General features: G+C 46.4%; 1 protein-coding gene across 2 annotated transcripts; it reads left to right on the forward strand.

Moving 5' to 3' along the window:
• The first annotated feature begins 40185 nt into the window (after positions 1-40185).
• On the forward strand, positions 40186-106955 carry LOC141271949 (uncharacterized). Of its 2 annotated transcripts, none has more exons than XM_073682199.1 (7): positions 40186-40252; positions 92869-93013; positions 93143-93322; positions 93405-93528; positions 93612-93709; positions 93904-93994; positions 104427-106955. In XM_073682199.1, exons 2-7 carry the CDS (start codon positions 92942-92944, stop codon positions 105764-105766), a joined length of 1905 nt encoding a protein of 634 aa, XP_073538300.1. In that variant the 5' UTR covers positions 40186-40252; positions 92869-92941; the 3' UTR covers positions 105767-106955. The 2 variants fall into 2 exon arrangements, with proteins under 2 accessions (XP_073538300.1, XP_073538299.1); XM_073682198.1 differs by having other exon boundaries at positions 104424-106954.
• Positions 106956-107386: the final 431 nt, after the last annotated feature.

The raw sequence follows: 107386 nt of genomic DNA on the forward strand, positions 1-107386 counted from the left end.
AACCATTCTTTCGGATGGCTTCATTATGGGCGACAGTGCAGCAATTTGGGTACGTATTCTGGGACTAGCAGTGCCGTTCACACAGGGATCTTATTCCTGAATTGGTCTTCTAATTAACTGCCTTTTATGAGCCTTGGATGAGGCTCACACTATGTAAACACCTAGCTACTGGCCAGTTATGTTTCGTTACTCAGATTCACATGTGTTTTTTTGCTACTGCCCGGCTTATTGATTTCTATTTCTGACCTTGGCCTGTGTTTAGACCCTTGGGCCCCTGCTTATGTCCAGATCCTTGTTACAGTGTTTAAATGATGAAGGCCCACTGGGGTCTTCTAGATGGAGTGGCTAGCACAAACCCTTTCTGTGGAAGCCCTATTAAGAGCTGCCAGGCTACCAAATACAGACACCCCCCCCCCCTCCCCCCTTCACAGCGGACAATTCAGGGCACTGTACATCATCATTTTTTACTAAATGGGTATGACTGTGGTACTTGCAAAATAATTTGTGCTCCAGTATTGCCCAATTTTTTTCTTCTCCCATAGCCCAATATGCAACACAAGCACCAAAAATGTTATCATCTCTGCTAATTCGATGGTGGCTCCTCTGAGGGGTTTTAGGTAACTGACAGAGTCACTAGCAGGTTACTGGGGAGAGAGATGTTTAGCAATGATATTGATAGCTGCAGTGATTGTGCATAGTGAAAAGTTTCCAGCACATGAGTAGGTTAAACCACCATCTTGCTCCTAGGGTGATTAAAGCACCTGTAGAAAGGGAGGAACTGGGTGGAAAGAAAAACACAGTCTTGCAGAGCATTTAGTGTGTGGTGGGCTGGAGGTGAGATCTCTGAGCTGTCTGTGGCATACAAGCTGGAGATAGGGAGATTGCAGGTGTCCTGGTGTGGATTCCTTTTGCTAAAGGGCATGGACGCTGAACTTTAAGCCAGGTGGGCTAAACAGCACTATTGTATGGAGTTATTTTATGTTTTACCTTCTGCCAGACAAAGACTGTATTTACATTTTATGGTGATGGGATTTATGACTACTACAATAAATCAGCTGCACTTTAAACAGAAATAGTGCCTGTGACTGCCTCTTTAAGAAGCTGAGTGAGTCGACCTACTACATAGCATAAATGTATGAGTTAGTCTGGATCAGTACATCACTGCAGTCCCAAAACCGTAATGTTAATGAACAAAGTTGCATGAGGGCTCATTTTTGGGGATGACAAGTTTAGGCTTAGATATGTGGATTCTTTTAGGATTAGGGAAAAAAAATAGCAACATTGGGCCCTATTCATTAGGACTGGCGTTTTGTACAGACTTAATGAAAGAAGTGCATCTTGCAACTGTCATGACATGAGCCGCCATACATTTCAGTCATAATTTGATGAATTTGTCGGGCACACTTGGTCATACTCATTTTTCAAAAAGTTGAAGGAGCTGAATTAAACAGGTGTAAAAATTCTTAAAGTTCTTGATGAATCAGACAGTTTTTGTTTTTTTTTTGGTCTCTATTTTTACACAAAAAATCTATAAAACAATCATGGCACGGTGTCGGGCTTAGTAATCATCGGGAGCACCAAGAATGATTGATTCAGAAAACCTGTTACAATGGAGGACCACACTGGACATTCATCCAGGGCAGATCTAATCAAATTGCTCATCTCAAATGTATTAGAGCTGTCAGTTTTAGGGCTCGCTCACACTGGCATAAAATACAGAGGCGTGCAATGCAAGAAAACATCGTATTGCACTCTGACCAATGTTCCTCAATGAGTCAGTGCTAATTTGCCTATTTTTTCTTGGGTCTAATCGGCATCAGGAAAAAATTGCAGCATGCTGTGATTGATTGAGTACATTGCACCAGACTCACCAATGCAAGTATATGGGTGCGAGATATAACGGACGGACCATTCGTAGGACGTCTGATTTTTACGCACACATGAACCAGGAAATTGAAGCAGGTAAGTACCCCAAAAAAAGAGAATAAATAAAATAGATATTCGGCAGATATATAATTTCACAACCTCCCCCACACACACACACTTTCAAAATGGCACCCTTTAGTGCCTTGCACGTGTACTTTATAGTCCAGCTTTTGAAGCTTCTTTCACCTAATGAATAATTGAAAAAAATGACTTGGGGTTCCCCCTATTTTTGATAAGAAAATGTAAAGCAGACAGCTGAGAGCTAATATTCTCAGGCTGGGAAGGTGCATGGTTATTGGGCTCTTCCCAGAATAAGAATACTGTAGTATCGGCGTCTCTGCCCCCTGACAAGCAGAGACGCCGTCCCTCTTACCGCCGCGTTCCCGGCGTCTTCTGGCTCCCCTGCTGCTGCCGGCGTGTGCAGCTTCCTGAGCACTGTGCTTAGGGCACGCGCTCCCTCCCTCTTAAAGGGGTCGCGCGTGCCGTCCTAAGGAGTCCTGGACCTCTCATATAAAAGGCATCTCCAAAATGGAGGTGCCCGTGCAAGGTTGTAGCTTTGTATCCTAAACTCTGCTTCAGCTGTCAGGTCCCGCCGCCAGCCTGACTACCAGTCCAGTCCGCCAGCCTGACTACCAGTCCGCCAGCCTGACTACCAGTCCGCCAGCCTGACTACCAGTCCAGTCCGCCAGCCTGACTACCAGTCCAGTCCGCCAGCCTGACTACCAGTCCAGTCCGCCAGCCTTTACTACCAGTCCAGTCCGCCAGCCTGACTACCAGTCCAGTCTGCCAGCCTGACGTCCAGTCCGCCAGCCTGACTACCAGTCCAGTCTGCCAGCCAAGTGTACTCTCCAGCCTGACGGTCTGCCTACGATCTAAACCCGCCAGTCTGTCTATGGGCCGGGCTTGCCTGCCTACCCGGAGAACATACCAGTTACCTGCCGTGCCTATCAGTCAGCCTACCTGGAGGCTCCTACCAGTTACCTGCCGTGCCTACCCGGAGGCTCCTGCCAGTTACCCGTGGGAGTCACCTGCTCTCATACAAGGATAGGCCCAGAGTAGCACCTGGTCATTCTGATCGGTCCTTCCCTGGTTCACGGAGTCGATTGAGCCACCGTGCGACCTTGATCAGTCTGAGTTGATACCTAGTCACGCCCCTCTGGTCCCTCCTTGCACCGCAGCACAGAGGTTCCACCACCCGGATCCGTAACAAATACCAGCACGCATCCGTAACAGTTTACACGGGCCATGGAACCCAGTGGCCCCAGGCTCCTTCGCTTGCTGACCTGTACCAGGAGGTTTCTCATCAGAGATCCCAACAGGAAACCATCCTAACCTACCTGTGGTCTGTCAACTCTCGCTTGGACATGCTGTCTGTCCCACCTGTGCCCACCTTGAGTCGAGCGACACCCGCTCCGGCAGCGCCACTGCCTACCAATACCACGGCATCCAGCCTAGGACCCCGGCTTTCTGTGCCTCCTCGTTTTGGAGGTGACCCCGTCTTATGTCGGGGTTTTCTGAACCAGTGCACGATGCACTTTGAACTTCTGGCACATCAGTTTCCCTCCGACTGGGCCCGTTCATCATGTCTCACCTCACCGGGGAAGCATTGGCATGGCTAAACCCTCCATGGGAGAGAGGGGATTCCCTGGTGTCCGATCTTCTGGCTTTCCTCACCGACTTCCGGAGGGTCTTCGATGAGCCCGGACGAAGGATTTCTACTGCCTCCTCATTGCTCCGTCTCTGCCAAGGGAGTCTCACCGTGGGCCAGTATGCCATACAGTTCCGTACCCTTGCATCTGAGCTAGCCTGGAACAACGAGGTCCTGGTGTCCACCTTCTGGGAGGGTCTTTCCGGTCGGATTAAGGACGAGTTAGCCGGCCGGGACATTCCTACCACCCTAGATAACCTGGTGTCACTAGCTACCCGGATTGACATCCATTTCCTAGAACGTGCTAAGGAGACTACCCGGGAGAGAAGATTTCCTCGTCTTGCTCCTGTCTTCCAGAGACCTGCTTCCCAACCAGCAACTCCCCGGGCACGCTCGCCTGAACCTGTGCCGATCGACCAGACCAAGATGGTCAAGTCTCGCCAAGAAACACGCCGAGCCGAGGGGACCTGCTTCTACGGTGGTAGTAAGGAGCTCCTGATCCGTTCCTGCCCGGTGAAGCCGGGAAACTCCAGTGTCTAGGACCGCTCGGAGAGGTCGTCCTAGGCAAGAGTAAATCCTCTCCGTTCTTGACTTTATCCGTTTCTATTTCCTGTGGAGAGAACCGCTTCTTTGAAACCGCACATCTGGATTTCGGAGCCGCTGGGAATCTCATTTCCCAGTCCCTTGTAGAGAAGTATCAGATTCCTACCAAACCTCTGGCTGAACCATTGGCAGTCGCTTCCATGGATGGAAGACTCCTTCCGGTGGCCATCTTGCTCGTCACAGAGCCCGTAACCCTGCAGGTGGGAATGCTGCACTCAGAGAGGATCTCCATGTGCTTTCCGGACTCTCTCACTCCCTTTTGCTAGGTCTACCCTGGCTACAGAGACTTGAACCCGTTCTGAATTGGCAATCCGGTGAGGTGCTCCGTTGGGGGCAGGATTGTCATGAGACCTTCCTGGTCCCAATTCGCCCGGTTCGACCTCTGTCTACTCCGGCTAATTTACCTGGTCTGCCGACACCTTACTTGTCCTATGCAGATGTCTTCGACAAGAAGGAAGCAGAGACACTGCCACCTCATAGGCCATATGATTTCCCTATCGACCTGGTACCCGGTGCCACTCCACCCAGTGGGCGTATTTACCCATTGTCATTGGCCAAAACCCGGACCATGTCGGAGTACATAGAAGAAAATCTGGCTAGGGGATTCATCCAGAAATCTACCTTCCCAGCTGGAGCCGGATTCTTCTTCGTAAAAAAGAAAGACGGTTCACTACGCCCCTGTATCGATTATAGAGGACTCAACCAGATTACTATCAAAAACAAATACCCCCTGCCGCTCATCTCTGAGCTGTTCGACCGCCTTTAAAGGCACGAAGATCTTCACCAAGCGCAATCTTCGTGGGGCGCATAACTTGGTCCGGATCCGCCAAGGAGACGAGTTGAAGACGGCATTCAATACCCGGGGCGGTCACTATGAATACCATGTGATGCCCTTCGGTCTCTGTAATGCTCCTGTCGTCTTCCAATAATTAGTTAACGACATCTTCCATGACCTCTTATATTCTTGCGTGGTGGTGTTACTGGACGACATCTTGGTCTTCTCTCTGGATCTTCCCACACACCGGAGGGATGTTCGTCAGGTCCTGCTTAGGCTCAGGCAGAATCACCTATATGCAAAATTTGAGAAATTCCTCTTTGAGCAGACCTCTCTTCCATTCCTGGGCTATATTATCTCTAAGACAGGTCTACGGATGGACCCCGAGAAGGTCTCTGCCATCTTAAAGTGGCCCCGTCCGGAGGGGTTGAAGGCGATTCAGTGATTCCTGGGCTTCGCCAACTATTACCATCTCTTCATCCCACATTTCTTTTCCCGGACTGCTCCCATCTCTGCGCTCACCCGAAAGGGAGCAAATCCTAAGGAATGGCCGTCCGAAGCGGAGGAGGCCTTCCTCTCCTTAAAACAAGCCTTCTCTTCTGCCCCAGTGCTGCACCGTCCGGATAGCAACAAACAGTTCTTTCTGGAGGTTGATGCTTCCTCTTCCGGAGCCGGAGCGGTGCTCACCCAGAAATCTCCGTCCGGGAGAATGGTAACCTGCGGCTTCTTCTCCAAACTCTTCTCCTCGTCCAAGCGCAACTGCTCCATAGGAGACCTAGAACTGCTAGCCATCAAATTGGTGCTGGAGGAGTGGCGTTACCTGCTTGAGGGGGCTCTGCACCCGGTGGTCATCTATACTGACCACAAAAACCTGGCATATCTACAGAATGCCCAAAGACTCAATTCCCTTCAGGCCCGGTGGTCTTTGTTCTTCGCCCGCTTCAACTCTACCCTACATTACCACCCAGCGGACAAGAACGTTAAAGCCGACGCCTTGTCCCGATCCTTCCTGTCTTCCGATCAAGAGGAGGAGCCTATGCATATCATCGATCCCTCCAAAGTGATGAATGTGGCCCCCTTTGACCTGTCTCGTCTCCCACCCGGTAAGACATTTGTAGCGGTTCCGGATCGTAAGAAGGTCCTCCACTGGGGTCATTCATCTAAACACCCGGCATTACTCAGGCGGCCTACCCTGCGCAAGGATGTGGTAGACTTCGTCACGGCCTGTTCGTCCTGTGCCTGCAACAAGGTTCCCAGACATCTTCCAGCCGGCCGCCTCCTGCCTCTTCCCGTACCTGCTGCCCCGTGGCAACATATTGCTATGGACTTTATTACTGATCTCCCTGTTTCTGCCGGTTGTACGGTCATTTGGGTGGTCGCTGACCGCTTTTCTAAAATGGCCCACTTCATCCCTCTGCCTAATCTCCCGTCTGCATCTGTGCTGGCTAAGGACTTCATCCATCACATCTTTCGTCTCCAAGGCCTACCCCTCCACATTGTGTCTGATCGCGGGATCCAGTTTACTTTGCTTTTCTGGAGAGCTACGTGTAAGCTGCTGGATGTCACCCTGGATTTCTCCTCTACTTACCATCCGCAGTCCAATGCTCAAGTGGAACGTATCAACCAGATCCTTACCAGCTTCCTCCAGCACTTTGTCAACGCTCACCATACCGATTGGGTGGAGCTCCTACCATGGGCCGAGTTCTCCTACAACAACCATGAGAGCGAATCTTCTTCCAAGTCCCTGTTCTTTGTGGTCTACGGTCAACATCCCCAGATTCCATTTCCCGTCTCCGCTTCAGTGGACAACCCTGCCACGGAGTCTCTGGTCAGCGAATTTTCCACCATTTGGGAAGACACTAGGTCCGCATTTCTTCAATCCTCATAGCGGATGAAGAAGCATGCTGATAAGAGACGTCTGGATCCACCTCAATTCCGTCCGGGAGACAAGGTTTGGCTCTCCTCCAAACATGTTCGTCTCAAAATACCCTGCTATAAGTTGGGTCCACGGTTCATCGGTCCATTTGAAGTCCTCAAGCAAATCAACCCAGTAGCCTACAAGTTAAAACTCCCGGCCACCTTACGGATTCCCAACTCCTTCCACGTATCTCTCCTCAAACCAGTTGTGCTTAATTATTTTTCCGACAATCTAGGTACCTCCCCAGCTCCGGTCTCCGCTGAGAACATCTATGAGGTAGAGAACATTCTGGCCACCAAGAGGATAAGAGAGAAAAACTTTTTTCTGGTGGATTGGAAGGGGTTTGGCCCAGAGGAGAGAACTTGGGAACCCAGGGAGAACATCCACGCCCCGCTTCTCCTTAGAAAATTTCTTTCTGGCCTAAAAAAGAGAGGGCGTAAAGGGGGGGGTACTGTAGTATCGGCGTCTCTGCCCCCTGACAGGCAGAGACACCATCCCTCTTACCGCTGCGCTCTCTGCGTCTTACGGCTCTCCTGCTGCTGCTGGTGCACGCAGCTTCCCTGGCACTGTGCTTAGGGTGTGCGTGCGCGCTCCCCCCTCTTAAAGGGGCCGCGCGTGCCGTCCTAAGGAGTCCCCGGCCAATGGCCGGAGGACCTCTCATATAAAAGGCACCTCCTCCAAAATGGAGGTGCCCGTGCAAGGTTGTAGCTTTGTATCCTAAACTCTGCTTCAGGCCTCAGGTCCCGCTGCCAGCCTGACTACCAGTCCGCCAGCCTGACTACCAGTCCAGTCCGCCAGCCTGACTACCAGTCCGCCAGCCTGACTACCAGTCCGCCAGCCTGACTACCAGTCCAGTCCGCCAACCTGTCTACCAGTCCGCCTGCCTGACTACCTGTCTCCGCCAGCCAAGTGTACTCTCCAGCCTGACGGTCTGCCTATGATCCAAACCCACCAGTCTGTCTCTGGGCCGGGCTTGCCTGCCTACCCAGAGAACGTACCAGTTACCTGCCGTGCCTATCAGCAAGCCTACCTGGAGGCTCCTACCAGTTACCTGCCATGCCTACCCGGAGGTTCCTGCCCGTTACCCGTGGGAGTCACCTGCTCTCATACAAGGACAGGCCCAGAGTAGCACCTGGTCCCTCTTATCGGTCCTTCCCTGGTTCACGGAGTCAATTGAGCCGCCGTGCGACCTTGGTCAGTCTGAGTTGATACCTAGTCACACCCCTCTGGTCCCTCCTTGCACCGCAGCACCGAGGTTCCACCACCCGGATCCGTAACAAATACCAGCACGCATCCGCCCCAAAAGTAGTGCATCGTATTAAATCACACTACTGCCTGCACCGAAGTGCCGGGAGATGAGATGACCAAAGGTAAGCGCTCCATGAAGGAGCAGAAGACTGAATGCCTAATCATTAGGGATGAGGTGGGCATGGCTTAATGTTACTGTGAGGGCATGTAATGGGGTGACAATTTTGAAAGGAGGCATAGTTTTGTGAGAGGTGGTAGTAAAGGAGTAATTATGTTGGAGAGAGGCAAATAGTTTTTATCAATTACCCAGAGTTTAGTTTATCAGTATTTACCCATGAATAATAAAGGAGTACGATTGGCAAAATGCATTCATAGCCACACAGTTATGAAAGAACGGGGGTGGTGCATCCAGCCCAGTGATGCCAACCAGCAAAATCTATAGTCCCCCTCAATATAGACCAAAACTGTAAGGCTTAGCAGGAAGATGTTGTGGCACCCCTGCGGGTCCAGTCGCCACAGAAGTACTGCATCTCAGCCACTCTCGGGTAAGGAGGGAGCAGTACCTGGGACCCACACACCCACATCCAACACCACATGACTCCAGTAGGGAAGGGCGAGATTGCTCCTGATGGAGAGCACAGTCCCTGTCTGGATGAGGGAACTAGGTAGAGGAGGTGGGTGGAGGAAGTAGTTTAGGGGAGCACACTAGGAAGGACTGAAGGTAGAAGGGACCACGTAGAGTGACAGTGACGTGGGTCACATGATAGACAGAAACATCTAGAACGGCCCAGTGAGTGAGGACCGTTGAGGAGTAGGGTCCCGACAGAGTGAGGGCCCCAGTAGGAGAGAGAATGAGAGGAGTGAGGGAGTCAGAGAAGGGCTCCAGAGACAGAGAAGGGATCCTAGGGGCACGGGAAGTGCGGAGTCCACCCGTGCCCGAATTCACGCCGACCGTAGTCGGGAGAAGGGATCAGGTCGCAGTAGGGGACCGGCCCCAGACTAGTGGAGGACTGCAAGACTCTGCTAGCAAACCGGAGGCTGCTGTATCTCTTAAGTGCCGTAGCCAAAACTACACACATTCGCTGAAAGGTGGCCATATCGGACCAAGGGGACAGAGAGAACGTCGGCTGACGAGGCCCGCGGCCACTGGCTCCGGACACTGCGAGTGAGGCGCAGGGCAGGAGGGTGAGAGCCAGCGCAGGGCAGGAGGGCGAGAGCCAGCGCAGAGAGAGACGACCCGGGAAAGGTACACAAGAAGGGGGTCCCGATCAAGTGCACCCAAGTTATCTGAGAGTTGGCTGGATCACTTCCCCGGAGGACACACGACTCAGTGGACTGTTATAACCTGCTGACAGTTTTAATGTGGAACATCGTAAGAGCTGTGAGTAAAAACTTGAAGACTGCACCCCGCTGTGTCCTTGACTTAATTGCTGCGTCACCTGCCTTGCACTACACCAACAACAAAGCTACCTCTTTAACTGCCCTGGGGCCTAGCTCTACCCGTGGAGAGCTGAACCATCTCTGCTGCGTCACCAATGGCCCCAGTGGATCTGAATAGCAGCGGCGGCCACCTATAGCCGCATACCACAGGTGGTGTCACAAAACTTTATCCCCAAAACTTTATTCCCCTCTGTTATTGACTACCCGGGGCTACGGACCAGGTCACGCCACCGTGACTATCCTAAAAGAATCGACTGGCCCAGTGCCGAGTACCCCACGGTCCTAGGGGTCGCGTCAATGTCAAATCACACTTTAGATACCTTTTATGATTGATGGAAAGATGAATAATAAACAATGAGACATGGAGACATCCATGCTGCAGCTCTTGGTGTTATGGGGCCCTTCTTTATCTCCCCTGTCTTGGTATACAATGTCTACAACAGACCAAACCAAATTATACAGGCGGATGAGAGTGTCACCCACACCATTCCCAAATTATACAGGCGGATGAGGGTGTCACCCACACCATTCCCTGTTCCCTTAGAATAAATTACCCCTGTCTTTTAAACACACAAAGGATTTGTATATAGAGAACAAACGATGAATCTCACCCAAAAATAGTGTAGAGCTGGTATTCAGCCTTCATCAGGGCGAGTATCCTATTAAAAAAACATCCATTCCTGATGTGTGTCCTCATACAGATTTATCAGGGGAATTGGGTTCCTTTATAATATCAAAAGGAGGGCCAAAAACATGCAAGGATTCCCATTCAAAGGTGCTGCTGTGGCAGATGCACAGGTCCATCTTATTATAATGAGCGCTGCACTTCATGTGACCATGGCGTCTGACGCACTTCCGGTCTCAGGTCGACCACTTCACTGTTCGTGGAATGCATCCAAGACCAGAGCAGAGACGCAATTGTCACATCCAGCGGATGCGGCGGGGACGTCATATCTGCCTCATATACCCGGAAGGTAAGTACGTTGTGCTATCCCAGCCGTTACTCAGTGTCTAACTCTGTCTCCAAACGGAGGAGGCAAGAGGGCGCAATACAAACATGGTCAATATCATTCAGGCATATGCAGGGGTCAAAAACAAATACACATCAAGGTTCCTGCTGTATTTTAAACAAAGAAGTGGGAAGTACAAAGAGCAGTTATCCTCACTGGACAAAACAATCAAATATCAATCGCATGTCATCAGATATAAAATGCCAGAAAAAGAAAGGCACAAAAGCTACAATGGATCAGAATACTAAATGGATACTATAGTAGGAAAATCAAGCACCTTTAGGATCATTATATTTATAAAGATTTTATTCAGGCTGTGCGGACACAATGGACCAACTCATAAGTAAACATAGACTGTCGTTTCACGGGGTGCCCTAAAAGGAAGACCGGGCAAAATATTTGCATATGAATCCCTCATAAAGGTTTTAGGGTCAATGTGAAGGGGGTATAATTTGCAGCATGGAATATATTTTTATTTATAGTATTAGCATTTGGAATCACGGCTGTAGATGGAGAAGAAGGACGAGCTCTAGGCATGGTTTCTGTGCTACATGGAGACAAGAAGTCATGGGAACAACTTCAATCACAACTTGTGCAGGAACCAACTAGAGGGACGGCCCTTTTAGACTTAATATTAACTAACAGGCCAGACAGAATAACTGAGGTGCAGGTCGGGGGGCACCTGGGAAATAGTGACCACAACATTATACAATTCCACATGTACTTCAGTAGGGTGCCCAGCAATGGAGTCACAAAAACACTGAACTTCAGGAGGGCAAAGTTTGATCAGCTAAGAGATGCCCTTCACCTTATAGACTGGGATAGTATCTTCAGTAATAGGAGCACGGATAGAAAATGGGAAATTTTCAAAACAGTTCTACATAGTCACTGTAGAAGGTACATACCTTATGGGAATAAAAGGGCTAGGAATAGGAGGAAGCCAATGTGGCTAAATAAGGAAGTCAAGAGGGCAATGAAAAACAAAAAAAGGGCTTTCGGTAAACTTAAACAAGAAGGCAGCGAGGAAGCGCTAATATCTTATAGGGAAAAAAAACAAAATCTGTAAGAAACAAATAAGAATAGCAAAAGAGGAGACAGAGAGACTAATTTCCAAGGAAAGTAAAACGAATCCCAAACTGTTCTTTAACTATATAAACAGTAAAAGGATTAAAACTGATGGCGTTGGCCCATTGAAAAATAACCTGGCTAAAATCATAGAGGGTGATAAGGTAAAGCAAACCTACTCAATAGCTTCTTCTCCACTGATTTCACAAAAGAAAACAATTTATCGGAGGAAATGCAGAGTGATAAAGTAAACCCTCCGCTAAATATCACCCACCTAACCCAGGAGGAAGTTCAGAAACGCCTAAATAATATCAAAATAGACAAGTCACCAGGCCCAGATGGCATACACCCCCGGGTACTAAAAGAATTATGTAATGTGATAGACAGACCGCTGTATCTTATATTCAAGCACTCTTTATGGACAGGGACTGTCCCACTAGACTGGCGCCAAGCAAATGTGGTACCAATATTCAAAAAGGGGTCTAAAAGTGACCCTGGGAACTATAGACCAGTCAGCTTAATGTCTGTTGTGGGTAAATTGTTTGAAGGATTTCTTAGAGATGCTATAGTAGAATATCTTAATGATAATAACTGTCTAACTCCATATCAACATGGATTCATGAGGGATCGCTCCTGCCAAACAAATCTGATCGCCTTTTACGTGGAGGTGAGCTCACAGCTGGACCGGGGAGAGTCAGTGGATGTTGTATACCTTGACTTCTCCAAAGCGTTTGATACCGTGCCACACAAAAGGTTGGTATATAAAATGAGAATGCTTGGTCTGGGGGATAATGTGTGCAAGTGGGTAAATAGCTGGCTGAGTGATAGAAAGCAGAGGGTGGTTATCAATGGAGTAAGCTCAGGGTGTGCCAGGGTTACTAGCTGGGTGCCTCAAGGGTCTGTCTTGGGCCCTATATTATTTAATATATTTATTAATGATCTAGTGGAAGGGTTGCATAGTAAAATAGCAATATTTGCAGATGATACTAAACTTTGTAAAGTAGTTAATACAGATGAGGATAGGGCACAGCTACAGGAGGATTTAGATAAATTGGGGAGTTGGGCCAAAAAATGGCAAATGGGGTTCAATGCCGATTAAATGTAAGGTCATGCACATGGGAAAGAAAAACAGCAGTCACCCATACATACATATTAAATGGGAAACCGTTGGGGAAATCTGACATGGAGAAGGACCTGGGCGTCTTGGTTAATAGCAAATTAAATTGGAGTGCCCAGTGTCAGGCAGCATCAGAGTCATGGCATGCATCAGAAGAGGAATAGGGGCATATGATGAGAACATTGTTCTTCCTCTGTATAAAGCGCTGGTAAGGCCGCACTTACAATATTGTGCACAGTTCTGGGCTCCGGTGCTCAGGAAAGACATATTGGAGCTAGAGAGGGTACAAAGGAGGGCGACTAAGGTAATAAAGGGAATGGAGGGACTAGAATACCCAGAGAGGTTGTCAAAATTAGGCCTATTTACGTTTGGAAAAGAGAAGGCTTAGGGGAGACCTCATAAACATGTAAAAATACATCAGGGGGCAGTACAGAGATCTCTCCCATGACCTGTTTATACCAAGGATGGTGACAAAGACGAGGGGGCACACTATGCGTCTGGAGGAAAGGAGGTTCCTGCACCAGCATAGAAGGGGATTCTTTACGGTCAGAGCCGTGAGACTCTGGAACTCTCTGAGAGTGTGATGTCCAACTCACTTAATGAGTTCAAGAGAGGCCTGGATGCCTTTCTTGAGAACAATAAAATTACATCTTATGCTTAGTGATAGTTAATTAATCCAGGGATTTAATCTGACTGCCAGATTGGTGTCGGGAAGTGAATTTTTCCTCAATGATGTAAATTGGCCTATACCGCATGTTTTTTTTTTGCCTTCCCCTGGATCAACGCTGCGGAATAGCTGCAGTGCACAAGAAATAGGCTGAACTGGATGGACGCTTTTTTCGGCCTTATAAACTATGTAACTATGTAAATCAGAAAAGGTGTCAAATATAAGGTACCTGGATGTAGTTGTTTATTTGTGATACTGACTATGTCTCATCAGTACTATGGTTCCTATATAGTCCACAGTCTGATGATGACAGTTAACAACAACTCCCAGTATCTTTTAACCAGGGCTGTGGAGTAGGAGTCGTGGAGTCCATTTTGGTGGAGTCGGAATCGGAGTCAGTATAAAATGGACGGAATCCTACTCCTAAAACATATAATAAATTGGGTACAGTAGTTCAATGCAGTTTGTGGGGAATATTTTTTCATAAGAATTTGGGAAAGTTATAAATGTCTGTCCTATTACTGATCTGAGGGTCTAGACTTTTAGCTGAGATAAATCTGTACTGCAGTTTATGTACATAAGTAGTGAAGCTCCTCCTCTACATATAAGGGGAAAAAAACACACAGGGAAGGAATGCCTGTACTCATCTCAGAACTGCTGGAGTGAACAGGTAAGCAGGATTAAGGTAAGTACTTCTTAAAGCATATCTAATCTTTCAATAAATTGTGCATATATCAATAATCCAGTATATGTTGCCTCTGTATGTTTGATGTTTTAGTTTTGTTTTTCCTCTTAGCTCATGTTTGGAGAAATTAGCTGCTCTGATGACTTATATATACTATACATAGAATATAAGGGAAAAAACTGTTTCTAACATCTCAAATTTGGAAAAACAGCAACAGGATCGATGAGGACATATAAATTTTTGTGTGTGTGTGTGTTTTTCTGGAATATGATTCAGCACAAACTTGCTCCCTCCCTCCTCCCCTCTTCATAGACTGTGAAGAAATATGATGTGAAGCATTTAGTGAGCTGTACTCTGAAACATGCCTGACATTGAAAGTTCAGAGTAAAGCTATCTAACAACATATTTTACAAACTTTATACACTGCTCAAAAAATAAAGGGAACACTTAAACAACAGAATATAACTCCATGTAAATCAAACTTCTGTGAAATCAAACTGTCCACTTGAAGCAACACTGATTGACAATCAATTTCACATGCTGTTGTGCAAATGGAATAGACAATAGATGGAAATTATTGGCAATTATCAAGACACTCTCAATAAAGGAGTGTTTCTGCAGGTGGGGACCACAGACCACATCTCAGTACCAATGCATTCTGGCTGATGTTTTGGTCACTTTTGAATGTTGGTTGTGCTTTCACACTCGTGGTAGCATGAGACGGACTCTACATCCCACAGAAGTTGCTCAGGTAGTGCAGCTCATCCAGGATGGCACATCAATGCGAGCTGTGGCAAGAAGGTTTGCTGCGTCTGTCAGCGTAGTGTCCAGAGGCTGGAGGCGCTACCAGGAGACAGGCCAGTACACCAGGAGACGTGGAGGGGGCTGTAGGAGGGCAACAACCCAGCAGCAGGACTGTTACCTCCGCATTTTGTGCAAGGAGGAACAGGAAGATCACAGCCAAAATGACCTCCAGCAGGCCACAAATGTGCATGTATCTGCACAAACGGTTAGAAACCGACTCTATGAGGGTGGTATGAGGGCCCAATGTCCACAGATGTGGGTTGGGCTTACAGCCCAACACCGTGCAGGATGCTTGGCATTTGCCACGGAACACCAGGATTGGGAAAGTCGCTGCTGGCGCCCTGTGCTCTTCACCGATGAAAGCAGGTTCACATTGAGCACATGTGACAGACGTGACGAGTCTGGAGACACCGTGGAGCGCGATCTGCTGCCTGCAACATCCTTCAGCATGACCGGTTTGGCAGTTGGTCAGTAATGGTGTGGGGTGGCATTTCTTTGGAGGGCTGCACAGCCCTCCATGTGCTCGCCAGAGGTAGCCTGACTGCCATTAGGTACCGAGATGAGATCCTCAGACCCCTTGTGAGACCATATGCTGGTGAGGTTGGCCCTGGGTTCCTCCTAATGCAGGACAATGCCAGACCTCAAGTGGCTGGAGTGTGTCGGCAGTTCCTGCAAGATGAAGGCATTGAAGCTATGGACTGGCCCGCCCGTTCCCCAGACCTGAATCCGATTGAGCTCATCTGGGACATCATGTCTCGCTCCATCCACTAACGTCACATTGCACCACACACTGTCCAGGAGTTGGCGGATGCTTTAGTCCAGGTCTGGGAGGAGATCCCACAGGAGACCATCTGCAACCTCATCAGGAGCATGTCCAGGCATTGTAGGAAGGTCATACAGGCACGTAGAGACCACACACAATACTGAGCCTCATTTTGACTTGTTTTAAGGGCATTACATCAAAGTTGGATCAGCCTGTAGTGTGTTTTTCCACTTTAATTTTGGGGTGAGTCCAAATCCAGGCCTCCATTGGTTAATAAATTTGATTTCCATTGATGATTTTTGTGTGATTTTGTTGTCAGCACATTCAACTTTGTACAGAACAAAGTATTCAATGAGAATATTTCATTCATTCAGATCTAGGATGTGTTATATCAGTGTTCCCTTTATTTTTTTTGAGCAGTGTACTTATCATCTGTCCTATTGATTTATGCAAAGATTGTTTTATTTCTATCCCAAATTATACAGTACATGATTCCCTATTCTTATAAGAATTACAAGATACCTTAGGTTTTTACAGGACAAAATTTATTTTGAGAGCGAATTTACATGATTACAAAATGTCTAAGAAGCATCTATTGAAGTCATCTGTATTTGAGCATTGACAGTGACTCAAGATAAAAAAACATTTTGTGTCAGTGACCCAGATGAAAACAAATGCTGTGATGTCAAAATCAGTGCATACTCAGGCAGTGATAAAAATGCTCCTTCAAGAGCTTCCAATCTAAGGCTGTGTGCCCATGATGCGTTTTTTAAGCGTATTTGCAGCGGCAATTCCGCTGCAGAAATGCTTAAAAACGCTTGGTAGAAGGTCTGCCATGTTCCCCAATGATGATCTGCATGTGCTGTGCACATGCTGTGGAAATTTCCGCTGCAGATTATCATTGCGGAAAAAAACGCAGCACTACCAATTATTTTGCGGAAGCGCTGCGTTTTCGCTGCCATTCACTTGCATTGGAACGCATGGAATCCGCATCACTGGATCTTTACATGTTTCGATGTGTGGATGGTACCCGGGTCTGGAGGAGAGGAGACTCTCCTCCGGACCCGGGTACCATAGAACCTGTAATAAAAAAAAAAAGAATAAAATAAAAAATAAATATTTATATTTACCTTCTGATGGCCCCCGGTCTCCTTGTCTTCGCTTGCCGATCACGGTGGACTCAAGTGTACCGCGAGCTGCCGGCAAGCCAGGACGGAGTGAATAAAGACTCCGGGGGCCATCAGAAGGTAAGTATAGATTTAATTTTTTATTTTTTACCATTCTTTTGGTCACACTATATAAATCCATGCCGGTTGTCAAGCACTTTCCAAGAGATGCTAAAATCGCTTGGAAAGCGCTTGTCAACCCGCATGCGGAAATGCACGTGAAGAACGCTTCACATCCACATGTCCCTGGCAGGAAAAACACATGTACAATCCGCATGCGTTTTTTTCTGCCAGGGAGATGCAGAAACGCTCAGGAAAAAATCCGGAGCATTTCTGCATCGTGGGCACATAGCCTAAAAAGACATTTACAACGCTTCCACCCAGAAGTTTTCAAAGCTGTGACTGAAATAGATCACAGCAGCAGCAAGAAACCAGAGCCCAGCACTTCCCACCAGGCACAGGAGGAGGAAAGAGCGTCTCAAACATCAGTTACAAGATATTTTGTAAGTGACAAAGTTACTGTAACAATGACAGCAGATATGTTTAACAGACAGCTTATCGAGCTTGTTATGAAGCACAGTGTACCATTATCATTATTTGCACGACCAGCTTTTACAGCTCTTAATGGAGAAATGGCCCGCAAACTTGGTGTTTCTCTGGAAAGAGAAAGTATTAGAAAATTAGTGATTGAAGAAGCCCTTAACCAAAAAAGATCTTAAAAAGACTCTCGAGACGCTTTGTGTTTCTTAAAATGGATGCCTGGGGGTGTGGCCGGATCCTGATCTTGTTGGACGTGTGGCAGAGGAGCTCCCGCTGAACGCAGCCTAAAAAGTGGCAAAACCCATGCAATACTGGCCACCCACCTTCATAACATGGGCCCCCGTAGAGCCCGGCCCACAGGTGCCGCAGTAGCTGCTTTGGCAATGGTCCTGAAGGCCCTCTTACTAAAATACTCGGTGGGCGTGGGAGTCCCGGCGCCATCTTGCTCCACGCTTTCCTGCAGTGCACAGGAGGATCCGGCCCAGCATGAGAGCGAAGGAGAGGTAGGAGTGGGAGTAGCCTCTCCAGCGGTGATGGAGGGAGAGGATCGGGGGTCTCCTACTGCACAGCCCCTTGTGAGGAATGAAGCAGAGGCATTGGACCTTAATGTCAATGTGGGGTGTACTGTGCTGGGACACAGGAAGGCTCCTTATACTGCTCAAGTGGACTCACCTCTTAAGAGCCCATGGACCCAGTTGCACTCAGCAGTTGAGATTAGGGCTGGGGGTGAGGATCCTGCTGGATCAGAAGGGGGGTCCCTATCTGGGGCAAGCACTGCTGCAGCACTGGGGTCACTTTCAGTGTCATCTGATGAGGAGCAGGACTCTGGACCACCTTTATCTCCCTCCGCATGGAGAAAATTCCTGTCTCTTGCCTTCTAAAAATGATTTTAAAATATTGATTTCTGAGGTGAAAGAAGCCTGCAGATCTGAAATTACATGTGTGAGGCAGGACTTTCAGCACCTGGCAGGCCGCATAGAGGTGTTTCAGGAGGACCAGGATGCTACACGCACCCATGTAGTAGAGCTGCAACAACTCATACCTGCACAACAAAAGAATGTGAAGGATTTTACTACACAAATGGAGGATTTGGATAACAAAAGCAGCCAGCCTCTTGAAGGTCATACAATACAAGGTCTCTGACATACAACTATTTCCGGATCTCTCTCGCCTAACTCTCCAAAAGAGAAGACATCTAAAACCATTGTTACAGATTTTGATGGACCACGGAATCCCCTATAGATGGGGTTTTCCATTTGCCTTGAGCAAAGGAGTCTCGTCTATCCGGAGATCTGTGGGGGATCTAACTGCCTTTTGTGAAACTTTGAGCATTCCCCTGCCCAAGATCGTGGACTGGGATGTCCCGCAGCCGTCTGAGGCACCCTTAGCACTCTGGAAGAAGAAGACGGGGGGTTGACGGGGCGGGACGGCAACGGACTTACAGCGGTCCCTGTCACCCTGACCACGTTGACTTTTTCCTAGGGACGCTGAGGTCTCTTCAGCCCACTAGATCGGGCTAGTGTATTTTTCTACTTGTACTGTCCGGTACTTTTATTTGCTTAAATGATGCGAGTTTTGACGTAAATTAGTACTGTGGGATACCTACAGGTTCATTAGCTTTTGGTGTTCAGTAGGGGGCTCTGAGGAAAGGCACTGACACTTCTTCCTCGGTAGCTCCGGGGACTATCCTCCCCAATTTTCTCTCATTAGGGACCATTTTTTGTGTCTTATTTCTTTCTCAGTAGGTCTATCATTAGTGAAGCCACTTGGGTCACCTGCAGCCTTACTGATTGATATCTTGTGGGCTCATTTGTTGCCACAGGAGCAGTCCCTTACCAGGAAATTTTTTGGGAAGCTTGAGCTTATTGTATAGTTTTTTATGTTGCCCGTATGTTAATTGTTGCCTTTGTCTTAATACTCCCCCTTTGTGTTCTCCCCTCCCCCACCACAAGCTCATCTATTCATGCCCTTGAGTGATGTTAGCAAATGGTCCTTCCAGGGGAGTTCTGGTGTCCTTTTACTATCTTTAAATGTTACGGGGCTTAACTCCCCCAAAAAGAGAAGAATAACCCACCTTGCGGGAGTTGAGAGCCCAGGGACCGGGAATTGTTTTCCTCCAGGAGACTCACTATGATGAGTATATCTTGACTTGAGCAAAGCATTTGACAAAGTATCTCACACCATCCTTATTGAAAAAATGACCAAGTATCCAATGGACCAGGCAACTGTTAGGTGGATTCATAACTGGCTTAGTGATCGGACTCAAAGGGTGGTTGTAAATGGCTTCACATCCAGCTGGATGAATGTCTCAATGTCACGGGTGTGTTGCCACGAAGATCGTCACGAGTACACAGCCTGACTTCTCGCAGCTGACTTGTTGGTGCTTTGTGTTTTCTCGGCAGTGAAGGAGTTAATTCTCTCTCTCTCTGGGCTAGCTGAGGTCCAGCCTCGCCCAGCTGCAATCAATGCTTCGTTAGTGAGACTCCTTTATATTCCTGCAGGTCTGTTTGTGAGGTGTCGGTGAAAGCTTTTCATTCAGACTTACAGAGCGGATCGTGGTGTTTGGAGTTGCTGAGATAAGTGTATTTGGAAGTGTTATTTCCCTTTCCTCGCTTTATCATTTATCTCCTTTCCCATTGGTGTTCCCTCTGTTGTAGTTGTGTAGAAGTTGTATGCAAGGTGGTTTTGGTTTTTCCCTTGTACTGTCTCGTTCGTCTAAATACTGTGTGTGGGCATATTATTGCTGGTTCCCAATTGTTGTGATCGGGGTCCTTCTCAGGACTAGATTACTGTGGTGCAGGGATCCTCAGGAGGTAGGGGTTACGCTGGCGGCCTGGACCTCTGTACCTTTAACAGTACCTCCAGGATGAGGGATTAGTCAGGGCCCCAGCTTAGGGTCAGCTTAGGCCCCCTACCTCCAGTATTCTGTGACAGTGTGACATTTTCACCGACCAACTTAGTTTTTCTCCAGCTACCATGGATCCAGTAGCCGGTCTAGCTCGGCAGTTGCAGAGTTTGTCCATGGGGCTGGCGGACGTTAGGTCCAAGGTTTTGCATCCTCTGGAGCAAGCCGGACCAGAACCTAAAGTAGCTCTCCCTGACAGGTTCACTGGGGGGCGGGACAAGTTTTTTGTTTTCCGGGAGGCATGCAAATTGTACTTTCGGCTGCGGCCTCGGTCATCGGGCAGTGAAGAACAAAGGGTGGGAATTGTCATCTCGCTCCTACAAGGGGACCCACAATCTTGGGCGTTCTCTCTTCCCCCAAGCTCCCCGGTTCTCCAGTCAGTGGATAGGTTTTTCGCTGCTTTGGGACTCGTATATGATGACCCAGATCGGATCTCCCTTGCTGAGTCTAAGTTACGTAGGATTCAGCAGGGAGATCGTCCGGCGGAGGAATTCTGTTCGGAGTTCCGTAGGTGGGCCACGGACACCCAGTGGAATGACCCGGCTCTTAGGAGCCAGTTTTGTCATGGTTTATCCGACAAATTACAGGATGTGTTGGCACAGTATGACTCTCCCGCGTCACTGGAAGCCGCTATGGCCCTTGCTATTCGCGTTGACAGACGGCTTCGGGAGAGGTGCGGGATAACTCTACCCCCTGTAATGTCTCCACCTCTTACAAGGTCCCCTCATATGGTGGTTCCCCTGGTCAGTCCGGAGGAGCCTATGCAATTAGGAGGGACATCATTTCGGGGAAGGGGACCGGTGGTGCTCCATAAGACAGGAAGGTGTTTCCTCTGCGGGAAAAAGGGACATTTTATTGGGGGGTGTCCATCCCGCCCCTTGCAGAGTAAAGAGTCGTCGAAAAAACTGTTGATCCCAGGTTGTGTGGTGGACGGCAATCTGGGAGTAGGTATTTCGTCCCTAGGTTCGTCTCAGTTTCTCGTACCGGCGGAGGTGGTGGTGGGTACGAGAACTGAGAGGATATCTGTTCTTCTGGATAGTGGGGCCGGGGCTAATCTGGTTGATGCTCGGTTTGCCCGGGTTCAAGGTATGCGATTGAGTGAGTTGGCTAAACCCATCCCCATATTCTCGATCGATGCCAGGCCTCTCGGTCAGGGAAGTTTTTTGCAAGCTGTGCATGGCGTAAAACTTCAAGTGGGGGCAATACATAAAGAACTGTTGTCTTGCTACGTGTTGGAGGGTCTTCCCACTCCTATAGTGTTGGGCCTTCCTTGGTTAGCTAAGCATAACCCTGTTATTAATTGGCAAACCAGAGAGATAAGCCAATGGAGTAAATTCTGTAATAAAAACTGCATGAACACGGTCATCGGTGCGGTTACTCCTTGGGTCTTACCTCCATTTCTGGCAGACTTTGAGGATGTATTCTCGGAGAATGGGTGTCAGGAACTACCTCCTCATCGCGAGTATGACTGTTCTGTAAAACTGCTCCCTGAGGCCAAGTTACCTAAAGCTAGGTTGTATAACCTTTCTGGTCCTGAGAGGCAGGCCATGAAGGATTATATTTCTGAAAGTCTGGCTAAGGGGCATATTAGACCTTCATCTTCACCGGTGGCCGCGGGGTTCTTCTTTGTTAAGAAGAAAGATGGAGGCCTACGCCCTTGCCTGGATTTCCGTGAACTTAATCGGATTACGGTCCGAGATCCGTATCCGCTCCCACTTATTCCCGATCTCTTTAATCAGATCGTGGGCGCCAAATGGTTCTCTAAGTTGGATCTCAGGGGGGCGTACAATCTGATTAGGATGAAGGAGGGGGATGAGTGGAAGACGGCTTTTAACACTCCGGAGGGGCATTATGAGAACCTTGTCATGCCATTCGGTCTGACTAATGCCCCGGCGGTGTTTCAACACTTTGTTAATGATATTTTTCGCCACCTGGTGGGACAGTTTGTTGTCATATATCTGGATGATATCTTAATTTACTCGCCGGATCTGGTGTCTCATCAGGAGCACGTTAGACAGGTGTTACAGATCTTGCGGGATAATAAACTGTATGCCAAATGGGAAAAGTGTGTGTTCGCCGTACAGGAACTCCAGTTTTTAGGCTTCCTGGTTTCAGCGTCCGGTTTTCGTATGGACCCTGGGAAAGTGCGGGCAGTTCTTGAGTGGGATCGGCCGGAGAATCTTAAGGCACTACAACGTTTCCTGGGGTTTGCTAACTATTACCGGAAGTTCATTCGTAATTTCTCGTCCATGGTTAAGCCTCTCACAGACATGACTAAAAAGGGGACGGATTTTTCTAGGTGGTCTGACAAGGCTTGTCAAGCATTCTCCTCCTTGAAAAAATGTTTTGCCTCGGCACCCATACTCATTCAACCTGATGCGTCTCAGCCATTCTTTGTAGAGGTAGACGCTTCCGAGGTAGGGGTGGGAGCAGTATTGTCACAGGGTTCGTCCCCTGGTAAGTGGCATCCGTGCGCCTTTTTCTCTAAAAAATTGTCGTCCGCTGAGAGGAATTACGATGTCGGCAATAGGGAACTCCTGGCCATTAAGTTAGCTTTTGAGGAGTGGCGCCATTTTTTGGAGGGGGCAGTTCATCCGGTCACCGTCATCACCGATCACAAGAACCTGCTATATCTGGAGTCCGCTAAACGTCTGAATCCCAGACAAGCTAGGTGGTCATTGTTTTTTACCAGGTTTAATTTCGTCGTTACATATCGTCCTGGGTCTAAAAATGTAAAGGCGGATGCCTTATCTCGTAGTTTCCCTGGGGCCGGGAATACGGACGACCCGATTCCTATTCTTCAGGAGGGGGTGGTGGTTTCGGCAGTATGCTCTGAGCTGGAGGAGGAGATATTGGAGGCTCAGGGGGACGCCCCTCTTGGACCTCCGGGGAGACTGTTCGTTCCAGATCAGTTGCGACAAAAGGTGATCGAGGCACACCATAACTCAGTTTTTGCAGGACACCCGGGGAGTAAAGCAACTGTGGATCTCCTCTCGCGTCGGTTTTGGTGGCCTAACTTACATAAAGAGGTGGTAACTTTTGTCGCGTCCTGTGGGGTTTGTGCGCGCTCTAAGACCTCACATACCCGTCCGTCTGGGGCCCTCTTACCTTTGAAGATCCCGGAGCGTCCTTGGACTCATCTGTCTATGGACTTTATTACGGACCTCCCTCCGTCTTCGGGTAAAACGGTCATACTCGTTGTAGTGGACAGGTTCAGCAAGATGGCACATTTTATCGCTCTTCCGGCTCTCCCTAATGCTAAAACTCTTGCGCAGGTGTTCATTGGGGAGATTGTGAGGCTTCACGGGGTACCCTCCGAGGTGGTGTCTGATCGGGGGTCTCAGTTTGTGTCCAAGTTCTGGAAGGCGTTTTGTGCACGGCGGGGGATGCATTTGTCATTCTCGTCGGCTTTTCATCCTCAGACCAATGGTCAGACGGAACGTATGAACCAGAGCTTGGAGACATATCTTCGGTGTTTTGTGTCAGAGAACCAGGAGGACTGGGCTTCTTTCCTACCTCTGGCAGAGTTTGCTCTCAATAATAGGCGGAGCGAGTCCACTGGTAAGTCCCCGTTTTTTGGGGCATATGGTTTTCACCCCCAGTTTTGTACTTTCAGTAGGGGGGGCTCTTCGGGGGTTCCGGAGGAGGAACGATTTTCCTCATCTCTCGCTTCAGTATGGAGAGGGGTGCTGAAGAATCTGAATACTATGGGGAACCGATACAAACGTATGGCTGATAGGAGGAGAGTGTCTGGTCCGGACCTAAGTGTGAACGATCAGGTATGGTTGTCTACCAGGAATATTAAACTTAAGGTTCCCTCCTGGAAACTGGGTCCCAGGTTCATCGGGCCGTACAGAATCAGTTCTGTTATTAATCCGGTGGCATTCCGTCTTGACCTCCCCCCTACGTTTAAAATTCACAACGTGTTTCACAGATCATTGCTTAAGAGGTATGTGGCGCCGGTGGTACCGTCACCTTTACCTCCCCCTCCTGTGGTTGTCAATGGTAACTTGGAGTTCCAGGTATCGAGGGTCATTGATTCACGCTTTAATCGCCGGTCCCTTCAGTACTTGGTTCATTGGAAGGGGTATGGTCCTGAGGAGAGGATGTGGGTTCCTGCGTCGGATATTAACGCAGACCGATTAGTTCGGGCCTTCCACACGACTCACCCGGATAAACCTGGCCCTGAGGGTCCGGAGGCCCCTCGTAGAAGGGGGGGTACTGTCACGGGTGTGTTGCCACGAAGATCGTCACGAGTACACAGCCTGACTTCTCGCAGCTGACTTGTTGGTGCTTTGTGTTTTCTCGGCAGTGAAGGAGTTAATTCTCTCTCTCTCTGGGCTAGCTGAGGTCCAGCCTCGCCCAGCTGCAATCAATGCTTCGTTAGTGAGACTCCTTTATATTCCTGCAGGTCTGTTTGTGAGGTGTCGGTGAAAGCTTTTCATTCAGACTTACAGAGCGGATCGTGGTGTTTGGAGTTGCTGAGATAAGTGTATTTGGAAGTGTTATTTCCCTTTCCTCGCTTTATCATTTATCTCCTTTCCCGTTGGTGTTCCCTCTGTTGTAGTTGTGTAGAAGTTGTATGCAAGGTGGTTTTGGTTTTTCCCTTGTACTGTCTCGTTCGTCTAAATACTGTGTGTGGGCATATTATTGCTGGTTCCCAATTGTTGTGATCGGGGTCCTTCTCAGGACTAGATTACTGTGGTGCAGGGATCCTCAGGAGGTAGGGGTTACGCTGGCGGCCTGGACCTCTGTACCTTTAACAGTACCTCCAGGATGAGGGATTAGTCAGGGCCCCAGCTTAGGGTCAGCTTAGGCCCCCTACCTCCAGTATTCTGTGACAGTGTGACACTCAAGTGGGGTACCACAGGGCTCCGTCCTGGGACCTGTATTGTTCAACATCTTTATCAATGATTTAGATGAAGGAATTGAGGGTAAACTGATTAAATTTGCTGATGACACAAAGCTAGGAGGGATAGCTAATACTAGAGAAGAGAGAGAGAGGATTCAAAAAGACCTAAATAAACTGGAGCAGTGGGCAGCAACCAACAGAATGGTTTTTAACAGGGAAAAATGCAAAGTACTACATCTGGGCAATAAAAATGAAAAAAGCATATACAGAATGGGAGGAATAGAGCTAAGCAACAGTACATGTGAAAAAGACTTAGGTATACTAATAGATCATAGACTGAACATGAGTCAACAGTGTGATGCAGCAGCAAGAAAGGCAAATACAATTCTGGGATGTATTAACAGAAGCATACAGTCTAGATCACGTGAAGTCATTATCGGTCTTTACTCCTCTTTAGTCAGACCTCATCTGGAATACTGTGTACAGTTTTGGGCACCACATTTTAAAAAAGACATAGACAAACTGGAGCAAGTTCAGAGAAGAGCGACCAGAATGGTGACTGGTCTGCAAACCATGTCCTATGAGGAACGGTTGCAGGATTTGGGAATGTTTAGCTTGCAAAAAAGAAGACTGAGAGGAGACTTAATAGCTGTCTACAAATATGTCAAGGGCTGTCACATTGTAGAAGGATCATCTTTATTCTCATTTGCACAAGGAAAGACTAGAAGCAATGGGATGAAACTAAATGGGAGGAGACACAGATTAGATATTAGAAAAAACTTTTTGACAGTTAGGGTGATTAATGAGTGGAACAGGCTGCCACGAGAGGTGGTGAGTTCCCCTTCAATGGACGTCTTCAAACAGAGGCTGGACAGACATCTGTCTGAGATGATTTAGTGAATCCTGCTTTGAGCAGGGGGTTGGACCAGATGACCCAGGAGGTCCCTTCCAACTCTACCATTCTATGATTCTATGAATCTGGAACCTTCCACTTTGCAGCTAGACACTATCCTATTGCATATTCAGCCTTTAATGGGAATAAGAAGGGGGTAGTGACTATATTGATTTCCTCAACCTGCCCATTTCAGGTGACTAGTTCCCACCCGAACCCGGACGGCAGATACATCATATTGGAGGCCTTCCTTAGGGGGTAAACCCATTATTTTATGCAATATTTATGCTCCAAATGCGGGTCAGATACGATTCCTAGAAAGAGTATTTTCCCTTCTTTGGACCTGAGTGCAGCACCTTTGATAGTGGGAGGGGATTTTAATGTCCCATTCTCTGAATCCTTTGATAGGCACTCAATAAGAGAATCCCCTCCATCGGTAAATTTAGTTAACCTGGCAAAAAACTTTAGGAGGTTGATTAGATCTCATTCGCTGTTTGATCTGTGGAGAGATCCTACTCCTACTCACCTCCTCATAGCACTCACATTAGAATAGATTTCTTCTTTGGCAACATCACTATACTTAGGATGATGCCTAATGTGGAGATGGACCCCATTATGTGTTCAGACCATGCCCCAACTCTTAGACTTGAAATCAACATTCCCGTTGGTATGGACATGTCACTGGAGATTGAATGAATTCTTGATAAAAGATCCTAACATTAAGCAAATACTACTGGATCATCAAAAAGAATTCTTTCTAATTAATATGGGCTCGGTGTCCGCTCCCTCACAGTGGCGTACCGCCAATGGCGGCAGGCCACGCGACTGCTATGGGGCCCGTGAGCCGTGGGGGCCCCATAGCAGTCCAGGGGCGGACATACCGCTGCCGGTGCAGCTGCGCCGGGGGGCCCGCCAGTGCAGCAGATCCCTGTCAGCGGCGGGCAGGTAGCGATCCCTGCAGCTCCGCTGCTGACAGGAGGAGAATGGCAGCGGAGCTGAAGGGATTCCTCCTGTGCTTCCTCCCTGACCCAGGCGCGCGCAGCTTGATGACGTCATCATGCTGCGTGCGCCTGGGTCAGGTAGGAAGCTGCCGGCAACCAGGAGGATGCTGCAGGGGAGCGAGCTGAGGTAAGTTGTTGTTATTTTTTTTTTTTTACAAAGCGGAGGGAGGAGCGGAGGTGGGGAGAGCAATGATGTGATGGTGGGGCTGAGGAGAGCAATAATGGGTCTGGGGAGAGAAATTATGGGATGGTGGGGCTGGGGAGAGCAATGATGGGGCTGGGGAGAGGAATGATGGGGCTGGGGAGAGGAATGATGGGGCTGGGAAGAGCAATAATGGGGCTCATGGGGCTGGGGAGAGCAATGATGGGGCTGGGGAGAGCAATGATGGGGCTGGGGAGAGCAATGATGGGGCTTGGGAGAGCAGTGATGGGGATAGTGGGGCTGCGGAGAGAAATGATGGGGCTGGAGAGAGCAATGATAGGGATGGTGGGGCTGGGGAGAGCAATGATGGGGATGGTGGGGCTGGGGAGAGCAATGATGGGGATGGTGGGGCTGGGGAGAGCAATGATGGGGATGGTGGGGCTGGGGAGAGAAATGATGGGGCTGGAGAGAGCAATGATAGGGATGGTGGGGCTGGGGAGAGCAATTATGGTGATGGGGGGCTGGGGAGAGAATTGATAGGGATATGGGGAAGGAGAGAGCAATGACGGGTTGCTGGGAGAGAGCAATGATGGGGGTGCTGTGAGAGCAATGATGGTGCTGTGAGAGAGCAATGACGGGGTGCTCAGAAAGAGCAATGACAGGGTGCTGGGACAGAGCAATGATGGGGGTGCTGGGAGAGAGCAATGACGGGGGTGCTGGGTCAGAGCAATGATGAAGTGCTGTGAGAGAGCAATGATTGGGGTGCTGGGAGAGATCAATGACGGGGGTGCTGGGAGAGAGCAATGACTGGGGTGCTGAGAGAGAGCAATGACGGGGGTGCTGGGTCAGAGCAATGATGGAAGTGCTGTGAGAGAGCAATGATGGAGGTGCTGGGAGAGATCAATGACGGGGGTGCTGGGAGAGAGCAATGACGGGGGTGCTGGGAGAGAGCAATGACGGGGGTGCTGGGAGAGAGCAATGACGGGGGTGCTGGGAGAGAGCAATGACGGGGGTGCTGGGAGAGAGCAATGATCGGGGGTGCTGGGAGAGAGCAATGATCGGGGGTGCTGGGAGAGAGCAATGATCGGGGGTGCTGGGAGAGAGCAATGATCGGGGGTGCTGGGAGAGAGCAATGATCGGGTGCTGGGACAGAGCAATGATGGAGGTGCTGGGACAGAGCAATGATGAGGGTGCTGGGAGAGAGCAATGACGGGAGTGCTGGGAGAGAGCAATAATGGAGGTGCTGGGAGAGAGCAATGATCGGGGTGCTGGGACAGAGCAATGATGGAGGTGCTGGGACAGAGCAATGATGGAGGTGCTGGGAGAGAGCAATAATGAGGGTGCTAGGAGAGAGCAATGATGGAGGTGCTGGGACAGAGCAATGATCGGGGTGCTGGGACAGAGCAATGATGAGGGCGCTGGGAGAGAGCAATAATGAGGGTGCTAGGAGAGAGCAATGATGGGGTGCTGGGAGAGAGCAATGACAGGGGTGCTGGGAGAGAGCAATGATAGGGGGGCTGGGATAGACCAATGATGGAGGTGGTGGGAGAGAGCAATGATGGGGGTTTCACTTTGCTTGTACTGTAAAGCCTTGTATGTTTTCCGTGTGCACATAGCATTACAGTTAATTGCAGAGAGTCACAGAGACTGATTATATTATTGGCTGGTGGACATTATAGTTAATGGGGGGCACAGTGCTGCTTATCACTTTATATTTTGATTACTAAGTGGCTAATAGTATATTAATGGGGGGGGGTACATATCTGTAGTCAGTAGCGCAGTGTGGGGGAGATGCATGTACAATATATGTGACCTTGTTATTTTCTAGGCTGGAGATCATCGTGACAAGACAAGTCGTGGCTGGGAGATGTCGACATGAAGGTCTGACCAGATGGAGAAGAAGCAGCAGAAACCGTCTCTGATCAGATGAGACATCAGCGGTAAGTGCCTGAATGTAAATATTATTCTGGATCTGGACTGTGTGACTTGAAGTGATAATGTCTGTAAAATCTCTTAGGCTGCATTCTCACATTTGTGTGAAATGTCCGTGTGCTGCAAGATTTTTTTTATTGCATGGTCCACGGACTCGTAGAGTTTTATAGATCCATTCACACATCCATGAAAATCACGGATCTGAGAATGAGATCTGTGAGGGTCAGAGAATGTCCTGTTCTGATCTGATTTTGAGGATTAGAATAGGACATGCTCAATGCGTCGGTAAAACAGGGCAGCACACCGACACTGCACACAGATGCAGGAATGTAGCCGTATTATGTATAGCACAGTCCTTTAGTATACAGTGTACTCACTTATTATGTAAAGCATACTCCCTTAGTATATAGTGAACTCACTTATTATGTATAGCGCCAACCTTAGCTATATAGTTTCCTCTTTTATTATGAATAACACTCTCCCTTATTATGTACCATCCTCTCTAGCTCTAGGAGGTCACAGTTGGGAGATCATACTATGTTGGGGTCAGCATACTTCACCCTGGGAGTTGAGGTGGGGTACAGTAGGGTCATTACACTGCGCATGTGGAGGAATTCACCATGGGGGTATCACACTGGGTTTGGGGGCACTTTTGTTGGCATCACACTTTATGGGGCAATGAAAGAGGAATCTAGGACTTCAGCAGGAGGAAAATTCTATCTATCATCTATGTAAAGGATGAAAAGTTGTGAGATCTGCTCTTCTGTGACCCCGACAATTATTTACATTTTTTTATTGGGGGGAGGGGGCCCATTTAGAACTTCTGCTATGGGGCCCCATGATTCCTATGTACGCCCCTGCTCCCTCAGTACTTTGGGAGGCACATAAGGCGGTGATGAGGGGCCATTGCATTAGGGAGGGGACTAGGTTAAAAAAAAAAATACAAATCATATTCATGCTAGACTCGCCTCCCAAATTAAATGCTTGGAGAGAAAGTTGGTGGTTGAGCCATCTAGGAGGGTTCTGAGGAAGCTGATAGCCACAAGAGAGGAATTGAAAGATCTTGCTATGCGTAAAGTGGAGAAGATGCTTTTATATTCCAGACAGAAATATTATGAGAAGGGCAATAAGGCCCATACCCTTCTGGCCAATCAAATGACGGAATGCTCTGTGGCCCTGGCTCCTCAGGCTCTTAGAGACGAGAAGGGAATAATTCATCATGACCCTGCTAAGGTCTCAAATATTTTATAAATTCCACAAAAACCTTTATAATCTGCAAGACCCTTTTCCAGTGAATCAGGATAGGAGGTCTGAGCTTTTGAAGTGCTATTTGTCTATACTTAACCTGCCGGTTCTTCCCCCAGAGGCAGTTAACTCTTTTAATAAGATTATGCCATTGGAAGAAGTGGAGGAAATTCTTAAGGACCTCTCCTCGGTTAAATCTTCAGGTCCAGACAGCCTGACTTACTTGTACTAGAAGTCTTTTGGAGAGAAGCTGATTCCTCACATGGTTAAAATGTTTAACTCTTTTCTGGAGTGCTCACCCATTCCAGAAACTCTGTCCCTATCTTTTCTTACTTATCCATAAGTCTGGTAGAGACCCATTAGATTGCTCAAACTATAGACCCATTGCAATTCTCAACTCGGACTTGAAAATATTTACCCTGTTTCTTACTGATAGATTGAATCGATGGCTACCGCAGCTTAAACACAAGGACCAGGTGGGGTTTGTCCCCTTCCGTCATAGAATATCGAAACAAATTCTGATTACCCATAAACTTCATGGTGGCTTGTCTGTTCCTGATATCACTAAATATTATTTGGCCGCCCACCTACATAGAATTCCTTCTTGGGCTTCACTTTGGGCATATAACATATGGACGGAGATAGAGAAATTATGGTTCGCACCTATCCACCCAAACTCATTATTATGGTCGCCAAATCCCATTAAATTAACGGCCCCAATTTTAGGTCCCATTCAGTTTACAAGGGATATTTGCCTTCAGAAGAACCCTAATTTAGGGAGAGAGGAAAAAAGACAAATACAGCGCTTCGTCTGAGCGTAATACTTTTTTACCAACAAATAAAAAAATATTTTCGTTGTGGTTATGCTCACCGTTAATCAATAAGAAATGCACGTTGAGATTCTCAAGGAAACAATTCTTTGGGCACCTCTCCTCCATGTCTTTTGTGTAGTCCAAAAATGTGTGCAGTTCACTTTGGAGAACTTTGCACTGATCCTGGGTCGGATCTACATAGGTAGTAAATTCTAAAAGAAAAAGAAACTCCAAACGCTAATCACCTTAGGATTTCTTAAATATATCCAATTCCAGTGAAAAATCTATTCCAAAAAATTAATTTAATTTTTGAAAGAGAGAATGTTAAAATACAGTACAACCCGTTTTGGCTGCTGTTTTTACAGTGCAGCCTTCATCAGTTAACAAAAAACAAACATACAAAAAGCACTATAAATCTTCCTAATAAAGAGTACAGCTTATGGACTGAACAATAATAAATACAATTATGGACTGTACAATATCTAGATGTTATAATTTATTTCAAAGGAGTTTTCATCTAAAGACTGTGTTTTAAAAGAACCAAGAAGAAGACGAGATGAAGACCCAATGACATCAGATGATGACGATTGGACCCGTTATTGTTTCGATTTAGATTTAGGGAAGTGTAATTATACATGTTAAATGAATATTAGTCACGGCTTACCATAACATGAATTCACATCATTATGCTATTGAATACGTACAGTAGTGGCCAAAAGTATTGGCACCCCTGCAATTCTGTCAGATAATACTCAGTTTCTTCCTGAAAATGATTGCAATCACAAATTCTTTGGTATTATTATCTTCATTTAATTTGTCTTCAATGAAAAAAACACAAAAGAGAATGGAGCAAAAATCAAATCATTGATCATTTCACACAAAACTCCAAAAATGGGCCAGACAAAAGTATTGGCACCCTCAGCCTAATACTTGGTTGCACAACCTTTAGCCAAAATAACTGCGAACAACCGCTTCCGGTAACCATCAATGAGTTTCTTACAATGCTCTGCTGGAATTGTAGACCATTCTTCTTTGGTAAACTGCTCCAGGTCCCTGATATTTGAAGGGAGCCTTCTCCAAACTGCCATTTTGAGATCTCTCCACAGGTGTTCTATGGGATTCAGGTCTGGACTCATTGCTGGCCACCTTAGAAGTCTCCAGTGCTTTCTCTCAAACCATTTTATAGTGTTTTGGGTCATTGTCCTGCTGGAAGACCCATGACCTCTGAGGGAGACCCAGCTTTCTCACACTGGGCCCTACATTATGCTGTAAAATTTGTTGGTAGTCTTCAGACTTCATAATGCCATGCACACAGTCAAGCAGTCCAGTGCCAGAGGCAGCAAAGCAACCCCTAAACATCAGGGAACCTCTGCCATGTTTGACTGTAGGGACCGTGTTCTTTTCTTTGAATGCCTTTTTTTTTTTCCTGTACACTTTATGTTGATGCTTTTTCCCAAAAAGCTCTACTTTTGGCTCATCTGACCAGAGAACATTCTTCCAAAAGTTTTAGGCTTTCTCAGGTAAGTTTTGGCAAACTCCAGCCTGGCTTTTTTATGTCTCGGGGTAAGAAGTGGGGTCTTCCTGGGTATCCTACCATACAGTCCCTTTTCATTCAGATGCCGACGGATAGTACGGGTTGACACTGTTGTACCCTCGGACTGCAGGGCAGCTTGAACTTGTTTGGATGTTAGTCGAGGTTCTTTATCCACCATCCGCACAATCTTGCGTTGAAATCTCTCGTCAATTTTTCTTTTCCGTCCACATCTAGGGAGGTTAGCCACAGTGCCATGGGCTTTAAACTTCTTGATGACACTGCGCACGGAAGACACAGGAACGTTCAGGTCTTTGGAGATGGACTTGCAGCCTTGAGATTGCTCATGCTTCCTCACAATTTGGTTTCTCAAGTCCTCAGACAGTTCTTTGGTCTTCTTTCTTTTCTCCATGCTCAATGTGGTACACACAAGGACACAGGACAGAGGTTGAGTCAACTTTAATCCATGTCAACTGGCTGCAAGTGTGATTTAGTTATTGCCAACACCTGTTAGGTGCCACAGGTAAGTTACAGGTGCTGTTAATTACACGAATTAGAGAAGCATCACATGATTTTTCAAACAGTGCCAATACTTTTGTCCACCCCCTTATTTAGGTTTGGTGTGGAATTATATCCAATTTGGCTTTAGGACAATTCTTTTTGTGTTTTTTTCCTTGCAAGCAAATTAAATGAAGATAATAAGACCAAAGAATTTGTGATAATACTCAGTTTCTTCCTGAAAATGATTGCAATCTGACAGAATTGCAGGGGTGCCAATACTTTTGGCCACCACTGTATAACAATAATCTGATATTGATATTATTTTTATTAATACTATTATTATTATGGACATTAAATGTATATTGCCAAAGAAAAAGCAAAGAAGAAAGATGATCCTGTTATGAACCTATCTACTTTGAGGATTCCAATTGATGTCTGTCACCCTCAAAAGGGGGAATTGTTAAATTATTGCATTGGGAATTGTAACATTGATATTCTGATAGTGGTTGTGGCGCTGCATTCATGTACTGATGGTGGTTCTTATCTTGTACACATGTAGCAATGCAAAACTTGCAACATGGCTATGTTAAGGATTTGGCCACATTGTGCTCAGTTTCTGCTCTAAAAACTCAGTGTAAGTTAGGATATGTTCACATGGATTTTTTGAAGCCAAAACTGAGCAGTATCTCTCTAAATCCTCAACCATACGAATTCCACTCATCCAATTTTTCTGGAGCAGAATGCGTCCAAATTTTTTTATGCGAATGTGAGCGAGCACGTACACTGACAAATAGACTTTTAGACCACATTAGCAACTATTGGTATTCTGAGACAGGGCTGTGGTGACTGAGGTTAAAGAGCTAAAAGAGGGAGTCCCCTCATACACGCACTGCTCAGCTCCGTACAATAGTAAACACACGGCCCCGCTCCATACACATCGTACTCACATGGCTCTGCTAAATACACGTCGTACACACACGGCTCTGCTCCGCTCACCTCGTACACACGGTTCTGCTCCGTACACCTCATACACACACTGCTCCTCTCCGTACAGATTGTACACATACTCCTCTGTAAATCCCTCCTGACCCCAAACACATAGGTCCCAAGCATCCCGTATTCTGCAGGACTGTCCCGATTTCAGGGCTCCGTCCAACATCCAGTCACGGCTCAGCTGTTTTCCCGGGTTCTATTTATACTCACTTCTTTGAGTCGCTCTGTAGCTCCTCCTCGGGAGGGAAAGGTCAGTGAATAAATTTAATTATCGTTCTCCAAAGTTAAATTTAATTATCTTACTTACCAAGTTCTCCAAAAAATATGACGTAGTGGTCATGGGAGATTTCAACTATCCAGACATTTGTTGGGAATCTCTCTCAAGTAAAACTAACAGGTCAAGCAAATTCTTATCCTCTCTTGCTGACAACTTTATCTTCCAAAAGGTAGGGGAGAAAACAAGGGGATCTGCTACTTTGGATCTAATCCTTATAAACAGGGAGGAAATGGTTGAGGAGGTAAAGGTGGCCCCTAGGAGGCAGCGATCATGCTATTATAGAATTTTGGATAACTAGAGGAGGAAGACATGTGAAGACTCAAACTTCAAGGTTAGATTTTAGAAAGGCAGATTTTAAGAGACTCAGAAAGAGAATAGGAGGGATCCAATGGCTGGATGTCCTTAAGGACAAAAATGTCCAGGAAGGATGGGAAATTTTTAAAAATGAGATTCTCAAAGCACAATCGTTAACAATCCCGAAAAGTAGGAAGAATGCGAAGCATTTAAGGAAACCAGGATGGATGAACACAGAACTTAAACACATGCTAAAAAGAAAGAAAGAAATGTTTATTAAATGGAAAGAGGGAGGCATATCTAAAGAAGATTATAATGCAGCCTGCAGATCCTGTAGGGCACGTATCAGGTTAGCTAAAGCTGACAATGAATTAAGGCTTGCAAGATATGTCAAAAGCAATAAAAAAGAATTTTGGGGGTATGTCAAAAGTAAAAGAAAAGTCAAAGATGCTATAGGATTTTTACAGGATGAAAATGGAGAAATGGTAAGAGAGGATGTTGAGAAGGCCGAACTTTTTAATTCCTATTTTGCATCTGTTTTCTCTCAGAAAGAAAATGTAACATCAACTGATCTTCACTGTCCTTTCAAAGGAATAGAAGAATCCAAGTTATCTGTAAACAGAAAGATTGTGAGGGAATATTTAGCTAACATAAATGAGTTCAAGTCTCCAGGTCCAGATGAATTACACCCCAGAGTACTGAAGGAGATCGTAGAAGAAATTTTAGAACCACTCTCCATAATCTTTGAAAATTCTTGGAGAACAGGAGAAGTCCCAGAAGACTGGAGAAGAGCAAATGTTGTTCCTATCTTCAAAAAGGGGAAGAAGGTGGACCCAGGGAACTATAGGCCGGTGAGTCTGACTTCTATACCAGGAAAGATCTTTGAACAAATTATTAAACAACATGTATGTAAGTACATGGATAAGAATGAAGTGATTAACCAGAGTCAGCATGGGTTTGTAACTAACAAGTCATGTCAGACTAACTTAATTTCCTTCTATGACCGAATCACTGACTGGGTGGATCAGGGAAATGCTGTAGATATAGTATATCTTGACTTCAGCAAAGCATTTGACAAAGTATCTCACACCATCCTTATTGAAAAAATGACCAAGTATGCAATGGACAAGGCAACTGTTAGATGGATTCATAACTGGCTTAATGATCGGACTCAAAGGGTGGTTGTAAATGGCTTCACATCCAGCTGGATGAATGTCTCAAGTGGGGTACCACAGGGCTCCGTCCTGGGACCTGTATTGTTCAACATCTTTATCAATGATTTAGATGAAGGAATTGAGGGTAAACTGATTAAATTTGCTGATGACACAAAGCTAGGAGGGATAGCTAATACTAGAGAAGAGAGAGAGAGGATTCAAAAAGACCTAAATAAACTGGAGCAGTGGGCAGCAAACAACAGAATGGTTTTTAACAGGAAAAATGCAAAGTACTACATCTGGGCAATAAAAATGAAAAAAGCATATACAGAATGGGAGGAATAGAGCTAAGCAACAGTACATGTGAAAAAGACTTAGGTATACTAATAGATCATAGACTGAACATGAGTCAACAGTGTGATGCAGCAGCAAAAAAGGCAAATACAATTCTGGGATGTATTAACAGAAGCATACAGTCTAGATCACGTGAAGTCATTATCGGTCTTTACTCCTCTTTGGTCAGACCTCATCTGGAATACTGTGTACAGTTTTGGGCACCACATTTTAAAAAAGACATAGACAAACTGGAGCAAGTTCAGAGAAGAGCGACCAGAATGGTGACTGGTCTGCAAACTATGTCCTATGAGGAACGGTTGCAGGATTTGGGAATGTTTAGCTTGCAAAAAAGAAGACTGAGAGGAGACTTAATAGCTGTCTACAAATATGTCAAGGGCTGTCACATTGTAGAAGGATCATCTTTATTCTCATTTGCACAAGGAAAGACTAGAAGCAATGGGATGAAACTAAATGGGAGGAGACACAGATTACATATTAGAAAAAACTTTTTGACAGTTAGGGTGATTAATAAGTGGAACAGGCTGCCACGAGAGGTGGTGAGTTCCCCTTCAATGGACGTCTTCAAACAGAGGCTGGACAGACATCTGTCTGAGATGATTTAGTGAATTCTGCTTTGAGCAGGGGGTTGGACCAGATGACCCAGGAGGTCCCTTCCAACTCTACCATTCTATGATTCTATGAATCTACTCACCTCTTCTTTCTCCTGTGACTGAACCAGGAACTCAGTGTCCAGAGGCTGCAGCTCTAACCACTAAGGTACAGGTCTTAATGGTAAATATAGGAGGCTTTAGTTAACTTTACTCTACAGTGCAGGCAATGAATCCAGAAGGAGGTCATACAAGTCCAAAGCAATACATTGTGTATAACAATGTATTATTATGGTGCCTGTATACTGAGCTGAAGAAAATGTTTTTTTTTTGTCATATAAATAAAAATGTGTTATTTTTTCTGTGAGCCCCTGGTCTTGAAACCGCGACCTTAAAAACATTATTGACACAGACACTTAACCTGCTGTTAAAATATAATTATTTTCGTAGGTTATTTCTGATTCTTGAAGTTAGTGGATTTCCTGACAATTGAACAACAGCTGCAAACCTCTTCTCTCCCCACTTTGTTCAAGAAGAAAATTTCAGTTGAAAAATCAGGACTGGATGCTCGCCAAATGTTAAAAATACTTATTTACGTATATTTTTACAGAGGACTAATTATTAGATGCGATTGATTAAAGAATATATATCACGATATTCTTATAAAAAAAAAGTAGCAGTTTATTCTTGGATTGTCCGTTAAAAAGAACAATTGCAGTAGTTACATAAAATAGGTGAAATAGTTACAAAGTGATTTATTCATGAGTGTCCATCTTTCCTTGGATCCTGAAGGATATCTCCCGTCCATCTGTGTCAAGCACATGTCCAGGTTAAGCACATGTCTCCTTGGGCCTACATCGGCAGCTGTTTCCTCAGCCAGCGTAGATCCTCGTCCAGTGTCCTGTGAAATGGCTAGCGACCCCCTCCTTATGTCTTACAGGTGTTATATAGCCCCCCTCATAGTATCTGTTATCTATATATGGCATTAACTTACACTGAGTTAAAAATAGCCTGAAGGTCTAGCATGAGGCTGATGCAATCTTCTGTATGGATACAGAATTAAGAATAAGATGCATATCCATAATTAAAATTTAACACCTGCAGAGCCACCAGCTCTAGTGATATCATTACTAGAATTCTGTCTACTTGATCTGTACTGCAGGATCTGCCTAGGCTGATAGAAATACACTGCTGTGTACAATGAATGTATTTTTATACGTACATTGTACCCAGCAGAATAAGAGATTTTTTTCAGCCTATAAAACTGCTAAAAAATAATAAAAAAAATTTGATCATGAAAAAAAGTCACTTTTAATGTGTTTTGTAAAAAATAATGAACATCACAAATCCGCAAATAACATGGACATATTTGGTGTCCCTGCAATCGTAACGACCCGAAGAACGCAGCGATCAGATTATTTACGGAGATCGGTAAATGACGTAAAAAAAATGGCATAATTGATATTTTTTCTATTAAACCCATAAAAAATGCAATAAAACTGTAAGGATGAGGCCGTGTTCACACGTAACGTAAATGCTGCGTTCTTTCTGCTTCTTTTTTTCTGCAGGTGTCCGCACCACGCAACGCACCAACAATATTCTATGCCTATTGTGTGTTAGGTGCTGACATCGGCAGGACGCTGCCCCGGAAGATAAGAGAATTGCGGCCTCCCGTCCAGCCGCCAGGTAACACGGATCTGGACGCTGGAGCAGAGACCCGGGAATCCATCCGCTCATCTCTAGTCCCAACTGTCCCGGATCCAGCGGACAGTCCTGGATTTGGGTCTACACCCTGCAGTCTATGGAGTCTGCAGAATTTTCCTCCCTACCAGCCCTCTGACAACTCCTCCTGCCAGGGGAGAAAGATAATGGTAAATGGGCGTGAATTGGGGTGGGGCAAGGGTTGTGGCTACAATTTGCCACTACGTGCGCCACATAGTTTAGCCCTCTTTCTGTTCTTCAAAAGTTGGGAGGTATGGCTCCGCTCCGTACACCTCGTACACGCGGGGATCCGTTCCGTAAACCTCGTACACACGCGGCTCCGCTCCGTACACCTCGGACACGCGCGGCTCCGCTCCATACACCTCGTACACACGCGGCTCCGCTCCATACACCTCGTACACGCGGGGATCCGTTCCGTACACCTCGTACACACGCGGCTCCGTTCCGCACACCTCGTACACAGCGGCTCCACTAAGTACACCTCGTACACGCGGGGATCCGCTCCGTACACCTCGGACACGCGCGGCTCCGCTCCGTACACCTCGGACACGCGCGGCTCCGCTCCATACACCTCGTACACACGCGGCTCCGCTCCGTACACCTCGTACACGCGGGGATCCGTTCCGTACACCTCATACACACGCGGCTCCGCTCCGTACACCTCGGACACGAGCGGCTCCGTTCCGCACACCTCGTACACACGCGGCTCCACTAAGTACACCTCGTACACGCGGGGATCCGCTCCGTACACCTGGGACACGCGCGGCTCCGCTCCGTACACCTCGGACACGCGCGGCTCCGTTCCGCATGCCTCGGACACGCGCGGCTCCGTTCCGCACACCTCGGACACGCGCGGCTCCGCTCCGTACGCCTCGTACACGCGCGGCTCCGTTCCGCACGCCTCGGACACGCGCGGCTCCGCTCCGTACACCTCGTACACATGCGGCTCCGTTCCGCACGCCTCGGACACGCGCGGCTCCACTCCGTACACCTCGTACACGCGCGGCTCCGTTAAGTACACCTCGTACACGCGCGGCTCCACTCCGTACGCCTCGTACACGTGCGGCTCCACTCCGTACGCCTCGGACACGCGCGGCTCCACTCCGTACGCCTCGGACACGCGCGGCTCCACTCCGTACACCTCGTACACGCGCGGCTCCGCTCCGTACACCTTGTAAACGCGCGGCTCCGCTCCGTACACCTCGTACACACGGCTCCGCTCCGTACACCTCGTATACACGCGGCTCCGCTCCGTACACGCGCGGCTCCTCTCCGTACGCCTCGTACACGTGCGGCTCCGCTCCGTACGCCTCATACACGCGCGGCTCCGCTCCGTACACCTCGTACACACACGGCTCCTCTCTGTACACCTCGTACACACGCGGCTCCGCTTCGTACACCTCGTACACACGCGGCTCCGCTCCGAACACCTCGTACACACGTGGCTCCGCTCCGTACACCTCGTACACATGCGGCTCTGCTACATCCACACTGTAAATCCCTCCTGACCCCACACATAACCTTCACCTCATCCAGCACCATGACAACCAGCACAGCAGAGTCCTGCATCCACTGAGGCCCCTGATCATGTGACCCCTGACTCCTCCCCTCCTGTGACCTCATCACAGGTCCTGTGCGCACAGAACAGCCATATATGTGGTGGCGGCTCTGCAGGTGGAGGTATGTGGAGAGACCCCATTACTGGGCGCAGGGGGCATTAACCCCTCCATTCCTGGAGATAGTGCCCCCTTCCCCCAGTTCTGCCATGTGTATATGTACAGTAATATAACTCTGGATGTGCTCATGTATACAGGGGACATTAACCCCTCCATTCCCAGAGATAGTGCCCCCCTCCCCCAGTTCTGCCATGTGTATATATACAGTAATATAACGCTGGATGTGCTCATGTATACAGGGGACATTAACCCCTCCATTCCCGGAGATAGTGCCCCCCTCCCCACAGTTCTGCCATGTGTATATGTACAGTAATATAACGCTGGATGTGCTCATGTATACAGGGGGCATTAACCCCTCCATTCCCGGAGATAGTGCCCCCTCCCCCCAGTTCTGCCATGTGTATATGTACAGTAATATAACGCTGGATGTGCTCATGTATACAGGGGACATTAACCCCTCCATTCCCGGAGATAGTGCCCCCCTCCCCCCAGTTCTGCCATGTGTATATGTACAGTAATATCACGCTGGATGTGCTCATGTATACAGGGGACATTAACCCCTCCATTCCCGGAGATAGTGCCCCCTTCCCCCAGTTCTGCCATGTGTATATGTACAGTAATATAATGCTGGATGTGCTCATGTATACAGGGGACATTAACCCCTCCATTCCTGGAGATAGTGCCCCCTCCCCCCAGTTCTGCCATGTGTATATGTACAGTAATATAACGCTGGATGTGCTCATGTATACAGGGATCATTAACCCCTCCATTCCCGGAGATAGTGCCCCCTCCCCCAGTTCTGCCATGTGTATATGTACAGTATTATAACGCTGGATGTGCTCATGTATACAGGGGACATTAACCCCTCCATTCCCAGAGATAGTGCCCCCTTCCCCCAGTTCTGCCACGTGTATATGTACAGTAATATAACTCTGGATGTGCTCATGTATACAGGGGACATTAACCCCTCCATTCCCGGAGGTAGTGCCCCCTTCCCCCAGTTCTGCCATGTGTATATGTGCAGTAATATAACTCTGGATGTGCTCATGTATACAGGGGACATTAACCCCTCCATTCCCGGAGATAGTGCCCCCTTCCCCCAGTTCTGCCATGTGTATATGTGCAGTAATATAACTCTGGATGTGCTCATGTATACAGGGGACATTAACTCCTCCATTCCTGGAGGTAGTGCCCCCTTCCCCCAGTTCTGCCATGTGTATATGTACAGTAATATAACGCTGGATGTGCTCATGTATACAGGGGACATTAACCCCTCCATTCCCGGAGATAGTGCCCCCTCCACCCGTTCTGCCATGTGTATATGTACAGTAATATAACGCTGGATGTGCTCATGTATGCAGGGCCGGCGTCAGCACCCGGCGCACCCGGGCAAATGCCGGGGCCCTGAGCAGGCAGAGGGGCCCACTGGCGGTCGCGCACCCCGCTGGGCTATGAGCGGAGGAGAGCGGTGTCAGCGCCCGCCCTTCTCCGCCGCTTGCTCAGGGCCCCGGCAGGCGGACACTTACCTCTCCCCGTGCCTCCGCAGATCCGCTGTCTTCCTGCTCTGCGCTCCCTGTGACGTCTCAGGTCAGAGGGCGCGGTGACGTATTTTCACCGCGCCCTCCCCTGAGCCGTCACAGGGAGCGCTGAGCGGGAAGACACCGACAACGCTGGAGTTCGGAGCCGGGCGGCGGGCAGCGGGCAGCAGGTAGCAGGTGAGGAGAAGGGAGGTGAGTATTTGAATTTTTTTTTTAATGTATGGAGGCATGGGGCATTATAAAGAGAAGGGGGGGGGCATCCTGCATGGGGCATTATAAAGAGAGGGGGGACATCCTGCATGGGGCATTATAAAGAGGGGGGGGGACATCCTGCATGGGGCATTATATAGAGGGGGGGGGACAGCCTGCATGGGGCATTATAAAGAGAAGGGGGTGGGCATCCTGCATCGGGCATTATAAAGGGGGGGGGGGGACATCCTGCATGGGGCATTATAAAGAGAGGGGGGGGCATCCTGCATGGGGCATTATAAAGGGGGGGGGACATCCTGCATGGGGCATTATATAGAGGGGGGGGGGACAGCCTGCATGGGGCATTATAAAGAGAAGGGGGGGGGCATCCTGCATGGGGCATTATAAAGGGGGGGGGACATCCTGCATGGGGCATTATAAAGGGGGGGGGGCAGCCTGCATAGTGCATTATGTGGGGGGGAACAGCCTGCATGGAGCATTATAAGTGGGGGCAGCCTGTCTGGGGCATTATGTGGGGGGTAACAGCCTGCATGGAGCATTAAAAGGGGGGGGGCCTGTATGGGGCATTATGTGGGGAGTAACAGCCTGCATGGAGCATTAAAAGGGGGGGGGCCTGTATGGGGCATTATGTGGGGGGTAACAGCCTGCATGGAGCATTATAAGGGGGGGACAGCCTGTATGGGGCATTATGTGGGGGGTAACAGCCTGCATGCAGCATTATATGGGGGCCAGTATCCTGTATGGAGAGTTATAAGGGGACCGGTATCCTGTATGGAGCGTTATAAGGGGACCGGTATCCTGTATGGAGCGTTATATGGGGGCCAGTATCCTGTATGGAGATTTATAAGGGGACCAGTATCCTGTATGGAGCGTTATATGGGGGCCAGTATTCTGTATGGAGCCTTATATGGGGGCCAGTATTCCATATGGAGCCTTATATGGAGGCCAGTATTCCGTATGGAGCCTTATATGGGGGCCAGTATTCCGTATGAAGCGTTATATGGGGGCCAGTATTCCGTATGGAGCCTTATATGGGGGCCAGTATTCTGTGTGGAGCGTTATATGGGGGCCAGTATCCTGTATGGAGCGTTATATGGGGGCCAGTATTCTGTGTGGAGCGTTATATGGGGGCCAGTATCCTGTATGAAGCGTTATATGGGGGCCAGTATTCCGTATGGAGCCTTATATGGGGGTCAGTATTCTGTGTGGAGCGATTCACCGGTTTCTGAGCTATTGTGGAATTTACAATAGATATCACTCATGTAATGTAAGAAGTGAAATCTTTGCAATGTACTATATACAGTTATATGAAAAAGTTTGGGCACCCCTATTAATCTTAAGCTTAATATTTTATAAAATTTGGTGTTTTTGCAACAGCTGTTTCAGTTTGATATATGTAATAACTGTTGGACACAGTAATGTTTCTGCCTTGAAATGAGGTTTATTGTACTAACAGAAAATGTGCAATCTGCATTCAAACAAAATTTGACAGGTGCATAAGTATGGGCACCCTTATCATTTTCTTGTTTTAAATACTCCTACCTACTTTTTACTGACTTACTAAAGCACTTTTTTTGGTTTTGTAACCTCATTGAGCTTTGAACTTCATAGCCAGGTGTATGCAATCATGAGAAAAGCTACTTAAAGTGGCCACTTGCAAGTTGTTCTCCTGTTTGAATCTCCTCTGAAGAGTGGCATCATGGGCTCCTCAAAACAACTGTCAAATGATCTGAAAACAAAGATTATTCAGCATAGTTGTTCAGGGGAAGGATACAAAAAGCTGTCTCAGAGATTTAACCTGTCAGTTTCCACTGTGAGGAACATAGTAAGGAAATGGAAGAACACAGGGACAGTTCTTGTTAAGGCCAGAAGTGGCAGGCCAAGAAAAACATCAGAAAGGCAGAGAAGAAGAATGGTGAGATCAGTCAAGGACAATCCTCAGACCACCTCCAGAGAGCTGCAGAATCAACTTGCTGCAGATGGTGTCACTGTGCATCGGTCAACTATACAACGCACTTTGCACAAGGAGAAGCTGTATGGGAGAGTGATGCGAAAGAAGCCGTTTCTGCAAGCACGCCACAAACAGAGTCGGCTGAGGTATGCAAAAGCACATTTGGAGAAGCCAATTTCTTTTTGGAAGAAGGTCATGTGGACTGATAAAACCAAGATTGAGTTGTTTGGTCATACAAAAAGGCGTTATGCATGGCGGCACAAAATCACAGCATTCCAAGAAAAACACTTGCTACCCACAGTAAAATTTAGTGGAGGTTCCATCATGCTTTGGGGCTGTGTGGCCAATGCCGGCACCGGGAATCTTGTTAAAGTTGAGGGACGCATGGATTCCACTCAGTATCAGCAGATTCTTGGCAATAGTGTTCAAGAATCAGTGATAAAGTTGAAGTTACGCAGGGGATGGATCTTTCAGCAAGACAATGATCCAAAACACCGCTCCAAATCTACTCAGGCATTCATGCAGAGGAACAATTACAATGTTCTGGAATGGCCATCCCAGTCCCCAGGCCTGAATATCATTGAACATCTGTGGGATCATTTGAAGAGGGCTGTCCATGCTCGGCGACCATCAAACTTAACTGAACTGGAATTGTTTTGTAAAGAGGAATGGTCAAAAATACCTTCATCCAGGATCCAGGAAATCATTAAAAGCTACAGGAAGCGACTAGAGGCTGTTATTATTGCAAAAGGAGGATCTGCTAAATATTAATGTCACTTTTCTGGTGAGGTGCCCATACTTATGCACCTGTCAAATTTTGTTTGAATGCAGATTGCACATTTTCTGTTAGTACAATAAACCTTATTTCAAGGCAGAAACATTACTGTGTCCAACAGTTATTACATATATCAAACTGAAATAGCTGTTGCAAAAACACCAATTTTTATAAAACATTAAGCTTAAGATTAATAGGGGTGCCCAAACTTTTTCATATAACTGTATATATATATATATATATATATATATATATATATATGTATATATATATATATATATATATATATATATATATTTCTCCGCTGTATCTCTGCATCATGAATCGTGGTATGTGTTAAAGGGGCCCACTGAGACTCTTTCGCCCGGGGCCCAGAAAAACCTGGAGCCGGCCCTGTATACAGGGGACATTAACCCCTCCATTCCCGGAGATAGTGCCCCTTCCCTAGTTCTGCCATGTGCATATGTACAGTAATATAACGCTGGATGTGATCATGTATAGAGGGGACAGTAACCCCTCCATTCCTGGAGATAGTGCCCCCTTCCCCAGTTCTGCCATGTGTATATGTACAGTAATATAACACTGGATGTGCTCATGTATACAGGGGACATTAACCCCTCCATTCCTGGAGATAGTGCCCCTTCCCCCAGTTCTGTCATGTGTATATGTACAGTAATCTAACGCTGGATGTGCTCATGTATACAGGGGACATTAACCCCTCCATTCCCGGAGATAGTGCCCCCTCCCCCAGTTCTGCCATGTGTATATGTACAGTAATATAACGCTGGATGTGCTCATGTATACAGGGGACATTAACCCCTCCATTCCCGGAGATAGTGCCCCCTCCCCCAGTTCTGTCATGTGTATATGTACAGTAATATAACGCTGGATGTGCTCATGTATACAGGGGTCATTAATCCCTCCATTCCCGGAGATAGTGCCCCCCCCTCCCCCAGTTCTGTCATGTGTATATGTACAGTAATATAACGCTGGATGTGCTCATGTATACAGGGGACATTAACCCCTCCATTCCCGGAGATAGTGCCCCCTCCCCCCAGTTCTGCCATGTGTATATGTACAGTAAGATAACGCTGGATGTGCTCATGTACACAGGGGACATTATCCCCTCCATTCCCAGAGATAGTGCCCCCTCCCCCCAGTTCTGGCATGTGTATATGTACAGTAATATAACGCTGGATGTCCTCATGTATACAGGGGACATTAACCCCTCCATTCCCGGAGATAATGCCCCCTTCCCCCAGTTCTGCCATGTGTATATGTACAGTAATATAATGCTGGATGTGCTCATGTATACAGGGGGCATTAACCCCTCCATTCCTGAAGATAGTGCCCCCTTCCCCCAGTTCTGCCCTGTGTATATGTACAGTAATATAAGGCTGGATGTGCTCATGTATACAGGGGACATTAACCCCTCCATTCCCGGAGATAGTGCCCCTTCCCCCAGTTCTGCCATGTGTATATGTACAGTAATATAACGCTGGATTTGCTCATGTATACAGGTGACATTAACCCCTCCATTCCGGGAGATAGTGGCCCCTCCCCCCAGTTCTGCCATGTGTATATGTACAGTAATATAACGCTGGGTGTGCTCATGTATACAGGGGACATTAACCCCTCCATTCCCGGAGATAGTGCCCCTTCCCCCTGTTCTGCCATGTGTATATGTACAGTAATATAACGCTGGATTTGCTCATGTATACAGGTGACATTAACCCCTCCATTCCGGGAGATAGTGGCCCCTCCCCCCAGTTCTGCCATGTGTATATGTACAGTAATATAACGCTGGATGTGCTCATGTATACAGGGGACATTAACCCCTCCATTCCCGGAGATAGTGCCCCTTCCCCCAGTTCTGCCATGTGTATATGTACAGTAATATAACGCTGGATTTGCTCATGTATACAGGTGACATTAACCCCTCCATTCCGGGAGATAGTGCCCCCTTCCCCCTGTTCTGCCATGTGTATATGTACAGTAATATAACTCTGGATGTGCTCATGTATACAGGGGGCATTAACCCCTCCATTCCTGGAGATAGTGCCCCCTTCCCCCAGTTCTGCCATGTGTATATGTACAGTAATATAACGCTGGATTTGCTCATGTATACAGGTGACATTAACCCCTCCATTCCCGGAGATAGTGCCCCCTTTCCCCCAGTTCTGCCATGTGTATATGTACAGTAATATAACTCTGGATGTGCTCATGTATACAGGGGGCATTAACCCCTCTATTCCCGGAGATAGTGCCCCCTCCCCCCAGTTCTGCCATGTGTATATGTACAGTAATATAATGCTGGATGTGCTCATGTATACAGGGGACATTAACCCCTCCATTCCCGGAGATAGTGGCCCCTTCCCCCAGTTCTGACATGTGTATATTTACAGTAATATAACGCTGGATGTGCTCATGTATACAGGGGACATTAACCCCTCCATTCCCGGAGGTAGTGCCCCCTTCCCCCAGTTCTGCCATGTGTATATGTACAGTAATATAACTCTGGATGTGCTCATGTATAAAGGGGACATTAACCCCTCCATTTCCGGAGATAGTGCCCCCTTCCCCCATTTCTGGCATGTGTATATGTACAGTAATATAACTCTGGATGTGCTCATGTATACAGGGGACATTAACCCCTCCTTTCCCGGAGATAGTGCCCCCTTCCCCCAGTTCTGCCATGTGTATATGTACAGTAATATAACGCTGGATGTGCTCATGTATACAGGGGACATTAACCCCTCCATTCCCGGAGATAGTGCCCTTTCCCCCAGTTCTGCCATGTGTATATGTACAGTAATATAACGCTGGATGTGCTCATGTATACAGGGGACATTAACCCCTCCATTCCCGGAGATAGTGCCCCCTCCACCCGTTCTACCATGTGTATATGTACAGTAATATAACGCTGGATGTGTTCATGTATACAGGGGACATTAACCCCTCCATTCCCGGAGATAGTGCCCCTCCCCCAGTTCTGCCATGTGCATATGTACAGTAATATAACGCTGAATGTGATCATGTATAGAGGGGACATTAACCCCTCCATTCCTGTAGATAGTGCCCCCCTTCCCCCAGTTCTGCCATGTGTATATGTACAGTAATATAACGCTGGATTTGCTCATGTATACAGGTGACATTAACCCCTCCATTCCTGGAGATAGTGCCCCCTTCCCCCTTTTCTGCCATGTGTATATGTACAGTAATATAACTCTGGATGTGCTCATGTATACAGGGGGTATTAACCCCTCCATTCCTGGAGATAGTGCCCCCTTCCCCCAGTTCTGCCATGTGTATATGTACAGTAATATAACGCTGGATTTGCTCATGTATACAGGTGACATTAACCCCTCCATTCCCGGAGATAGAGCCCCCTTCCCCCAGTTCTGCCATGTGTATATGTACAGTAATATAACGCTGGTTGTGCTCATGTATACAGGGGGCATTAACCCCTCTATTCCCGGAGATAGTGCCCCCTTCCCCCAATTCTGCCATGTGTATATGTACAGTAATATAACGCTGGATGTGCTCATGTATACAGGGGACATTAACCCCTCCATTCCCAGAGATAGTGCCCCCCTTCCCCCAGTTCTGCCATGTGTATATGTACAGTAATATAACGCTAGATGTGCTGATGTATACAGGGGGCATTAACCCCTCTATTCCCGGAGATAGTGCCCCCCCCCCCCCAGTTCTGCCATGTGTATTTGTACAGTAATATAATGCTGGATGTGCTCATGTATACAGGGGACATTAACCCCTCCATTCCTGGAGATAGTGTCGCCTTCCCCCAGTTCTGCCATGTGTATATGTACAGTAATATAACGCTGGATTTGCTCATGTATACAGGTGACATTAACCCCTCCATTCCGGGAGATAGTGGCCCCTCCCCCCAGTTCTGCCATGTGTATATGTACAGTAATATAACGCTGGGTGTGCTCATGTATACAGGGGACATTAACCCCTCCATTCCCGGAGATAGTGCCCCTTCCCCCTGTTCTGCCATGTGTATATGTACAGTAATATAATGCTGGATTTGCTCATGTATACAGGTGACATTAACCCCTCCATTCCGGGAGATAGTGGCCCCTCCCCCCAGTTCTGCCATGTGTATATGTACAGTAATATAACGCTGGATGTGCTCATGTATACAGGGGACATTAACCCCTCCATTCCCGGAGATAGTGCCCCTTCCCCCAGTTCTGCCATGTGTATATGTACAGTAATATAACGCTGGATTTGCTCATGTATACAGGTGACATTAACCCCTCCATTCCGGGAGATAGTGCCCCCTTCCCCCTGTTCTGCCATGTGTATATGTACAGTAATATAACTCTGGATGTGCTCATGTATACAGGGGGCATTAACCCCTCCATTCCTGGAGATAGTGCCCCCTTCCCCCAGTTCTGCCATGTGTATATGTACAGTAATATAACGCTGGATTTGCTCATGTATACAGGTGACATTAACCCCTCCATTCCCGGAGATAGTGCCCCCTTTCCCCCAGTTCTGCCATGTGTATATGTACAGTAATATAACTCTGGATGTGCTCATGTATACAGGGGGCATTAACCCCTCTATTCCCGGAGATAGTGCCCCCTCCCCCCAGTTCTGCCATGTGTATATGTACAGTAATATAATGCTGGATGTGCTCATGTATACAGGGGACATTAACCCCTCCATTCCCGGAGATAGTGGCCCCTTCCCCCAGTTCTGACATGTGTATATTTACAGTAATATAACGCTGGATGTGCTCATGTATACAGGGGACATTAACCCCTCCATTCCCGGAGGTAGTGCCCCCTTCCCCCAGTTCTGCCATGTGTATATGTACAGTAATATAACTCTGGATGTGCTCATGTATAAAGGGGACATTAACCCCTCCATTTCCGGAGATAGTGCCCCCTTCCCCCATTTCTGGCATGTGTATATGTACAGTAATATAACTCTGGATGTGCTCATGTATACAGGGGACATTAACCCCTCCTTTCCCGGAGATAGTGCCCCCTTCCCCCAGTTCTGCCATGTGTATATGTACAGTAATATAACGCTGGATGTGCTCATGTATACAGGGGACATTAACCCCTCCATTCCCGGAGATAGTGCCCTTTCCCCCAGTTCTGCCATGTGTATATGTACAGTAATATAACGCTGGATGTGCTCATGTATACAGGGGACATTAACCCCTCCATTCCCGGAGATAGTGCCCCCTCCACCCGTTCTACCATGTGTATATGTACAGTAATATAACGCTGGATGTGTTCATGTATACAGGGGACATTAACCCCTCCATTCCCGGAGATAGTGCCCCTCCCCCAGTTCTGCCATGTGCATATGTACAGTAATATAACGCTGAATGTGATCATGTATAGAGGGGACATTAACCCCTCCATTCCTGTAGATAGTGCCCCCCTTCCCCCAGTTCTGCCATGTGTATATGTACAGTAATATAACGCTGGATTTGCTCATGTATACAGGTGACATTAACCCCTCCATTCCTGGAGATAGTGCCCCCTTCCCCCTTTTCTGCCATGTGTATATGTACAGTAATATAACTCTGGATGTGCTCATGTATACAGGGGGTATTAACCCCTCCATTCCTGGAGATAGTGCCCCCTTCCCCCAGTTCTGCCATGTGTATATGTACAGTAATATAACGCTGGATTTGCTCATGTATACAGGTGACATTAACCCCTCCATTCCCGGAGATAGAGCCCCCTTCCCCCAGTTCTGCCATGTGTATATGTACAGTAATATAACGCTGGTTGTGCTCATGTATACAGGGGGCATTAACCCCTCTATTCCCGGAGATAGTGCCCCCTTCCCCCAATTCTGCCATGTGTATATGTACAGTAATATAACGCTGGATGTGCTCATGTATACAGGGGACATTAACCCCTCCATTCCCAGAGATAGTGCCCCCCTTCCCCCAGTTCTGCCATGTGTATATGTACAGTAATATAACGCTAGATGTGCTGATGTATACAGGGGGCATTAACCCCTCTATTCCCGGAGATAGTGCCCCCCCCCCCCAGTTCTGCCATGTGTATTTGTACAGTAATATAATGCTGGATGTGCTCATGTATACAGGGGACATTAACCCCTCCATTCCTGGAGATAGTGTCGCCTTCCCCCAGTTCTGCCATGTGTATATGTACAGTAATATAACGCTGGATTTGCTCATGTATACAGGTGACATTAACCCCTCCATTCCGGGAGATAGTGGCCCCTCCCCCCAGTTCTGCCATGTGTATATGTACAGTAATATAACGCTGGGTGTGCTCATGTATACAGGGGGCATTAACCCCTCCATTCCCGGAGATAGTGCCCCCTTTCCCCCAGTTCTGCCATGTGTATATGTACAGTAATATAACTCTGGATGTGCTCATGTATACAGGGGGCATTAACCCCTCCATTCCCGGAGATAGTGCCCCCCTTCCCCCAGTTCTGCCATGTGTATATGTACAGTAATATAACGCTGGATGTGCTCATGTATATAGGGGGCATTAACCCCTCCATTCCTGGAGATAGGGCCCCCCATCCCCCAGTGCTGCCATGTGTATATGTACAGTAATATAACGCTGGATCTGCTCATGTATACAGGGGGCATTAACCCCTCCATTCCTGGAGATAGTGCCCCCCTTCCCCCAGTGCTGCCATGTGTATATGTACAGTAATATAACGCTGGATGTGCTCATGTATACAGGGGACATTAACCCCTCCATTCCTGGAGATAGTGTCCCTTCCCCCAGTTCTGTCATGTGTATATGTACAGTAATATAACGCTGGATGTGCTCATGTATACAGGGGACATTAACCCCTCCATTCCCGGAGATAGTGCCCCCTTCCCCCAGTTCTGCCATGTGTATATGTACAGTAATATAACGCTGGATGTGCTCATGTATACAGGGGGCATTAACCCCTCCATTCCTGGAGATAGTGCCCCCCTTCACCCAGTGCTGCCATGTGTATATGTACAGTAATATAACGCTGGATGTGCTCATGTATACAGGGGACATTAACCCCTCCATTCCTGGAGATAGTGCCCCTTCCCCCAGTTCTGTCATGTGTATATGTACAGTAATATAACGCTGGATGTGCTCATGTATACAGGGGACATTAACCCCTCCATTCCCGGAGATAGTGCCCCATTCCCCCAGTTCTGCCATGTGTATATGTACAGTAATATAACGCTGGATGTGCTCATGTATACAGGAGACATTAACCCCTCCATTCCTGGAGATATTGCCCCCTTCCCCCAGTTCTGCCATGTGTATATGTATAGTAATATAACGCTGGATGTGCTCATGTATACAGGGTACATTAACCCCTCCATTCCCGGAGATAGTGCCCCCCTTCCCCCAGTTCTGCCATGTGTATATGTACAGTAATATAACGCTGGATGTGCTCATGTATACAGGGGACATTAACCCCTCCATTCCCAGAGATAGTGCCCCCCCTTCCCCCAGTTCTGCCATGTGTATATGTACAGCAATATAACGCTGGATGTGCTCATGTATACAGGGGACATTAACCCCTCCATTCCCGGAGATAGTGCCCCCCTTCCCCCAGTTCTGCCATCTGTATATGTACAGTAATATAATGCTGGATGTGCTCATGTATACAGAGGACATTAACCCCTCCATTCCCGAAGATAGTGCCCCCTCCCCCAGTTCTGCCATGTGTATATGTACAGTAATATAACGCTGGATGTGCTCATGTATACTGGGGGCATTAACCCCTCCATTCCCGGAGATAGTGCCCCCTTCCCCCAGTTCTGCCATGTGTATATGTACAGTAATATAATGCTGGATGTGCTCATGTATACAGAGGACATTAACCCCTCCATTCCTGGAGATAGTGCCCCTTCCCCCAGTTCTGTCATATGTATATGTACAGTAATATAACGCTGGATGTGCTCATGTATACAGGGGACATTAACCCCTCCATTCCCGGAGATAGTGCCCCCCCTTCCCCCAGTTCTGCCATGTGTATATGTACAGTAATATAACGCTGGATGTGCTCATGTATACAGGGGACATTAACCCCTCCATTCCCGGAGATAGTGCCCCCTCCCCCAGTTCTGCTATCTGTATATGTACAGTAATATAATGCTGGATGTGCTCATGTATACAGAGGACATTAACCCCTCCATTCCCGGAGATAGTGCCCCCTCCCCCAGTTCTGCCATGTGTATATGTACAGTAATATAACGCTGGATGTGCTCATGAATACAGGGGACATTAACCCCTCCATTCCCGGAGATAGTGCCCCCTCCCCCAGTTCTGTCATGTGTATATGTACAGTAATATAACGCTGGATGTGCTCATGTATACAGGGGTCATTAACCCCTCCATTCCCGGAGATAGTGCCCCCCCCCCTCCCCCAGTTCTGTCATGTGTATATGTACAGTAATATAACGCTCGATGTGCTCATGTATACAGGGGACATTAACCCCTCCATTCCCGGAGATAGTGCCCCCTTCCCCCAGTTCTGCCCTGTGTATATGTACAGTAATATAAGGCTGGATGTGCTCATGTATACAGGGGACATTAACCCCTCCATTCCCGGAGATAGTGCCCCCTTCCCCCTGTTCTGTCATGTGTATATGTACAGTAATATAACGCTGGATGTGCTCAAGCATTCAGGGGGCATTAACCCCTCCATTCCCGGAGATAGTGCCCCCCCTCCCCCAGTTCTGTCATGTGTATATGTACAGTAATATAACGCTGGATGTGCTCTTGTATACAGGGGACATTAACCCCTCCATTCCCGGAGATAGTGCCCCCTCCCCCAGTTCTGGCATGTGTATATGTACAGTAATATAACGCTGGATGTCCTCATGTATACAGGGGACATTAACCCCTCCATTCCCGGAGATAATGCCCCCTTCCCCCAGTTCTGCCATGTGTATATGTACAGTAATATAACGCTGGATGTGCTCATGTATACAGGGGGCATTAACCCCTCCATTCCTGAAGATAGAGCCCCCTTCCCCCAGTTCTGCCCTGTGTATATGTACAGTAATATAAGGCTGGATGTGCTCATGTATACAGGGGACATTAACCCCTCCATTCCCGGAGATAGTGCCCCCTTCCCCCAGTTCTGCCATGTGTATATGTACAGTAATATAATGCTGGATGTGCTCATGTATACAGGGGACATTAACCCCTCCATTCCCGGAGGTAGTGCCCCCTTCCCCCATTTGCTGCCATGTGTATATGTACAGTAATATAACTCTGGATGTGCTCATGTATACAGGGGACATTAACCCCTCCTTTCCCGGAGATAGTGCCCCCTTCCCCCAGTTCTGCCATGTGTATATGTACAGTAATATAACGCTGTATGTGCTCATGTATACAGGGGGACATTAACCCCTCCATTCCTGGAGATAGTGGCCCCCTCCCCCCAGTTCTGCCATGTGTATAAGTACAGTAATATAACGCTGGATGTGCTCATGTACACAGGGGACATTAACCCCTCCATTCCGGGAGATAGTGCCCCCCCCCCCCCAGTTCTGCCATGTGTATATGTACAGTAATATAACGCTGGATGTGCTCATGTATACAGGGGGCATTAACCCCTCCATTCCCGGAGATAGTGCCCCCTTTCCCCCAGTTCTGCCATGTGTATATGTACAGTAATATAACTCTGGATGTGCTCATGTATACAGGGGGCATTAACCCCTCCATTCCCGGAGATAGTGCCTCCCTTCCCCCAGTTCTGCCATGTGTATATGTACAGTAATATAACGCTGGATGTGCTCATGTATACAGGGGACATTAACCCCTCCATTCCTGGAGATAGTGCCCCTTCCCCCAGTTCTGTCATGTGTATATGTACAGTAATATAACGCTGGATGTGCTCATGTATACAGGGGACATTAACCCCTCCATTCCCGGAGATAGTGCCCCCTTCCCCCAGTTCTGCCATGTGTATATGTACAGTAATATAACGCTGGATGTGCTCATGTATACAGGAGACATTAACCCCTCCATTCCTGGAGATAGTGCCCCCTTCCCCCAGTTCTGCCATGTGTATATGTATAGTAATATAACGCTGGATGTGCTCATGTATACAGGGGACATTAACCCCTCCATTCCCGGAGATAGTGCCCCCCTTCCCCCAGTTCTGCCATGTGTATATGTACAGTAATATAACGCTGGATGTGCTCATGTATACAGGGGACATTAACCCCTCCATTCCCAGAGATAGTGCCCCCCCTTCCCCCAGTTCTGCCATGTGTATATGTACAGCAATATAACGCTGGATGTGCTCATGTATACAGGGGACATTAACCCCTCCATTCCCGGAGATAGTGCCCCCCTTCCCCCAGTTCTGCCATCTGTATATGTACAGTAATATAATGCTGGATGTGCTCATGTATACAGAGGACATTAACCCCTCCATTCCCGAAGATAGTGCTCCCTCCCCCAGTTCTGCCATGTGTATATGTACAGTAATATAACGCTGGATGTGCTCATGTATACAGAGGACATTAACCCCTCCATTCCCGGAGATAGTGCCCCCTTCCCCAGTTCTGCTATCTGTATATGTACAGTAATATAATGCTGGATGTGCTCATGTATACAGAGGACATTAACCCCTCCATTCCCGGAGATAGTGCCCCCTCCCCCAGTTCTGCCATGTGTATATGTACAGTAATATAACGCTGGATGTGCTCATGAATACAGGGGACATTAACCCCTCCATTCCCGGAGATAGTGCCCCCTCCCCCAGTTCTGTCATGTGTATATGTACAGTAATATAACGCTGGATGTGCTCATGTATACAGGGGTCATTAACCCCTCCATTCCCGGAGATAGTGCCCCCCCCCCCTCCCCCAGTTCTGTCATGTGTATATGTACAGTAATATAACGCTGGATGTGCTCATGAATACAGGGGACATGAACCCCTCCATTCCCGGAGATAGTGCCCCCCTCCCCCAGTTCTGCCCTGTGTATATGTACAGTAATATAAGGCTGGATGTGCTCATGTATACAGGGGACATTAACCCCTCCATTCCCGGAGATAGTGCCCCCTTCCCCCAGTTCTGCCATGTGTATATGTACAGTAATATAACGCTGGATGTGCTCATGTATACAGGGGACATTAACCCCTCCATTCCCGGAGATAGTGCCCCCTTCCCCCAGTTCTGCCATGTGTATATGTACAGTAATATAACGCTGAATGTGCTCATGTATACAGGGGACATTAACCCCTCCATTCCCGGAGATAGTGCCCCCTTCCCCCAGTTCTGCCCTGTGTATATGTACAGTAATATAAGGCTGAATGTGCTCATGTATACAGGGGACATTAACCCCTCCATTCCCGGAGATAGTGCCCCCTTCCCCCAGTTCTGTCATGTGTATATGTACAGTAATATAACGCTGGATGTGCTCATGCATTCAGGGGGCATTAACCCCTCCATTCCCGGAGATAGTGCCACCCCTCCCCCAGTTCTGTCATGTGTATATGTACAGTAATATAACGCTGGATGTGCTCATGTATACAGGGGACATTAACCCCTCCATTCCCGGAGATAGTGCCCCCTCCCCCAGTTCTGGCATGTGTATGTGTACAGTAATATAACGCTGGATGTCCTCATGTATACAGGGGACATTAACCCCTCCATTCCCGGAGATAATGCCCCCTTCCCCCAGTTCTGCCATGTGTATATGTACAGTAATATAACGCTGGATGTGCTCATGTATACAGGGGGCATTAACCCCTCCATTCCTGAAGATAGTGCCCCCTTCCCCCAGTTCTGCCCTGTGTATATGTACAGTAATATAAGGCTGGATGTGCTCATGTATACAGGGGACATTAACCCCTCCATTCCCGGAGATAGTGCCCCCTTCCCCCAGTTCTGCCATGTGTATATGTACAGTAATATAATGCTGGATGTGCTCATGTATACAGGGGACATTAACCCCTCCATTCCCGGAGGTAGTGCCCCCTTCCCCCATTTCCTGCCATGTGTATATGTACAGTAATATAACTCTGGATGTGCTCATGTATACAGGGGACATTAACCCCTCCTTTCCCGGAGATAGTGCCCCCTTCCCCCAGTTCTGCCATGTGTATATGTACAGTAATATAACGCTGTATGTGCTCATGTATACAGGGGGACATTAACCCCTCCATTCCTGGAGATAGTGGCCCCCTCCCCCCAGTTCTGCCATGTGTATAAGTACAGTAATATAACGCTGGATGTGCTCATGTACACAGGGGACATTAACCCCTCCATTCCGGGAGATAGTGCCCCCCCCCCCCCAGTTCTGCCATGTGTATATGTACAGTAATATAACGCTGGATGTGCTCATGTATACAGGGGGCATTAACCCCTCCATTCCCGGAGATAGTGCCCCCTTTCCCCCAGTTCTGCCATGTGTATATGTACAGTAATATAACTCTGGATGTGCTCATGTATACAGGGGGCATTAACCCCTCCATTCCCGGAGATAGTGCCCCCCTTCCCCCAGTTCTGCCATGTGTATATGTACAGTAATATAACGCTGGATGTGCTCATGTATACAGGGGGCATTAACCCCTCCATTCCTGGAGATAGTGCCCCCCATCCCCCAGTGCTGCCATGTGTATATGTACAGTAATATAACGCTGGATGTGCTCATGTATACAGGGGGCATTAACCCCTCCATTCCTGGAGATAGTGCCCCCCTTCCCCCAGTGCTGCCATGTGTATATGTACAGTAATATAACGCTGGATGTGCTCATGTATACAGGGGACATTAACCCCTCCATTCCTGGAGATAGTGCCCCTTCCCCCAGTTCTGTCATGTGTATATGTACAGTAATATAACGCTGGATGTGCTCATGTATACAGGGGACATTAACCCCTCCATTCCCGGAGATAGTGCCCCCTTCCCCCAGTTCTGCCATGTGTATATGTACAGTAATATAACGCTGGATGTGCTCATGTATACAGGAGACATTAACCCCTCCATTCCTGGAGATAGTGCCCCCTTCCCCCAGTTCTGCCATGTGTATATGTATAGTAATATAACGCTGGATGTGCTCATGTATACAGGGGACATTAACCCCTCCATTCCCGGAGATAGTGCCCCCCTTCCCCCAGTTCTGCCATGTGTATATGTACAGTAATATAACGCTGGATGTGCTCATGTATACAGGGGACATTAACCCCTCCATTCCCAGAGATAGTGCCCCCCCTTCCCCCAGTTCTGCCATCTGTATATGTACAGTAATATAATGCTGGATGTGCTCATGTATACAGAGGACATTAACCCCTCCATTCCCGAAGATAGTGCTCCCTCCCCCAGTTCTGCCATGTGTATATGTACAGTAATATAACGCTGGATGTGCTCATGTATACAGAGGACATTAACCCCTCCATTCCCGGAGATAGTGCCCCCCTTCCCCCAGTTCTGCCATCTGTATATGTACAGTAATATAATGCTGGATGTGCTCATGTATACAGAGGACATTAACCCCTCCATTCCCGAAGATAGTGCTCCCTCCCCCAGTTCTGCCATGTGTATATGTACAGTAATATAACGCTGGATGTGCTCATGTATACAGAGGACATTAACCCCTCCATTCCCGGAGATAGTGCCCCCTCCCCCAGTTCTGCTATCTGTATATGTACAGTAATATAATGCTGGATGTGCTCATGTATACAGAGGACATTAACCCCTCCATTCCCGGAGATAGTGCCCCCTCCCCCAGTTCTGCCATGTGTATATGTACAGTAATATAACGCTGGATGTGCTCATGAATACAGGGGACATTAACCCCTCCATTCCCGGAGATAGTGCCCCCTCCCCCAGTTCTGTCATGTGTATATGTACAGTAATATAACGCTGGATGTGCTCATGTATACAGGGGTCATTAACCCCTCCATTCCCGGAGATAGTGCCCCCCCCCCCCCTCCCCCAGTTCTGTCATGTGTATATGTACAGTAATATAACGCTGGATGTGCTCATGAATACAGGGGACATGAACCCCTCCATTCCCGGAGATAGTGCCCCCCTCCCCCAGTTCTGCCCTGTGTATATGTACAGTAATATAAGGCTGGATGTGCTCATGTATACAGGGGACATTAACCCCTCCATTCCCGGAGATAGTGCCCCCTTCCCCCAGTTCTGCCATGTGTATATGTACAGTAATATAACGCTGGATGTGCTCATGTATACAGGGGACATTAACCCCTCCATTCCCGGAGATAGTGCCCCCTTCCCCCAGTTCTGCCATGTGTATATGTACAGTAATATAACGCTGAATGTGCTCATGTATACAGGGGACATTAACCCCTCCATTCCCGGAGATAGTGCCCCCTTCCCCCAGTTCTGCCCTGTGTATATGTACAGTAATATAAGGCTGGATGTGCTCATGTATACAGGGGACATTAACCCCTCCATTCCCGGAGATAGTGCCCCCTTCCCCCAGTTCTGTCATGTGTATATGTACAGTAATATAACGCTGGATGTGCTCATGCATTCAGGGGGCATTAACCCCTCCATTCCCGGAGATAGTGCCCCCCCTCCCCCAGTTCTGTCATGTGTATATGTACAGTAATATAACGCTGGATGTGCTCATGTATACAGGGGACATTAACCCCTCCATTCCCGGAGATAGTGCCCCCTCCCCCAGTTCTGGCATGTGTATATGTACAGTAATATAACGCTGGATGTCCTCATGTATACAGGGGACATTAACCCCTCCATTCCCGGAGATAATGCCCCCTTCCCCCAGTTCTGCCATGTGTATATGTACAGTAATATAACGCTGGATGTGCTCATGTATACAGGGGGCATTAACCCCTCCATTCCTGAAGATAGTGCCCCCTTCCCCCAGTTCTGCCCTGTGTATATGTACAGTAATATAAGGCTGGATGTGCTCATGTATACAGGGGACATTAACCCCTCCATTCCCGGAGATAGTGCCCCCTTCCCCCAGTTCTGCCATGTGTATATGTACAGTAATATAATGCTGGATGTGCTCATGTATACAGGGGACATTAACCCCTCCATTCCCGGAGGTAGTGCCCCCTTCCCCCATTTCCTGCCATGTGTATATGTACAGTAATATAACTCTGGATGTGCTCATGTATACAGGGGACATTAACCCCTCCATTCCCGGAGATAGTGCCCCCTTCCCCCATTTCTGGCATGTGTATATGTACAGTAATATAACTCTGGATGTGCTCATGTATACAGGGGACATTAACCCCTCCTTTCCCGGAGATAGTGCCCCCTTCCCCCAGTTCTGCCATGTGTATATGTACAGTAATATAACGCTGTATGTGCTCATGTATACAGGGGACATTAACCCCTCCATTCCCGGAGATAGTGCCCCTTCCCCCAGTTCTGCCATGTGTATATGTACAGTAATATAACGCTGGATGTGCTCATGTATACAGGGGACATTAACCCCTCCATTCCCGGAGATAGTGCCCCCTCCACCCGTTCTACCATGTGTATATGTACAGTAATATAACGCTGGATGTGTTCATGTATACAGGGGACATTAACCCCTCCATTCCCGGAGATAGTGCCCCTCCCCCAGTTCTGCCATGTGCATATGTACAGTAATATAACGCTGGATGTGATCATGTATAGAGGGGACAGTAACCCCTCCATTCCTGTAGATAGTGCCCCCCTTCCCCCAGTTCTGCCATGTGTATATGTACAGTAATATAACGCTAGATGTGCTCATGTATACAGGGGGCATTAACCCCTCTATTCCCGGAGATAGTGCTCCCTTCCCCCAGTTCTGCCATGTGTATATGTACAGTAATATAATGCTGGATGTGCTCATGTATATAGGGGACATTAACCCCTCCATTCCCAGAGATAGTGCCCCCCTTTTCCCCCAGTACTGCCATGTGTATATGTACAGTAATATAACGCTGGATGTGCTCATGTATACAGGGGACATTAACCCCTCCATTCCTGGTGATAGTGTCCCCTTCCCCCAGTTCTGCCATGTGTATATGTACAGTAATATAACGCTGGATTTGCTCATGTATACAGGTGACATTAACCCCTCCATTCCTGGAGATAGTGCCCCCTTCCCCCTGTTCTGCCATGTGTATATGTACAGTAATATAACTCTGGATGTGCTCATGTATACAGGGGGCATTAACCCCTCCATTCCTGGAGATAGTGCCCCCTTCCCCCAGTTCTGCCATGTGTATATGTACAGTAATATAACGCTGGATTTGCTCATGTATACAGGTGACATTAACCCCTCCATTCCTGGAGATAGTGCCCCCTTCCCCCTGTTCTGCCATGTGTATATGTACAGTAATATAACTCTGGATGTGCTCATGTATACAGGGGGCATTAATCCCTCCATTCCTGGAGATAGTGTCCCCTTCCCCCAGTTCTGCCATGTGTATATGTACAGTAATATAACGCTGGATTTGCTCATGTATACAGGTGACATTAACCCCTCCATTCCTGGAGATAGTGCCCCCTTCCCCCTGTTCTGCCATGTGTATATGTACAGTAATATAACGCTGGATGTGCTCATGTATACAGGGGATATTAACCCCTCCATTCCCGGAGATAGTGCCCCCTTCCCCCAGTTCTGCCATGTGTATATGTACAGTAATATAACGCTGGATGTGCTCATGTATACAGGGGACATTAACCCCTCCATTCTCGGAGATAGTGCCCCCTCCCCCCAGTTCTGCCATGTGTATATGTACAGTAATATAACGCTGGATGTGCTCATGTATACTGGGGGATTAACCCCTCCATTCCCGGAGATAGTGCCCCCTTCCCCCAGTTCTGCCATGTGTATATGTACAGTAATATAATGCTGGATGTGCTCATGTATACAGAGGACATTAACCCCTCCATTCCTGGAGATAGTGCCCCTTCCCCCAGTTCTGTCATGTGTATATGTACAGTAATATAACGCTGGATGTGCTCATGTATACAGGGGACATTAACCCCTCCATTCCCGGAGATAGTGCCCCCCCTTCCCCCAGTTCTGCCATGTGTATATGTACAGTAATATAACGCTGGATGTGCTCATGTATACAGGGGACATTAACCCCTCCATTCCCGGAGATAGTGCCCCCTCCCCCAGTTCTGCTATCTGTATATGTACAGTAATATAATGCTGGATGTGCTCATGTATACAGAGGACATTAACCCCTCCATTCCCGGAGATAGTGCCCCCTCCCCCAGTTCTGCCATGTGTATATGTACAGTAATATAACGCTGGATGTGCTCATGTATACAGGGGACATTAACCCCTCCATTCCCGGAGATAGTGCCGCCTTCCCCAGTTCTGTCATGTGTATATGTACAGTAATATAACGCTGGATGTGCTCATGTATACAGGGGTCATTAACCCCTCCATTCCCGGAGATAGTGCCCCCCCCTCCCCCAGTTCTGTCATGTGTATATGTACAGTAATATAACACTGGATGTGCTCATTTATACAGGGGACATTAACCCCTCCATTCCCGGAGATAGTGCCCCCTTCCCCCAGTTCTGCCCTGTGTATATGTACAGTAATATAAGGCTGGATGTGCTCATGTATACAGGGGACATTAACCCCTCCATTCCCGGAGATAGTGCCCCCTTCCCCCAGTTCTGTCATGTGTATATGTACAGTAATATAACGCTGGATGTGCTCATGCATTCAGGGGGCATTAACCCCTCCATTCCCGGAGATAGTGCCCCCCCTCCCCCAGTTCTGTCATGTGTATATGTACAGTAATGTAACGCTGGATGTGCTCATGTATACAGGGGACATTAACCCCTCCATTCCCGGAGATAGTGCCCCCTCCCCCCAGTTCTGCCATGTGTATATGTACAGTAAGATAACGCTGGATGTGCTCATGTACACAGGGGACATTAACCCCTCCATTCCCAGAGATAGTGCCCCCTCCCCCCAGTTCTGGCATGTGTATATGTACAGTAATATAACGCTGGATGTCCTCATGTATACAGGCGACATTAACCCCTCCATTCCCGGAGATAATGCCCCCTTCCCCCAGTTCTGCCATGTGTATATGTACAGTAATATAACGCTGGATGTGCTCATGTATACAGGGGGCATTAACCCCTCCATTCCTGAAGATAGTGCCCCCTTCCCCCAGTTCTGCCCTGTGTATATGTACAGTAATATAAGGCTGGATGTGCTCATGTATACAGGGGACATTAACCCCTCCATTCCCGGAGATAGTGCCCCCTTCCCCCAGTTCTGCCATGTGTATATGTACAGTAATATAATGCTGGATGTGCTCATGTATACAGGGGACATTAACCCCTCCATTCCCGGAGGTAGTGCCCCCTTCCCCCAGTTCTGCCATGTGTATATGTACAGTAATATAACTCTGGATGTGCTCATGTATACAGGGGACATTAACCCCTCCATTCCCGGAGATAGTGCCCCCTTCCCCCATTTCTGGCATGTGTATATGTACAGTAATATAACTCTGGATGTGCTCATGTATACAGGGGACATTAACCCCTCCTTTCTCGGAGATAGTGCCCCCTTCCCCCAGTTCTGCCATGTGTATATGTACAGTAATATAACGTTGGATGTGCTCATGTATACAGGGGACATTAACCCCTCCATTCCCGGAGATAGTGCCCCTTCCCCCAGTTCTGCCATGTGTATATGTACAGTAATATAACGCTGGATGTGCTCATGTATACAGGGGACATTAACCCCTCCATTCCCGGAGATAGTGCCCCCTCCACCCGTTCTACCATGTGTATATGTACAGTAATATAACGCTGGATGTGTTCATGTATACAGGTGACATTAACCCCTCCATTCCCGGAGATAGTGCCCCTCCCCCAGTTCTGCCATGTGCATATGTACAGTAATATAACGCTGGATGTGATCATGTATAGAGGGGACAGTAACCCCTCCATTCCTGTAGATAGTGCCCCCCTTCCCCCAGTTCTGCCATGTGTATATGTACAGTAATATAACGCTAGATGTGCTCATGTATACAGGGGGCATTAACCCCTCTATTCCCGGAGATAGTGCTCCCTTCCCCCAGTTCTGCCATGTGTATATGTACAGTAATATAATGCTGGATGTGCTCATGTATATAGGGGACATTAACCCCTCCATTCCCAGAGATAGTGCCCCCCTTTTCCCCCAGTACTGCCATGTGTATATGTACAGTAATATAACGCTGGATGTGCTCATGTATACAGGGGACATTAACCCCTCCATTCCTGGTGATAGTGTCCCCTTCCCCCAGTTCTGCCATGTGTATATGTACAGTAATATAACGCTGGATTTGCTCATGTATACAGGTGACATTAACCCCTCCATTCCTGGAGATAGTGCCCCCTTCCCCCTGTTCTGCCATGTGTATATGTACAGTAATATAACTCTGGATGTGCTCATGTATACAGGGGGCATTAACCCCTCCATTCCTGGAGATAGTGCCCCCTTCCCCCAGTTCTGCCATGTGTATATGTACAGTAATATAACGCTGGATTTGCTCATGTATACAGGTGACATTAACCCCTCCATTCCTGGAGATAGTGCCCCCTTCCCCCTGTTCTGCCATGTGTATATGTACAGTAATATAACTCTGGATGTGCTCATGTATACAGGGGGCATTAATCCCTCCATTCCTGGAGATAGTGTCCCCTTCCCCCAGTTCTGCCATGTGTATATGTACAGTAATATAACGCTGGATTTGCTCATGTATACAGGTGACATTAACCCCTCCATTCCTGGAGATAGTGCCCCCTTCCCCCTGTTCTGCCATGTGTATATGTACAGTAATATAACGCTGGATGTGCTCATGTATACAGGGGATATTAACCCCTCCATTCCCGGAGATAGTGCCCCCTTCCCCCAGTTCTGCCATGTGTATATGTACAGTAATATAACGCTGGATGTGCTCATGTATACAGGGGACATTAACCCCTCCATTCTCGGAGATAGTGCCCCCTCCCCCCAGTTCTGCCATGTGTATATGTACAGTAATATAACGCTGGATGTGCTCATGTATACTGGGGGATTAACCCCTCCATTCCCGGAGATAGTGCCCCCTTCCCCCAGTTCTGCCATGTGTATATGTACAGTAATATAATGCTGGATGTGCTCATGTATACAGAGGACATTAACCCCTCCATTCCTGGAGATAGTGCCCCTTCCCCCAGTTCTGTCATGTGTATATGTACAGTAATATAACGCTGGATGTGCTCATGTATACAGGGGACATTAACCCCTCCATTCCCGGAGATAGTGCCCCCCCTTCCCCCAGTTCTGCCATGTGTATATGTACAGTAATATAACGCTGGATGTGCTCATGTATACAGGGGACATTAACCCCTCCATTCCCGGAGATAGTGCCCCCTCCCCCAGTTCTGCTATCTGTATATGTACAGTAATATAATGCTGGATGTGCTCATGTATACAGAGGACATTAACCCCTCCATTCCCGGAGATAGTGCCCCCTCCCCCAGTTCTGCCATGTGTATATGTACAGTAATATAACGCTGGATGTGCTCATGTATACAGGGGACATTAACCCCTCCATTCCCGGAGATAGTGCCGCCTTCCCCAGTTCTGTCATGTGTATATGTACAGTAATATAACGCTGGATGTGCTCATGTATACAGGGGTCATTAACCCCTCCATTCCCGGAGATAGTGCCCCCCCTCCCCCAGTTCTGTCATGTGTATATGTACAGTAATGTAACGCTGGATGTGCTCATGTATACAGGGGACATTAACCCCTCCATTCCCGGAGATAGTGCCCCCTCCCCCCAGTTCTGCCATGTGTATATGTACAGTAAGATAACGCTGGATGTGCTCATGTACACAGGGGACATTAACCCCTCCATTCCCAGAGATAGTGCCCCCTCCCCCCAGTTCTGGCATGTGTATATGTACAGTAATATAACGCTGGATGTCCTCATGTATACAGGCGACATTAACCCCTCCATTCCCGGAGATAATGCCCCCTTCCCCCAGTTCTGCCATGTGTATATGTACAGTAATATAACGCTGGATGTGCTCATGTATACAGGGGGCATTAACCCCTCCATTCCTGAAGATAGTGCCCCCTTCCCCCAGTTCTGCCCTGTGTATATGTACAGTAATATAAGGCTGGATGTGCTCATGTATACAGGGGACATTAACCCCTCCATTCCCGGAGATAGTGCCCCCTTCCCCCAGTTCTGCCATGTGTATATGTACAGTAATATAATGCTGGATGTGCTCATGTATACAGGGGACATTAACCCCTCCATTCCCGGAGGTAGTGCCCCCTTCCCCCAGTTCTGCCATGTGTATATGTACAGTAATATAACTCTGGATGTGCTCATGTATACAGGGGACATTAACCCCTCCATTCCCGGAGATAGTGCCCCCTTCCCCCATTTCTGGCATGTGTATATGTACAGTAATATAACTCTGGATGTGCTCATGTATATAGGGGACATTAACCCCTCCTTTCTCGGAGATAGTGCCCCCTTCCCCCAGTTCTGCCATGTGTATATGTACAGTAATATAACGTTGGATGTGCTCATGTATACAGGGGACATTAACCCCTCCATTCCCGGAGATAGTGCCCCTTCCCCCAGTTCTGCCATGTGTATATGTACAGTAATATAACGCTGGATGTGCTCATGTATACAGGGGACATTAACCCCTCCATTCCCGGAGATAGTGCCCCCTCCACCCGTTCTACCATGTGTATATGTACAGTAATATAACGCTGGATGTGTTCATGTATACAGGTGACATTAACCCCTCCATTCCCGGAGATAGTGCCCCTCCCCCAGTTCTGCCATGTGCATATGTACAGTAATATAACGCTGGATGTGATCATGTATAGAGGGGACAGTAACCCCTCCATTCCTGTAGATAGTGCCCCCCTTCCCCCAGTTCTGCCATGTGTATATGTACAGTAATATAACGCTAGATGTGCTCATGTATACAGGGGGCATTAACCCCTCTATTCCCGGAGATAATGCTCCCTTCCCCCAGTTCTGCCATGTGTATATGTACAGTAATATAACGCTGGATGTGCTCATATATATAGGGGACATTAACCCCTCCATTCCCAGAGATAGTGCCCCCCTTTTCCCCCAGTTCTGCCATGTGTATATCTACAGTAATATAATGCTGGATGTGCTCATGTATACAGGGGACATTAACCCCTCCATTCCCGGAGATAGTTTCCCCTTCCCCCAGTTCTGCCATGTGTATATGTACAGTAATATAACGCTGGATTTGCTCATGTATACAGGTGACATTAACCCCTCCATTCCTGGAGATAGTGCCCCCTTCCCCCTGTTCTGCCATGTGTATATGTACAGTAATATAACTCTGGATGTGCTCATGTATACAGGGGGCACTAACCCCTCCATTCCTGGAGATAGTGCCCCCTTCCCCCAGTTCTGCCATGTGTATATGTACAGTAATATAGCGCTGGATTTGCTCATGTATACAGGTGACATTAACCCCTCCATTCCTGGAGATAGTGCCCCCTTCCCCCTGTTCTGCCATGTGTATATGTACAGTAATATAACTCTGGATGTGCTCATGTATATAGGGGGCATTAACCCCTCCATTCCTGGAGATAGTGTCCCCTTCCCCCAGTTCTGCCATGTGTATATGTACAGTAATATAACGCTGGATTTGCTCATGTATACAGGTGACATTAACCCCTCCATTCCTGGAGATAGTGCCCCCTTCCCCCTGTTCTGCCATGTGTATATGTACAGTAATATAACGCTGGATGTGCTCATGTATACAGGGGGCATTAAACCCTTCATTCCTGGAGATAGTGCCCCCCTTCCCCCAGTTCTGCCATGTGTATATATACAGTAATATAATGCTGGATGTGATCATGTATACAGGGGACATTAACCCCTCCATTCCCGGAGATAGTGCCCCCTTCCCCCAGTTCTGCCATGTGTATATGTACAGTAATATAACGCTGGATGTTCTCATGTATACAGGGGGCATTAACCCCTCCATTCCCGGAGATAGTGCCCCCCTTCCCCCAGTTCTGCCATGTCTATTTGTATAGTAATATAACGCTGGATGTGCTCATGTATACAGGGGACATTAACCCCTCCATTCCCGGAGATAGTGCCCCTTCCCCCAGTCCTGCCATGTGTATATGTACAGTAATATAACGCTGGATGTGCTCATGTATGCAGGGGACATTAACCCCTCCATTCCCGGAGATAGTGCCCCCTCCCCCAGTTCTGCCATGTGTATATGTACAGTAATATAACGCTGGATGTGCTCATGTATACAGGGGACATTAACCCCTCCATTCTCAGAGATAGTGCCCCCTCCCCCCAGTTCTGCCATGTGTATATGTACAGTAATATAACGCTGGATGTGCTCATGTATACAGGGGGCATTAACCCCTCCATTCCCAGAGATAGTGCCCCCCTTCCCCCAGTTCTGCCATGTGTATATGTATAGTAATTTAACACTGGATGTGCTCATGTATACAGGGGACATTAACCCCTCCATTCCCGGAGATAGTGCCCCCCTTCCCTCAGTTCTGCCATGTGTATATGTACAGTAATATAACGCTGGATGTGCTCATGTATACAGGGAACATTAATCCCTCCATTCCCGGAGATAGTGCCCCCTCCACCAGTTCTGCCATGTGTATATGTGCAGTAATATAACGCTGGATGTGCTGATGTATACAGGGGACATTAACCCCTCCATTCCCAGAGATAGTGCCCCCCTCTTCCCCCAGTTCTGCCATGTGTGTATCTACAGTAATATATTGCTGGATGTGCTCATGTATACAGGGGACATTAACCCCTCCATTCCCGGAGATAGTGCCCCCTTATCCCAGTTCTGCCATGTGTATATGTACAGTAATATAACGCTGGATGTGCTCATGTATACAGGGGACATTAACCCCTCCATTCCTTGATGTAGTGCCCCCTTCCCCCAGTTCTGCCATGTGTTTATGTACAGTAATATAACTCTGGATGTGCTCATGTATACAGGGGACTTAACCCCTCCATTCCCGGAGATAGTGCCCCCTTCCCCCATTTTTGGCATGTGTATATGTACAGTAATATAACGCTGGATGTGCTCATGTATACAGGGGGCATTAACCCCTCCATTCCCGGAGATAGTGCCCCCCTCCCCCAGTTCTGCCATGTGTATATGTACAGTAATATAACTCTGTGTTATGGAGACCCTCTTTGTTTTAAGGAGAACTTTGGAATAGACAGCAAAGGGTCTTCACATTGCCAGTGAGATTCAAATTAAGATACTTCATCGATGAAGGAAGAGAGACAGAATACATGCGACATGCATTGTCAGCTGGTAGAGTTTTCTGGTGTGGCAACAAAGACTCACCATATTTATTAGCTAGAAAAAAATGAAATACGATTGTTAAATACAACTGAGCAGGAAACCAAAATTAGACTATCAGTAGTAAACACACTTCCCTTGGCCCAACGTAAAACCTTCTCAGGGACTTCACAGAAACCAGTATCTTAGTCAGACATTCCACAATGTAAGTCTTAAACAATCAAGCAGAGTTCAGACATAGCAAAAATATAAATTGTTTTTTCTAAATTAATAATGAATCTAGATATTAAAAATTAACCATAACAATTCCTCCCTTTTTATTATTTTACAAAACAATTTATTCATCAGCTAATTCCCCATGCTATAAAAGTCTGGAGGGGACGAATCCCGTTCACCGACAAATATCTTGCTTGTAAATCTCATCATATATGTTTATAGGAGAAGTGGTATTATATTTCGCAGGCCTGTGATGCTTAATCTTGTGTGTTTTCTTGCATGGTCTCTTAAGAGCAAATATACTAATCCTGGCAACCATATACACTAGCAATATCAAAATTCCTATTTGTAGAATACCTTGTAGGATGCCCATTAGCCATCCACCTATACCCTTGAGCCAATTGACAGGATTAAGAAATGAGAAAGTGTCGCTCCACCAGGAGTCTTTGTTGACATGATGTTCTTGGAGCCACGCATCCCTCATTTCTCTAACTATCTCTATCTTGGTCTTTACCTGGAAATTTCCTACAGGGTCTATGTAATGGCAACAGGTAGTGCCTATTATCTGACACATCCCGCCCTCTCTAGCAGTCAAGTAATCTAGCACTATGGTGTGTTGGTTAGTAATCTGTACAATATTAGATGTATTAAGAACGTCAAGAATCTGGAAGATCTGGTCATCTAGATAATCAGTCGCCTCTTCCAACTTATCCCGCATTTGCATTATGAATGGGTAAATGAATAAGAGACTAAAAAATTTGTTAGCCACCCCAATTTCTACTAGATGTGGTTTACCATTTGGTCTGGGCTTGTCGTCTGCAGCTTGTCTGTACAGTGTGTGTAGCGGGATTGCTTTAATATCTACTCTTGTGTGTGGTATTATAAAAGTAGAAGGTGTCAGAAAAGCCAGTGCGCAAACTCCTGTGAAATTGTTGGGTAACCACTTGTAAGCCTGATGTCCACATACAATATATAAACTCTTTGGTGCTCCAACAACAGTGTTGTTGAACAGACTAGCAATCCATTTAGATAACAAGGTGGTGCTTAATTTTTCCATAATTTTTCCCTGATACTGAGTGTCATTTGAGGTAAAACTTGATATTAGATTTTGCAAGGTGACATTTACACAATGAAGCTTAGGATTGAGAGTGGCATCAACCGCTATACACTGCGTAGTAGTGGTAGCAGATCCATTACACTCTGAATAGTCAGCTGTAGAGAAAGGAAACCCTCTGGATTTTATCTGAATACAGCTGCAAAACGTAAAGTTCGGATAACAAGAGAGGTCGACACGACTGGTCGCCCAAGGCATTTCAGTCTGACTTAGAGGTGGACCACTCCTGTTAAACAACAACCATGGCTCAGTCACCCAAGCAGCTACAGTTAGACCTACAGCCTTCTTTTTCTTTGTTGTTCTTAGTCTAATAGGAAAAGTGTAGTTACTTAAGTAAAACATTTCATTCAAAGTCACTGGAATAGCTAAATAAGGCATAGTATTGGAGGATATTGGACTATGGGTGCATATCCAACAGCTCTTAGGACGGTCATTAGAGTTCATGTCTTGGAGTAAGACTTGGTGATGCTTTATCAGTTTGTTATCCCAGTTCTCTTTAAGTACTTCATGGAGAGTTAGGGCAAGGGCACGGTTGCTATCACCATAGTCCAAACAAACAGGGCCATCATCTTTGCTGCTGCTGGAGTTCAAAACCTTTTTACAATGGCTGGCGTGGATCCAGGTGTCTTTGCCTTGAAGCATGACCGAAGTGGCAGTGGTTAACAGCACTTGGAATGATTCACTGTATCTGGGCTCCAGTGGTCTCCTCATATGTCTCTTTACCACGACCCAGTCTCCTGGTACCAAAGTGTGAGTGCCGCTGAGGCAATTGGGGTCTGGGATAGAGGAAAGAACACGGTTATGAGTAACAGTCAAATGTTTATGCAACTCCAGAACATATTCAGTGAGAGAACCATAGGAGGCCTGCAGCTGCTGTGGGAAATACAACCCTGTCTTAGGGACACTACCAAACAGTATTTCATATGGGGACAGCTTCTCCCTCCCCCTTGGGACAGTCCTCACTGAATACAATGCTATGGGCAAACAATCTACCCAGGACCAGTGTGTTTCTTCCATGCACTTTTGAATTTTTAGTTTCAAGGTACCATTGAGACATTACACCTTCCCACTACTTTGTGGATGATAGGGAACATGGAAAGCCTGTTCTATCCCAAGAGTGATCATGATTTGTTTCATTAGTTCCCCAGTAAAGTGGGTTCCTCTTTCACTTTCTATAGTTTCGGGCACCCCATATCTACAAACCACCTCACTGATCAATTTTTTAGCAGTAGTTTTTGTGTTTGCTTTAGTCACCGCCCAAGCTTCTGGCCACCCAGAGAAAAGGTCAATGCATACCAGGCGTATTCATAATTACCCACCTTAGGTAGCTGTATGTAGTCCACCTGCAGTCTCTGAAATGGGTAATCTGGTTTTGGTGTGCATTTTCGTGGGACTCGAATAGGCCTACCAGGGTTATGTTTTGCACAAACTAGACATTTTTGAACATACTTTGCAGCCGTATTCGGGAACCCTTGGGCACACCAGTTTTGTAGCACCACTGCACACATAACACCCTTTGAGTTATGCACCGGAGAATGTGCAAGGACAGCCATCATGGGGAACAGTCAGCGTGGAAGGCAAATACTTTTGTTTACCTGCCATACCCCTGACACTGACTGTACGGCTCCCGCTTTGACCCATGCATTCTGCTTGTGGCGGGGAGCCTGGGTCTGGAAGACCTGCAGTAGTTCGAGGTCCACGGCCACTGGGACCGGTGCAGGGGATGTCTCCTTATTTGAAAGGGGGCTTCCTGCACTCCCTGACTCTGAGTCTCCTGGGGTTCCCGCATTTGTGATAGCCAGTATCTCTGTCAGAGGTAATCGTGCTGCTTCCTTAGCCGCTTGGTCGGCCAAGGCATTCCCTACTGTAAGGGGAGTTTGTTCCCGAGTGTGTATTGACACTTTGACTATGGCTGCCCTTCGGGGAAGGGTGAGTGCTGTTAGTAGCTGCACTACCGCTCGTGCATTCCTTATAGGTTTGCCAGCAAAGGTCAAGAAATTACGACTTCGCCAAATGGCGCCAAAGTCATGTGCAACACCATAAGCATATTGCGAGTCAGAAAATACATTAATTTCTTTACCTTTTCCCAGATTACACGCTGCAGCGAGTGCTTTAAGCTCTGCCTCTTGCGCAGAGCAGCTGGAGGGGAGTGGTTCTTGTATCACTGCCTTACCATTGTGGACTACTGCATACCCGGTGATGAATCGTCCTTGTTCACTGTCCCAAGCTCTGGATCCATCTACAAAATACTCAGCAAAGGGGTTAGTGAGTGGTACATCAGTAATATTTGCCAAGCCCTTTATTTCAGCTTCCATCATTGCCTGACAATCATGTTCATGTGCCATATCAAATTGAGTTTCCTCATCTGCTAATTTGAAAAGCAGGGGCAAATCTTGGCTCATGGTATCTCCCTCTTCCCCATCCTGATACTTTCCTCCCTTTTCTAAATCCACTGGAAGTAGTGTAGCTGGATTTAGAACATTATAGCGTTTGATAGTTATATGGGGGGGTGTAAGGAGTGAGACTTCATATTTTGTCAACCGTGATGCTGAGAGGTGACGGGTCTGAGCCTATTGAAGTATTTCAGATACAGCATGAGGAACTTGAAGCGTGAGGGGGCTACCTAACACTATGTCCTCTGTCTTTTTAACAAGTTCTGAAGCAGCTGCCACAGCTCTAACACAAGTAGGAGACCCCATAATGACTGGATCTAGGGTTACAGAGTAATATCATAGAGGGCGCTGCCTACCACCATGTTCTTGGGTAAGGACACCAGACGCATGTCCTGCCTGTTCGTGGCAGTACAAAGTAAAAAACTTGTCATAATTCGGTATACCTAGAGCTGGTGAGGCAGAAAGAGTGAGCTTGAGGGTGTGAAATGCATCAATAGCCTCAGAATTAATCGTGAAAGGCTCAGTTTTGAGGCATTGGAACAATGGGGCCATAATACTAGAGGCATTTTGTATCCAGAGACGGCAGTACTGGACTAGGCCCAAGAATGCCCGAAGGGACTTGGTAGATCTTGGAAGGGGTATTTTTAGTATAGCCTCAATCCTCCATGGGCTGAGATGCTTAATGCCTGGAGACGGGCAATGCCCAAGGAAAGTGACTGTAGACTTGCACAATTGGAGTTTATCTTTTGAAGCTTTGCTCCCATTTTCTGTTAAGAATATCAGCAGAGATTGAGATTCATTGTGGCATATCTGGTCAGTGGTGCAGCAAAGGAGAAGGTCATCCACATATTGTAACAGGGCTGTGGAGCTGGAGTCGTGGAGTCGGAGTTAGTTTTGGTTGGAGCCGGTAGAAATGTACCGACTCCGACTCCAGCTTTAAAAAAAATGTATTAATATTTCATAATTGAACTTTCATATGAATTTTATAAATGTTACTCAAATATATACAGTACAGACCAAACGTTTGGACACACCTTCTCATTTAAAGATTTTTCTGTCTTCTCATAACTATGAAAAGTGTACATTCACACTGAAGGCATCAAAACTATGAATTAACACATGTGGAATTATATTCTTAACAAAAAAGTGTGAAACAACTGAAAATATGTCTTATATTCTAGGTTCTTCAAAGTAGCCACCTTTTGCTTTGATGACTGCTTTGCACACTTTTGGCATTCTCTTGATGAGTTTCAAGAGGTAGTCACCGGAAATGGTCTTCCAACAGTCTTGAAGGAGTTCCCAGAGATGCTTAGCACTTGTTGGCCCTTTTGCCTTCACTCTGCGGTCCAGCTCACCCCAAACCATCTCGATTGGGTTCAGGTCTGGTGACTGTTGAGGCCAGGTCATCTGGCTTAGCACCCCATCACTCTCCTTCTTGGTCAAATAGCCCATACACAGCCTGGAGGTGTGTTTGGGGTCATTGTCCTGTTGAAAAACAAATGATGGTCCAACTAAACGCAAACCGGATGGAATAGCATGCCGTTTCAAGATGCTGTGGTAGCCATGCTGATTCATTATGCCTTCAATTTTGAATAAATCTGCAACAGTGTCACCAGCAAAGCACCCCCACAACATCACACCTCCTCCTCCATTCTACACAGTGGGAGCCAGGCATGTAGAGTCCATCCGTTCACCTTTTCTGCGTCGCACAAAAGACACGGTGGTTGGAACCAAAGATCTCAAATTTGGACTCATCAGACCAAAGCACAGATTTCCACTTCCAATGTCCATTCCTTGTGTTCTTTAGCCCAAACAAGTCTCTTCTGCTTGTTGCCTGTCCTTAGCAGTGGTTTACTAGCAGCTATTTTACCATGAAGGCCTGCTGCACAAAGTCTCCTCTTAACAGTTGTTGAAGAGATGTGCCTGCTGCTAGAACTCTGTGTGGCATTGACCTGGTCTCTAATCTGAGCTGCTGTTAACCTGAGGCTGGTGACTCGGAAAAACTTATCCTCAGAAGCAGAGGTGACTCTTCATCTTCCTTTCCTGGGGCGGTCCTCATGTGAGCCAGTTTCTTTGTAGCACTTGATGGTTTTTGCAACTGCACTTGGGGACACTTTCAAAGTTTTCCCAATTTTTCGGACTGACTGACCTTCATTTCTTAAAGTAATGATGGCCACTCGTTTTTCTTTACTTAGCTGCTTTTTTCTTTCCATAATACAAATTCTAACAGTCTGTTCAGTAGGACTATCAGCTGTGTATCTACCTGACTTCTGAACAACGCAACTGATGGTCCCAACCCCATTTATAAGGCAAGAAATCAAACTTATTAAACCTGACAGGGCACACCTGTGAAGTGAAAACCATTTCCGGTGACTACCTCTTGAAGCTCATCAAGAGAATGCCAACAGTGTGCAAAGCAGTCATCAAAGCAAAAGGTGGCTACTTTGAAGAACCTAGAATATAAGACATATTTTCAGTTGTTTCACACTTTTTTGTTAAGTATATAATTCCACATGTGTTAATTCATAGTTTTGATGCCTTCAGTGTGAATGTACAATTTTCATAGTCATGAAAATACAGAAAAATCTTTAAATGAGAAGGTGTGTCCAAACTTTTGGTCTGTACTGTATGTTCTATCAAACTGTGAACAACAGTGATAAGCAGTTCTGCTGGAGATAGACATTTCTTACTTCTTGTGTGTCACTGTTCTCCACTGCCCTTATCTAATCTTATACTTGGTTAACTTCATGCTGCCCCAACCCCCCTGCTTACAATGTATGAAACTGAAAGTGAAAATGTGTTGCAAATTCTTAGTAGTAAAGCTCCTCCTCTAGACTAGATGTTTACTAGGTGTGCGTCTTCCAAGCATCTCACAGCTGCTACTCAGAAGAGGAAGACTGTAAGAAGTATTATCCTTTCAACAAACTTTGCATCAGTTAACTGTGAGTACATGAGGAATGACAGTATTACTGACCACTATATCAGTTGTACGACCTGGCAATAATTTTGTACAATTGTTTTTAGTAAAAACAATTGTCATTTGGATTGTGAATGCAGAATTAAAAACCTGAGAATGTCAAAGAAGCGTCACATTAAATCAGCTGTATTTGAACATTTCACCATCACTCAAGATAGAAAACATTATGTCTGTCAGTGTATGACAAATGATCCAGACGAAAGCAAATGCTGTGAAGCCAAGATCAGTTCATATTCAGGCAAAGATAAAAATGCTCCTACCAGAGCTTCTAATCTAAAGAGACATTTATAGCGCTTTCATCCAGAAGTACTGAAAGCAGTGGATGAGAAAGACTGCATCCAAACCAATGAACCAGTGCCCAGCTCTTCCAGCCAAACAAAGGAGCAGAGAACTTTGCTGCCATCAGTTGCAAGATATTTTGTCAGTGACAAAGTTACTGTGACAATGACAGTAGATACATTTAAAAAACATCATAGAGCTTGTTGTAAAGGATAGTGTGCCTATTTCATTATTTTCACGACCAGCTTTTATGTGTCTGAATGGGGAAATGGCCCGCAAGCTTGGTGTTTCTCTGGAGAGAGAGAGTATTAGAAAATTAGTAATCGAAGAAGCTTTTAAACAAAAGGAAGAACTTAAAAAAAACTCTCAAGGGACGCTTTCTGTTTCTTAAAATGGATGCCTGCACACGTCACAGAGTGAACTATTTTGCCATCAATGTCCGATTTGTTTGTGACAAAAATGAAATAGTTACCAAGACATTGGCAGTAAAAGACACCGAAGCTCATCACACCAGTGAGTTTCTCCAGGTCTTGGTGGAAAAGGTTCTGCAAGACTATGAACTTAAAAAAGAGCCAGTACTTTCTGTCGTAACTGACAATGCTTCAAATATGATAAGTACTATTAAGCTAATGAATGAGAGTAATGATGGTGACCAGCAGCTAGAAGAACATTCTGGGTCCACAGACACAGAAATGTTTGAAATAGAGGAACACAGTATTGTAACTGAGGAGCAAACTGAAGTTGCTTCAGATGAACAGCAACATGATAGTTTAGATGATCTTGTTGAAACTGTGTCAATACGTTCTTTCATTCATAACATGCGCTGTGTTGTGCATACGCTACAGCTCGCTATAAGATACAGTCTGCAAGAAGAACATGCTGCTGCACTGATTGGCAAGGTGAGAAAATTGGCTACTGTTGCCAGAACCCCTTAAGTTGACTCCATTTTGAAGAGACGTGCTGGAAAAGGGGCAATTATTGATCAAGCCACACGATGGGGCAGTACTTACTTAATGATTCAGCGCTTGGTTGAACTGAAAACCTTTCTTGTAGACATGGCTAACCCTCAACTGACGCTAAATGAAGGTCAGTGGAATCAGGTGACTGAGCTAGAAAAATTGCTAGAGCACCCATTTACAGTAACTAAAAAATTACAAGCAGAGGACTTAACTCCAGGTATTTTCTTAAAGGAGTGGAAGAACCTGATGTTTCGCCTGTCCCAAAGAGGAGGGTTAATTGCAAGTGGCATTGCTACATCAATGAAACGGAGAGAGGAGCTACTATTCCAAAATAACATTCTTTTGGCAGCTGTTAATGTAGACCCAATGCATCGGATTCTTCTAGATGATCAACAGCTAACTAAAGGAAAAGAAGCTCTGTTTGAAATAGCAGTAAGGATGAAAGGGTTGCTGAACAGTCAGGAGGAACAAGAAGAATTTGGTCGTCCTGCCACATCTTCACCCTCATCATCAACTGATGAAGAATTTATTTTCGAAAAATATTTGGATCACAAGGACCGTGCAAAGCGTTCCCGCATAGAAGAAGAGTCATCCCCATCAAAGAACACAGCCAGTACATTTCAGCAGAATTTTTCATGTGCACTAAAAGAAATTGAGAAATTTGACCTTTCATCAAAAAGAACAGTGCAACAAGCGATTCCTCTGTATCCTGACATTGTCAGAGATGTTGCCCGAGTGGTTACTGCTTTGCCACCAACCCAAGTTAGTGCAGAGAGGTTGTTCTCTGCTCTTAAAATAATTAGATCAGATCGGAGGGCATCCATGAAGGAGGATCTGACAGAGGCAATACTTTTTCTGAGGACAAATTTATAGATTTCTTCTTATTAACTGCATAACAGTGTTTATTGCATATTTACTTACAAAAGTTTAGAAAAGTTTATAAAAGTTATTTGCTATATTCTAATTGTATTCTAATAAATATAGTTTTTGCACTAAGTGGTCTGATTACTTATATGATGGTGAGAAACTGAATAAGCACGATGTTAATATTTTACAACAGTAAATTTATTGTTATGAATTGGCCATTTATGAAGGAGTCGGAGTCGGAACCTGATAAAATCCAGGAGTCGGAGCCGTAGTCGGAGTCGGAACCTGATAACATCCAGGAGTCGGAGTCGCAACTGTGGCTTACCGACTCCACAGCCCTGTATTGTAAGAGTATGGTGGATGAATCAAAGGGTCACCAGTTATCGAGTACAGTCTTTAGGGATGTGGAAAATAAGGAAGGGGAGTTAGCAGCTGCCTGAGGAAGGACTGCCCATGCATACTGAGCACCTCTGTGGGTGAAGGCAAAATAGAAGTGCACTCCGTGGACAAGGAGACAGAGAAAAAAGCATTGGCCAGGTCAATCACTGTGAAACAGGTGTCTGTGGAGGGGACCTGATTCAGGAGAGTATGGGAGTTGGGTACAAGTGGAGTATCCACTATAGTTACTGCATTAACTGCCCTAAGATCATGTACCATACGATAGGCTACTGGCTGTCCAGGTGGGGTTTTCTTTTTGACTGGGTAAAGGGGAGTGTTAAATGGGGAGGTTATAGAAATAACTAGACCTCTTAACAAGAGCTCCTGGACATTCTCATGTATTGCCACATCCTGAGCAGCACTTAAAGGATATTGCTATATCCAGGGGAGTTGGCACCTGGTTTAAGTTTTACAGTCACTGGAGGGATGGGTAGTTTTCCCACATCAAGTTTGCTACATGCCCACAATTGACTGGGTATATCCTCAAACCAAACAGGATGGGAATTAGGTTTAGAGTCCATATTGTCTAGAACTGTGGGAATTGTTAGGGATAGAAGGCTACACAATGTGTCATCATCCAGGGGGGTGGTCATCTTGGGGCCATTTGGAGTGAATTCTATATAAGCCCCAATTTTCTGTAACACATCTGTTCCCAACAAATTAAAAGGTACATCAGGGGAAACTAAAACCTGGGTTACAATTGAAATTGAGTCATGCAAATTTAACCGGAGAGGATGAGTCATTTGTAATTTAGTAAGTCGTCCCTCTACCCCTTTACAAGTCGCATAGTCTGGGGACAAAATGTTCTCTGGAACATGTTCTTACATTAATATTGTACAGGCTGCTCCAGTGTCTACCATGAATGAAATAGTTTGTCCTTCCTCCAGGGTTACGCTGACAGTTAGTGTGGGTCCCTGGGGGATGACAACGGGGCAGAGGGAGACATCTGGATTGCCAGTTTCCTATGGAGGGGGCTGGGCAGTGGCTGTTGATTTTGCGGGACATTTGATGGATAGATGTCCTTTTTGCCGGCACGACCAATATTCTACATTGCTGTAATCTCTATTTCCTCCTTGGTGGTTACTTCCTCCTCTCCCCCACCTCATCTTGCCTTCCTGGGCTGCACAGTAGCCAAGTTAACCCTTTTCTTTGACATGCTTTATAGTACAGCACCTCCGGGCTATTTTCTTTAAATCAACCCATTGCATATTGCGCCACTCCGGGCGACTAGTGCGTACTGCAGTCTGAACCGTAGGTCTAAGACCATTCATAAAACACTGCAACAATAATCTGCGATCCTTATCATCATTATGCTCATATCCAAAATCCCACCATGTTTGTTCTAATACAGAGGCATATTCTGAGACTGACTGAGCCTTATCCTTGTAATGCAGCAGCTTGCTGCATTGCTAGAATGTCCAGGGGGTGTGCTCTAGCTGACCATTTACCTCCCCCTCAAGTGACTGATCACGTGACTGTGACATCATCACAGGTCCTGTGTGCACAAAAGGATATATAAACCCTGGTAGTTTTGAAACAGGTAGAGAAAGAGTGGCCTGGTGAGGCCTAGAAAGAGAGGCCTGGTCCCTGTGTGGGACTCCACTAGCCTGGAAGGCAGAGGCTGGATCCCCCCTGTATTTCAGATGCCAGTAGCCTTTGAAGGTACGTGGCCTGGAGGCCCCATCTGGGAAGCCTTAAAGCCACAGCTGTGGCAGAACCGAGCTGACTGAAGCAGCTACGACCAGCAAAGGTAAAAAAAAACGCTGCTTGATGTGGACATTGATATTGTTACCTTGTTGAACGCTGTATCTGGAGCCAAGTGGGCATATCTGTCACTGGAAAGGCTCTTGGATGTTATATGTGTAATATGTCGGCGAGCCACTGAGATGGACTATGTTATGGTTAGGTCCATATATATTTGGACAGAGACAATATTTTTCTAATTTTGTTTCTAGACATTATCACAATGAATTTTAAACAAAACAATTCAGATGCAGTTGAAGTTCAGACTTTCAGCTTTCATTTGAGGGTATCCACATTAAAATTGGATGCAGGGTTTAGGAGTTTCAGCTCCTTAACATGTGCCACCCTGTTTTTAAAGTGACCAAAAGTAATTGGACAGATTAAATGATTGAAATGAAAACCCATTGTTGGCAATGACTGCCTGAAGTCTTGAACTCATGGACATCACCAGACGCTGTGTTTCCTCCTTTTTGATGCTCTGCCAGGCCTTCACTGCAGTGGTTTTCAGTTACTGTTTGTTTGTGGGCCTTTGTGTCTGAAGTTTAGTCTTTAACAAGTGAAATGCATGCTCAATTGGGTTGAGATCAGGTGACTGACTTGGCCATTCAAGAATATTCCACTTCTTTGCTTTAATAAACTCCTGGGTTGCTTTGGCTTTATGTTTTGAGTCATTGTCCATCTGTAGTATGAAACGACGGCCAATCAGTTTGGCTGCATTTGGCTGGATCTGGGCACACAGTATTGCTCTGAATACATCAGAATTCATTCGGCTGCTTCTGTCCTGTGTCACATCATCAATAAACACTAGTGACCCAGTGCCACTGGCAGCCATGCATGTCCAAGCCATCACACTGCCTCCACCGTGTTTTACAGATGATGTGGTATGCTTTGGATCATGAGCTGTACCACTCCTTCGCCATACTTTTCTCTTTCCATCATTCTGGTAGAGGTTGATCTTGGTTTTATCTGTCCAAAGAATGTTCTTCCAGAACTGTGCTGGCTTTTTTAGATATTTTTTAGCAAAGTCCAGTCTAGCCTTTTTATTCTTGATGCTTATGAGTGGCTTGCACAGTGCAGTCAACCCTCTGTATTTACTTTCATGCAGTCTTCTCTTTATGGTAGATTTGGATATTGATACGCCTACCTCCTGGAGAGTGTTGTTCACTTGGTTGGCTGTTGTGAAGGGGTTTCTCTTCAACATGGAGATTATTCTGCGATCATCCACCACTGTTGTCTTCTGTGGGCGCCCAGGTCTTTTTGCATTGATGAGTTCACCAGTGCTTTCTTTCTTTCTCAGGATGTACCAAACTGTAGATTTTGCCACTCCTAATATTGTAGCAATTTCTCGGATGGGTTTTTTCTGTTTTTGCGGCTTAAGGATGGCTTGTTTCACCTGCATGGAGAGCTCCTTTGACCGCATGTTTACTTCACAGCAAAACCTTCCAAATGCAAGCACCACACCTCAAATCAACTCCAGACCTTTTATCTGCTTAATTGAGAATGACATAACAAAGGGATTGCCCACACCTGTCCATGAAATAGCCTTGGAGTCAATTGTCCAATTACTTTTGGTCCCTTTAAAAATAGGGTGGCACATGTTAAGGAGCTGAAACTCCTAAACCTTTCATCCAATTTTAATGTGGATACCTTCAAATGAAAGCTGAAAGTCTGAACTTCAACTGCATCTGAATTGTTTTTTTTTAAATTCATTGTGGTAATGTCTAGAACCAAAATTAGAAAAATGTTGTCTCTGTCCAAATATATATGGACCTAACTGTATGTGTGGTTTATGAGGTGTAATAAACTGCTGGACTACATATTACCGGAAAACGTTGCATGTGTGCTTTAATTGACCCGGTGAAGCGAGTACCCCAGCGTGATGAATAGCGCTACCTTACATTTGGTTGGAGAATGCGGGCAACTGCAGCCTGGTTGCTAGGGGTAATGGCACAGGACAGATTGTGGATGCAAGCATCTTACTGTGACTCGGCGGGGTCACGAAGATTAAAGGATCTTGCTGTAACTCGGCGGGGTTACGAAAATTGTCGTCGCACTCAAACCTGGTTTGCTGTGGCTTGGTGGGGCCACGAAAATTTTCCGGGGAGAGCAGTGTGAAGTGTCTAGTGTGAACAGTGTACCGCGATGGCTATGAATGGAGCAGTATCCCCAGACGGAATGGAGAAGTGGTTAGATGACCGGCTGCAAACGCTCTTCAGCAAAATGGAGTTTTCTGAAGAAATGCAGGAGCAGATAAAGATGGCTGTGAAGGGAGCAGCAGATGAGACTGAAGCTGCTGAGCGGTTAAGGTACCTGATAAAATTGCAGCAACAGGACATGGTGCAGGAACGGCAGGAGCTGTTGGCACCGTATAGAATGGCGGCAGCGGACCATTCTGTGAGTTCTCTGGGGGCGCCAGTATTGTCCCAGAGTGCCCAGGGAGGTGGTAAGAGATGTTGTGAACTGGGTCCTAAGACTATCGCGTGTTTTTTTTTTTTTCAAAAAACCCTCTACAGGTGTGGATGTCCAAAAGGGGGCGGATTTTCAAAAAAGCGTGGAGTATAGAAAACTAAAATTGGTTATTGGTTACTGGTTGTGGGTTGGTACCGCCTAAAAATGACAATTTGACAGTTCATAACGGGGTAGCTCCAGTAGAAGGGGTTGCCGTCAAAGTGGGAGGTGACTTGTTGGTCCACAACACCATGGGGAGTGACACAGACTCCATAGCTGACGGTGACACTACGAAAGTAGAAAGAGAGTTCAGTCAAGAGGAGCTAGACGAGGTGAGCAAGTCCCCCTCTCGTTTTCGATGGCGCAAGGGCCACAAAAAAGTTGCTCCTGTAGCCTTTGCTGAAAGCGCAAATAAAGAAAATGTAATGCTGTGTGCTTTTATTCCGAGTGTGGATCCTCCTTTAGAAGCAGAAGAGGAGGTGACGTTGCCAGTAGCAACCTCCGGTACAGTACTGAGAAAGAAGGATCAGGATCTGACACCCCTGAAAGAGGAGGCGGCCAGTCATGACCAAGAGCTGGAGCCTATCAGGCAGCAGTATAAGAGTGACGTGCAACAACTAAGGAAAAACCTGGAGAATGTGTCCTCAAATCAGCTGAGCCTGGAGTCTGAATGGCAGAAAATAAACCAGGTTGTGAGGAACTTACAACGAGAACTGGAGAAAAGCAACAATCGGAAGGAAAAGTTCCAGAAAAGTAAAGAAGAGGTTTTTCAGTTGGAGCTTGACAAAGCGGAGTTTGAAGATGAGCTGTGCGAGTTGAAAGATCGGTTCTCCCTGGCACACTTAGAGCTGATGCAGGTGAAGCAAAAGCTGGATGAGGGACTACACCAGAGGGATAGGGAGCTGTCTGCCTTAAAAGAGGCGCAGCAGGATGAAGTTTCTGGACGTGACCAAAACCTAGAACGACTGTGCGAACAGTTCAACCGGGAGCTGTGTGACTCCAAGAAGGAGTATGGTGAACTCATGAGGGAGCTGCAGCAATTCCAGGATCAAGTAAAGCCTCAAATGCAGGAGAAGGAGCGGCTGGTGGACTCTCTGTACCAGCGAGACTGGGAGCTATCCGCCCTGAAAGAGGCAATAAAAGATGAAGTGTCTGGTCACGAACGTGAGGCAGAAAAGAGGCATGAAAAGTTCAATAGGGAACTGCAACAACTCAAGAGAGACTATGAGGATCTCCTCAAGGTTAAGGAAAAACTAGAGGATGATAAAACTGATGCAGAGCACATGCTCCAAGTGATTGAGACTACTCTACAGGACATCCGTGCTGAGAATGATGATCTCCGCAGAAAGATCCCAGGTCTGGAAGCTCAGGTGAAGGAGCTGCAGACGTTCTGTGGTGATCTCCAGAGGGCAGAGACGTGCCTTAAGGATAGACTCTGCAGGATGGAGGAGTTCATCGAAGAAGGGAGGTATGAAGCAAATGCCTCTTCGGATAATGTGAGCTTGGGTGATTCTGTGGATGTGAGAGCCGAGATCAAGGAACTCAAGGAGTCGCTACAAGCCCATTTGAAGCAAGAAAAGCTTGAGAGACTGGCTGTCGAGTTCCGAGTGGGCTCATTGGAGACAGAGAGCTCTGAGAAAATTCTGCTGATAAAGGAGCAGTTGAAGCCGGAAGAGCTTCAGAGATGGGCTGCTGAGAGGCGAATAGCTGAGCTAGAGAAAGAAGTTATCGAGCTCAAAGGTCGCCTGGCAAACTACCAATCAGTGAACGAGTCTTCCTTGGAGAAGGGCAAACACGTTGCGCTCAGTCCTTTGGGCCATGAGAGGGTGGACCTGAGGATAGCTGAGAGAGTGTTGAAAGAAAATAAGTATGAAATGAGAGTGGTCAAGACGAGAATTCTTGAGTTCATAGCTGTGAGTCAGCTCAGGGGAAGCATACAGGGTGAAGAAGCTGAAAGTCAGTTGTCCCTGAAACCTGAGCCAGATGATCATTTGGAGACCCCTGGTGAGACAGAAACGTCTCTGTACAAGTGCCTCATAGATGTACTCGAAGATTTGAGAGAAGAATGTACCAGAGAGTCAGTGCACGAAGAGTTTAAGAAGGCCGTGGGAGCCTGTAAGGTGTACTCGACCTCAGAAGCTGAACAGCTGGTGATCCTGTCCACAACCGAAGTCACAGTGAAGAGTGTGGCTATCCTAAGTGACATGCACTGGCGATGTATTCGCACGAAGCGGTTTCTCCGGTTGAAGACTGAACAAGTCATTAGACAACTGGAGCTTATGAGAAAAGCTCAAAGTCTGCGGGAAGAAGTTATCCTTGTGCCTCATGCTCTGGTAAGAAAGCTCATTGGGAGAAATGGCCAAGCCATGCAAAGGATGGTAAAGAAGTCTGGTGTAATGAAAGTAAGCAGTCCACGTGATCATCAGGATTGGATACTAGATGAAGACGGCATGGTGTCATTCTCCGCTGTAGGAACGGAAGAAAATCTTGGATATATACGCATGCTGATTGAGTACCGTGTGACCTACCTGCGAGAGGTAGAACAGTTGAATCTCGCCAGACTGCGAATGGAAAGACAGCATCGCCTGAGCAGCAGAAGGTGGCAGCCGTCTAGAAATTGTGAGACCAGGCAGAGAAAGGGCCCTTCAAATAATAGGACGGCTACAGTAGAAGTTAGAGACCTTTCAAGATGTCCTGAGGATAGTCGGCGTGAGTTTAGAGGTAGTGAGACCTCCAGTAACTCAGGTCTGAGAGGCCCATACAAACGACCCAATAGAGTACGGGACTGCAAGAAGTCAGACCTGACCGTAGATACAAGGGCAAATAAGTCACACTGCTGTATTGACCATTATGAGCGGGGGAGGTCTGACAAGGTTACAACTGACCGCTGGGAGCGGGGGAGGTCTGACAAGGTTACTACTCGGAAATGTGACTTGACGAAGTTAGTGACAATGACAGATGGTAGGTCCCTAAGGAATGGGATAATGTCGATTACTAATGTTCCAGGGGCTGAGCAGGTCAATTGTCAAGTACATGGTCTCTGTGTGAACCGTGGGTTATAATGTGATTGTGTATGCTATGTGTTCAACCCCACAAGTTTGAACAGATGGGGGGGGATATGTAATGGAGTGGCTTGCTGCATTGCTAGAATGTCCAGGGAGTGTGATCTAGCTGACCATTTACCTCCCCCTCAGGTGACTGATCACATGACTGTGACATCATCACAGGTCCTGTGTGCACAAAAGGATATATAAACCCAGTAATATAACGCTGACTGTGATTATGTATACAGAGGAGGTCACTCTGGTTTGGGAACAGATGACCCTTTCTCTCTGGGGTGGAGATTTAGAGAGAATGGAAATGTCTGGTTTTATGTTTGTCTGGAAAAATGTAAAACCTGTAATTTCCCTAATTTTGGCTGTAATAGTTTAGAATAAAGTGATTTCCCATGAGATGTCTGTGGCGTCGGTCCTGGAATGAGGACACTTATCCTGGAGGAGGAGATTGTGGAGCAGAATATGGGGGAAAACAAGAACTCGTTACGTTGTAGGATCAGATTGTGGATTTTATACCGTGATGGAAATTTATGGGGAAAAAGTTATCATAATTTTTAAAATAAAAACTCTTTTCCTAGAGCAACCAATCAGAGCTCAGCGGGAATATTATTAGTTGATATTATTTGGGGTAATTCTAGTTGGATATCTTATAATGGTCAAGTGTGGAATATGCCTTTATAACTCTATAGGGAGGTGGTGGACAATAATGTCGTCCACCCTGGGATATTACTTAGTGCAACACCGTACATGTACAGCAGTGCTGTACATGTATGGCGATTTGCGGGAACACACTCCCTAAAGCGTCGTATATGTATGGCAGATGTCGTGAAGGGGTTAGTAGGAAGGAGAAGCTAGGAATGTTTTTTCTTCATATGAAGAACTTGCAGTGGAGCCTTGTCCTAGCTTAAAGGGGTTTTCCCACAAACGAAAGTTCATTTTAAAAACTGTCTGTGTCTGACCATGTACAGAACATACACAGCTCCTTAACTTTTTTGTTAAGTATATAATTCCACATGTGTTAATTCATAGTTTTGATGCCTTCAGTGTGAATGTACAATTTTCATAGTCATGAAAATACAGAAAAATCTTTAAATGAGAAGGTGTGTCCAAACTTTTGGTCTGTACTGTATATGGGAGATATGTTTTGGGCTCTGATCATAAAATAAAGGTGTTTTACTGATATTTTTAGTCCTTTACCTTTTGTTCCATGACCATTTTAGTTCAGGTTTCTCTCTATTGGTGTTTAGTTTGTTCCGAATGGTCAGCCATTCCATGTGTGTCCAAGGCGAATTTATGTCATATGGAATAACTAATTTTCCCCTCACCCATGACAGCACACCTTGAGAGAGGGATCCGCCCCATCAAGGACAGGAAACCGTCTGAAATAAAAGGGCGGTACCTCTGCCTCGCTTCAGTTGGTTTCCTGTCCTTGATGGGAACCTCTCTGGAAAAGAACACTTACCTGGGTCTGTTCCGGTGTGGAAGTGTGTGCAGGTGTGTTCCAGCCTCCAGAAGCGCTGTCCGCAGCTCCTTTGGGTCCTGCGTCCAAGCGGGCACACGTGGTGAGGTAGGCTCCTGCTTCCTGTAGACCGCTGCGCCGCCCTCCCCCTGCCACTTCTGTCGGCCGCGTTCTGGAGCGGCAACTTATAATAAGTTTATAAGGCCGAAAAAAGACAAGCGTCCATCCAGTTCAGCCTATTTCTTGTGCACTGCAGCTATTCCGCAGCGTTGATCCAGGGGAAGGCAAAAAAAAACCATGCGGTATAGGCCAATTTACATCACTGAGGAAAAATTCCGGGTATGATGCGTCTGACGTCATGGCGCGGGTCACGCTGAGAGAGGCGTGCTGGGTGACGTCAGGGGGCGGCACCCAATGCAAGATGGCGGCGCCCTGTAAAGCGATCCCGGGCCGTTTTTTCTGTTTGGAGCCTTGGCCTGGGAAGGAGGGGGAGGGCCCTTGAACCGGAGGAGGTTCTGGATGGCCCTATATTAGGGGGGGGGGGGGTTATCCTGGGAGCGTGGCACGCTTCTGCAAGATGGCTGACCAGGATAGTCAAGAGCAGCAGCTAACCCCCCCACCTCAGCAACGGAAGAGGCAGAAGGACGCCTCTCACACGGACAGCTTCTCGAGCAATCGCAGTGGCACCCGCATGAGCAAGGTATCAAACACCTCTGGACCATCCAGAAAGGAATCATCGCGTGTTCCGCCACAGCCTCCGAATCCGGTACCCGTTTGTGACTTCAGGGGTGAGTGATCTTCGTGAATGTCACCTTTCAATAATGGGAAGTCTCTTGTGCTTCCTTCTGTAGGAGCCTAAGAAGAGTAGCGCCAAGCAAATGTACAAGATTTGTGCCCTCTGCCAAACTTCCCTTCCCATAGATTGGCAAAAGCCGCTTTGCCCGAACTACATTAATAAAACTATAGCAGAAAATTCTCTGGATTTCGCATCCAATCTGAAATCCATTGTCCACGCAGAGGTTCAGGGGTCCCTGAAGGGGTTGTTTAGAGGGAAGAAAAGGTCCCATAGAGAGGTCTCCTCCAATTCTGATTCCTCCCAGTCCGAGGATCTATGGCTGAGTGATTCATCATCCTCTTCCTCATCGGATAACGGTAGACCCTGCTTCCCCATTGAGGGTACAGACAAACTGGTCAGAGCAGTCAGATCAACCAAGGGTCTGGGGGAGGAGAAAACATCCAAATCCCAGGAAAACGTTATGTTTGCGGGCCTTGGAGAAGAAAAAGAGACGCTGCTTCCCAGTAAACACTAAAATTCAGGGCCTCATTGACCGAGAGTGGAAGAAACCAGAGAGATCAGAGGCCTTACCCTCCTTCTCTAAAAGAAGGTACCCCTTTGAGGAGAAGGACTCTGAGCCTTGGGATAAAATCCCCGAAGTTGATGGGACTTTAGCCAGGTCATCCAAAAAATCTTCCCTACCCTTGGAGGATTCAGGCGTCCTAAAGGATGCCCTTGATTAAAAGGCTGACACCTTTCTACGTCACACTTGGGAAGCTGCAGCAGGAGGCCTGAAGCCTGCGGTAGCTGGCACCTTTGTGGCAAGGTCTCTCATGGTGTGGCTCCAACAATTGGAAGACCAACTTAGGGATAAAAAGATCCCTAGGGATAGAATCCTTTAAAATCTGCCCCTAATGCAGGCAGCGTCGGCCTTCCTGGCAGACTCTTCAGCGGATTCTGTTAGACTCTCGGCTAGATCAGCTAGTGTGTCTAATGCTGCCAGACGAGCCTTGTGGCTCAAGGGTTGTCCAGGCGACCTACAATCCAAACATAAATTATGTTCCCTCCAGTGTGACGGCAAACTCCTGGATGACCTCTTAGAGAAGGCTGGCTATAGGAACAAAGGGTTCCCAGGATTTTCAGGGGACTCAAAAAGGTTTAGTTTTCGGAGGAGAAAATTTAATTGGGGTCGCCCTCCGGGAGACAGGAGAAGATGGGAGTCCAAATCCAAGAAGGAGTCAGGCTATATGTTTGGAGGACCGTCCTCCAATACAAAAAAGTCTTCCCAATGACGCCAGGCCAGAGGTAGGGGAGGCTTTCCCACTTTATTCCAGCTTGGGAAGCCATTACATCAAGCCCCTGGATTCTGAATATTGTGAGTGGTGGCCTGAAGATATGGTTCAGCGAGATTCCTCACCGGACCTTTATGATTACCCCCAAGAGGAAGGTCCAGGAAGAACAGATAGCCCTGGAGTCAGAAATATTAGGGCTAGTAGAGAAACGGGTCCTTCTTGAAGTTCCGCTACCACAAAGGAGGAAGAGATTCTATCTGTTCATGATAAAAAAAAAACAATGGGTCTTTAATAGTGTTGAGCGAGTATGTTCTATTAACCCTTTCGGCGAGTATGCTCGGGCCGAGCTCCGAGTATTTACAGCGGCTCAGTGATATGTTTGAATCGCTCCCTTGTGCATGATTTGCGACTGTTTGACAGCTTTATTACATGTGAGGAATGTCTATTTCTTACACATTCCTCACATATAATAAAGCTGTCTAACAGTTGCAAATCATGCACACGGGAGCGATTTAAACATATCACCGAGCAGCTGTAAATGCTCGGTGCTCGCCCGAGCATTCTCGGAACAGAACATACTCGATTAACACTAGTCCTTAAGGACCATCATCAACCTCAGGAGTCTAAACCAGTTGATAGAGAACCAGACTTTCAAGATGGAGTCATTGAGCTCGGCAGTGAAGCTCTTGCACCACAATTGCTTTATGGCAGTAATAGACTTGAAGGACGCATATTATTACGTCCCAATTCATCCAGAATACCAGAAATATCTAAGAATAGCCCTGTTCATTCAGAAAGAGCTGAGGCATTTTCAGTTTACTGCCCTACCCTTCGGCCTCTCCATAGAACCGAGGATATTCACAAAATTAATAACGGAAGTAACGGCCTTTCTATGAATCAAATACGTAGTGATCGTTCCCTATTTAGACGACTTTTTGGTAATAGGAAAATCAGAAGTCCACTGCTCCAGTCAACTTCTAGAAGTCACAGCGGTGTTGAAACAGCTAGGGTGGTTGGTAAATACCCAAAAGTCAAAATTAACCCCCTCAAGGACTCACGTCTTCCTAGGTCTAATCCTGGATTCTTGTCTCCAAGCCTGCTTCCTCCCAGAAGAAAAGGTTCGCGAAATAATCAATGTAGTCTTGAAAGCCATGCGGTCTCCAGTGATGTCCTTAAGAGAAGCAATGTCCCTCCTGGGCTCTATGACGGCCTGTCTCCCAACAGTCAGATGGGCTGAAGGGCATATGAGACTTCTTCAGTGGGAGGTCCTGTCAGCGCAGAGGTCCTTCAACGGGCATTTAGAAAATCAAGTTCTCTCCCTTGAAGCTGTAGATTCCCTTTCATGGTGGACAGATAGGAAAAATCTGACCTCAGGCGTGCAGTGGTCCAGACCAGTAGATCGGGTGATTACAACCGATGCGAGCGGCTCCGGATGGGGGGGGGGTCATCTAGCAGAGCTCTCAGTACAGGGCCACTGGGCATACCACGAGATGGGGGTGTCCTCAAACTTAAAAGAACTTTGTGCAGTTGAGAAATCCCTGATAGGCTTCCTTCCTCACATTCAGGGTCACCATGTCACGGTCAGGTCCGACAACCAGACAACAGTGGCCCATGTAAATCACCAGGGAGGAACAAGGTCACGCTCCCTGATGACTGTGGCAGACAGAATCCTACACCTGGCAGAGCAACACCTCCCATCCCTCAGTGCCCTTCACATAAGGGGGGTGGAAAATGTAAGGGCAGATTTTCTCAGCCGCCACACCCTAAGACAGGGGGAGTGGAGCTTAAACCCGGGGGTCTTCCAACAAATTGTCCAGTTATGGGGACAGCCAGACATAAATCTGTTCGCCACAAGAGCAAACAGGAAGGTAGACAGATTCTGTTCCTTAAACCCAGCAGAAAATCCCCATGCTGTAGATGCCCTCCAGATTCCTTGGAAGTACAGGACGGCCTATGCTTTCCCCCCTTTAGTAATGGTTCCAGCAGTGGTGAGGAAGATTCGGGAGAATGGTGCAAGGATAATTCTTTATAGCCCCTTTTTGGCCCAAGAGGCCTTGGTTCTCCCTGCTTCGACTAATGTCGGTTTCAGATCCCTGGGTTCTACCAGAGAGGCCGGACCTTCTCATTCAGGGACCAGTATTCCACGCCCAAGCCAGAGGATTCCATCTTCCGGCGTGGAATTTTAGAGGTCACTACTAAGTAACAAGGAGTTTTCACCAGGGTTAGTCTCTACCTTGCTGGGTAGTAGGAAACCAATAACGACTAAAATTTATAGCCGAGTCTGGGGGAAATTCCTGGATTTTATAGATGCCCAATTATCAGACAAGCCTCCAATCAAGGGAATCTTGGAGTTTCTGCAAAAGGGGCGTGACCTGGGTCTAGCCATGGGAACTCTTAAAGTTCAGGTGTCAGCCTTGGGGGCGCTCTATAATTTTAACTTGGCCGGGAATCGGTGGATCTCTGGATTTATCAAGTCCTGTGCCAGAGCCAGACCGGTTCGGTCCCTTAGAGTTCCTTCCTGGGGCCTGAATTTGGTCTTGAACGCACTTACCAGTGACCCGTTCGAGCCCCTACAGGACGTCTCTCCAAAGATCCTCACCCTTAAGACCATTCTCTTATCGTAGGGTGGGTGACCTGCAGGCCCTTTCGGTTGATCCTCCGTACACGCAAATTTATGATGATAGGGTCACCTTGCGACCAGATCCAGCTTATCTTCCCAAGGTGGTATCTAGATTCCACTGTAACCAGGAGATTGTACTACCCTCATTTTGCAGCAATCCAAAAAACCCAGGGGAAGTTAGATTCCATAACCTAGATGTTAGAAGATCCCTACTACAGTACATAAACATGACTAGTGTATGGAGGAAGGACCATTCCTTGTTCTTGGCCTTTCAGGGGAATAGGAAAGGTGACGGGGTGTCCAAGGGTACCATTTCTAGGTGGCTTAGGGAGGCCATTTGTTTTAGCAGGAGTTCCGGCCCCGGACAATGTCAAGGCTCATTCCACCAGAGCCGTCGCAACCTCATGGGCGGAGAGGGCAGACGTCTCAATCGATCAGAAATGTAGAGCAGCTACTTGGTCTACACCATCCACCTTCTATAAACACTATTGGTTGGATCTGTCCTCCTCTAACCTTACCTTTGGAAGAAGGGTACTTCAGGCGGTGGTCCCTCCCAAGTGTGCTCATAATTCTCCAAAATTCTCTCAAGGTGTGCTGTCATGGGTGAGGGGAAAACACCAAGGTTACTTACCGGTAGCCGTTTTTTCCTGAACCCATGACAGAACCCTTATTCCCCCCCCCCCCTTCTATTTTTCTGTTTTTCACACCCTAGTGTGCACTGTTTGGGGTGTTATATATATTGTAGGTGTTGGTTGTATGTCTAACCTTTTTGGGAGGTCCTCTCAATGCTCTGTAAACAACTGAAGTGAGGGAGAGGTACTGCCCTTTTATGTCAGACAGTTTCCTGTCCTTGATGGGGCAGACCCTCTCTCAAGGTGTGTTCAGGAAAAACCGGCTACCGGTAAGTAACCTTGGTGTTTCTCCTTTACAGATTAAGATAGTCACTAATTCTATGATATATCACATTTAATTTAATGAACGCTGACCTCTGTATAACCCGGCCCACACCACTGATTGGCAGCTTTCTGTGTACACTGTTCTTAGGTAGAAAGCTGCCAATCAGTGGTGATGTTATACAGAGCTCTATAAATATGGAGGATTACACGGCAGCAGATTTAATGATCCACTAATGGTAATCTCCTGCTGATATAACTTTTATTTTATCAAAACTTTATGATTTCACATTGGCTCATCTTCTTCTTATTCAGGTCTCTAAAATATCGGATCCTCTCAGTGGAGATCTTCTATATAAGAGAATTTTCCTGATTTGACCCCTCAAGGATGGATATGGACAAGATGGCAGAGAGGATATTACACCTCACCCTAGAGATCCTCTTCCAGCTTACTGGAGAGGTGAGACATTCTGATGACGTCACATTACATCATTCTTATCTATGAGAATAACAGATGGACAGGACTGGAGAGGTGAGGACTCTGGAAATGTCTGTAGTGAGATTTATTAATGTGTCTCTCCATAACCAGGATTACACAATAGCGAAGAAGACCTCTAGTGAGCGCTGTCAGGCCCCTGTGTCTGAGCGAAGGGGAAGACCCCTGAGCCCAATCATGGAGCCTCCACCTCACCCCCTGATACATGAAGACATCAACGACCAGAAGATACTGGAACTCACCTACAAGATGATTGAGCTGCTGACTGGAGAGGTGACACTGCTGGGAATGCTGGGACATTATACAGTAATACTATGAAGGGATCGGGTGATGATGGTATCATTGTATGTGTCAGGTTCCTATAAGATGTCAGGATGTCACCGTCTATTTGTCCATGGAGGAGTGGGAGTATTTAGAAGGACACAAAGATCTGTACAAGGACGTCATGATGGAGGTTCCCCAGCCCCTCACATCACCAGGTAATAGGCAGTACTAAATACACACGGCCTATAATTATCTGTATGTAAAGCATGAATTCAGTCCCTGTATGTGTTTCCTCCAGTTCTATCCTGTAAGATGACAACACCAGAGAGATGTCCCCGTCCTCTTCTTCCACAGGACTGTAACCTAGAAAATCCCAATGTTCCTCAGGATCATCAGGTAGATGGAGAGAAGGTGTCATGAGATCTCCTCTATGATGTGTAGACGGCTGTGAAGGTCTTGTGTTCAGTCTTGTTTTATCCGCCAGTATTATATGTTTTATACTTGTGTAATGAGAACGGTGGAGATGACAGGATTAGAGCTGATCATAGATGTGACTTCTCCATCTGTGACTTTTACAATATTTGTTTCAGGGTAAAGATCTGTCCCATATTAATACTACAGAGACATATGTGAGGGGTGATGAGCGGTGTAAAGAGGAGATTCCTACAGATAACAGCACAGGTGAGAAGTAACCAATAAATACAGTGAATAGTCTCATTTTTAAAAACTGGTATTGTGTAACTGATGTGACTTACACAAATGATAGATGTCAGCTGAATACTTGTTCGGTCAACTTCTGACCTCCTCTTACATGTGAATGTTTGGTGAGGCTGAGACCTCTGGCAGCAGCTTTTCTCCTGGAGAACAAAAGGATCGGATAATAAAAGGGAATGTATCATCAAGAAAAAATTTATTCTACAATTGAAAAAATATAAAGTATTTAATTATTTATTTATTTTTTTCTTTTTTTAAATATAATTTAAAAAGGTTTGATATTCCACTTTTACCCCTTATTGACATATGATGTAGAGTTACATCATTTGTCTGGTCACTGACAGGCTGTATTATTCAGCCATCATCTGCCTCTAACAGCTGTGGGTGGAGTGGAGTGGGACGTCGATGGGTTACCATGACTGCTGGGGTTCTGATGAAGACCTCAATGTTCATCATGACGGTTCTACTGTGAAACTCCAGACCCAGGTACCATAGAACCTGTAAAAAAAAGAATAAAATAAAAAATAAATATTATATTTACCTTCTGATGGTCCCCGGTGTGCTTGTCTTCGCTTGCCGGCAGCTCTCATTGGACTGAAGGATCTGCGCTGACGTCATTTAGTCATGTGATGGCAGGTCCTTCAGTGTACAGCGAGCTGCCGGCAAGCCAGGACTGATCGAATAAAGACTCCGGGGGCCATCAGAAGGTAAGTACAGTTAGGTCCATATATATTTGGACAGAGACAACATTTTTCTAATTTTGGTTCTAGACATTACCACAGTGAATTTTAAACAAAACAATTCAGATGCAGTTGAAGTTCAGACTTTCAGCTTTCATTTGAGGGTATCCACATTAAAATTGGATGAAGGGTTTAGGAGTTTCAGCTCCTTCACATGTGCCACTCTCTTTTTAAAGGGACCAAAAGTAATTGGACAGATTAAATAATTGTAAATAAAATGTTCATTTCTAGTACTTGGTTGAAAACCCTTTGTTGGCAATGACTGCCTGAAGTCTTGAACTCATGGACATCACCAGACGCTGTGTTTTCTCCTTTTTGATGCTCTGCCAGGCCTTCACTGCGGTGATTTTCAGTTGCTGTTTGTTTGTGGGCCTTTCTGTCTGAAGTTTAGTCTTTAACAAGTGAAATGCATGCTCAATTGGGTTGAGATCAGGTGACTAACTTGGTCAATCAAGAATATTCCACTTCTTTGCTTTAATAAACTCCTGGGTTGCTTTGGCTTTATGTTTTGGGTCATTGTTCATCTGTAGTATGAAACGACGACCAATCAGTTTGGCTGCATTTGGCTGGATCTGAGCACACAGTATGGCTCTGAATACATCACATCATCAATAAACACTAGTGACCCAGTGCCACTGGCAGCCATGCATGCCCAAGCCATCACACTGCCTCTGCCGTGTTTTACAGATGATGTGGTATGCTTTGGATCATGAGCTGTACCACGCCTTCGCCATACTTTTCTCTTTCCATCATTCTGGTAGAGGTTGATCTTGGTTTTATCTGTCCAAAGAATGTTCTTCCAGAACTGTGCTGGCTTTTTTAGATGTTTTTTAGCAAAGTCCAGTGTAGCCTTTTTATTCTTGATGCTTATGAGTGGCTTGCACCGTACAGTGAACCCTTTGTATTTACTTTCATGTAGTCTTCTCTTTAAGGTAGATTTGGATATTGATACGCCTACCTCCTGGAAAGTGTTGTTCACTTGGTTGGCTGTTGTGAAGGGGTTTCTCTTCACCATGGAGATTATTCTGCGATCATCCACCACTGTTGTTTTCCGTGGGTTCCCAGGTCTTTTTGCATTGATGAGTTCACCAGTGCTTTCTTTCTTTCTCAGGATGTACCAAACTGTAGATTTTGCCACTCCTAATATTGTAGCAATTTCTCGGATGGGTTTTTTCTGTTTTTGCAGCTTAAGGATGGCTTGTTTCACCTGCATGGAGAGCTCCTTTGACCGCATGTTTACTTCACAGCAAAACCTTCCAAATGCAAGCACCACACCTCAAATCAACTCCAGGCCTTTTATCTGCTTAATTGAGAATGACATAATGAAGGGATTGCCCACATCTGTCCATGAAATAGCCTTGGAGTCAATTGTCCAATTACTTTTGGTCCCTTTAAAAACAGGGTGGCACATGTTAAGGAGCTGAAACTCCTAAACTATTCATCCAATTTTAATGTGGATACCCTCAAATGAAAGCTGAAAGTCTGAACTTCAACTGCATCTGAATTGTTTTGTTTAAAATTCATTGTGGTAATGTCTAGAACCAAAATTAGAAAAATGTTGTCTCTGTCCAAATATATAGGGACCTAACTATATATATTTATTTTTTATTTTGTTACCATTCTTTACGGTCACACTATATAAATCCATGCCATTTGCATGGATTTATATAGTGTGACCAAGTTGTCAAGCACTTTCCAAGTGATGCTAAAATCGCTTGGAAAGCGCTTGTCAACCCGCATGCGGAAATGCATGTGAAGAACTCTTCACATCCGCTTATCCCTGGCAGGAAAAACGCATGTACAATCAGCATGTACAATCCGCATGCGTTTTTTCTATCAGGGAGATGCAGAAACGCTCAGGAAAAAATCCGGAGCATTTCTGCATCGTGGGCACATAGCCTAATACTATATTGAGGACTATGTGGTGTCGATAATACTGTATAGAGTGCTGTGGTTAGCATAATACTGTATGGAGGACTATGTTGTGCCCATAATATTGTATGGAGGACTATGTGGTACCCATAATACTGTTTGGAGGGCTATGTAGGGGCCATTATACTGTTTAGAGGGCTAACCTTTAATATTAAAACCTTACCATATGTCAAGTGATGTAATGTAAATAAGGGCTGAGAAGGACTGCAACCCGGCTAATGGACACCCAGCCATGGGGGGGTTAACAAGGGCCATTTTACAACATGGATGTTTATGTTGGAGCCATCATACTTAGTGGAGGGGTGTAGTCTTTATACTGTATGTAGACCCATTATACTGTATGAGCTGTGTGGTGATCACAGTTGGGGCATCATACTGTATTGGGGTCACCATACTTTGCCGGGAGAGCGTTGAGGGGGATGGTCAGTTCAGTGAAGTCATCATACCCTGTGTATGGTGGATGATGAGGAAGAATTTACTGTGGGGGTATCCTACTGGATTTTGGGGGGATACCTTAGTTGGCATCATACTTTATGGCGGCAATAAAAGGGCAATTTAGGTGCTTCAGTAGGAGAAAAAATACTTTTTAAGGGCTGCAGTGTTGTGAGATATGCTCTTCTGTGACCCTGGGTGAAGCCCCAATCGGAACTTTTGAAACAATGAAGATTCTGGTTTCAGCAAAGAGTTGGAAATCACAGATGAAAAGCATAGTGGCCTAACATCATGACATACCTAAGTCATTGCGCCGACATCTGTTGGATAGTGATTTGTTTTGTGATTAGTGCTCACACTTTTTAGCTGTTGGACAAATGCTTTTTCCCCATTCCCCACGAAAGCATCCATCGAGAGAGGGATCCGCCCCAAGGACAGGAAACCCTACAGGTTTAAAAAGGCGGAGCCCTCTGTTATGCCTCAGTGGTTTCCTGTCCTTGAGGAAGCCCTACAGCTCCCCAGGCGCTGCAGGGGGAGTGAAGATTACCTTGAGCGTTACAGCTTCCTGGGGGGTCCGGGTGTCCGGATCCTTCTCTGGGAGATGTGCGACGCTGCTCCGGATGCTGGTCGGCGAACGGGTAAGCTCGCTCGTAGGGAGCGCAAAGCATCTCTGGGTCGGCGTGACGTCAGTTCCGGCGGCACAGCCTATCGGGGAAGAGTGCTTCCCCGGGAACCACCGCCTGCGTCTTGCGTCACATCGAGTGGCGCGGGACATAACTGGGAGTCGGGGGCACGACCTAGGGGGGTCGGTGCGTCCCCGGGTGGGGAGCGAGTGTGTTATCTGGGGGCACGGCCCGAGGGGCAGAGTGGTTTCCCAGCGAAGACCAATAGGATTCCCGGGGGGGGGGGGAGGGGCAGGAAGAGGATAAAAGCTCCCGTCCTTCCGCCATTCACTGCTGCAGGGTTTAAAGAATGGAGGACACAGCTCAGCCCGGAGAACCCATAGAAACAACCCCTCTGACCTCGGTAGTCTTGAGTCAGGTGGGGTAAGTCAGGGGTGAAACCCTGGAAAAACCTTATTAAATGTGTCCACCTTCTTTTACAATTTGCCCTTAGGGAAGGCCTAGGAAAACTCAAGCAAAATCTAAGTACCAGGAATGTGCACTATGCAAAAGTAGATTATATGCCACATGCACTAAAACGCTATGCAAAGACTGTATTGAGAGAACATTGTCAGAAGAGTCCCCCTCATTGATGGATAACATGCGGTCCATGATTAGAAGCAAAATTTAAAAAAAAATCATTTAAAGGGTTAAAGGCAGGCGCAGCTTCAAAAGAGGCTAGCAACAACTCTAGTTCAGAACACATCGGGGAGGAAGGCCTGCTAGGGAGATTTGATACAAGCTCCACAGCATCGTCATCCTCTTCAGATAGCGCTGAAGACCCCTCTTGTTTTCCGCTTTACGAAATTAGTAGGTTGGCGAAAGCAGTTAGGGCTACCATGAAAGTGGAAGACACAAAGGAGCCCAGATCCGTACAAGATCAAATGTTTGGAGGTCTAGAAAGTAGGAAACAAGTGTTTTCCAGTTCACAAAACCATTCCCCAGCTGATTAAAAAGGAATGGGGAAAACCGGACATAAAGGCTTACATCCCCAAAGGATGATAAGAAAATACCCTTTTGTGCAGAGGACTCTGAAGTTTGGGATAAGGCACCCAAGATAGATGTGGCAGTCTGCAAAGTCTCCAGAAGTTCCTCCCTCCCATTTGATGATGCGGGGCTCCTGAAGGACCCTTTTGATAGGAAAGTAGAGAGTTTTCTAAAAAGAGCGTGGGAAACAGGAGCCACACCATTCAAGCTGAATGTAGCAGCAACATGCACTGCGAGATCTTTAAGTATATGGCTGGCTTAGTTGCAAGACCAGATCCGGAACAAATGCCCTAGGGACGAGCTGCTAGCATGCCTGCCAAATATAATTAAAGGAACAGACTTTCTTGCTGATTCCTCAGCAGATGCCGTTCATCTGACAGCCCGAACCTGTGCCCTGTCAAATTCAGCCAGAAGAGCCCTCTGGTTAAAAAACTGGAGAGGAGACTGCAATTCAAAGTCCAGGCTTTGCGGTATTCTTCAGGCCCACTCTCGACGAGATCCTGGATAAGGCGGGAGACAAAAAAGGGTTTCCCCAGGTGAGTGCACCAAAATTCAAAAGGCCTTTCCGCCCATTCAGGAAGGGGGGTCTGAAGCCAAAAGACTCAAAGTGTTAGGAACCGAGAAGCAAGGAGAAAACCTCCCAGGGGCAGTGTTTTTTGTCTGTGTTCCCAAAAAAATCAGAAAGACAATGAGTCCAAGTCCCGGGTAGGTGGAAGTTTGAAGCACTTCCTCCCTGCCTGGGAAAATATTTCCCGGAGCCCCTGGGTTCTAGACACAGTACAGGAGGGGCTGAAACTGGAATTCCTTTCTACTCCTCCAGATACCTATATCGTCACCAGACACCAACCTTCTGGGTTTTGTTCAATATTCCCTAGAGGTAGAGGTTATGTCCCTAATCCAAAAGGGAGCATTGGCCTATGTCCCAGAAGGGGAAGAGGTTTTACAGCCCCTTATTCCTAAGAAAAATCCGGATCAATCATACAGAACTATCATAAACCTAAAAAACCTCAACAAGTTTCTGGCACTAAAACGATTCAAGATGGAAAACATCTATTCAGTAATAAAACTCCTGTTCCCAAAATGTTTCATGACCACTATAGATCTCAAAGACGCCTATTACCATGTCTCCATCTTTCAAGATCATCAAAGATTCCTAAGAGTGACAGTTGACATCAAAGGGCGGTTAACACATCTACAGTTTCAAGTCCCTCCCCTTTGGACTGTCCATGGCCCCAAGGGTCTTTACCAAAATAGTGGCAGAAATGTCAGCACACTTAAGGGAATCAGACATAATTTTTATCCCTTATCTGGACGACTTTCTTGTGGTAGGAAAATCGGAGTCCTAATGCCATCAAGCAGTATCAAAAGTTTCAAAAATCTTAAGCCTCCTTAGGGTGGCTAATAAAGTTAAAAAAGTCCAAGTTAGAGCCAAGACAAAAACAAACTTTTTTGGGAATCTGGTTGGATTCAGGAAAGCAAATGTCCTTTCTTCCGGAAGAAAAAAAGGGGAAAATAAAGGCCCTAGCTTCAGAGCTAATAAACAACCCACAAACTACATTAAGAAGAGCCATGTTCATCCTGGGGTCTCTAACCGCATGTATACCATCAGTGACTTGGTCGAGGTTCCACTTCAGATCTCTCCAGTGGGACATTCTGAGAGTAGAAGAAAAAAGATTAGGGGGAAACTTAGACCTAAAGATAGTGGTATCAAGGGATATTCAGCTGTCTTTAACATGGTGGACAAACGAGGCAAATCTATCCCAGGGGGTTCCATGGGAAGCGAAAGAACCCGTAACACTCACCACGGACGGACGCAAGCCCCTGGGGGTGGAGGGCCCACGTAGACAGAAGTATTCTGCAGGGGAGATGGCCACAAGATCTAATAAAGGCTTCTTCCAACAGGAAAGAATTAGCAGCCGTAGGATTGACCTTACGAAAAATCCTGCCAGTTGTCAAAAATCGACACCTAAAAATACTCTTAGACAACAAAACAGCAGTAGCTTATATAAACAAGCAGGGAGGAACAAGGTCAGAAGGGCTGATGGCCGAGGCACAAAAAATGATGACACTAGCAGACGGGAATCTAAGTTCTATCTCGGCAGGCTATTTGAAGGGGTCAGAAAACGTAAAAGCAGATTTCCTGAGCCGTCACAGGGTAGACCAGGACGAATGGTCTTTAAACGCAGAAGTCTTCCAGAAAATAGTAGATCTCTGGGGGGTTCCAAAAATAGACCTTTTTGCAAACAGATCGAACAGGAAGGAAATTATTTTCGATAAATCCAAAAGACCTCCCCGGGGGGTGGGGGTGGGGGGGTAGACACCCTTCTCCACGAATGGCCAGTAGGTCTTCTTTATGCTTTTCCCCCTCTACATCTATTTCCTGCGGGTCTCAGGTACATACGCACAGAAAGGGTCGAGATAGTTCTAGTGGCCCCTTTCTGGCCCAGAAGGACGTGGTTCACCTGGCTATGTTGCCTTTCAGTAGCATCTCCGTGGGTACTTGCAGAGATTCCAAACCACCTATCCCAGAGCCCCATTCAGCTCCCCGATATAAAGAAACTTTATTTAACAGCTTGGCGCTTGAGCGGCAGAATCTGAGAAATAAAGGGGTGTTCGGAAAATGTAATATCCACCCTTATTAAGTCGGGGAAAAAAACAGCATCTATTATATGGCCATCCTGTAAGCCCTTACATCGGCCAGACGGATGGGGGAGATTCAGGCTCTATCTATAAATCAGCCCTTTACTCAATTACTGTCGGACAGAGTTATTCTTTCCCCAGACCCTGCCTTTCTTCCGAAAGTAGTATCCACCTTCCATAGGGCACAGGATATAGTATTACCCTCATTCTCTGAGAACCTTAAGAATGAAGAGGAAAGGGAGTACCATACCCTAGATGTCAGGAGATGTCTATTACAATATTTGTAGTCAACCAAGGGTATTAGGAAAACCACCTCCTTGTTTGTTCTCTTTCAGGGACTCAAGAAGGGCCAGGCAGCGTCCAAGTGGTCCATAGCAAGATGGGTCAGGACGGGGATTGCTCTGGCTTACACCTCAGGGGGGTTCTCCCCTCCCGATAAAATTAAAGCACACTCCACGAGGGCTGTCTCTACTTCTTGGGCGCAAAGGGCAAATGCTTTTCTGGAGCAGATTTGTAGGGCTGCCACGTGGTCTTCACCCTCCACCTTCTTCAAGCACTACAGGGTGGATCTAGGTGTTGGTGATCTATCCTTCGGTAGGAAAGTCCTACAAGCAGTGGTCCCTCCCTAAGGGGATTCCTTTGTAATCTCTCCATGGGTGCTGTCGTGGGGAATTGGAAAAATGCTCCTTACTTACCGGTAATCGGATTTTCCAGAACCCACGACAGCACCCTCACTTATTCCCTCCCTTCTCACCCTCATTATGGTGGAGGATGCACGCGTAAATTACGGGGTGTCGCAAAAAAAAAAAAAAAAAATGGGGCATACATATGAAATAAATATACAGAAATATACAGTACAGACCAAAAGTTTGGCCACACCTTCTCATTTAAAGATTTTTCTGTATTTTCAGGACTATGAATGTTGTACTTTCCCACTGAAGGCATCAAAACTATGAATTAACACATGTGGAATTATATACGTAACAAAAAAGTGTGAAACAACTGAAAATATGTCTTATATTCTAGGTTCTTCAAAGTAGCCACCTTTTGCTTTGATGACTGCTTTGCACACTCTTGGCATTCTCTTGATGAGCTTCAAGAGGTAGTCACCGGAAATGGTCTTCCAACAATCTTGAAGGAGTTCCCAGAGATGCTTAGCACTTGTTGGCCCTTTTGCCTTCACTCTGCGGTCCAGCTCACCCCAAACCATCTCGATTGGGTTCAGGTCTGGTGACTGTGGAGGCCAGGTCATCTGGCGTAGCACCCCATCACTCTCCTTCTTGGTCAAATAGCCCTTACACAGCCTGGAGGTGTGTTTGGGGTCATTGTCCTGTTGAAAAATAAATGATGGTCCAACTAAACGCAAACCGGATGGAATAGCATGCCGCTGCAAGATGCTGTGGTAGCCATGCTGTTTCAATATGCCTTCAGTTTTGAATAAATCCCCAACAGTGTCACCAGCAAAGCACCCCCACACCATCACACCACCTCCTCCATGCTTCACGGTGGGAACCAGGCATGTAGATTCCATCCGTTCACCTTTTCTGCATCACACAAAGATACGGTGGTTGGAACCAAAGATCTCAAATTTGGACTCATCAGACCAAAGCACAGATTTCCACTGGTCTAATGTCCATTCCTTGTGTTCTTTAGCCCAAACAAGTCTCTTCTGCTTGTTGCCTGTCCTTAGCAGTGGTTTCCTAGCAGCTATTTTACCATGAAGGCCTGCTGCACAAAGTCTCCTCTTAACAGTTGTTGTAGAGATGTGTCTGCTGCTAGAACTCTGTGTGGCATTGACTTGGTCTCTAATCTGAGCTGCTGTTAACCTGCGATTTCTGAGGCTGGTGACTCGAATAAACTTATCCTCAGAAGCAGAGGTGACTCTTGGTCTTCCTTTCCTGGTGCGGTCCTCATGTGAGCCAGTTTCTTTGTAGCGCTTGATGGTTTTTGCAACTGCACTTGGGGACACTTTCAAAGTTTTCCCAATTTTTTGGACTGACTGACCTTCATTTCTTAAAGTATTGATGGCCACTCGTTTTTCTTTACTTAGCTGCTTTTTTCTTGCCATAATACAAATTCTAACAGTCTATTCAGTAGGACTATCAGCTTTGTATCCACCAGACTTCTGCACAACACAACTGATGGTCCCAACCCCATTTATAAGGCAAGAAATCCCACTTATTAAACCTGACAGGGCACACCTGTGAAGTGAAAACCATTTCCGGTGACTACCTCTTGAAGCTCATCAAGAGAATGCCAAGAGTGTGCAAAGCAGTCATCAAAGCAAAAGGTGGCTACTTTGAAGAACCTAGAATATAAGACATATTTTCAGTTGTTTTACACTTTTTTGTTAAGTATATAATTCCACATGTGTTAATTCATAGTTTTGATGCCTTCAGTGTGAATGTACAATTTTCAGTCATAGAAATACAGAAAAATCTTTAAATGAGAAGGTGTGTCCAAACTTTTGGTCTATACTGTATGTATTGTCTAAACTAATGAACGGGGTTCCTCTGATGCTCGGCAAACCACTGAGGCATAGCAGGGGCTCCGCCTTATTAAACCTGTAGGGTTTCCTGTCCTTGGGGCGGATCCCTCTGTTCATGGGTGCTGTCGTGGGTTCTGGAAAATCCAATTACAGGTAAGTAATCATCATTTTTTTGGCCAACAGCTACCTCCCTCAACTTCATCATACACGTAATTTCGGTTTTGAATCAAGTCTCTACCAGACATCTTTTGTTCCTTATGTTCCAGGAGAGCAAAATATAAGGTAATCCAATATTTTCTATTCATACTTGTTAGATGGATAGTTCGTCCTGCCCAAATTGCGGAGTTTGGGGGATTTTCCTTCAATGTAGTTGGTATAGGTCAGGTAACAATAGGAAATCTGCTACATGTTTTGCAATTTATATTGAAATTTTAATTTAGAAATGTTATTTAACAAATTATAATTTTTTGGTCTTAGAATTTAAAAAAAGTAATACCAGATTTTTTTCTTGGCAGAAGATGCTAGAAGCTCAGAAGGACATCTGATATCTTCAGATTTTATAACCGATGATCGTGATATGATAGAAGATGTACATGAAATTAATTTTTTACTTCCAACTATACCTTCAACCCTTCATAGCAAAGATTTGTCATCTGATCATTTTCAACAAATCCTATCTACTAATTCATTACATATTGTTAAGCAAAATAATCATCAAAGGAGTGTTGAAAATCAAAAAATTTACAAAGAAGAAAGACTATTTTCATGTTCAGAATGTGGCAGACATTTTACAATTAAATCAAGTCTTGTGAAACATGAGAGAATTCACACCGGGGAGAAGCCATTTCCATGTTCAGAATGTAGTAAATGTTTTAACCAGCATTCAGATCTTGTTAGGCATCAGAGAAGTCACACAGGGGAGAAGCCATTTACATGTTCGGAATGTGAAAAATGGTTTACACATAAATCAAGTCTCAGTAAACATACGAGAAATCACATAGAGCAGAAGCCCTTTTCATGTTCAGAATGTGGGAAATTTTTTGGCCACAAATCACAGCTTATTAGGCATCAGAGAATTCACACAGGGGAGAAGCCATTTTCTTGTTCAGAATGTGGGAAATGTTTTGTCCAAAAATCACATCTTATTGCGCATCAGAGAACTCACACAGGGGAGAAGCCCTTTTCATGTCCGGAATGTGGGAAATGTTTTGGCCACAGATCAGATCTTATTGCGCATCAGAAAATTCACTCAGGGGAAAAGCCATTTTCATGTTCAGAATGTGGCAGATGTTTTACAATTAAATCAAATCTTGCGAAACATGAGAGAATTCACACTGGGGAGAGGCCATTTCCATGTTCAGAATGTAGTAAATGTTTTAACCAGCATTCAGATCTTGTTAGGCATCAGAGAAGTCACACAGGGGAGAAGCCATTTTCATGTTCGGAATGTGGAAAATGTTTTACCGATAAATCAAATCTTGGTAAACATGAGAGAAGTCACACAGGGGAGAAGCCATTTTTATGTTCAGAATGTGGGAAATGTTTTCACCAGAATACAGATCTTGTTAGGCATCAGAGAATTCACACACGGGAGAAGCCATTTTCACGTTTGGAGTATGGGAAATATTTTACAGATAAATCAAATCATGGTAAACATGAGAGAAGTCACACAGGGGAGAAGCCATTTTCATGTTCAGAATGTGAAAAAACTTTCAATTGGAGATCATATCTTGTCATTCATCAAAAAACGCACACAAAGGAGAAGCAATTTTCATGTTCAGATTGTGGGAAATGTTTTAAACAGAAATCTTCCTTTGATTCTCATCAGAGAATTCACATAAGGGCAAAGTCATTTTAATCTTCTGAACGTGGGAAGAATTTTAGTGTAAATCCACTTTTCTTACACATCAAAGAACTCACAGATTGAAGAATCATTTTCATGTTCAGATTGCGGTAAAAAAAAAGTGTTATTCTGAAATCAAATGTTATCGGCAATCAAAAACTTCACACGGGAGAAACCATTTTCATGCTCTAAGTAAATATTCACAGAAATCAGGTCTTGTTGAAAAGCCAACGAGATACAAAGGGAAAATATCTATCTTACCCTCTATGTACTGTATGCAGTAAATGGTTTAACTCATTTCCTTTAAAAATACTACATGAAAACATATAACATTGCATTAAAGTAATAGGTCATCGAAAGATGTACTAATTGGTGAGGACACCTATTTCGGCAGAGCTTGGTTTATTTGACATCTATCCAGTGGCTTTGAAAAACTGTTCTTTTCTAACTTAAAATTCCGCTTCTTGTGGAAAACAGCCACTAAACTTTAGCCGTACCATGGTCAAAATTGGACTCGCATCAGTGGCACCAAAACGTAACCTCTTTGCAAGGAAGCAGACTCAAAATGACCAAATGACCCAGGAGCTCCTGTGTTCCTGGTAAAGCATCGGAAACTTAGGAAGATGATTAGCGAAAACCACTGTGCAGCAGCTCTCTATACAGCGTCTCATATCCATCACTGCCTACCAGACTGCACCTTCATCCACAATGTATCTGTACTCTGCACACCCATTTTTGCGTTCAAGAGTTAATGTAAGTTATATTGTCAATTGGAGAAATGTGATTTGAATATTCGTGAAATGTTTTCTTTAGGCAGTTGTCTTTATATGTTTTATTAGAATGGCACCAGATAAAAGTTCCAGTATAATCTCCTTTATCCACTCCTCATTTCCTTTTTTTTATTTTAAGCCAGGCTGGCTAATACAAAGAGGAGCTGCAGATTCCGGGAAGTTAGAGGCAGTTGACAGGCCTCCCTTCCAGGGACCATGGAATACTGACCTGGCCACTGAACCAGGGCCCTGCCAATTTATTAGCTCAACTCAACTCTTAGTCACAATGGCCACAAATTGTTGTGCTGTACAGTCATGTTCAAATGTTTTTAGACTGACAAAATTTTGGTTTTCATAATATTTCTGCTTCTGTGTTTTAATCGTTACTGAAGTACATTTATAACAATTCCATTTTTTTACCTTTTATTAACAAATACATCAAGTTTATGCAAAGACTCAATATTTATAGTGTTGACCCTTATTTTTCCAGACTTTTGCAATTTGCTTTCACAGATTCTGGGCTAAATCCTGACTGATAGTTATTTATTCCCAAACTGTTCTTTAACTATATAAACAGTAAAAGGATTAAAACTGATGGCGTTGGCCCATTGAAAAATAACCTGGGTAAAATCATAGAGGGCGATGAGGGTAAAGCAAACCTACTCAATAGCTTCTTCTCCACTGATTTCACAAAAGAAAACAATTTATCGGAGGAAATGCAGAGTGATAAAGTAAACCCTCCGCTAAATATCACCCACCTAACCCAGGAGGAAGTTCAGAAACGCCTAAATAATATCAAAATAGACAAGTCACCAGGCCCAGATGGCATACACCCCCGGGTACTAAAAGAATTATGTAATGTGAT

This window comes from Phyllobates terribilis, unplaced genomic scaffold, assembly GCF_046119375.1.
Source record: "Phyllobates terribilis strain yellow unplaced genomic scaffold, ASM4611937v1 Scaffold_5__5_contigs__length_657084704, whole genome shotgun sequence".
Lineage (NCBI taxonomy): Eukaryota > Metazoa > Chordata > Amphibia > Anura > Dendrobatidae > Phyllobates > Phyllobates terribilis.

What these genes read in the sequence shown, in the direction of transcription:
- LOC141271949 (XM_073682198.1), top strand. Translation starts at nt 92,942, where the DNA reads ATGGATATGGACAAGATGGCAGAGAGGATATTACACCTCACCCTAGAG. An exon ending in CCAGCCCCTCACATCACCAG is followed by an intron (nt 93,529 to 93,611) that starts GTAATAGGCAGT and finishes TGTTTCCTCCAG; the next exon opens with TTCTATCCTGTAAGATGACA. An exon ending in ATGTTCCTCAGGATCATCAG is followed by an intron (nt 93,710 to 93,903) that starts GTAGATGGAGAG and finishes TATTTGTTTCAG; the next exon opens with GGTAAAGATCTGTCCCATAT.